The sequence below is a fragment of the Chamaea fasciata genome, unplaced genomic scaffold (genome assembly GCF_029207755.1).
Source record: "Chamaea fasciata isolate MVZ Bird 193981 ecotype frontalis unplaced genomic scaffold, bChaFas1.0.hap1 SCAF_3, whole genome shotgun sequence".
NCBI lineage: Eukaryota > Metazoa > Chordata > Aves > Passeriformes > Sylviidae > Chamaea > Chamaea fasciata.
Window position 1 is genome coordinate 73,783,414 of NW_027094088.1, and position 144,179 is coordinate 73,927,592.

General features: G+C 41.6%; 2 protein-coding genes and 1 long non-coding RNA gene across 5 annotated transcripts; 2 read left to right on the plus strand and 1 right to left on the minus strand.

The window, feature by feature from the left end:
* The first annotated feature begins 15,498 nt into the window (after window positions 1-15,498).
* Window positions 15,499-78,513, plus strand: FBXL4 (F-box and leucine rich repeat protein 4). Of its 3 annotated transcripts, XM_066179515.1 has the most exons (10): window positions 15,509-15,560; window positions 16,138-16,222; window positions 21,880-22,046; window positions 22,642-23,231; window positions 31,966-32,311; window positions 38,342-38,586; window positions 46,986-47,199; window positions 59,781-59,852; window positions 60,561-60,873; window positions 68,413-78,513. In XM_066179515.1, exons 4-10 carry the CDS (start codon window positions 22,723-22,725, stop codon window positions 68,574-68,576), a joined length of 1,863 nt encoding a protein of 620 aa, XP_066035612.1. In that variant the 5' UTR covers window positions 15,509-15,560; window positions 16,138-16,222; window positions 21,880-22,046; window positions 22,642-22,722; the 3' UTR covers window positions 68,577-78,513. The 3 variants fall into 3 exon arrangements, with proteins under 3 accessions (XP_066035613.1, XP_066035612.1, XP_066035615.1); XM_066179516.1 differs by lacking the exon at window positions 16,138-16,222 and having other exon boundaries at window positions 15,499-15,560; XM_066179518.1 differs by lacking the exon at window positions 68,413-78,513 and having other exon boundaries at window positions 60,561-61,311.
* Window positions 78,514-90,489: 11,976 nt separating this feature from the next.
* On the minus strand, window positions 90,490-94,926 carry POU3F2 (POU class 3 homeobox 2). The gene has a single exon (XM_066179519.1). It carries the CDS (start codon window positions 94,852-94,854, stop codon window positions 93,547-93,549), a length of 1,308 nt encoding a protein of 435 aa, XP_066035616.1. The 5' UTR covers window positions 94,855-94,926; the 3' UTR covers window positions 90,490-93,546.
* Window positions 94,927-129,118: 34,192 nt separating this feature from the next.
* LOC136287785 (uncharacterized) lies at window positions 129,119-132,162 on the plus strand. Its single transcript, XR_010720330.1, has 4 exons — window positions 129,119-129,188; window positions 129,456-129,489; window positions 130,419-130,457; window positions 131,343-132,162. It is a non-coding gene; the product is annotated as an uncharacterized lncRNA (long non-coding RNA).
* Window positions 132,163-144,179: the final 12,017 nt, after the last annotated feature.

A 144,179-nucleotide genomic window follows, 5' to 3' on the forward strand; every position in this document is an offset into this window, starting at 1 on the left:
AAAATATGACTTGAAATGGTCTGAGTTAAGCTCAAAAAACAACAGTTCAAGACTGACAACTTTTGAGTACTTTGCAAGTCCATTTTTAATTAGCCAATTTTGCTACAGATCCTAGAACTGCAAACCAAACACATTTACAGAAAACTTTCTGTGTTTAGAGTTTTAAATTTACCAGGTTAAACCTGGCCACAGCAGTGGATTAAAAAAAGAAAAAAAGAAAAGAAAAAAAAAAAAGGGGTATTTTTCTGTTACATGGATGTTAATGGGGTTTCCTTGTCACAATGAAGGGTTATACAGAAGGTGATCTGAAGAAACTTCTTGTAATACACATCCCACTGCTTACAGCTACTGCCCTGATTTACTCATTTCACTAGGCTTCCTTAATATTACTGTTTGTCTGTTGTAAAAGCAAACAACAGTCAGACACAGTGTAGAAAGTCTCCTAATTAGAAAGAAAAACATATGTAAGAAATTTTAAAATTATTTTACTAATAAGCTGCATTTTACAATTACAAGGAACTGTAATGCCTTGATGAGATAAATCATGTTGCTAGTATAAGCACAACATGGTGAGCTGGAAAAATAAAATACAACCTCTTTCTGCTAACAGTTTTTGTACTGGGACCATACCTTGTACTCCACTGCCAGGTAGAAATGGGAGCAGCAGTGGAGGTTGACTGGAAGATGTGAGGAAGGTGCTACGGTCCCAAGAAGCTGAGGAATATGTAAATGGTTCTTGGCATGGTATTTTCCTGCCAGCAGCAGTGTCCAGCATTAGGCAGGCTCCTATTCTGCCTCTGCCTAAAATCAACTCTAATCAGGATGCTCCAGTTTTTTCACAGCTAGAATTTTCAGCATTTATGGATTTGTAGACCTGAGGAAGGATTAAGATACTTTTTTTAGAATAGCAGACATGAGTCTGAGTGGTATTTTGCTTGCACTAAGCCTCCAGCTGCTATTCCATAGGTGTGGAAGTTGCTCATAGCCCTGTGCAGATGACTTAGATTCCACAGAATATTTCAATAACACAAAGTGCCTATATTTAAACAACCACACGGTGTCGACATGGAGATCTCTACAGGTCAACAAGATTTCTCATCTTCCTTTGTAACCTGTGGAGTTACACTGTTTACAGTCAACAGAGACTTAACTTTGTTCTCTATGGTCTTCTGACAGTATCGACAAGGTCTCAGCTTACTCAGATGAGAGCTTACATACCTGCCTTCTACACACCTATATTTGGAGCTGAATCTCACTCTAAATTCTGGTTTAAATTCTGCGGTTTTTTTGCTCTCATTGAAACGGGACATTTTTTTGCTGCTGTTTAAATTGTGGGGATGTCTAAGATGTCTGCAGTTTGAGACTGAGTAGGTCATTAATTAACTCAATTTTAAAGTCTGTCTTGGTGGTGACAGCAGAACATTCACCTGTGCCACACTGGCAGGATGGTTACAGCGTGAACAATTTACTACAGAAGACTATAGAGAGAAAACTGTGAATTGGAGCATACAGGTTCTCTTCGTGCTAACTTGTTCAGTAGATTGCTCTGGAAAGCAGCATTGCTTTTAACTGAGTGTTTACTTTTCTTCATTGCAAGACAGCAAGCTCTTCTCAGTCTAAAAGGACATGGGACTACCAGGTGTAGAAAATATTCTACACACTTGGTTGTCTGTAAATGGCTCCAGCCAGTTCTGTTTGCTCCTTAGCTCTATCACCACTATAATGGAATAGAAATTCAAGCAAAACCCCCCTATTTATCTGTCAAAAGTGAATTATTAAGGGATTTCTTAATTTCCTTCTGATGTTGCACCTGAAAAGTCAAAAAGGAAGATGAGCAATAGTCTATTTAAACTAGGTACTGACTATAGATTAGAAAAACAACAGGAGGAAATAAAAAATAACTGAACTAGACTGAACTTGAATTGTCTTGGCTGGATGAAGAAGAAGTGCCCATTGACAAATCTGGAAAGCTCAAAGATGGTGTTCAATTTATCTAGGTAACTTTGTTCACTTGGATTCAACTTGCAAAGCTTGGTGCTTAAATAGAACATAGAGTCCCAAATTTGGATGTGGTAATGGGCAATTACCCTTGGGTGAATAAAAATGAGGCAGATTTTGTTCATCCTATTGCAAATACCTATTTATGAGAAGTTGAGTTCTAAATATTTGCCTTCCTGACTCAGAACAATTATTAGACATTATATCTTAGGGAGTATGCTTTATGGCTTGCAAATAACAGTCATGTGTTCTAATGTGTTTAATTTTACTGGCCTGACTTTCACATATTTTAAGAGCTCTCTACCTCTCCTTGGCAGGAGAAGAAATTTATCTTGCCAGAGGAATATAAAGGGCCTGTAAATGAAAATCAGGGCTCAGTTATTCTATTTCTGAATATCAAGGTCTCAGGTATTGGACTGTTTGAGATTACTGTTACCTACCCAACCATAATGTGAAAGTGAAATCATGCAATGAAGAATGTGCTAGAATGAGTAAAATATTTCCCCCTTCTGTAGTTCTATTTTGTTTCCTTACAGTTAAGAGAAGCATAAAATGTGCAATTGAATCCCGTTTGCTTGATATTAAGATAATAATTTCATGCACATACCCATACAAACAATGCTGCAATGAAAGCTGAATGCATTCCTGCAGCCTATGAAAACCTGTAGTAAATGGCCTTACTCTAAATTAACTAATAAAACTTTCCTAATTATGCATGCTAAAAGGGTAAAGGAGAACGATAGCAGGAAATTCCTTTTGCCTCATGCTATGGGTTTGGAAATACAGTGACATCATTCCTATTGCCAGGCACTAGAGGAGATCATAATGGGATATAATTGTTGCTTGCTCATTTGATTGAACTCCAAAACTACATCAAATAACACTTAATTATGCACTAGAATACTGTTACAGAAGAGAACTCAGAACTGAGCACTCAGTGCAAGCAGAAGCATTTAATAATTACAAAACTCCCATAGAAGAAAAGAGATAACTTGCTGCTAATTAGTCTGGAATTTTACGCTCACAATATCCTCAGTAAATCTAGTGAAAATTAGTTGGGAGCCTGAACATACAGTTTGACTATAGCTCCATCTGGTACGTGCCCTCCAATTACCCAGCACGTTGGCTGACTGTTTGAGGGACACATTTGATATCTGGCCAAGTTTAAAGGTCTGCTGGAGGTAAAACAATGCCCACCCTTTTACAAGGGGATCATTGTTGCTCAACAATAAAGCTCTCTGGCTTATTTGAATGTCAACAATTCAGAAAAGTTGATGTTTGGAGCCATCAAATAAAATGTTTTTGTGAAACAGTTTATTATTTCAGTGGTAATTATTTGAATCATTCATGGTAAAGGATGTTTGCTAATGAGAGCTTGGCTGCTGTAAATTCCAGGGAGACTGAATGCTCTTTGTGCTGACAAAAAGGCCCAAATCACTGGAGAGCGACTGACTGGACAAATCATTCATCTATGCAAATGCCAGCTGAAATGGTCAGATGCATTTATTACCCTGCTCATTATAGTAAACAAGGCAGGAATCGTGACTGGCAGTTATCAACTTGCCCTGAAGTGTGATTTGTTCTCCTACCACTATTTAAATGAGAGGAAGAAAGGCATGCCACCAGGGACTTTGTCGGTTTATAAAAGAGTAAATGTCACATAGCCCAGTGCTTAAAGACTTTTGATTGACAAATGTTTTATTTGACATATCAAACGATAATGGTTTTCATATCAAATAGTCCATATTTGTTAGCAGAAATTTAACCCCTGGAAGAGTGAGAATGGATTTTTCAGAATGTTCTGAATCCAGATGGAAAGTTAGACATAGAAAGAAACTCTCCAGCTGGGTGGACTGGAAAGACAGTAGTGCAGAAAGATATTTTTAATGCAGGCTTCAAATGAACTGCTGTCTCAGTTGCTTCAAGAAAGCATCTCACATTGGCAAGGCTAATTGCATGTAACAGAAGGAAATAAAAGAGTGATTTATTGTTTTTTTTTTTTTTTTTTTTTTTTTTTTCTGAAAGGAAATACAAGAGCCATTTGGGAGCTCTGAATCGGACCTGCCTCATCCTTAAACCACGCTCCTAGAACATTTATGCTTGTAATAGGACAGGACATGGCCTGATTTGTTTGAGGAATGTATGAGTTTGTCAACCAGAAATTTTACTGGAAAAAATAAAACCAAAAAAGAAGCAGAAGAACATAGATCAGAATTCTTATTTGTATCACAAGTGTGTAATTGCTGCTACCTTTTATTTTAACAAGCACAGGCTTGCACAGGTGATCTGTCATTTTTGAGTATGAACCAGTTTTTATACGGGTGATTCTAAGACCCTGTAAAAATATTTACAAAATCCCAAGTCCCCTGGTATTAAATAAGAAAGAAATGACACATGATGCTTCATATCATTTGTAGATGATGTCTTTGCATGTTTGTTAGCTGGTGCAAGAACCAGATGGAAAAGCATGTATGGTTTACCCAAATGTGGACATACGCTGTTTGAGAACAACCACTTTCAGCTTTATAGAAGTGGGAGGAAAAATTCTGAGCCAGATTATTTAAGCACTTTTCCATCCAGAAGAGTACACTGGATCTCAAGAATGAGATCCTGAAACTGAAGCAAAATCAGAGATCATTAGGTATTGTAAGAGCAGAATAAAAAACCCTTTGTGACTCTTGGGGGAAGGGGGGATACTGCCTCTATCTTCTATCCAATGTGTATTGTTGAACTGAGATTCTGCAACCCAGGTAGCCTGAATGAGAAATGCTAAGTGGAAAATAAGCAAGAGAAAGGGTATCAGAAAGGTGCTTTGGATTATCTAGGAAATATAATGTGATTTTAATAATGGCATGAATATGAAAAATACTACCTATTAGCCAGAATGATAAAGGGAGGAATTAAAAACAAACAGTGTCTATCAAATGCTTTACAGTTCCTGTGAACCAAACATTAAGTGTTCATTCTCTCATTAGCTCTGTGAAGTAACATCATTAATCCTTCTTTGTGATGGGGGAGCATCTGCATACATAGATAAGTGATAGATATTTAAGGTCACTCAGCTGGCTGCAGCCAACCTGGGTGTCATTACCTAGAGCATTTGATTTCCACATGTGCGTAGCTATTACTGTAAGCAGGAGTATGCACAGAGACATTTTCTACGTACTGAAAATTAACTGGCACTGCACACCTCTGCTATCAACATTTAAAGGTTCCTGCTTTTTAAAGTCATAAAAAAGCACTTGTCATTGTGGTTATCACCACTGTCATTAGAAACACAGATTTTTTCATTCCAACCTGAAATACTGATTCTTATTCCCACTATCCAGTGTGTATGAAGGTAGGTTGGCCTGGTGCTTGAGAGCAATACCCTTGGCTTGTCAGGCTGTGCTGTCTTGCTTAGGAAAGGAAAAATCATCCGTAGATATCCTGAAACCACAAGAACATCTGTTGATATATACCCTGCAGACAGAGGACTACAAAGATTCTTGGTCATCACAATCCAACAGTAGTATTTAATTTTGAGACATTGTGCAAGGATAACTGTCAGAAGATAATCATTGCAAATGCAGGGAAGAAAACATTCCCATTTTTTTCCTAGCATGGCTTCTATTATTAGGGCAAAGTGCCCTCTCTCTGATTGTAATAGATTCTGGATACAGATATTAAGAAATTAAAAGTAATTTGTTACCAGCATCTGCTTTGTAGGCATTTTGACATTACCCTCCTGTCTTGGGATACATCCAACTCTGATTCATGGGAGTCCCTGCTCCTCCCCCCTCCTACACCTTCATGTTCCCCTTTGATCATCCTCATTCTCCTGATTTCTGACTCGGTCTCTCGGAAGCTGGTGTTTTTAAATGCTCCCATTGGTCCCCATTCCAGCTGCCATCCATCTCCTTCAGACCTGCCACGACATTCCAGAGTCGTTGCTCCTGCGCGTCTTGAGGGTGCTGTCACAAGGGGCTGATTTAACACAGGGGAAGAGGCAGACAAATGGTGAGCAGCAGACCCAGGACAGGCCAAGGGAGCTTTGTAAAAGCTATAAATAGCCTTCTTGGGTCTAAGGATTTTGCAACTGAAGCAGGCAAGGTGCTAATGAGGCAGGGAGGAGCACCTGCTCTTCAATGACATTGCTGGCCTCCACCTTCTCCACTGGAGAAGAAGTTAAAGGAGTTGATTAATATAGTTCAGGAAGGTTTCAGGATTAATTTTCAGGAATGTGAAGTAATCAACATTTTCTCAAGCAGTTAGTAGGTTCAGTCAATAACAATGCCACCTTCAGAACTGTGTGCCCAGAATAAGTGATCATCAGGAAGCCAGGGACAGAACACTCAGTCTAAAGGGTTATATCCATAGAATAGGGAAAAATTTCATAAAAAATGCTAAATGTCTTTCATTAATGAGTACTGGAAGCTAACAGCAGGCAGCAAAAAAACCCCAGCCATATTTAATTTTGCTGGTTATTCCAAGTAACATGGTATCCCCTGTGTGGAGGTGAGTGGGCTGCTTGCACATAAGCAGTTTCCTGTGTGTCCCAAACCCATGCAGGAGCTGCAGATGTCATTGCAGCTTTGTGCTTGGGCTGGTGATCCCTAGCTACGTCCTCCAAACTCTAAGGAAAGCTTTTGATGCAGGAACAGAAAAATCAACAGATTAAAAAAAAAAAAAAAAGCCAAACCAAACACACTTTTCTTGTGAAACTGTTCTATTTAAAAATAGGAATAAAATCACTCTGCCCTGAAAAATATATTCCAGTGTTCTTAGCAACTGCACATTGTTACCTTGTTTTTGGATTAGCTAATTAATTGCATTACCAGTAACTCACTGACAAATCTCATGATATGCTGGAGGAAAAACCTCCAGGAAGAACTGACCTACCAACATCTTCCTTATGGTACTTTATAATGGGTTAATTCCAGTCCCTTCAAAGTGTAAAAATCAGTACAGAAGCAGGCCAATTCTTTTATATATACTTGTAGTCAAAAACTATTGAATGGTCATAATTAGGGGAAGTCATTGGCACGTGTGCCTAACAGCCTGAAACTGAAGGGACAATGGAACAAATAAAACAAACTGTGAAGATATTTCTACATTTAAAAAACTGTTCATTACACAGTCTGAGCTGTGTCCAATACAAAGACACTATTATCAGCCTTTTCATTATTCAGAATTCTTTCAACAATTGCATCCAAATTAACATAACCATCGATTTCCATGAGAGCACGAGTTCATGCTAATTGTACATTAATTCCCAGGATGAATAATTGAGGCATCAGATGCAGCAGCTCAAAAAACTAAATTGTGTTTAGTGCTTAAGTAACAAGTTATAAGCCTTACACTGACCAAGAAAACTGTACCTAGGTGTTCATTAACATACCAGGAATCATCCCACAGCTGATAAAATGAGAGACTGTGCAGGTTTAACTGTGTGTGACTGTGTTGTGTTTGACTCAGCCCGAACATACCCGTGGTCTTTAAGTTTCTCTGTGTAATTTTATAGCTAGAAACCATCACCTCCCATTATGCTATAAAAGACCTCTCCAAAGCAATCATGATATGTGGATATAGAAAAGGAATTATTTTAAAATGATGACTAGTTTTTCTTGTTTGGGATCAGCTAGGATTTACTCCCACATTCCTGTATTTCTTCCTAGCCATACTGAATGGAGAACTTACATCTAGATGTTCTGCCCATTACGATTGCTCTGTGTACTAATACGACACCGTGTTGCTTGATATTGCCTCCCATTAAGCCTCTCTTCATAAATATAACCTAGATCATAAACCTACTTTAGCAATTACGGAAACCAGCCCAATTCTTGCAAGAAAACACAAAAATTTCGAAAGTTAAAAGATTGCAAAATAGGAGGAGATAGCTAAATAAACTGACCCAATTTACTTGTAGCTAACAGCTTGGTTGTTTCTAACCAGCTGTAAGATAGAAATAGAGCGTCCAGCATGCTAAGGTAGAAAATTCCAATATAAGTATTAGCCAAGAATGGAAAAACCCCAGACCCACCCATGACTTTTATATTCTGATCATCTGAATGCCAACATGGTACCCGTGCATACTTCAGAAATGACTTAGTCCAGTTGTTTCTTTTGCTGTAGCAAGTCCATTACTAAGCAGATAATGCTTGGGTCAGACAACCGGCTGTGCTATTTTTTATTTGTACCATATCCACACTTAAGGGACTTTCACAAATTAAGGAGATCAGAAGTGTTCCCTGAGCGTGTGTGTGTCTACGCATATGGAATTTACAAGCACACATACACGGTGTGTTTTATCTGTTAGTATAGCAGAGGAAAGAAGGTGGATACGAGCTTCTAGTTAGAAGCTGCAGCTCATTAAGTCTTTCCCAAAATTGGCTGCTAAAAGCTTATGTATTTAGGGAAGTGTCAGCTTCTTTACTTACACATTATCTGCTCGAAACAAAAAGGACAAAAAGACTTCTTGCCAGCTTTACACACCTGCCCTACCCAAGATGAGCCCTCTTTCTCAATCTATTTCCCCAGTTTGCTCTACAGTCTGGAAAAATGCTTGAATGACAAGCTCAGATGGACAACCGGAAACCATTTATCCTCAGCTCTGAGGATAATTTCTGCTGGCAAATTGACCTTATCTGTTCCAGAAGATAGCTTCCTTTTTTGTGCCCTTGCTTGCTGAAGAGAACTCATTAGGTTAACCAAGAGGTCATTAGGTCATTAACTGCCTAAGTTGTGGTAGATTTCCCATGACTTTTAAAAGCTTGGATATGTTTAGACCTTCCAGACTTTGCTTCACTAAGATTCAGGAACAATTTTGTTTTAAAAGAAGGCAACAAAATAGGATGAACTGTTCCATCACAAAATAAGCTTTTTCAAGTGCTTCATATATTTCCTCTTCTCTCTCTCTTTTTCTTTTTTTTTTTAACAAAACACAGCAAGCACTACAAGATTAACTTTTTATAGATACCTTTTCTTATATTGTCTTTTGATCCATTAGTTTTACCTTTCATACATGTGATATCCCTAGCAATGGGGAAAGATACTGTATAAGCATATGGTTTTACTGTTGGCATATTTACACGGCTGAAAGCAGCTTTTCTGCATCTGTGGATGCACATGCTCTTTCTGAAAGAAAACTTTGGCCCATCTGACCTATCATATCAGAAACCTAAGACATCAGTTGGAAAGAACCACCTCCAGCTTCTGCACTCAGTGCTGCTGCTAACAATGCTAACATTGATCCAATTTGAACAGCAATAGGAACTTCACAGTACTTTTTAATGCTTTTCAGGTTTCTAAGCCCTCTATGGAATTACCTTACTGTTTAGCATCTGCAACTCTTCAGCTCTGCTGAGTTCTGATTTGACTGATCATGCTGTGGTGAAATGTGACAGCAGTGGATGAGCCACTGTCCATTTTGTAGTCATGGAATACAGCTGACCTATAAAAATATCTCTGGTCATATGAACACATTGTAGAGAGTTTAAAATAGTTATGTGATGCTTGATGAGAGGATGACAATGTCTTTTTGTGAGGCTAAATGACATATCTCAATTGAGATCAATATGACTCAGATGTGCAAACACTGAAGTACTGCACTGCAGCTGTATCTATTCCTCTCTATTTAGTGCTAAAATACGCAGTGTGGACATTATACACATCTGTCTCAAAACTACCCATCCTCTGCTCCTTGCTGCCAGACAGTTCATGCAGCCATTATACGTTAAAATATTAAATCACTGGTAACTCTCTAAAGAAAAATTAATGGCATGGTAAATGATACATAAGCTGATTAAAAATTACTACCAATCAATATCATAAGTCTGATAAAACACTAATTGTCCTTCTAATTGTTAGAACTTCCTTTTCATCACGAAATTACAATGAGACATTGTTTAAATGTACCTTACAGCTCTCTTGTTATAATGAAGGAATCAATTGTCCCTGTTCCTAGAGTGTACCTGCCTGTGATACCTCTCTGCACTTCTGGCAGGCTGCAAGGAAATCCTAGACTAGAAACGGCCAGCAGTGCACCAGGAGCACTTAGTTTTAGAAATCTGACATTCAGAAGGTTAAAGCAGCAAGTCTGGTTTGAAGAAAGTAGGTGCTTTGCCAGAATTGCCTCTGGGAAAATTTTTTATGGCATAGACACCTAGAGCATTTACTTGTCTGCTGGAATAGAAAAATGGTGGTAGCCCAAGGGCTAAGGGAATTTCCTACTTATTCTTTCAATTGTTATTCAGGTTTCAATGTTACTGTATATCTTCCTAAAATGTTATATAGGTTTTACAGTCCTGCTCTTAAATTACAATTGAATGCAGTAACAAGCTGTGCAGTGTCAACACAAAAGCTTAATAAGATTGTATCTATCTCTGTCTCTTTAGATCCCTATATGAAGCCTATTGCTGGTTCAAATTAGCATATTATCCTTCCTGGATCCTACTGTTGCTGACAAAGGATTCTGGTCTAAAACTTGTCTGAAGATTCTTGCACAACAGCCTCCTTGTATACAGTAGATTTCGCTATCTCATATTCCCTAATCCTCATTAAAAATCTCATAAAGACTTCAGTCAGCACATCCTTTCCAGGCTTTAGGATTACTGCTCATATTTCTGTAGAAAGACAAAAAGGAAAGAAGAAAAATGTTTAACCATGGTAATACTGTATTTTGATAAATCAGGTTTTTCTCACCCTTTATGCTTTTCTCTTAAAGGTTAATTACATATCATGTGGAGTATTTACACTGTAAGGACAGTGCTTAGCCATTCAAATGCTGAATCTGTAACTGTCACATAATTTATACATATATAAAATCATGTATACTAGGGACTTTACAGGAGACAAAGCAAGACATCACCCTTGCTCAATGAATCTATAGCCTAAATTCTAAGTGATCCACCAAGGACTAGTAACAAACAGCAGAGACACAGATGAAACACAGCCGTTGTTTAATAGCATATAAAATTTAAGCGCATACTTGTACTGTGGCACATTCTTCTCTTTTATCTTTTGATAAAATACAAGAAAATAAAGATAAAATGCAGTAAATATGATCAACTACACAATACAGTATTTTCATAAAATATAGCAGAGAAAGAGAGAATGCTACACAAAATATTGTTACATGGAAAAAAACCCCACAGGGAATAAAAAAATTCCTTTTGAAAAAAGAGTTCCAGCTAACATTGCTGCCAAAGAATTGTTAGGCCTGGCTCGTGGAAACACCTACAAACTTACTCAGTCTCACTGACTTAGTATACTTTCTCTTCCATTTCAAAGAATATATGTAATTTCACATATCAAAAAGCAGTAACGCTGGTCCAAAAGGCACTGAGATGTTTTCCATGCTGGGTTAATATCCTGGGATGCAGAGGAAGCCAGAAAGAACAACTCACACCAGTGGCAAGGGTGTTATGCATACACACTCAGTGCTGCTTTGCAGTTAGCACTTGGCTAAGTTTGTTGTATTAAAAATAACTCACTGATTAAAATGATTTAATCATTTTTAGGGTTCAGTTTAACACTTTAACATACAAAGCTTTGCAAAGTGATAACAAAATTCAGATCAGTTCCCTGCTGGGAGCAGGAACTGGTGACTTAAAAGTCAACTAGTTTCCTGCATGAATCGTTTACTTACAAAACGTTTTCTCAAACCATACGTTAGAAATAGCAACACAGGCCTCCTTTGTTTGCAAACTTAACTAAAGTGTTACCCTGTTTCTAGCAGGAGCTGTCTACACAAGGCTCAGGTAAGCCTCACTGCTTCATCAGCAGATTCTTTGTTCTCACTATAAATCCCTCTGCTACATATGATTTTCCAACAGCTGCTTTGCCTGAAAAAGTGGATCTGGGCATCTTTTGTGAGAGCAGAATATAAATGAGCCTTTGACCTCCAATGACCAATAGCTGGTGTGTGGGATCTTTACCTCCTCCTGTGGAAAGTTTCCCTCTGGACATTTTAATTGGTCATCACAATGGTGCCTTGGGATGAGTTAAAGTACCCAACTGTGGACTCAAGGCCTAGTCACCTGTCTTGGGAGCCAAAAGTAACTGAAATGACACCAGTCATATCACTCCCTTATGTGCCTTTGGTATAGACACAGACATAACTTAGTCACATTTATCCATGCCACTTACATGGACTTTCCATGCCCTATACCTATTTTTGAAATAACAATATTCCTACTGACTTCAGTTAAGATTTCCCCTCGTGAGCAAGGCATACCACTGCTTATAATAATGAGAAAAACCTGAAGGAGAAGGAGGATGCTGTTAAGACATGAATTTGATGATTACAAAGTTTGATTAACACACAGAAGCCAACTCTCACTCTTATGTTATGAACAGAAGGTATCCTGTACTGCTCTACCAGTGTATTTCCTTTCCACACAGTGGATTATTTCTGGGACATATTCTATGCCTAGTTTTACTGCTGATGTGGATATAGAAATATGTATAAGTTGTTCATGTTCCATAGCTCACTGGAAATTATCTGTCAGCTCCAGATGTGGATAACTGTTGAATAAAAACAGTTCATCAATTGATTTTCGCAAAGGCTGTGGAATGACAATTTGACAGTAATTTGGAGCACATCTTGAATGCACATAGCATGACTTTGAGACAGCAGCCAAGACAAAAAGGACACTGTCACCCAATGTCCTCTATCCCCTTCAATAAATACTAGTCTCTTTGCAGTTTTAAAATTCTCTATGCCATTGGGTAGCCTCTGTGAATAATGATGGAGTTGGTTTTGTAATTTCCCTACCTTGTTAAGGATGTGTTCACACATAGCACATCCTATTTTCTGTCTGAAAGCTTGACGATGGTCTGTGTGAAGAGAGATGTACCTCCAAACAGTGACAACTTTCATGCCCCTTAGGCCACCTATCATAGTGAAGGGGACACATTGGAACACCTGGAGGTATCCATGTATCCCTGTGATTTATAGAATAAGCCCAGCAGACTAGACCAAACACAGAACTTTGACAATGCTAAATTTAAGAGCAATCTGTTCCAGCCTCTCTGAGCTGGCAGATGAATGGATGGAGAGAAAAACTTTTCATATCCATCTACCTTTTGCACTGATACAGAATTCAACCTCCACACGGTATTAAAAAAAACAAAGGATAGGAATGATTTGGCCAAACACAGACCTCTGTAGAGATGTCTCTTGCTCGCTTTCTCTTTATAGCCAACAACAGAAAGATACAGAAACTTCTGCATTCCTGTTCTTAGGTGATAGACTGAATGCTAATATAGCAGGGGTTAGATAATTTCTTAAATTAACCAATTAAATAGGTTAGATAAATTGTGCCTTCCAAGTATTCCCTCTCTCTTAATTTAATTTGAAAAGGGAGGATAGCATGCGAGGTACAAAACCTAAAATCAAAACAATAACATAAACAAAATAAGCTACAAAAATTAATTTTCATGCCTAACCTATTTTTTGACTCACCAAACTTATTCATAGTTTTGTTTCCAATTGTATTTTGTATTAAAATTTCAAACTTTGAGTTGGACACTTCCTGGGAAGGTGGTTATTGAAAGTACCTTTATAAATACTCTTGTAACTTGCATCTGATTGTAGGATTGAGGTGAGGATAAATGATGCCAAAAGGCACCCTACATTGCTGTCACTGAAACCTGAAGAGTCTAGCTTCCTCTTCCATGGAAGCAGTGCCTTAAAATTTGGGGCTTCAACTGTTATTTTAAAATAGTACAGTATGAGGCACATTAAACATGTCTGTATATATGTGCATTTCTCTATATGTGCACGCAGGTGCATGCAGGTTTACAAATCACCTATAAGCTGGTCATCCTGGCATGTCTCTTCTGGAAATCAGGGTTGTGTGGTAGCTTGTCTGCCACTGCAGTTAGCAAGCAAGATGTACTCTATACTAAACTAACAGATTTGAAATTTATTATAAATGCATAGAATTTACATTGAAGCATAATACAAAAAGCACCTTACATAGAAATTATTTGCATATTTTCTGGAGTTTTAGAGTTATATTTGACCACCTAGTACAAGTCAGCAACTCTATTTTCTACCGTAACTGAATGTTCCTAGATACCATCTAACATGGAGCCTTGCTGGAGACCTGAGGAGACCAGGTGGAGTAACAGCAATTTTGGTGATCATTGCAGAAGCTCTGACTGGAAGGCGTGGTGGGGAGAGAAAGCACTTGTGCTTGGACACATGTACCAAATTAAATTATATGACACTTCCTTTGCAATATGCCAGGGTAGCAACCCAAGAGGCACCACAGTCTGGGAAGAAAGTACTCATTAAGATCAATTAAAAACAAGGCTTCCCTTACGAGATGCTAGGAACTCAAACATGACATTGAAAGCATAACCCGACTGGCCTGGGACTAGGGTGAGAGCCACTGCCTGGTAAAAAGTTCTGTGAGAAACCAAGCTGGGGCTCATCATGACAGGTGGGCTCATGGCACCCACCTCACCAAGGCTTTCATGTCTGCAGAGGTAACATGACACACAGTGGACGTGAGCCACAAACTACAAGACCGCAATAATTTGACATCCTGGAGGGAAGGGACGCCCTTCCAGAGGGACCCTGACACACTTGAGAGGTGGGCCGGTGTGAATCTCATGAAGTTCAACAAAGCAAAGTGCAAGGTCCCGCGCCTGGATTGTGGCAATCCCAGACACACCTACATGTTGGCTAGAGAAGTGACTGAGAGCCACACCGTGGAGAAAGACTTAGGTATGATGGCTGATGAAAACTCAACACGACCAGCAGTGTGCACCCATGGCCCAGAAAACCAATGGAGTCCTGGGCTGCATCAAAAGCAGTGTGGCCAGCAGCGTTAAGGAGGTGATTCTCCCCCTCTATTCTGCTCTGGTGAGAGCCCATCTGCAGTACTCTGTACAGTTATGGTGTCCCCAGCGTGAGGAGGACACGAAAGTTTTGAAGCAAGTCCAGCCTAGAGCGTCTCCCCTACGAATGCTGGACAAGCTGGGGTTGTTCAGCCTGGAGAAGAATTGGTTTTGTGGAGACCTCACAGCAACCTTCCAGCATCTGAAGGGGCCGACAGGGAAGCTGGAGAGACTCTGCATCTGTCATTGTTATGATAGGACACGGAGTAAAGGGTACAAACCGAAAGAGGGGAATTTTATGTTGGACATTAGGAACAACTTCTTAACTCTGAGGACGGTGAGACACTGGAACAGGTTGCCGAGAAACTGCGGATGCCCGATCCCTGGCATTGTTCAAGGCCAGGTCGCATGGAGCTTTGAGCAACCTGGTCTAGTGCTATGGGTCCTTACCCATAGCAGTGAGGCTGGGGCTAGATGATCTGTAAGGGCCCTTCCAACCCTCACAATTCCAGGATCCTCCTATCCCGCACAAACCGTCGGCGCCCGCTGCCCGCCGGGGCGGCGCGTGCCCGCCCCGCGCCGGGGCTCGGGCAGGCGCAGCCGGCGGCCCCGCCCCCGCCGCGCCGCTTCCCCCGGTTCCCGCCCCCGCCGCCCTCCGTGCGCGGTGCTTCCGGCGGCGCCCGACGCGGCGGCGGCTCCGGCGGCCCGGGCGGCTCCGCCCTCCGGACGGGGTAGGCTGGCGGCGGCGGTGGCGGCGCGGGGGCCGCAGCGCCGGGCCCTGCTGCAGCCCCGGTGCGGGGCCGGCCCTGCGCGGCGGGTGCGGGCGGCCGCGGGTGTGCGCTCCCCGCCCGTCCGCCCGCCCAGGGGAGGCTGGCGGGGCCGGGCCGGGCCGGGCCGGGCCGGTGCTGCTGTCGGGGAGGGGACGCGGAAGGCAGTGGCAGCACCGGGTAGTCCCGCCCGCATCTGCCCGCCACTGTCCCTGGGCCTCGGCGGGAGCTGCGCCCCGGGGATGGGAACTGCCCCCCTGGGGAAGGGAGCTATCCCTTTCGGTAGAGAGCGCGAGTGCCCAAGGAGCGGGAAAGGGGTAGGGTTGGGATGGAGCAGGGAGGACGGGAGGAACGGTGCTGGGACCAGACAAAGCGGGCAGGGCTGGCACGGATTGTGCTCCTCGCCCCTGCGGGTCCTCCGCCGCTCCTCGGTCCCTGCGGTGTCAGACACTTACACGGCTTCACCCAGTTGCCCGATCACAACACAGCAGGAAGCAGGATAGGAGCTGAACTAGCGATACTATTTCATTTTATTTTTTAGGTGTGTACTTTGTGGTGCTTCACTTGTGGATTGTTATTTGCTACCAGTGCAGGCTGACAAATGGACATCGATTGGATGTAAACGGGTACGATTAGGATGAGAGAACACAGTCTTAAGCTGTGCCAGGGGAGATTTGGGTTGGCCATGAGGAAGAATTTCTTCGCAGAAAGGGTGACTGGACACTGGAATGGGCTGCCCAGGGAGGTGATGGGGTCACTGTCCTTGGAGGTGTTTAAGGAAACATGGCACTTTGTGCCGTGGTCTAGATGACGTTGGTGGTTTTAGGTCGTGGGTTGAACTTGATGATCTCAGAGGCTTTTTCCAACCCAATTGAGTCAGTAAGTCTGTGACAGTGGGAGATGACAAGTGCACGGCCTAATAGCTGTGATCCGTGCAGTGAAGAAGCAGCTGACCGGCAAGTAAATGCTATACAGAGTGTGCCTGCATGGAGAGGCAGTATGATATCTCAAGAGAAAAGTGAAAAGACAAATAAGATAAATGCACACAAATTCCTTTCTAAAAGTAGTGTGGAGAATTTAATTTTTTTTTTTTTTTGACGTGAAGAGGAGAGTTTCTCCACGGCTGGAAGGGTAGTCGGTCAGAAGGAAGTGGTATAATGCAGGTAACTTTAGGCTGTTAATAGAAAGGGTTAGCTGATGATTTACTCGTGTTGAGAAACAGTTTCTGTTATCTGGGAAAGCTGCCTCCTTAAGACAGGGTGGCCACTTTGAATGTGTTATAGGTGCTGGAGGAACTTCTGTCTACATTGTATCTCAGTGCTAAACCACATGATGAGTCTGGTCCTAGCAGAAATGGAGTCAGTGAAGTAATCTGAAATTCTTGGATTTTGCATGTTTTGGTGCTCATGAAGGCAACACAAGATTTTAGATAGATAAAATTGTCATATATTTAAATTTTTTTCAAAAAGTGAAATTATAAGTTAGAAATGTAAAAATGTAAAATGGCTCATTTTAGTTCCAGAATATATTGTGGGAAGAAACACAGCAAATGGGCCCCGAGTTTAACATATACTGTAAGAGCTTATTAATTTTTAATTAATAATAGCTTCTAGTTTCAACAAGTTGAGTGTAGATGTTGGTGTAATATAGGTAATTAACAGCAGGAGATGCTAACCTGTGGTAAAAGTACTGTTTTAGACTGTAATATAAGGATCCAGTATTCCCTGTGTGCATTAGTATACAAAGATAATTAAGAAATTTCCTATTTTCTGTCTTTTATCTAAGACACACATATTAAATTGCATTAATCTTTCTTCAGAGATCATACAATCCATTGTTTTTGTCATTTATACATTCTTTGTAATTTGTCAGTGTTGCTGTTTCTTTTATAGTCAAATGAAAGAAAACTGCTCCCAAATGTGAGATTAGCAAAGCTAGTGTAAACAGGAATTATTACTTCACTGGCTTTAAAAATCAAACCTGGTGTATGCATGACTTGCATGTACAACATTTGCTTCTCTTGAAATAGTACGAACTCTTGCCTATCATGTGCTTTTCCAGGGATGGCTCAGGGATGAAATGTGCCATATTTATTTTTTTTTCCTAAATCTAGTAGCTGTTACTTGTTATGTTTTCACACACATCCTTCATTTCACAGCCCCTTGAAATCTCAAGTATTTTTCTGTGTACTTCCCACCTTTTGTCAGCAGTCTGGTTGGTGAATAACTGTCCTGTTTCTGCTTGTGTGGGATAAAATTGTTGTTATTGAGGAGTTGCATTTGCCAAACTGACCAAAATGAAGAGGTAGAATCATAGAATATCCTGAGTTGGAAGGGATCCATCAGGATCATCGAGTCCAACTTCTGGCCCTGTACAGGATGCTCCAACAATCACAGTGTGTGCCTGAGAGCATTGTCCAAATGCTTCTTGAACTTGGACAGGATTGGTGCTGTCACCACTTCCCTGGAGAGCCTGCTCCAGTGCCCAGCCATCCTCTTGGTGAAAAACCTTTTCCTCATACCCAGCCTAAGCCTGCCCTGACTCAGCTTCATGCTGTTTTTTTCAAGTACAGTAATCATTAATTGGATGGGTTGCTTCAAAGCTGGAAAATAGATTGGTACACAAAAACTCACTGTAAAAAGAGGCAAAATAGACTGAAGAGATCTAGTGCTTTTGAATGCTTTAACTTAATTAGTGCCTTTTCCCATGAAGTCTACAGAAGCTGTAAGACATTTTACTTTATCAAGGTTTGCTGTGCTTGAAAGAAATAGTGAATTACAGTCTTAAAAGCCTTTCTGTATATATAGCATGAAGAGGAGTTATTCAGATTAGAAAAAGGGGTTTGCCCATATGATTGAAGTTGTTTTCAATTAAATAATTTTCTGAGTGGAAGATATTGTAAATAATGTGATGGACCTTATTGTATTTTGAAAGAAAATATCTCTTTAAAAAGTTTGATTCCAGGTCTAGTCCAAAGTGGTTTTCTGGAGGCCTGTCAGTCTTGTAAAAGCAGAGATAGCATTTTTGTAGCCCTTTGAGCTGGCGTGACTTCGGGCCTGTGCAGTCTTGTTCCCCCCTCAAGCCAGCGCTGACACGGGATGGTTTGGGGAGAAGAACAGACTGAAAACTACTTGTGCTTGCAAGATTGTTTCATGTCTGGCTGGGCAAGCCTCAGGACACACCTGGCTCCCCAGGCGCCTGGAAAGGCGCCTTTGGAGCAGAGAGGGACGGGCTCCACGGTGCACGAGACAGGAGGACAGGGCTGGTGCAGACCCAGACGGTGGCTGGGAATTGGATCCAGCCTCAAAGTGCAAAATGGGCACATAGGCATAGGACAGCAGCTCACAATGGCATTGTGTGTTCATAGCATATTGTTTTTTGTTCCTAACCAAATTGTTGGCACCTTCCATGCTAGTCTCTGGTGGCCGCTGAAGGTTCTGGTATTTAATAGCACTGTTTCAGTCCATTTAATGGAATTGACTGAAAAAAACAAACAAACAAACAAACAAAACCCTTATGATATAAAAGAAACGAAAGATATTTCTTTCTGATGCTGCTTGGGAGGAGGATAAAAAGACACACTTACAAGAAACCTTTATTGGGCTTTAGTTTGGCATAATTATGCCTGTACAAAAAAAAAAAAAAATTAATATACAATAGGCCAAAGACCCAGCCAGAGATCAGAAGGCGTAGTTGCATGGGCCTAAGTGGATCTCTGTAAAATAATCAAGCAATTTGAGGGAGGGGGGAGCTTTCCCCATAAACTTTGCATGTACATGAGCTCCAGAGCTGTTTATCTTGATGCTTTGCATAGGTCTGAGTCTGCATTTTTATCTTATTTTGCAAAGTTCAATCCTTTTAATTAGAAATCAGCTTGACTTCTGGTAGTTCCTGAAAAAAACTGTATCTGTATTTAATGTAATTCTTTCACTAGCTTACTATCCTTTAGCCCCTGAAGCAATTTTTCATTTGTCCTTTAACTCCACACAATTCTTGATGCTTCTTTTAAAATGCCAGAAGAAGAATTCCTATTTGTATTGTAGTCCTAACAGTTATTTAATCCTTCTTTTATAATTGTTTTGTCTTACTTATTATAAACTACTATATCTGATATTGTTCTTAACTCTTTAAAACTAATTTGCCTCCACTTCTATTTAGACTAATGAGTTTCCAGGAAAGCTTTCTGTTCTTACTTACTTACTTTGGTCCCTGTTGACCAATGCCAGCCAAAAAGGACAAAGTTCTGTCAGTGTCAAGGATTTCAAAATTTTACAGGTTTTATGAAATCATCAAGTTGCTAGACGGAGAATGACCCAAGTTAACATTATGGCAAGTGGAAAATGTGCAGCGTGATTTCAGGTTATTTCCTCTGTTTGACCTGGCTTAAACTGGCCAGCTAGCTGATGTCCAGCTCTGAACTGTTGGATGGTTTTTCTGCGCTTTGGCAAGCTTAGATAAGGAGCACAGCTGGGTTTTACAGCAGCACCACAAGAGCTGCAGGCTGTGGCCAGAGGGAGCCTGGAGTTTGTAGTGCAGATGTGAAGTTCTGTAGGTTGTGTATGTAAGATAAAGTGATTCCCACCTAATCTTGAAGTACCACAGCTGAATAATGCTTAAAATTGAGATCTGTAAAGCCATAATTTCCATGGAGCCGCCTTCAAATCATGATGATCAGTAAAATTTTGAGTTAGAAGGTGTTGTATATGCTGATCTAGCTATGATTCTAGGGCTTGGTAGAAGAATGTTTGTTGAAGTTTAATGTCTGTTGGCATATTCTTTAAATAGATCTTTCTTTTTAAGAGGAGAAAAATCCATAAGGAGAATGTATTTGTAATCTTTACTTACATCTTACATCAAAGCATCTCTGCTTTGAAAAAATAAAATAACAGTTTTCAAGTTTTTTTATTTTTTAAGGAGGAGAAATTCAGGGTTGTGCTACTTTTTTTTTTTTTCTTTTTTTTTTTTTTTTTTTTTTTTTCTTTCTTTTTTTTTTTTTTCTTTTTTTTTCTTTTTTTTACCCCAATGTATTTTCTGAAAGGTCGCTCAGACTGTTTGGGGAAAATGTGACATTGATTGTTGGCATTCCAGGGGAGCTTGAAATAAATCCAGTGTATTGTCTGATGCATTCCCTTCTGCACTGAGTATCAGGAGTAGTTCGTGTTGTTGACAGCTACATCAACATGTGGAACTAAGCAAAAAGCCAATAACAGAAGAGGCAAGAAAGTGAGAATTGAACATTTCATTAGTAAACTTTCTTTCTGTCATGAGTCAAATGGACAAATAGTGCAGCCTGTCCTTATCTGTTACCACAGGTCCCTTCTGGCTGGAAATGTTCATGTGAAAGAGAGCTGTTTGTGCAACTCTGTGCGTTTATAAGTTTGGGAACAAGCAACTGACCCAAAAAACAGTGTGGATCTGTGTAGAGACTTTAAAAAGTTTCAGTTAGTTTAATTATTTACTCTACTTTAAACTTATGCTTCCAAAACCACTATAGTAGGGTCTCACTTGTACCCACTGCAAACATTAGATACATGGTTTGTCTGCCTGGCAGTGCGAAACATCGTGTTAGCTGTTACTTGAGGTCTCTTCTGCAACAGAAGGGTCACGTCTGTTGGTTTAGAGATCACCACAGTGTGTATCCTGTGGTAAACTACGCGACAACTCCAGCACAGGCTGCTGAAGAAACATTTATTCTATTTTGAGACATGCTTAGTCATCCCTGTTATGGCCTCTAACGGGTTACAGGCATTACTCCTTATTCTCTCTTAGTGAAGCTGATGGACAAGTTAATGAGAAGGTCACTTTGTGAGAAACAGTTTGTGGTGCTGGAGGATGTGAATTCATAGCCTGAGTGTGTTGTGTAGTGCCAGCAGAAATGGGAGAATACACTGCACATTTTGTTGTGTGTTGGTAAAACTCACAGTTTACATCACGCAGGTATGGAGCAGCTGCTCAATATGGGACAAGCATATGTAAGAGGATCTTTATTAGTAGGGAATATGATACAGCCTTCCTGTGTCCTGTAGAGAACATTCAGCTATAAATGTTTCTGCACTCTTGTAAACAGAAAACTTTAGTAAAGTAACTTACCTTTCATTTAGCTTTTTCTAGTTGTTAAACCTGTTTATTTGATTGTTTTACTTGTGTTGGTGTAGGCGGTGTGAAACACATTGGTATCCTTAATTAATAGTATATTTTGTGTTTGGTTTTTTAAGTGTGTAGAACTAGTACATTTTGTGTTTAACTGAATTGTTACTTTAATGAAAGTATTTTCTCTTGCCAGAATTAAAATGCTTTCTATGAGGGCTTCTGCTTCTGATGCCAGGACTCTTTTGAAGACCTCATTTGTTGCATGGTTTAAAGGAAGATGATGTTGCTAGTGAATTCTGAGTATCCTTCAGGAGGCTGGTGGCCCTTGTGTTGTTGATGTGTCATGGACAACTTCCAATGGTAAAGGCGGTATTTTTGTGACTATTTCAGATTAGTGCTCTGACAGGAGAAGCAGTGGGTTAAGTTTAGATTAACACCTGAAAAGCTCGTTCTTTTCACTCTTAAAACCAGGTACACTGTTTTTTTAAGAAAGTAAAACCATTCACAATGGTTTTAAGACGCTGTATCTTCACAGTGGGAAGGTGTGTATCTTCAGATACGCTTTCTCAATTGTTTACAGGATGGGCCAAATTTCATTTCATATTTGAATTCATTTCCCTGAGTCAGTGCAATTCTTTTTTCTTGTAATAAATCCCTAAAGATAGTGCTTATTTTGACCACTGATTTTTTTGTTGCTTGAGGGCTGGTTTTGGCTAATGTTTCTTCATAGTCTTCTCTGTTTTTAAACAAACAAAAAAAAAAGGAAGTAAGGTAAAAAGTAAATAGGAAGCCACACTTAATAGCTTCCTACTAAACAATTGTCTTACAATAAAATACAATGATTTATTAATCTTTTAGTAGTAGTACTTTGTTTAAGACGATATTCAAAACAACACAGTTTGCTTTCTAGGAAAGCTGTATTTGCTCACCATGTTTATTCATTCTGTTTTATCAGCTCTTTTTCAAAACACCACAGGCAGTTAATGCAACTCATAAAGGACTCCTGACTTTTTGCATCTTCCTAAGTCCTATCTAGATGCCACCAGTGTTTCCCATGTTAACAGTTCTGAGCATGTTTTACTACATGTGCCTTCGGCGCCGGGCTAGGACAGCGACGAGAGGAGAAATGAACAGTCGGAGGGCGATTGAATCGAACACCCGCGCCTTACCTATCAACGTTGAAATAGTTCAGTATGCCAAAGAAGTGTTGGATTTCAGCTCTCACTATGGCAGTGAAAACAGCATGTCATACACCATGTGGAATTTGGCGGGCATTCCCAACGTGTACCCTAGCTCTGGTGACTTCACCCAGACTGCTGTCTTTCGAACTTACGGGACCTGGTGGGATCGTTGCCCGAGCGCTCGGCTGCCTTTCACGAGGACACCATCCACCTTCTGTAGCCAAGACTATGTGGAACTTGCTTTTGAAGAACCAGTTTATCCCACTGCAGTGCACATTCTGGAAACCTATCATCCTGGAGCTGTAGTCAGGATTTTGGCATGCTCTGCAAATCCTTACTCACAAAATCCACCAGCTGAAGTAAGGTAATTTTTTTCTTCTTTATGCTTTCCTGTAAAATGTTAAATGCTACAAATAGGGCTTTTTAGTGAACTTTACTTCCTACTACTTAACCGTTTTGTATCTGACTCACTAAAACTTTCTTTACTTCTTCATGTTTTTAAAACTGTGGCAACTTGTTTTGATAGCAGTTTCAGAGATACAGACATTTTGTAGGAATTAATACATCTCCTAATACCAAATTTAATTTGTGTAAGCGTAGTTTTCGTATTGGAATTTTTATGGGCAAAAATTACTATGTCTGTATAAAACACTACTTTTGAAATGGTAGGAGCTCTTCCTCCATTAGGAAGAGGAAATTGTGTAAGAGAGGTTGAGGATTCATGGCTGCTGTATTATCCTGCTTCAAATAGCCATGGACTCTTTCTTCTTTGCATGCTTTAGATTGCAGGTATAGTACAATCAGGCTCTGCAACTATTCATATGGAAATGAAGCTGAATCCAGAAGCACAGAACAGTCAGACAAAAGGTGATGCCATTTGTCTGATCTTTATTTTTGGTTTGGTCAAAGGGTGTGAGCTGCACTTGTTTTTACACTCACTTCAGCTAAAAGAAGCAGATTTGATCCTGTTGGTTTTCCTTACATTAGGAAGTCTTGATGAAATTCCAGTTGCAGGATCAGGGCTGTAGTAACCTGGGGAATGGTAAGATAGTAAAGAAGTGCACTGTGTGTGAGGTGAGAAGCTGTTAGTGAGGAGGTGAGGAAATAGGAATGGAAGGAGAAAGTGAACAGGTCAAAGCACGTAGTGGGGAAAAACATTGAGAAAAGCCATCAGTATATGCAACTGAAGTATTCCATATCAAAAAGAGATATAAATGATGCCAAAGATATAAAGGAAGGGAGAGCTGATAGAAGAAATACTTAAAATGTGTCCTGTAAAGACTGGTATGCCAACAAATCCTATATTGCAATGATATACACACTTTGGTGGTACAAGCAGTGCTAGCGTGGATGTTGGGTGATTTTTTACTGACTTGCCTTTTACAGATGCTGCTAAAAAGTGTATTTTTGGGTCTAACTTATTATCCCTTGGTTCCTTATACCAGGCCATTGATGTTCATTCAAAAACCCTTGGAAAATCAGGTGTCAGGGTTTATATTCAAAACTCCCAGTTAATGCATTTTGTGTGATTCTGTAATCTACTGTGGTTAAGTGCAGTTGCTTGTTTTACAGGTCTGGTGGGAATATGTTGTATAGCTCTAAAGTAAACATCTGAAATCAAGGAACAGTTATAGGTCAAAGTAATAATAATAGGCCACCTAACTTTAGAAGTATCAGTGCTTTTGGCACTGTAATACAGGACTTACTTGCAGAATCTTATGTGGTGAGGGCAGCTTTAAGACTTTCAGATTCAGAGCCTAATATGAAATGACTTCTGGGCAATTACTCCGTGAACTTCTATTTTACTTTTTTATTTTATGATGTAGATTTTATTTCTTTATGGTGGAGCACAGAATGGAGGAAAGCTCAAAAATATTTAACTGAAGGACCTGTTTAATTAGGTACACCAAAAAAAAAAAATTGTACAGTGAGCTAAAAGGAGATGGAATTGAAAATACTAATATAAAACTTCAGGGTATGTGCTTTATGACTTCTCTTGAGGCATGGTCAGAGTGAGAGCTCAGATGCCCTTCTTCATAATAAAAGGTGAAGTTTCTGTAGCATCTTGCTTTTTAATTGGTAGGCAAGAATACCTCATCCTGCCTGCATAGGTTAAGATTTCTGGCTGGAAAAAGGTTGTCTCAGGCATCTGTGAAAGGAGTTGTCCATGCTCCCTCTTCACTATTGTTAGTCTGCATGCTAGGGGAGTGTTTTTTCTCTTTGCTTGCCTGTCCTCAACAGGACTTGCCTGTTTGGAGCTGCACATTTGTTTTGTCTCTTTAAAGGAGGCAGATGACTTATGTATGGTGTCTTGAAGGGAAGATGAAGGAGCACTTTCTCTGCATGAGGGACACAATGTTTTTTTCTCTGTTCATTTGCTCAGCTTTATGAGGAGAATCTGAAGAGTTGCAAGAGTGCATTCTCTTTTCTGCTTCTGTTCTTGGTCTCTTGTTTTTACTTCCAAAAATTCTCTGAGATATCAGCTAAGAATTCTTTTTTTTGAAGATGGAATGCTGCTGTAATCTCAGGTGATTCCTTGTTTAACTGATGTTTTGGTCTTGAAGCACTGCCATGCTGTTTTCTTCTGTTAAAAAAGGCCATGACCTACTTACTCAAAAGGCGCTCAGAACCTTATTTTCCTCTTCTGACTATTTTGATACTTGGTTTATTACCAATGAAACCTTTCAGTGCTGCTTTGTTTTATCAGCTGATGCTGTATCTGAACACCAGTCTAGAAAGGGCAGGTCATTAGGAAAGTTCTTTTTTACCAGTTCCTACTTTTGATATTCAAAGAAGGCCGAACTATCAGTGAAGTCAAAACTAGAGAGAGGAAAAAATCTGTTCGGACTTAAGCTTAAGTGTTATGTTTAGTGGATTATACTGCTCCAACTAGGTAATATTTTTTCTTTTTGGTTAGTATTTAAACCATCAGCTCATTCAAAACTTTGCTGTGTACAAAAACTTCTAGTCTACAAGAGTCCTTGTGAGGAGCTAGTGTATCACAGTTCTTACTGAAGGGAATTTTATATATTTTTGTTAAACAATGGCTAACACCCACATACTTGGTCAATGTATTACTCACTTTATGCTTCAGTTGCATGAAAGAACAACTCATGCAGGTGTTCAGAAAATGGTCTTTGGTCACGTTGCTTTGTTGCTGGTGCACTGAGTATTCCTATTGCAGCTTTGGATGCTGCTGTCTCTGGTGAGCTTTATTCAGTGCCTTTAGAAGTGGGGTCAGATCTTCATGGAATGGGAATAAACATTTACTTCTCAGTGGGTATGTAATTGTTTTTAAGTAATCCTCCTGCTTTGAACATGACAATTAGTTTGAAGTTTTTCTCATTATGGTTTAACCAGCATCCAGCAACTGGAGGATTCTCTGTCCTCTCATATCTTGTGCTGCTTTAAACACAGAAGGCATTACATCACTTTTCTCCACATAAAACAATTTTTAAAAATCATAAATGTCAGAGAAACTGCTGTTCTAACACATGGAAACCTTTTATGCTTTTCATTTGTGTGTCTCATACCTTGACTGGTGAGAAGTGTAGGTAAATCCTTAAATTGTACTAGCATTCCATGTGCACTTTTGTTACGTGAATTACCTGACTGCAGAAACCCCAAGAAAAAAATTAATAGTCCAAGATTAGGGAAATGTAGCATAAAATCCCAGTTTTTATGTGGTGAAGAAATCAATCCCTATTTTTGTGTTAGGATTATTACACTAGTGTGCCCCTGGGACTTTGTACTGTAGTGCACATTCTGTGTTTGTCACCAAGCTTCAGCCAGTGGAAGAGGCAGAGCTCAACACACATGTGGTGGGGACAAATGCAGTGTTGAGGTGAACCCAATCAAGAGAGTTTTCTTTGTTTTTCATAGTGTATTAGATTGATGGGGAAGATATAGCTAGCTTCTGTGGTAAGAAAAAATGGTTCTTTTCCTGTTCTTTTTCCTCCTTTTATACCTAGAAGGCTTATTCGTGATGGTTACCTAGTGACTTCTTCAGTGTCAGCCCTTTTGATATTCTTAATAGTTAGTTGTTGTTAGTCTTTGTTTAAATGGGAGTTATCAAGTCAAAAATATTTTTTCAGAAGTTTTTCAACTTTTTCCTTTCTATAAAAATTACTTTGGTTTTTGAGTTCGGAGTATGAAAAAAATATCAGCCCCTATTCTCCTGTTGTGGTCTTTTTAAATTTAATTTGACTTGTTTTTGTATCATGAAACAGTGATACTGTATATTCATGTGCTTTTGCAAAAGCTCAAAATCAGACAGTCCTAACTAGTCTGGAATCTGTGGCTGTACTTGGGGTGATATTTCATAGCATATGTCCTTCCTGCTATGCAGTGATTGCTTCTTCAGTAATTAGAGATTATCTTGTGATTAATTTTTTCTTGTTTTCTACAGATAAGGTCTGACACTTACTGGGTTTTTTGGCACAGATGAGATACTGTGATCATTTGTCTGGGACTACTTCCATTCTGCCTTGTGTATTCCTGTTGTTTATTTCTATTTAATTTGTTTAATTTCATGTCATTTAGAATTTTGCTAGAAAATTGAGCATGGCTCAGTATTTCCAAGCTTAACTGCATTTGCTGCATGCTAAGTTTCTTCCTGTTTCTGGAAGTCTTAAAGCCTGTAGAGGCAGAAGCTGCTACAAACCGGAGGAGTAGGCTAATGAAGATGGACAATATAAAAGGCTCCCTCTCCTTCTAATGGGAAATTTATTGTATTTAAGCAGCCTGGACAGTGATCAAAATATCTGATGGAACCTCCACCTCCTCCCCCCTGCCACCCCTACCCCTTTTTTTAAAAAAGGGGAGTGAAACCAGAAAGGCAGTGTACTGAATGTAAAATATAATGAATTTTTTCTTGTAGAGAGTGGCATTCAGATGGTTCTGTCACTCTACCTTTTATTCCTTGAGAATCTCAGATGAAAGCACCCAAAACACTGCTGATACCATCAACACATTAGGGTGTGATAAGGAACCTTCGGGCCTGTATATCACCTATGTGTAACACACAAGTTCTAGGCATTTGCATCCTTACTTAAAACTTGTTCTGACATCTTCAGGCAAATAGCTTTTCCTTGTTCAGATGCCTGTCATAGCAAAATGAATTCTGGGTTCATGGAATACAGTCATTTTTGAGAATCTCCTAAAAAGCTCATGTAGACAGAGCAGTTTCTTGAAGTACCTTTTGCTATTTTAATTGCCCTGAGCATTCTTGGAGTCCTGTCTGCTGTCTCTGGTATTTCAGAATTGAACTCTTGGTAGAAATGAAAATTTGCTTTGTATTTTCCTGTAATAATTAGACTTCTGTGAACTCTGCTTAATCTGGATGATTCTTAAACTGTGCTCATGATCTTCCCAGTCTTCACTGCCTTTTGTGTTTATGAACTCACTGCTGAGGTCAGGGGTACACTTTACAGGTTAGTTTTAACTACTCTGCTGAAGCATCCCTGGCATCTTTGCAGGCAGATGTTTTCTTGTAGGTAATCTACAGATTTTTGCTGTGCAGTTGCTTGGCTAAGAGCAGCATGTGATTATAATTGTTGCAGAAGTTGTATTTTCATCAAAGGTGTGGTTATATTCTCTGAGATTCCTTATATTCTCCTTGTTGTTCTATCTGGAACTCTCCCTTCTGTTGGCTTTTAACTCAGCTATTAGTTTCTTGAGGCAAGGCATTTATTGGATTGCTTGTAGTGCTTTACTTTCTACACCTATCTCGATTTGACAATACAAGAAACCTCAACAATTGCAAGCAAAGTTTAATCTTGTATTGCTGGAGAGAAATCTGATTACTTTTCCTAGAAGCCCCTTTTCCAAAGACTCTGTCTTATTACTTACATTTCTTCAGAAGTAACTAGGTCTGCTCAGGAATCATCTTAACCATTAAAAACCTTTCCAACAGCATTAGGTCAACAAAAAATGAGGCAAGCTTTAAATATATGCTATCGTTTGACACGGACCCTACAAGTATGATTCTCAGCCTAGAAATCACAAGACTGTATTTTCCTTCATGGGGAAGGAAGAGGAATGGGAATTTTTTTATTACTGTTATTTTTTACTACATAGGTGTATGGAGTGTTTAGTATCAGAGAAAACTGAGTTCCTGTCTGTCTTCATGAGACAGAGAGATATTTAATGGGAAAACTGAGTCCATGAGTGAATGACTGAACGGAGAAACTCACTTAATGTCCTCCTTTTCTTCAGTCACTAGAGAAAATAATACAGATGTTGCTGACTCTTACTCAGGCTTTGCTTGGCACCCCTTGCTGGAAAGACTGAGGATTTCTAGCACATTGCTGATGAAACCTCATCAAAGCTTTCTCATTGTGACATCTTTGATCAGCTGTTACTATATATCTGCAAGACTGGAGGACAAACAATGTACTACCCAGATTCATTTGATTCTACTTGATTTTTTGAGAGCTACCTAATTAACTTGAGTTGTGGGGCAGGCAGAAATCCTTTGACTTCTTTAAAGGTATTTATTGGGATTCGGTTTCTCTTTGTTTTGGGTTAAATAGTTTATTGAGCATTGTAATCTTGAAACAGATGCAGACAGCCTTGTTAGGGAAACTGATTTTGATACATATCCTCAAACCAGGACTGACTGTAAAAATGCCTTTATTGTGAAAGATTTTGAAGTGAATTCCTATAAAAAAGAATGTTCCAGAATAGAAGAATGAAATTCCTGCTGAAGCCTCTTGGAAATTTAGACTTTTTTGATCCTGATGTGTGTTCTTCACTTCTATTCTGATTTTATGCAGCCTGTTTAAATATCACAGTGGTGATCCTAGAGGAAGAGATCACTTCCACTTGTAGTAATGGATTAAGAGCATGGGAAGGATTTACCAGCCCTGACTCAGAGCAATTGCCATTGCCTGCTCTCGTGTATGGTGCCACCAAGGCAGAGGTGTCACATCAACCTGATAGACTTGAGGTTTTCCAGATAAACCAAGAGCTAACTCCTTTGAAATTAGATTGGTGGCTAGTGATGAAAAGTAAACAGTATGGCAAGGACATTGGAAAATTGTCCCTGATTTAGTTGTTCATCAGCATTTGGTATGCAGTATGGAGCTTCACAAGATTGTGAAGTCATGCTGCATGTCTTCCATTTTCTCTAGTTTATTACAAAGACTGGAAACAGGCTTCTGCTTGCTGGAGCTGGTTATTGCACTGAAATTTGATGAGCCCAGATCTCCAGATGCATTATTTTTTTCCAGAGCTCTGCTGCTGCTTGATAATCCTCTCTCCAGGGTCCAAAAGGAGAAGTCAATAACAGACACATTCTGCTAAAAGTTGATGGTCCAATGTGTGTTAGATTAGTGAAAACATAGCCTTGAGTTTCCCTAAGGGTACTTTGAGTGGATACATGGAAGTGTCTAAGCAAAATGTCAGATGGTGATCTGGATGTGTTCAAGGAAGGTCATGTGCCTTGCCAGCACTAAGTATTTGCTTAGAGAATCGACCTATGTGAGAGGATGTGACAGTGGGACTACAGCTGTTACTTTGCCATGAGTTGACATTCATTTTGTAAATTAATGAAATCTGCAAGTCTCCCATTCTACTAACTTGGAGAATAGCATGATGTAGGATAGGAAAATACATCTGTGTGTACCTGAAAATGTCTGTTGTGAAATGGAAGTTTCAGCCAGTACGGATTAATTTTCTGAATTTTCCTACTAGCAAATATCAAACTTTTAAACCTTACTTATGCTGTGTGCAATGTTTTAATTAAAATCCCTACGTTTGTTTTGCTTTCTGTTCTGGTGGAAGGAGTTTAAGCATTTGGTTCTGGAAGTAGAACATGATTGATTTTATTTTTTAATTAATATTTCCCCTCTTATCCCCACAAGTGTTCTGTGGTAGGTACCAGTGTTAAGCAATACTTGTAAGTTCAAAGAAGTGGTGTCTGGTAGGGAAAGCCAAGATGCTGAGGTACTAGGGAGCAGATAGAGTGCTTCAGAGATTCATGAGACAGGACAAGAAGTCTGAAGCTGGGAGTAGGGTGATCAACAATAGGTGGCATACATGTGGTAGGTAGTGTCTGGATTAGTATCGAGGTAAGCATATTGTCAAAGGGAGTAGCAGTAGTAACTGCTTTCTTCTTTAGGAATGAACTAGACTTGAGGGAGGAAAATCATGGACATAAGAGACTGAAGGATCTCCATTTGCTGAGTGAGGACCCATGCAGATAAAAAAGACCATGTTTCTGTTTTCAGGCTTTTAGGCAAGTTTGGGAGTGCTGAAGATCTAAGGAATGTAAGACTTGGATCCTCCAGATTATTCAGTTGGCAGCAGGTTTCCTTGTCACTTACTGGAGGAGATTTTGGGTCTGTGTGTGAAAGTAAAGGATGTACGTATGGTAGGTCTGTGCATGCCCTGAGCGTCTGTCTGTCACTGAACCAAAGAGGAGGAAGGCTTTGCTGTTCAGCAGTTTGGAAATTCTGACGTCTTTTGCAAAACACCCTTTCAAAAATGACTTGGAGTTTCTACTTTCTTTGCTAATTTGTCAGTGAATTACTTCTAAAAGGAACATTTTGTTTGCCTAGGCAGATAAAGTAAAATTTAATATTTTTTAGTAATTTGTAATACTGTAATTTGGACAGGCTTGATACTAAAGGGTCTTGAGTGGTAGGGGTTTTTTCTTTTGTTTTGTAGAAAATAAGAGGTCAGATGACACTCTTTGGGTTACATGGTAAGACTGTTCCTTGTGTACTTACACTAACATGCCATCATTGTGAAGACATCAGCAATCCATTTGTTTTGATTACCTTACCTATGAGATGTTAGCAAAACTTGGGCACGGATAATAGTAACACAAATGACTGAGTCTACAGCTTGTTTTGTTATTCAGCGATGCAGAGAAAATATGCTAAGGTCATGAATTAGTCTGTCCTGTTAAATTCATCCATAGGATGTTTATCAAATCTAGGGAAAACATAAGTTTCATAAATCATCTTTTCAGCCATTTTTCTTGCTTGTTAAATACTTCTGTGTTGCCCTCTTACTGTGCTCAGGAATTGCTATAGTAACTTTCGTTTTAATTCCTGTACTGTATGTATGTCTTTTTTTTTTTTTTCCCACAGATGGGAAATACTTTGGTCTGAGGCACCTACCAAGGTGAATGGTCCTCAGGCACGGCAGTTCACACCTTGTATCAAACAGATAAACTTTCCCACAAACTTAATCCGACTGGAAGTGAACAGCTCTCTTCTGGACTATTACACTGAACTGGATGCAGTAGTACTACATGGTGTGAAAGAGAGGCCTGTGCTTTCACTTAAGACTTCGATGGTTGATATGAGTGATATAGATGAAGATGAGGATGAAGAAAAATTTGCCTGTGGCATGGACACCCTTAACAAACAGTTCAGCATTGTTACCCTCAGGGAATGGCCAACTAATGGATATTTTGATAAACTGCCTTATGAGGTAAGAAAAGCATTTTTATGCTCAATCATTGTCTTGATCATTAAGGGTGCAAAGGTCCTTTGCAGGGTATTGGTTGGGATTGTTGGTTTTTCTCAGTTAGCTCCTTGCATTCCTTGTGAATCTCCTGCATTTACTGTATAGGTGTGCCTGAATTCTGTAAGTCTGTCTGCTTCCATGGGTGATGTTAGATATTTGCATAGTTATTGCACTCTTACTTTTCAAGAATCTCTGCATTCACACACAGTTTTTACACCAGTTACTCTAGCCTTGCATTTCCAGCTTTAGAACTTAGAAGCTTTTAGCAGTTTTCCGTTATATTTTTAGTCCTCATGCTTGACAAAGAAAAGATACAGAAGAAATATGAAAAGATTCAGGCAACATCTGGAAGTGGAAAGAGTTTGCAATAGGCTAAAAGTTTGTTTTCTTGTTTTCTCTCTTAAAAAACTTAGAGAGCTTTCTTCTTGAAAGTGCCATAATATTTTTCTATTATTATTAAATGAGCTTTTCCCATACAGCTAAATTTTGAATTGTGGTGCAGGTAAAATATCTTATAGCTGGACTTCTGCACACTGTCTATTTTTTATGCTTGCTACTTTCTATTCTGTCATTAGCACAGAAAACAGTTGTGAATAAACTCCTTTCAGATCCCCTGGCAGCACGATGGTTGCAAGTGTGCTCAGAGTCTGTAGATGAGTATTTTCTTCTAATTTCCAGTGTAATGAAATTGTGGAGTGTGATTGCTGAATACCATGTGCAGGCCAGGCAGTTCTCAGTGGTGTACAGCTGTTTATGAAGGCTGGTGCCCTGATGGGAGCAAGAATTGAGAGAGGAAACAATTATCTTCACCTCTCTGGAAATAAACTGTTGGCACATCATGGAAGGGAGCCTTTACTTGCTGGTCATACCTTTGGACTTGGGCAGAGACAAGATTGTTGCTGCTTTTCAGTGTGCTGCAATCTGGCAGAGGCAGCAAGTGTTCATTCCCAGTGGTAACTCAGCAAATGCTCAGAGTGCTTGTGGCTTGAACCAGACTCACTTTCCAAAGGGAAGGGGGTGTGGTGAGGTGCTGCCCCGGATTGAAGGGTGCTTGCAGAAATACCTGATCTAACCAAATAGAATTTTGGTCTTACCACGTCTTTCGACTCTAAGTACTCATATTTGGCGCATGACAGCCGTGGTTGGGTGACCATGTGCCCTAGTAGCCTGCAGAGGTTTGCTGTGCTTGTAAAGAGGAAAGAGAAAGGAAGAGAATGTAACAACTCTTACTGTCCTCTCTTGAAACTTCTCTTGAAACCAAACCTCTTGAGTCTGGTTTGGGTTTTTTTTTTTGTTGTTGTTGATGCAGTGGAATAATAAATGAGGATACTAACTTTATAATGAGTTAGCTCTAGTGGTGTTTGGTTGTTAGTCTCTTTGTTTTTCCCCAGGGTACACATGGTGTTTAATATATTTTACTGTTGATGCTTGCATAGCAGTACTGAAGTAAAGAAAGTAATTCGCATAATTGTTTGAAAGTTTGAAAACACGTTGATTTTAGTAATTCAAGGAAATTAATTGTAGATAAAACTTCATTTAAATGTAGAAATTTTTCTTGTTTGAAAAGGCTGGATAAATTCACTTGTAGTATACTAGAATATCAGAGAGACTGATTAATCTCTTTTCTGTTCCACATGATCATAGAATCATGAAGGTTGGAAAAGACCTCTAAGATCATTGAATCAAACCATAAATGGTTGATTACACATATTAAATTTTTAATTTAGGAAGTATTTCTGTAGTTTTTTTGCTCCTGTGAACTTCTGTCTCCATGTTATCATTGTGTATTTCTGCTCTTCTGTTTGTCTACCAGCTTCCTTTTTTATCCATTTTTTAATGTGTTTGGTTTCATGAATAAATTTAAATGGTCTGCCAATACCAAGAACATTTTTTTCCTTCTGCTTTGATTTAAAGAAACTGAAAATATGGGTGGAATATTCATCAGAAAACTGTAAGAGACTATTTCTGTACTGGTTTTGTGACAGCAGAAATCCCAGTTTCCTACTTTCTAGTCCAGCTGGAAGGGTTGGGCATCGGAACAACAAAAATGTTGTACTTGGTAGTGTGACAGTTTCTATGACATTGGATATGGAAGCAGTACTCTGCATGCTGTATTTAAGACTGACAAATGTCAGATTTTTATGGGAAGTGTTCAAACTGTGGATGAAGTAGGGCAGTTGCTGGCTCCTTCCGGTTTTGATTGATGCATTACATGAAAAATTGTAGGTGTATATTGACAGTCAATGTGTAACTGTCCTAAGTTTTTTGTGAACATGCCTGTTCCTTATTTGAGCTGTTTGAAGCTTTTTCATACTACCCTCTGTAATTCACAAAATATTCAAGCTGAGTGGGTTTTGCTAAGTAGGCAGCAGTTCCTCCAGCCGTTTTTTGTTTTTTGTTTTTTGTTTTTTTTTGTTTTCCTTTGTTGTATTTCTGAAACTTCCACAGGCTATCCTTTCATAGATTGTGTTGTTTCTCAGAATGGCATTAGGAATGGTTGGCTGCAGTGTGAACTCTATGGACAAAGGAAATTTGTGGAAAGTACAGATATTGTAGGTTTGACCAACATCCAGACAATTTTTTTTCTGCCGAAACCAGGTTGTACATTATACTGGCTCTAGCCACAGAAAGTATTTTATTAGGTTCAAAAGGTTGTTGCTTGCTGTTTTCTAGCAAAAAAGTTTAAAAAGCTAAAAAAACTTTTGTTTCAATAAATATTATTAGAAGCTGCACCGTTGGTAAAGTTTTTCCCCCTGAACTGCGGAGTGGAAGTTCTATCTGGGCTTGTAGGCAAACTTTGCAGTGGGTGAGAAGCTGCTTTTTTTCTTTTTCTTTTTTTTTTTTTTTTCTTCTTTTCTTTTGGTTTTGTTTTTCTTTGTTAGTTTGTTTGTTTTGGTTTGGGGTTTTTTGTTGTTGCTGTTTTTTGAGGGTTTTTTTTTTTGTTTTAAGATGTTATATTTTTATTTGGTAGTTCAAAAAGTATGCCTGTATGTGAGATGCTGCAACCATGATCTTAAAAATATGGATTGGGTAGGAATCAGGATCCTTTTTGTGCTCAGCACACAGTAATTTTCTGTACATCTGTCTGTTGAATTGTGGGGAATTACGATTTGGAGACCTTCTGGTTTTGGAGGTGTTCATTGTAGTGGGCATTGATCTCACCATGTGTTTTGAGCTGGCATGTGCCATGTTTTCCCTGGAAATGGGAAAGGAAGTACTTTTGTACTTCTAGTCCATCATAGCCTAAAAAGGCAATCAGTGTTGTATAAATTACATTTTGTTTTCCTCTTTCTATTTTTTTTTTCCAAAAAACTCTGTTTTTACTGATTGATTTATAAGAAAGGGTGAAATAATAATGATTGTCATCATTTTTCATAAATCACAGTAAAAACTGTTGTTTGTGAGAAACTGCATTATGAAATTAACTTTCAAAGCAGATACTCAGTTCTGTAGCGTTTTCGGAATCACCACAAACACAGTGTAGCACAGTACAGCACATCATGTCACATACTCATTATGATATCAAATTGTACTTTATGCTAGGGTACACAGACACAAAAAGAGTGTTCCTGACAGACACCAGACTCCAGGCTAATGGTGATTAATGGTTATTGGCCTGTACGTTTTGAAGTGCTTATCCTTGTTTAATCAAAAGCCAGGAAAAAAGCACTTTATAACATAATATAGGAGTGACATTTCCTTGTATGTTTTCGTTCTATATATTATGAAGTAGCACAATTTCAGTAAAAAATAAAGGTGGATTTTTTTGATTGAGACATGGGGGATTTAATCTCAGGTGTGGAAAGACATCCTGTGTGTTACAAAATACTCATTGAAGTCATCAATTAGTGTAAATGGACATTGTTCAGTCATTTATAGTTTCATTCACCATTCTGTGTTACTCAGAAGCTACAAAATAACTTTTTTTTCTCACGGAGTGAAATTTGTATTACTTTGCTTTTATCAGACATTATGTCACATTAATTGTAGACATAAATTCAGCTAATTGTGCAGCCTCTGCTGGGCTTTCAGCTCTAGAAAACTTAGCAAGTAACCGTGGGAGAGAAATCTGAGGGAAAAGGCATTAATAAAATAAATATTTAGCTGACTTACATAGTGTGGATTAGTTGAAAATTTGCAAAAATCAAGATACTAACTTGGGATTAGGTCTTTGTTAGCTCCTAGTTATTTTGGATATTTTAGGTTTCAAAATGTCAGCAGGCTGCTAAATGTCAGTTGGGTGCAAATTTGCTGATTATAATATAACTGCAGTTATTATATGTGCATATATATTTTATATATATGCATATCGATCTATCTATCTATCTATCTATCTATCTATCTATCTATCTATCTATCTGTATATATATGCATGTATATATATATATATGCTGTTACATTGATATGTCTGTGCTGGTCCTCTGCATCAGTTTGAGTTCCAGACACCTGCAGAGACAAAATCCTGGGCTGTTTTTAGGGCAAAGGACGAGCAGGGAGAAGAGAAGATGAAAGGCTTGAAACCAAGCATGAAGGAAACTGGGGTATATCAAACACTGTATTTTTGCATTGGACTTGAACTAAACTTTTTTAAGATACGTAGATCTTGTTGGAAATCTAAATACTAAATCTGGAGCTGAGTAGGAAGGAACATTTTCCATTTTGCAGGAAGTTGAATTGTTTTGTTGTTCCAAAAATGAAGGGGGGAGGAGGGGAGGTGGAAAGTAGCTGCATAATAAAGTGATGCATTGGAAGTACAATCTGTTTGGATCTCACAAAAAGCTCCATTTTCATTTTACATCATGGATTTTATTCTGGTTTTTGGTGGATTTGCCTTATGAATCCTTCTAAGACATTAAAATGAAACATGTTGGTATTTTGAAAGGACCACAGGATTCTCTTCTGTTTAAGTTGATTTGTGAGTTGTGGTTTTTTTAATTTACACTGATTCATTTCAAGCGACTGTTTCCCACTCTGCTTGAAAACAGTCAATTTAAGTTATATAGCTTGAGTGCAGGTACTTACATCTGCTAGAGACAGCTCTGGTAAAGTAAACATTAATTTTTAGATTTCATTTTTCAATGCATTTTCTCTCAGTTCCTGAGCTAAAGGAGATTTATTTATTTTGTTGGGCGTTTTTGTTATTTCCTAAAGTGAGTATTTATGTCTCTGTGCGTGTTGATCTTTCTTTGGAAGGGAAAACAGAGTGTGATAGGAGAGGAGGGATATTTCTTAGTTTCTGAGTGTGACATAAGTTATTACAAAAACTGTTACAGTAATGCTAGTCAGGCTGGTGATTATTCTGAAGCTGAGATGATTCAACCGATACAGTTAAAAAGGGGTTTTGCCTTTCAAATTTGACTCTGGTATAGAACAAAAATGCTCTCCAAGTATTACAGCAAGGAAGAGATGGTAAAAGGAGATCTGATTATGTTGAATTTTTTACCTGGTTGCAAAGTCCCGAGCAGAGGATATAAGACAGAAGACAAAACACTGATTTTTAAAGCAGGGAGAAGAGGAATAAATCTGAAATTGGTTCAGGGTGTGGGGAAACTGGGACATGGTATGGTTTTTCCATGTACTTTGCAAATATCTCCTATCTTAAATACCAAATACAGACAAGAAGGAGGATGCCAGTTCTGTGTTCTGTTCAATGAAAGAGCAGACTTAGTGAAAGGAAATATATAAACATAGTGTTTACATATATATCACTGTTTAAATTAGCATGGTTAAAGAAACTTCTGATTTGAAAGCTTCCTGTCACTTTCATATGCTGATCTGCTTTTCCCTTTCTTGTTCAGCATGTTGTCAAATTGAGAAGGCAGTGCAGTTCTATTTAATAGTTAATCAATTTATTTGAGAAGTTAATTTTACTTAAAAAGGTTTTACTTTCTTTGAAGTTAGAATATATTTTCTTATTCCTTTGCAGTTTTCCCTCAACGTTTTAAGTGCTGTATGACCATCTGTGACTTTTTTTTTCCCCTGTTTTTAATATAGCTCATCCAGTTGATTTTGAGTCACCTTACAGTGCCAGACCTGTGTAGACTAGCTCAAACTTGTAAGCTACTGTATCAGCATTGCTGTGATCCTCTACAGTACATCCATCTCAGTTTACAACCTTACTGGGCGAGGATTAATGACACATCCCTGGAGCACCTACAGTCTCGCTGCACTCTCATCCAATGGCTGAATTTATCTTGGACTGGAAACAGGGGAGCCATCTCTGTTTCTGGATTTAGCAGGTCAGTGTTAAATGTACAGAAATGTTTTGACAAGCTCTGTTTGCAGAGCTGCTGCACGGTAGTTTCACTAAATATTTGAAACTTTATTAAAAGGCAAAAAAATGTCTTGGATTTACTCTAAAGGGTGTGATTGTTACGATGTAGAAAAAAGGAACAGCTAAAACAGTAGGAGATACTAAATATAGCAGCAGAAGTCCATAGCAGTCTGCAGAATCTGCTTGTTCCAAGCTGCCTATGACTGAAAGGCATCTTCCAGGGGGAGCAGTGTTTTGCTTTCTTCTGGGCTTCTAAAACACTCTGCTAGAACTGAGCTATCAAAAACCCATCTCGCAAGGAAAATGTTTGTGGTTGTTCTTTGTACAGATGAGTCATCAGTAGGACTGTATTAGAATGGCTGCAGTAATAAACTGATTGCATGCTCACATGGTATGAGCCAAGTAATCACTGGAGTCCAATGTAAATGCAAATATTTTCATAAAAGTGATTTAAAACATTAGCCCTGTTGGAAAACAGGGGGGTTGCATGTGCATATTCCAATGAGCTGGAAAATATGACTGTGGTGTAGGTCATTAAAATAGCAAATTTGCAGGGATTCTTCTCTGTGTAACAGCCATGTTCTCTGCTTTTTTAAGATATCATTTCTTGCTTCTTTCCACATTTGCATTACTTAAACAGCTGCTCTCAATGCATTTCATTTAAGCAAAAGTTGTTGCTTCAACTAAGGGGTAATCAGCAATGGCAGGTGAAATCAGAAACTGACTGATAAAAACCAGAAATGTTTAATATATCTGAGAAAGTTGTCTTAACTCTCATTTGTTTTCTGAATAAAAAGGTTAACTCAAGTATGCAGACATTTTCTTTCTTTTCATGCCTAAGTTCCTTACCTGAGGAAGTAAAATGTTTTGAAGTAATACTTTGTCAAGATGGGAACATTGCTTGTGTTTTTCCAGACCCTCCAGTATAATGCGAGAATCCTATGCCTTTTTTGTGCTTATTGGTGGAAAAAGAAAATAGGCATTGGCTGGTTGTTGAATTGGGTACAAAAATTTCTCCTAAACTTGGATTTCATGTTAGATGCTTTATGCAGAGAAGAAATATGCAAGCCTTAATTGAGAATTCAATTCTGAAGTCATGGAGAGCATGCTTTCTGATGCTTAGCTATTAAACTTGTCTTTTGAAAACTTAACATATGTGAATCTTTGTGGCAACTTTTTTTCATTTCCATGATTTATTTTTTTTTAGCATACAGTACTGCTAAAAATCTTTGTAGGCTTGGAAGAAATTATTGCCAGATTCAGAGACTTACAAACTTTACAGTTCTGACATTTCTGACTTCCACTTAGTTGAAAATGACTTTATTATTACTATTTTTTTTTCTTCAGTACTGGACAGCTAGTGACATTTATGTGTATACAGTGTTTTAAAATAATAAGTATTTATTATTTGTCTATTAATAATCTACAAGTAAACTTTTTCAGTTTATAATTCTTATAAGGGATTGTATTTATTTGTAACAAATGGGAAAAAGTTGAAATTGTTGCAATTCTGAAATTATCTTAGTTTTAGGAAAAAGTGTTTCTTGGAAGAGATGGATTCAGTCTGGGAATGGGAGATGCAGTGCAATCTTAAATTTTAGAAGCAAAGTTGTAAGCTAAATAATTTGTGTGTCTAAACTGTGCTTACTATTTTCCCTTCTGAAACAAAAAATCTCCACAGTAACTAGGTCTGATTTTAAACTTTTTTCTATTACAGAAATAATTTTGCAACCCTTTGTTCTGTAAAAGTTTTTTCTAATAAAATCCTCAACACAAGGTTTTCTTTCAATAGTCTTCATCAGCATGTTTGTCAAATTTGCTGGCCTCCAGGAGAGGAAAATTTGCTGCTCATTTGCTGTGAAAGTATCTACTAATAGAGGAGACTCATTAGAACAAGACTTGCTTTTCAAAAGCATTATCTAACTCTTGTTGAAAAAGGAGCTTCCTCGCATGAGATACTGTTCCTTGACAGATAAATCTGTCAGTAAATTCTTTAGTTCTATTGCCCTGGTTGTCATTAAGATACCTCTACCCCAGGAGGGTATTACAGCATCCAGGACACATAATCAAGAGCTCACACTATTTTTCCTTTTGTCCAAAACCAAGACACATGCATTTTTCTCAGCATTTGGAGTTACAGTTGGCAGTGTTGAATTCAAAACCGGTAGAGTTGGTTTAATTCTTACAGTGGTACAATTTAAGTTATGATTTCCGCAAGTCAGGGTATGTTTAAATGCTTATCTTGCTTAAATCTTATTTGGGCAAATACCTTTCAAAAATGTTTTTATCTGTTTCTTACAACAGTCTTAAAAGTAATAGCTTGTATAAATTTGTCATTTTAAAATGTTCATATATGCATGAAATGATTGAAAATACTAGGAAATTATTGGAAATACATATTTTCTTCAAAATGTATTAAAGTGGAAAGAAGTTAAAAGTAATTTTAGGAAATGTGACTGGAGCAAATACTGTATTATCATGAGAAGACAGAATGCTTCAGGCATATGAACATCCTGAGGCAAAGCTGTAGGTATTTTAACTTATTGATAACATCTACTCCTTAGGGCTAAAAATTCCTATCATAAATTTTTCATTTCAGCATATAATATAAATTAACTAAACTTTATATTGGATTGAAGTAAAAGTGTACAAAAAAGTGAAATGAATATCTGAGCAGTCTCAGGAGTCTGAAATACAAAATGACAGGGAATAAGCAAAGATTTCACAGCAAGGATTACATAAGCAGCACTGCATTTCTCTTGGCTTTGGAGGTCTGGTGAATCTCTTCATGCCAGGGGGAAATATCAGTGTGGGAGGGTAGGACCTATATAGTAAGAGTGAGGGGGGTTGATTGTAACAGTACTAAATATTGAGATGCTGAATAAATGCTCTGAGGTGTAAACGGCTCAAGGACAATGACAGTTTAAAAATGGAGTTCTGCATGCAGATTTGCTTGGATCACTGATAATGTCATTAACTTGTTTAAACTCTTTTGCTTTAAATATCTGAGGAATTAGGATTTTTATTTACATCTGACATTTTACACTGTGGAAATAAATTAATAGTGTTTCATTTTCAGGTTAGTGATGCAGTATTTGCATGGCAAGCACATCCAGGAATATTTCTTTAACAGTCTTGTTGTTGTTCACATTTGAAGGCTTTAGTAGAAGTTTTGACAATGTTTAATTTGGTGAGACTTTGCTAGAAGTCAAGCTAGCAGGAGTGTCAGAGAAATTACTGAAATGTGCACCAAACAGTCCCAGAAAATAGGAGTAATGTGTGACTTTACAGGGATTCTCAATTTAACAATCAGGTCTGTCTCCTGCTTTAATTTCCAGAGGTTTTTAGTAAACCTAGGGTTGGCTGTAACTGAAAGTAAGTTATAACATTTGTTTTGCATATTTTTCTTGAAATAGTTTAGTCTGTGTTGAGAAAAGCACAAGATCAGGTACTTATTATTCTACTTACTCACATGCCATGTTTTAGGATTTGCTTACAAAAAAGGAGGTGTAATACATGCTAGAGTAGAAAATAACATTGTACCATTTAGAATTGCTAGAGGAAGGGAAAGTGACTTAATTTTAAAACCAAATTACCTTACAGAGTCTCACTCTCAGACATGAATACTAGCATGTACCGAAAGAACCAAAATGTGCGTCCAAATGAATTTGTCTGGCATGTGGTCTTACCTTCCTGTGCTGCTCCTCTCCTTCATCTCCTAATCCGTGTACCCTGAGAAACTGCCTGCACAAGTGTTCAAGGATGTCAGTGACCTGCTAATCTAATTTCCACCAACACACACCTCTGTCCCAGCCCTTTTGTTGCCATTTGTTCTTTCTTGTGCTTTTAGACCTCTGTGTACCCAGTTGTTCTCCACTCACACCAACCTTAACACTTCTGTTACAATTACCTGTGCTAAGTGCTGCTGCTGTTGTGTAAAGTGGCAGTCTTGAAAGGAAAAGCATCAGTGTGAATTTAAAAATATATGAACATGTCTTTAAGAAGGATATTAAAATGGAATTCCACAAACCATTTTATTAAATGCAAGACTGTAATTGTAAGGTAGAAAGTCCTCTGTGAGTTTGTGGAAGTAATCACAAAGATAGAACCGAGTGAGAAAGAGAAGACCTCAAGATCCTGGAAGTGAAATGAGGAAGAATAAAACCCAGATGGGTTTTGACATTTTGCTTGTCTGGTGGCAGGCTCTGGAAACAGGTGACCCGAGGTGCTGGAAGGGAGCATGTAGTTGGCTTGAAGCAGACAGAAATGGTTTTTCTATGAAATACTGATTCTAGGAGTCTTATACCAAGGAAGGCCTGGGAAATGGGGCAAGATTATATCTGTCAAGTAATGGAGTATCCCTAACGTGGGTACTAATGTAAGGTAACACTGCAAGGGAAGGTGCTAAAGGAAAAAAAATTCTGTCCAAGCCTGTGTTGTTCACAAATGGAAGTTGTTTCCCTCTTCCACTCTCTCTCTTGGATCCCAAATTCAAATATATGTCACTGAGTATAAAATCAGTACTGAAGATTATAATTGAAAAAAGATTTGGTAAAATCAGCATAATAGAAAACTGTTGTGTTAATTGCACTAAAGGAGTATAAAACTATGTAGCTAATTGCATTTAGGGAGGATGAGTAGATGAAAGAGAACAGGACTGTGATTCCTGCTTGTTGTAAGGTCTTTCGTAATTTTGAGCTAGTGAGTATAGAGTAAGTGAGGACCATTAAGCTAAGTGTAGATTCTATATCCACTGCAGTTCCACCAGAAACCATTGGAGCATATGTGGTGTGTTCAGTACCTGTATAAGCACATGTCTAAAGGTATTTTGAGAATTTTGTTTGGGAGGTCTTACATTCTGACGTGAAGAATACTATCTCTTGTACCTTGGATTTTAATTTTGGATCGTGAGATATGCTTATGATGTACACATGAATTACAAGACTGAAAATTGTTAGTGGGCTAAGTGACCCTGTGATCATGATGGGTTTGACATCACCATAAGCAAATATCATTCTGCCTGATAATAAATATATCTGATGTTCCAGAAAAACTTCATTAGGACTTATTCCCCAAAAGGTGAAAATATGGGGTTGAAAATATGCAGCAGTTCTTGAGAGTAGGCAGAAAGTTATGGAAAGTGAGATTCCTTTTTTATTAAAAAAGAAAAAAAAATCCCCTCCCTCTTGGAAAAAAACAAAACAGGGCCTCCCTGTCCCCTCCAAAAACCTAACCAAAACCCAGAAAAAACCAAAACTGAACAACTAAAAGGCCTGAAATGCTGCTGTTTAGAGTGAGGTTAAACTCCAAGGGAAAGGCCCAATCCAGTATCTAGCAAAAGAAATGTACACGTTCACATTATCCTAGGTTGTTCAGTCATATTTTATAGCAAACATGAAGGGATGAAGAGAAATCACTTCAGAAATGTATAAAATATTGATAATAAAAACAAAGCTAAAGGGATGGATGACTGTAGAACAAGAGAGGAGACTGAGGACAGGAACCAGTCAATCCTCAGTGATTAAAGGAGAGGTATGTGAAGTAAGGTGAAGAAATTTTGATTTGGGTGGAAGGTGCTTTTTTTGGGTGTTGTTTGTTTTCAGATTAGCTAAATCATACTAGTCACTCAGAGACTGTTAAGTCTCAGAAATATGAAGACCATTTGTTTTGAAAGCATGGGAGCTCATGTTCTACCTTGCCATATGGCTCTACATGGAGACTCATGTAGAAAGACAGCAGCAAAGACCTCTATCCTGAGCAATCTGATCAATGCAAACAAAGGTTGGGGTGTCCCCATCACTCAGAGCTCTGTGCACTTCTGCCCAATGTTCTCTGCCCTGTGCTGGTTGGTGACTTCCTCAGGTTCCTCCTTCTGTTTCTGTTCCTCTCTTTCCTGCGTGCATGTCCGCTCATTCTTGTACCTTGCATGTACCTTATCCCCTTTTGTCTCTGTTTCATGTCTCCTAAGTAGACTTTTCCAACAAGGCAGCAAAGCCATGAAGGGCAATGCTCGTTGCTGTCATTGTGTTTGATCTCTACCTGCTTTTTTCAAGTGTAATGAGTTTAAATAAAATGTTATGAGGATAATAACTCCTCAAGCTGGTGAGCCTGGAGTTCTTCTCCAAGTCTAGGGGTTTAACTGAGCATTTCCCTGACCTGGTAATGTTAACTTTTAATAGCCCTAGAAAGAGAAAAGCATTGATCTCTACTAACATTTATAACAACCAAGCCCTGTTAAATTATATGGCAGTTAAACTAACATCCATTATTGTAATGGAGTAATTCATATAATATTTATTTGTTAACAAATTAAAAGCTAGAGGTATAAAAAGTGGTGACTGACAAAGTTTTATGGAAAATACCATCATTCAAACAAACCTGATAATTTGTTGATGAAAGAAGCTGTGTGAATGTATTGTTAAAGCACTCATTAAATAGAGGAATTGGCTAATTGGTAATCAGCAATGTATCCATATATCTCTACTCTGATTTCCAAGGGATTTCCATCCTGCCTTTTTCCTTATCAGTGTTGAACTCTATTGCTAGTCTAAAATAGCACTTAAATGTTTAAATACCCAATGTTAATTGTTGTGAATTGTCGTGTCATTTCAGCTCTGACATTCCCATAGGAAGGCTTACCAGTCTCTGTGAATTCAGTGTATCCAGTATGGAAACTGCTTGGTGCTTGATTAAACACTTGTCTTTAAAAGCTAAAAGAGATTCTAAATTGAGACTGCAGATTAAGAAAAAAACAGTGGGGGAGTAGACTTGAAGACCATATATGGCAGAATTCCTGTGGCTCTGGGGCTTATGTCTCCCCTTTCGTGTCTCAGACCCTCTCTTTGTTTCTGTTTGCTTAGGCTCATAGAAATGTTGGATGTTAGGGACCTCTGAAGGTCGTCTACTCCAAGCTCCCACTTGAAGTGCCAGTGTCCCCAGCGCTAGATCAGGTCAGTCAAGGTTTCAGGTGACTCTTGGAAACATCCAGGGATGGAGATGCCACCCTGGAATCTCCTTTTCCCTCTGTATTACATAGGATCTGCATAATCACACTAAGGCCATGTAATATGCAAGGTGAAAGGAATAAAGAAAGGTATAATGATATGGGATAATGAATGGCAAGTATGACTTGAGTGAGTAATGAAAAAAAATAAGGAAAGGAGGCATCTTGAAAACTTGGATCTTGAAAGATGGATTTCAATTCCTGGGCTACTGTTGGTGTCATTTGAGGAATGCCTCCCTGGATGTGTCTTCATCTAAGACCAGCAGCAATTTCATTCTAAGCTTCAGCATGAGCAAATGCTTGGGAAAGCTAGTAACTCTTTCATTGTAGCAATAGGAGTTTTTGTGCGAGCAGGAGCCTTGTGTCTGTCTGGCATTTCTATTACATCAGTTAAACCCAAGAAGTAATACTGACTTCATGGTGGAAGTGTCAGAACCTGAAGCTGCGTTGTCTTCATGAATGTTTTTGTAAAATAGAACTGGTAAGAGATCAGATCAGAATAGTTATTAAGAGAAACTGCTTCATGCTTTCACAAGTAGCTCCCATTATTCTAGGAAGTAACATGGGAAACTCATTACAGCCTATAGTTTAAGAAACTAATTTTTTTACTGAACTGTAAAAATATAATATAAGCATGGCAAATGGGTGAGGTTTTTTCTTACTAAATATCAAGCTATCTTGCAAGCCTAGTGGTTGATTTATGGTTTGAAGGATATCTTTGAAATAAAAAAGGGACTAAGTTTAAGTGTGTTTGGTTAAAGTTTGGATTAGAGATAAAAGAGCTTGAGTTTCTGACACAAGATATCTGACAGGAAAACAGTATAGAGACCATCAAAGTTTCTAAATTTTGGGTCTTTTGTCATATGAGACAATAATTTTTTATAATCCCAGTGAAAGTCAAACATTCCTCAAGAATTTTGTGTTCTAGAACAGTTAGCTAGTCTTGATTCTGACTTGTTAATGAAAAGAATGAGATTTTTTCCCCTGAAAGTCTTATAACACTTCTGAATATATCATCCATTTAAAAGTATTTGTTTAACCTTATTTTTACATTTGGAGATTTTTCTGAGATAAATATGAAATTATTGGTGTAATCTTGCTGGCCATTGTCAAAATTGGCTTTCGACTGTTTAAAAGCTTTTCAAATATGATCAGAGTTTTACTTGGCTCTATTGTCTCAGATAATATTAAGAACATAGCATGTTCTAACTTCCTAAATCAAAACAGAATTTTCAAGATTAGTGTCTTTTCTTTTTGAAAGGTATTATTTCCTGGTTTACATGATTAAGATTTTAACAGTATTCAGACTCTTACCTGCAAGTACATTAATTTTTCACTTAAAACATGGGGCTCTTTTACAGGTTCCTGAAAGTCTGTGGCTCTGAACTAGTACGTCTTGAGTTGTCTTGTGGCCATTTCCTCAATGAAACATGCTTGGAGGTCATCACTGAAATGTGTCCAAATCTTCAGGAATTAAATCTCTCATCATGTGATAAAATACCACCTCAGGCTTTCAACCACATAGCCAAAGTGGGCAGCCTAAAGCGTCTCATTCTCTACAGAACAAAAGTGGAGGTAGGAACTGCTATTTTTAACTTTTGCAGTAAGTGTTTTCAATCCCGATAAAGTTGGTTTGGGTTTTTTTCAGTAATGAAGAAGTAAATTATAATTTTGAATGTAAATTCAGAGGTAAATTCAGAAAATCCAAAGGCAGTTTCAAAAACCTTAGGATGGTTTTTTATTTTTAAAAAAGCTTTTGGCCTGCATGTTTTAACTTTCATGGTAGGTTGATGACTTTCCACCAGCTGTTTTAAGCAATGTGATAAAATTACAAATGTAAAGATTTTCTCGTAGTTTGAAGTGTACTCTAGACAAACTGTATTGGCAAATATAATCATAAAATTATCATGTTTAGTAACTTTCTTTAATTCTCAACATTCTCTCCTTTAAAATGACTTGCTAATTACTAGATTCCTACAGTCTTTGTATATTAGCAATATTTGAGAGAACACAGAACACAAGTTTTTTATAAAACTTATTTACTGTGTAAAAATTACTTCCTTATACAGTTACTTGGTTGTCCAATCAGAGTTGTTGCTGCTTGCTGCAACACATTTCCACTCTAACTAAGATGGAATGGGTTTTTGTGCTACAGCTGAGAAGTATGATGTAGTTTGCTACATTTTACAAATGTTGTATCCTTATAAATTCAGCAGTTTGAATCAGAAGAATTCCATTCCCTCTCAGTAACTACATAACTCATGTGTTACAACTTTAGTACCCTGCTTTACCTGGAGGCTGTCCTACTTCTGTTATTGCAAAAACTGTGCCAAAATAAAGGCAAACCCATGTCTCTGCAGGTTTTTTTTCCTAGCTTCTAAACCTAGCTTAAGCATTTTAAGGAAGAGTTTGGTTGTGTGTATGTGTGTTACTTGTGCTTGTGGTGCACAGAAGTCAGGCTGTGACGCTGGTTTGTGTGGGCTCTTAATCTGTAGTGTAATGAAAGGAATGAGGCTGGAACAGTAGATTCTGTCAACTAGATGTGTGAAGGACATCTGAAGTTAAGAATACTGTATTGCATTCATAAGCAGTTCAATGCACATGTTAGTGTTAGTTGGGTCTTGTCCTCTATTTGGTGAATCCTAAGTGTGTTTGTGCCCAAGCTCCAGCTAGGTGTCTGTAATGATGAGTGGGTAGCAAAGGTTACAGTGTAATCTAACCTTGGTGTTAGTGGTGCTTACTGTGGGGTTTGCTGTGGAGTGTGCAGTCATCATGAAACCAGTGCCCCTCACTAACTTGTTACATTGAGGTAGCTGCTCTCTGTATTGAAGCAATTATTTTCTTCAAACCTAAAAGAAAATTGGTGAGCCCTGCTCACCTCTTTTTGAATTGAGCTGTATTGGTGCCTTGGGTGCATCTGTTCTGTTTCTACAAGACTAGTCTTTCTGTTAATCTTGGATAAATATCTTTATTTCATTTTGACTGTTGGCTCAAATTCACAAAGCTTTTTCAGATCTAGGAAGGATCATTGTATCAGAAGTAGTGATTGTATAATTTATTTTTTTTTTACTGTTGTTTGATTAGAATCTTCTTGGTTCTACTCAGGTAACTTCTGAAGTTTGAGACTTCATGCTTGTAGTAGTGCAGCAGATGAAATGTACTCTGAGGGGATTGGTAATTGTCATTCCTCTGCTATCGCTTTGCTGAGCAGAGCTTGGAATTAGATTGAATGCTGGTGGTAAATATTTCCTGACTTGGAAGCCCTTACATTGTGAAGATTCACTTCTGCCTTTCATGTGTATGGACATGCCTCTGCTTGTAGCTCACAAGAACATTTATTCATAATCAAGTTTATTTAAGATTGTGCTTCCATTTTATATATAAGTATGAACAAAAGGCACTGTTCCTAAGAAACAGCGGAAGAGAAATTTCTGGAAATTTAAACAGATAAATTGGAGACGATGCTTGGGTGTTACTTGTTAATATGAAGCCACTTAACAATATACACTGTGCATCACAGGTCAAAAAATAAAAGGGAAAGAATGAAGATGTGGCATAAGATTTGAATTAAAGCACTAGAACTACAAAAGTCACAGATTTGTAGAAATGTTATCTTTCTCAACATGAGCTTCTCTTAGTGCAAATCTTTGGTTATCTGTACAAAATAGGCTGCCATTCCTTCTCTACTTTTCAGCTGATACAGAAATGCTTGTTACTAAGTGCTGGCTATATGCAGAAAAGGATAGATTGATCAAGCATGCTGTGAAGTGATTGAGACTTCTTTAAAACTTGTCAAGGAGCTGTTAGTGTTCTTGATTTTTGTGAAATTTCTACTGCTGTCTTCGTTGTTGGTGCTTCTGAGGAGCAGAGGAACGATGCTAATGATTAATCAAGAACTTGGCATTGTATTGTTGCCAACTGGATCTGCTCAGTGAAAAGAACCTGAGGCTGTGAATCCACTAAGAAAAAAATGCAAGCTGATAACAAGTATGTGTTTATTATGAGAAAATAAGAAGGCGAGAAGAACAGAGCTGATGCGGTGTTCTGTTAAAAGTTCGGTCTCATAACCCAAGAAGAAGAAAGGAGAAAAAAAAGTGTTCATTTCATTTAGCTTGTTTTCCCAAATAATTCGGGGGCTTGCTTTTTTTCTTAAACCAAGCAAAATAAACGACAAAATTTTCATGTGTTAGAGCACATCTGGGTAAATCGTACATTTTTTTCTTTTGGTTGTGGATTTGGACATGTGATTAAAGAACAGGAAGAGATGAAGATTGTCCATCCTATTTGTCAGTATCGTGATAATGTTTTTTCTGATTTTGCATTATGCTTAACAAAAAATACAGAATTAACATTTCAATAAAAGAATGGTATTTCTCCCAAATACACTCTCAAGCCCAGATACAGGATTTTCTTGTGCAATCTTAAGTCTTGCTGTAGCCTTTCCCTTTACATTTTTGCCTTTTAATAGTAAAAAAAAGAGGAAAAGAAGTTCTTTCAACATCTAAATTTAAAGTATTTGTTGTACTTTTTCCATGTATATGATTCCTGCGACACTAATAGATAAATTCTAAGGAAACACTCTGCTGAAAAATTGACTACTATTAATGATTTTTTTTACATGCATAGATTTTCAGGACAATGGGAACTTAATAAAATTAATAACATTATGTTGTCTGAGCAATTGTAATTACAGTTTCTCCTAATTTTAGCTATTTTAATAGGTTTTTGTATTTAAAAATGTTGTAATTGTTTCTGTAATCAAAGCTCCAAATTTTAAATGTGTGTTTTTAGTGAAATGGACAATGCTGGTGTTTTGCAACTTAGTGCATGGCTACTTTGGAAGATCGCTGTGCCATCTGGGGAATGTTGTAGTCTTTGGTCTAAACCCTGCTGATTTTTAAGGCCATATGTAATGTTATTTCCATGACATGTTGAGTGTGAGGTTGTGTGCATAAAATTGTTTTCTAACCTCTGAACTGAAGCTTCCAATGCCTTTGAATTATTTCAGCCTTTCTATTAGAAGAAGGAAAGTCCAGTGACTTTCAGTAAATTTCCGGCTACTGAAAAAGTGTCCTGCATGGCTATCCTCCTCCCCACCAAATGTGGCTCGTTCTTCCAGGGCTATAAGTTCATTAACTAAGGTTCTCAAAGGTTGTTTGATTATGTGTGTGCTTGAATAATTTGTATCTTGCTTTGAGAAACTAGTCTCAACTTTTTATAAATGTAATTTCTTTGTGCTCAACACCACTATTATACTTGTGGGATTCTTATGCTGCTGGTTTTGGTATTTACTGGTATATAACTCCTTAATGCTTATTCGTTGAGAGTGTATTCGCAGCATAACTTAAGCACTCGTTGGCATTGATACACTTGAAGAATACAATGAACAGTGGAAGTATTATTGAATACAGTAATTGGCAATGCACATATTTATCCTTGAGCATGAATATTATCTTAATTTAATGCTTATTGTGAAGTATTTAGTCCATATAAATAATGCAGCTAAAATTGTATTTTAAAGAAACCAAAGCCACAATTACAGTAGCAGAACTTGTCAGTCTTCTTATTGATGGGTGTAAATTTTAATGTAAGATTATATATTTCATGTTGCATGATATTCTGAAATCTTTCTAATGTGTAAAAAAAATTAAAGTTTATATTGCAATTATATTTGAGATACAAAATGAACTAAATTCAAGTCTAATTACAGTGAACAAAGGAGTTTGTTTTTTGTACATTTTAAAGCTAGTGTTCTATTTATAGATTATATCTCTGATAATTTTGACCAAAAACAAATTTGGGACTTGGGCAGCTGCAAGAGAGGACACTGGAAATCTTAAATACCAAAAAGCAGCAGAAGAGTGGTAGCAGTAAATGTAAAAACTCTTAATTTCTTATGCCATGAGCAATATAGCTGTTAATGCTGCCATAAAAATGTTCTACAGAGTTTTCAGAAATAACCTGTTGTGGGTCACGTCATACTTTAGAGCGCTACTGTTTATAGGGTTTTCAGTTTGGGCAAAGTTCCATTGGCATGGGTATGAATCTTTAGGATGAAGAGTTGCAAGCAAATAGTGGGAAAAAAAACCAAACCGTGAAAGGCTGTAGCTGGAATGTGGATTCTTGGAATCAAGCTGAGTCAGGGACAATTAATTGTGCGATACAGGGCCTTGATGGTGCTTTTTGATTTCATGTCAGGCTCACAGCGTGGAATTTGGTTGTTTGAGCCTGTAATGTGAAGTGAGAGGGAAGAATGAAGGTGTAAAACAGATTTGCAGACATAAGGGAGGACATAATTTGACCAAATAAAGCAAAATCAAAATACAGTAATTTAATTAACTGCAGAGACTATTACTTTCATTGAATTAATTCAGTAATTGCTGTGTTGCTGTGTCCCAGTCCCTGCTGTGCCCCTGGCACTGCCAAGTAGCTGTAGAGAGCAAAAAGGTGCCCCTGTATATTCTGAATCCCAGCTTGCAAATTATACTGGGCCTGTTTCTGAAGAGCCAAGTTGTTCTGACTTTTTAAAGGCTACACCTGCACTTGTTAATAAGGCTCATTCCACCTCATTCTTCTCATACCTCATGCTTACAAATATTCATATTGCATCAGTGTTTTTAAGTGTGTCATAAAGTTTTGGAGACAAAAGTTTTATCACTGTCTCAAAAACGATATCTCTAAAATGGTCCTGTAATCCATGTGCTTTAGGGGGAGATGGGGAACTGATTTTTAATGACTACATTTCAATTGTTTCCCATTTCATCATGTTTCATTCCATGTTGTATCTTCCAGGGTGATAGCTGTTGGATACTTTTGGGGGAGAATAGAATTCCTGCTCTAATGCCAGCTTCTAGTGTGGAGGAAAGTGATTTGCTGCCATGTTTATTTTGAATCTATAAATGAAAATTGTCTGCATTAATGTCAGAAGGCATCACTCAAATACTTTTGTGATTGTAGTATTTAAGGACAGGGTGGGGGCCTCATCCTGGAAAGGGTCGGGGTCCTGCATCTCTTGACAGCGTTGGTTTGGAGATGCCAGCTAAGCTGGAGGCAGGTGGTCTGGACTAAACACTTTCAAGAAGCTCCTTCCCACACTTAGCTCTTCTGTGATTCTCTTCGTGCTGATGACACTAATTGAGGACTTACCTGGCAGCTTTGTTTTCCTGATCTCTGACCATAGCCAGTTACAAGGTGCACAGTTTCTGTATGCTACACTCCTTCCATCAATAGAATGTAGTAGCAACGTACTCATTTTGTAGATCTGGTATGAGGATAGATATAAAGAAGACTGAGATTCTCTGACACAGGTGATTCTATATGGGATGCTCTACATAGGGGTGTGTGTAAGGACTTGAAATACTGTACATAACATAACACAATACGCTTTTCTAAGTTGCAGGAAGTTCAGTTTGTTACAAAGCTCAACCCCTTTTTGTCTAGAAAATTTGAGAAAAGGATTGTTCAGGCTTGTTTAAGAGGTATAACCATTTCTGGGCACAAAGTGGAGGCTTGCAGGGGGATATCTCTCTCTGGGACTGCATGGGCATGTTGTTCTTCCAAAAGGCCACAAAAACTATATTGTAAAGGGTGAGGAGACATCTTCTATTTGTTTTCTCACGAAATAGCTCAGGGAACTGAAGGACTAAAGCATTAAACAAATTTGGCCACCATTTAGTTCTAATTTGACATACGATTCCCTGCCAGTTTCTGTAACTGACATTTTCTGTAACATTTCATTTAGCTGAAAATTAACATATAGTGAAGAATAGACCAATAGAAGATGAACAACTTGAATAGCTCTTGACCTCTAGATCCAAGTATAGTTTCAATAAAGAATGTATTATGTATTTTGTGTGTTATTGAATGTTTGTGTACTATTCCCAGATGTGGGTTTTTTTTCTATTAAAAGAATAAAAACCCCCTGAGAATAGATATTTATCCTCAGAACTCAAAATCTTAGAAGCAGTCTGAAAATGAGTGCTTTCTGGGCAACCAGCAGGTATGAAAACTTTTTCTGAAAACTAAGGCTAGTACTTTATAAGTATCTAAAATTAATTTTATGGGTTTTTTATCTGGTTAAACCACTGACCCTCACATGTTTATTAGCATGCATCTCATCTCTGTAAACTTCTCACAGTACCTCATATCTTTAACTTAATTGTTTTGAAGTATTGTAGACCAAGAAGTCCGTAACTGAAATTATCTTGATTCCTTGAAATACTGTGGATATGGGGGGGAATGTGAGGGAAAATAATCCTGGAATCATATTTTGCAATTTCTTGGAGCAGATTTAGACAAATTGTATTTCACCACTACCTTACATTTGGTTTTCTGCATCATGAATCTATTGCATTCTCCTTTCTGTAAAAAAAAAAAAAAAAAAAAAAAAAAAAAAAAAAAAAAAAAAAAAATTTGCTTTTGGGGGCTACTGCAGCGTGATTGTAGGTTTTTAGATGTGGAGGTATGATATCTTGTAATTCATGAAGTACACTTTTTTTTTTTTTACTTACAAGCAATATTGGTTTGCTCTGTTCCAAAAGGCATGGTTCAGTAGCAGTTTTTACAGAATTCTGGCTTTGCATCCAATGAGGTTTTTAATCGTTGTGGTAGAACAGCAGATGCCAAGTAATTTCTGACTTAGTTCTTTCACAGACTGTGCCAAGAAAATCCCCTCACCCAAACATTTGATTTTTGGCTTTCTTCTAGTGCTGTATAATGCCAAAGGGAGGAAAAAATAAATACTGTGAATTTTTGTAGATTTTTAATTACTATTGACAGTCTTAACAAGATCATCTTTTACATTTGTATGGGGTGCTTTTAATTACAAATATTTATAGCAATAGTGGCGCTCAGATTGAAATAGAATGGGTTTCTTCTGAGGATTTCCTTGGTTGGTTGGGTGCTAGAACAGGTAGTTTTAGTATGCCAAAACTTTTTTTGGTGTGGTACCTAGGAAATACGATTTCACTGGCTTAAAGTAGACTGATACATCAACTATTTGAAAATACATTTTTAATTTAACAACAATAAGTAGCACTCATGGTGTGTGCTGAAGTTAGATGTTTTGGGCAAATCTCTTCCCACAATGGTGAGTTTCTCTGGGTGAGTCAGCCAGTTCTGACATCCCTTGCTGTAAATTTAAACCTTTTGGGAACAAAAGGGAAGCTTCTGCCCAGATCATGAACAGTGGAGAGTGGAGCCTTTCTGTGCAGTCGTGAGTCTATTTTGATTTTTCTGCTAAAGAATCAGTTTGTGAGAATTATGGATATGATTGGTGGGCTTGAGAGACATAGATTTCATTGACCTGGCCTTTGTCTGCAGTTCTCCAGTTCTTTCTTTCAGTGTCTCAGGCTCCAAGAATTTTAAGGAATTCATTCAAATGTTATTGACTTTGATAATTTTTAGGAAGACAGAATACTTAGAGCACCCTGCAGAGTTGCCTCCTCTTTACCATATTTACCCCTCCTCATTGAGGCAGGGTTGTGGGGATGAGTATTGAAGGAAACTAGTAACTTGGATTTTTGATGTTAAAAATACAAAATTAAATCCTACATAATTCATGTTTTTCTTCAACAAAAAGGTTAATTAGACAGTTAGTGACCCTGATTAAAAGCATGGTGAACAAGGGAAGGGAAGAAGCAGTCTTTAATTACCTTAAGATAATTTTTAGATTCCTTTGTCATAGCATTAACTTCACTGAAAATTTTGAAGAAACAATTGCAGAAGAATAAAAGTCCTTTAAAAGACTTAGGCTTTTGTTTTACTGAGGGGCTGGAAGAATTCCCAATTTATGTCAGACACAGTTCTTGTGAGAAGGGGAAAAAACAATGTGTTGTTTGTCTCCAATAAAAAAGCAACAAATTTAAAAGTATCTTTAAAGATTTATCTATAGAAAGCTAATTAAAAGCTGCACCATTTCTTCCCTAACCCAACCGCAAAACAAAACTTCGTTGCTTTCCTTAAGTTCTTCCTTTAATCTTCCAGAGTCACACTGTGGTGCACTTTTTTTCGTGCCTTGTATGGTAGTGCAGCTGTTATGTGATAGCCATATTATAGTGCATCATTTGTATTTTTTAAACCCTTTGATATGTTTTTAATCTCTGACTACTTGACAATGAAACTGCAATGAGTTGAATGTTCTAAGTGCATCTTTCGCAAGTGAGTCACATCTGCCATGGACAGAAGGGTTTCCTGTTTGAACAGGCATTGAGCTCAGGCTATCTGTTGGATGCTTTCTTTATCATACTTTATATTACTAAGATCAGAAATGATTTGTGCTTTCTGCTGGATCATGAATGTAAAAAAATCCTGGAAAAACTCAAGTAAGATTCAGTCTCGCCAAGTGTGTTGCTCTGGCACCAGTGTTTGGTTTCTCTGCTGGTGGGTTGTCTGTTCAAACCAGCAGTACTTCTACAACATCGAAGTCAAAACTTGTGTGATGGCCAAGGCCTTTGCAAAGACAGGTAGGATACAATTTAGTCCAATAGCAGCTGTTTATATGAAGTATACACAGCACATAACTGGCTTCCAGTAAGTGTTACTGTATGTATCCAGGTGTGTATTACAGAGTGGAGGACTTTGATGTTTGCACAGACCTGTCACCTGTCTTGTGGAGTAAAGTAAGATTTCAAGTGGTGATCTCATCTCTTGTTCAAGCCAGGGTCAGCTCTGTTTATGTCCTTTCTGACAGATATTTGTTGTACCCATATATAAAGATTTCAGAGAATCTTTAGGCCATCTTCCCTTTTTCTGAGGTTTATGACCAACTACTATGCCTTAAAATATTTCTGAAATCTTCTTTGTAAGGTTGTGTTTAGCAGCACTGTCATATCCCTCTGATCAGTTTGACGTCAAAGTCTTCACTCTGAAAACAACCTCTTCACTGTATGTTTCCCTCATCTAGAAACATCTTTCCTGGGAATGGGGGACAGGGCGGACCATTTTATTTGCCCACTTTGAACTTTTCCTGTTGTATGTGGCATGTTATAAAAATATTTTTTTTGGTAGGTTTTTTGGGTTTTTTGCTTGGATGGCAAAAGAAATTAAGGCCAGTGAAGCCATGATTCCACTAAGCAAAAGTAGATCTTTACCTAAAGTTTATTTCCAGAGTGGTTTTTTGTTTTAGTGTATTTTGGGGTTTTTATAATCATCCACTCTTCTCTCAATCCCTTTAAAAGGGAACAGATACAAAGTGAAACTTTGCCTTTGGTTCAGGGGAAGCTCATCAAATCTCCAAACTATACATGTCTTGGCTACTAGGCTGAAGAATGTTGTTAGATGGATAGTCTTTGATTTGACTGTCTGCTTGGCCAAGAAAGTGCAGTTAGACTCCAGGTTAAAGCTTGCTTATCCAGAGTTTAGGTGGCCTCTTAGCTCCTCTTGCAAAGCACTCTAACATTTGAAAGTTGGCCTGTGTTACAGCTCCAGGATCAGGTGATTGCCTTGCTGTTCTCCTTTGCTTAAGTAGGAGTGTTGTCGCTCATGTTGTTGCACTGACAGATGGCTTGACACAGACAGGTTATTACAATGATAGTCCCTCTATATGTAGTGCATATGGATTCTATGAGCTGCCATTCTCTCCTGCTATTTTCATGTCTTTTGCCACCTGGATTCTCAACTGACTGAGACACAGCTAGGCATGCACAAAGGGTTTTTTCTTCTTACATGACATATGTAAAGCCCACTTCAGTTACAGAAGAACAGACATTTTGTCTGAAGGAAATCTGGTTTGCTGTGTGTGGGCATGTATGCACCCCAGAAGAGGAATTAATATAGCCAGTAAAATAAATGTTGAGTATGTGGTTGTTTACTCTTGGGCTTGGCACAGTTTGTGATGGTATGACATGGTGTTCCACCAAGCTCCTTTCTATTACTCAGATTTCTAGTGCTTTTTATTTTAAGTTGTTTTGGTTTTTTAAATAATGGTTTAAAGCAATAGATTGTGAAAAGACCTTTGAAAATGTGGACTCAATGCATGTAAGTACAGAAAGGACTGTCTTGCAAAAGAGAGGGACTAAAAATGTACTCCAAGAGATCCATGACGTTCCTGTTGAAGTTAACACATGGAGCTCAGTTATCTATCAAGATAACTATGAATACTAGTCTTCCTCTCTATTTCACCCCTCTTCTGAAGAAGCATGGAATTGATCTCACACCCTACAAGCTGTTCAGAGTGACTGTTCACTTTTGTACTGCTTGTGTCAATTACGGAAAGAGATTGCTCTTTGCCGTCCTTTCAGGCCAGTGTTTAAATTCCAATCTGGAAACCATTATTGAAAGACTTGGTGGAATGCAGCAATATATTCAGCTTTCCTGTGGAGACATCTGAATACCTGCAAAAACCTTGTTTGGAGCTCTGTGTCCAGTCAGAGACTGACTTGTTCAGCTCCGATATTTAAGGTTTGCAAACAGGGGTTTGGGGATTTTGCTTTTAATTTATGCTTCTAAGTAGGTTCTGAAGCTCATAGCTTTCACTGAGTTGAGTACGAAAGACTGTGTCTCATTCTCTTTATTTGTTTATTCCTCTTTATTGATCCAAATGAACCATTTGCTTATTAAGTACAATTCAAAATGAATTGGATATGTACACATTTATCAACCTTAAAATATTCCTAATAACCTTTTGAATAATGACTTTTTAATGTTTGTGTTTCATTCCCTACCTACCTTTTCTTTTAAAAAGTGAATGGAAGTCAAGCAAGCAAGGGACAGTGATTCTGTAGGATTTCTACCAAGATATATATGAGGAAGGCTTACTCTTAGCATCTACTTTTAGGCTGCCTTTGGAAAATCAAATCTTAGAAGGCCAAGCTGGAATCAAGATTTTATACATGTCAAGTGTTGGGTATTTATAATTGCTCCTTGGAGACACCTCAATTAAATGTCTTAAATGGTCTTTGTGAATACCCCATGCTATGTCCCTGTTCTGTGTCTGCCAGTCTTTCCAGGAATCAGATGTTTCTTCTTGGTGATATGGCAAAAGATCATATTTCTGCCAAGTTGCATTGGAATGTAACAAACTGAGGAAACTAAGTAAAGCATTTAACTATAAACTTCCTGAAAACAAGTAGATTTATATTAAAAGAACCTATAAATTATACTACCCCTGCATACAAACGTTGTTGACTAGTGTTCTTGTTGTAATCATGCTTAATAATAGTCAATTACTTTGTCACTTGTATATTGCTTAGGGTTTTTTTTTCTCATAGAAACTCTTGTATATCCTGTAGAAATCCACATATTTTTGTTGTTAATATGTTGTGAAGCCTAGTCCTGTTTTAAAGCTCATATAGATCACAAAGTCCTAATAGAGTGATGTTTTAAAGTATGATGCACCGGTATTTGTGATGTGAGTCCCATATTATATTTATTTCACACTTTGTGTGTTTCCAACTAAAAAACAAAATACGTCTACAGACAAGGCAGGAGGATCTTTTCATTATCTTAGAAACACAGGTAAAAATCTGTAAAGTTTCCTTTGTTGTGGAACAGACTAGCTGTGCACTTTTGTAAGGTGCATCTGATGTTGCAGTGTAATTTCAGGCTGAGCAATGTGCAGTACTTTCTGCAAAGAATGGCAACGTTAAATGTCAGGAACAGGAGTGTAAAATACACATTGTATCTGTTTCAGTCTGCTTGATAGTAGTGACAAGTGCTCAATGGCTGTCAGCATCCTTGTCAGCTCGGAGCCGCCTTTGACATTAAGGTCCCCAGCCCAGCCCTGAGGCTGTGCAGCTCTATTGGCAGCTCCATCAGGCTGCAGCTGATCGGCGAATGTCAGAGCCTGCCCTCTTCTCCTGGTGTGTCGCCAGCCCTCTGTGTTTCCAGGCTGGCCTCGCCTGTTATTTGATCTTGCTGCACTTCTTCATCAGCTCTCCTATGGGAAATGAGCGGATAGGTCACTGGTGTGTGGGTATCTTCGGGGCAGCACAGAGTCCCATCCAAAGTGACTTCCATAAAGGTTTGTAACGATTACCATTTCTTAAAGCCAATCAATGGGTAAGGTACCCAGAGACTCATTAAATGGCATTTGAGGCACCTGTAAAAGAGTTTTGAGCTGTATTTCAGGAAATGTGGTGACAGCCTTTAATGTCTAATTGACCTCTTCCTTTTGTTTCACTTTCTGTATTTCCTTCTGATGTGTTCCCCCGTGGAAGCAAACAGCCCTGCTCAGTATTCTGAACTTCTGCTCGGAGCTGCAGCACCTCAGCCTGGGCAGCTGTGTCATGGTGAGTACTTGGACCATAGAGAGTGTGGGGATTATTGTGTGTATGTGTGTACACTCTCTTTGGAACCAGTCTGGGTTTGTTTCACAAACGCATGTTAAATGTGAGGTTGATACAAGACTTCACTCTTTTGGGAGGTCCAAGATGAATGCAGCTTGGTCATATATTTAAGGGTTATGTACTAGCTGAGTAGGCCTAAAATGGCTTGTGGGCTTTCTCAAAGTTCTTCAACCTTTTTCTAAGTTTTTGGGGATTCTCTCTGTGTGTAATCACTTAACAAGTAATTAATAAGACTTTCATAAGGAGATGCAGTGACTGATCAACTTAAAATGGAAATAAGTACAGTCTTCAGTCATTCTTCAGTAGTTGCTCTTCCTGTGGTCATAAAAGCTGTTGTAATCATCTTTTAAGAGGAAAATAACTGTGCAAAAAAAAAAAAGTTTCTTGAAAGAAACAACTTTTGCTGCAGTTTGATCCTCACTATTAAGTGAATTTAAAAACTGCTGTGTCTGAGTTTTATAGGAAATTTATTTTATTTTTGTCTTTTATAAAAGTAGATCACTGTACCATGCAATGAACAATTTTCAGAGCTCTTTAGAAATGACAAAAGCTTGAGACACATGTTATGTGTGTTAGGAAGCAAACCTTGAAACACCTCTATATATGTCTGGAATGATGCTGCACATGACCGAGTGTCTGCTTTCCTTGCAGATTGAAGACTATGACCTTATAGCAAGCATGATGGGAGCCAAATGCAAAAAGCTTCGCAGTCTGGATTTGTGGAGATGTAAAAACATAACTGAGAGCGGGATCGCGGAATTGGCTTCGGGCTGCCAGCTTTTGGAAGAACTGGATCTCGGTTGGTGTCCTACACTCCAGAGCAGTACAGGCTGCTTCACAAACCTTGCCCGCAAACTCCCGAATTTGCAGAAGCTCTTTCTTACGGCCAACAGGTCTGTGTGTGACACAGACATTGAGGAGCTCGCTGCCAACTGTACACACTTACGGCAGCTGGATATATTGGGTAAGAGAATGTGGGAATACTGGTGTTTGTTTTACGGTGTCTCAAAAGCCTGTCAGGCAAAAAAGAGTCCTTAAGACAAAACTGCCCTCTAGACATATTTTATAAATAATTGTTTCTTAAAATTGTGGTTTAGCACGTGAGAAAAAAGAGCAACATTTTACTCACTGCATGAATTCTGACTCAGAATCCAGTGGATTTATACCAGCTGTGTAACTTGACTGCTGAGTATGAACTGCTTAAACTGGAATTTAAGTGCAACATTTTTTCTGCTAACTTTTATTTTCATGACCATCAGTTTTTTTAACTGAAGCCTTTTGGTTTTGATTATCAGAAGATCCAATTTCTTATCATTCTTTCTGATTTTGTTTGTGTTTTTATTTCTGTGAAGTGTGACAAAGTGTATTTATAGCATGAGTCTGTGATCAATAAACAGATTTTTCTTTTGTCCAATAAATATTTGTTATGTATTATATAATATATATTATGTACTATGCAATACTGAATTTTTCTTCATCACTTCTATCATAGGTGAAGTTGAGTTATTAAAGATGAAAGGGTAATTAACAGCAAAACCTAAACAGACTTTCTAGTAAGGTGCAAAGGAAGTGATGAGGGTCAAAAAGCACAGCAAATCTGAAATTTCTAATCGTCTGCAGCTTCCATAGTTGAAAATATTTTTAGAGATCTAAAGTAAATATACCTTGAACTCTTGAGTAAGGACTTTGAGAAGTGTAGTTTTGTGTGATGCTGAATTTATTCTTTTATGGTGACATATGAGGTTTTCTTTTTATAATAATGTAGGACAGCAGGGATGTTTGTGACATCAGTGTGGGAGAAAATTCTTCATGGTTTTACCAACTTAGTTTCACAGGTTGGCTGAAAGAGGAAGATTCAAATGAAGGGGAATAAAGTAGTTGCTCTGTGTCCTTCTAACGTTTAATAATTGTAGCGAAAATATTACATTTAGGTTGAGAGGGATACTGCAGAGAACTGAGAGCCATCAATGTGAATAATATTCCAAGCAAGTTTAAGAATTTATTTTTATCAGCATTTACAATTTCAAAATATTTACCCTATGGCTTCAGATCAGCACTCCAGTACACTCTTCTATAATGATATAGAGTTCTACTCACTTCTGACTGAGAGGGTTAACTTCACCAAGTACAAGTTGTAGATACATTATGCTTATGCCTCCCAGGGGTACTGTGTTTTGTGTATCTTGAAGACAATCTTCTTTGTATCTAAATTATCAGGGGCACACTGTCCTGTTCAGACACGAGAAGTTTCCAAATGGTGTAGGGAATTAAATCTTTCATAAACACTCAGGTGCCCCTGACCATCCATTTCCATGTGTTTCTGTTACAAAGGCCTTGTGTCTGCCCACAAAGTGGACCTTGTTGGTTGGGCCTTGTTACTGCACCAGAGGCTCTCCAAAGAATAGTTTGGCTGTGTTAAACATATGGATAGTCTGTTACTTCTGTTGCCTCTCTGACAGCAGTGAAGGCTTGCTGTCACATTTCTTCAGTGTTTGAATTCAGATTTTAATTCTGTTTGACATTTTAATGATTTTTTTTAAATAACGTGAAAGTGGAAAAGAAGTTTGTTTTGTTCCCTGGGTGCTTACCAGTATTCCTGAGTCAGGTGGATTTGTAGTCAAACCTTTCCAGTGAGACTGCATGTTGCGTTCAGATAAATCCCCCCTAGGGGATATCCAGTTGAATTACCTGCAAAATGAATAATCTGCAAAAAAATATTTCTTCCTTCCTTCAGAGAAATACTTGGTAGGGTGAAAAAAAGGTTGTCCTCTGCTGTAAACAAGTCAGTACAAGGTGATACTACATACCTGCAGGACTTACCCTGTTTTTTTGGCAACAGTGAGGAAACTGTTAAATTTTTTTGTCTGAATATAGTAACCACTACAGTCTGTGATTACAAGAAAGAGCTGTCAAGTAAAAAACCACATCGTGTCATCTGGAGGTAGAGTTGCCAGGTGATCCCATTTAAGTGCAGAAGTCTCTGTTGTCTGAACTGAAGAGTGAGTCTCTCACTGTGCAGGAGTACCAAGGAAGTCATAAATCCCTGAATGTGCTCTTACTTTGGACATGTGATACAGGGCCATCCTGTTACTTTAAGCTGCATAAATGAGTGGTGTGTTTTTGTCCTTCAGCAGAAGTGTGACAACAGGTCTGAAGCTGTAAGAGGTCAGAGCTGAGCTTTGCAAGAGTAACCTTGAACAGTGGGTCTTCTCTGTGATGTGAATGAATGAGAGGTGCTCTTATTATATCCTTTGTCATCTCCCAAGTAATGTCTGGCTTGCTTATGCATTGTGAACAGTGTAGAGGTATTGCTGCTAGGTTAGCACTGTGTGCTGTAAGGGAACTTCTTTTGCTTCAACGAAGCTGTGTGAAAGCGAGGGGTTTTGCTGTATACAAGCACTTATCTAAGTAAGGGTCAGAATGTCTTCCCTTCACTGTAGTCACCTGGTTTTCAAGGACTTACTGGCCCATGTAGAGCATTGTTGGATGTCAGGCTGTGTTTGTGCTGTGTAAAACATAGAAAGTAAATTTCTGTTCAAAAAAAATTATGGGCTGGTCCATATCTGCTGTATCATAAGTTTGGAAGAGGAAGCGTGGTGTGTGTCACTGAATACACGAGGATGTGCTTCTCTCGAACTTTTAGTTCTGAGCTTTCTTTTACCCACTACATCCTGAACTGCCTGCTTACAAGTATCATTTCCTTTTCAGCCCACATCTTTTCCACTGAGTGACATGGCATGTTTCCACCCTCTGTCAGAATGATCCAGCTATGATCATCTGACAGTTCTGTAGTGACGCAGTACATCAGCCAGTGCTATCAAAAGTTAAGTGGACACCTCTAGACCAGTAGTTAAAAAACTAGTCTTCAAACTGTGATCAGCATTGAGCAATGTGACAAGTCAGATGGCAACCTGAATTGACAGTGCCAAAAGCTTTTCTTGCACATCACATCAGCTGCCTAGTTCTCTTGCCGTGGGGTTCTCAGCTGCTGTCAAGGGTGAAGAGTAAATCGAATTAACCTCGCTCCCCAAAAGTTCCAACTGCCTCTGTCCTGCACAAAAAGAGTAATGAAAAGTAGACACCCTCGTTACCACAAAATTCATGTATTCCTATCTACATTCCAACACCTCCCACACCTTCCTGAGCAACAGAAAACCCAACTGCCCCCTTGCCAGCTGTCAAAGTTTTCAGCTTTATCTTGAGAACATCAACACGTAGTTAGTCAATTCAAACATGAAAATGTGTAGCACATTTAAATTTTGAATTTGAGTTGTGTGCAATAGATTGAATAAAATGTAAAGAGTAAAAGGCTAGTTTGGCTGGTCTAGAAGAAGAAAGTAAAGAAAAGTAAGAATATTTGAGGCAAGAGTGCTAGTTATTTTGAAGGTTGGTACTCTGAAATGTTATTTGATGTCCCTTGCCCTAGAAATTTGGGTTCTGCAGTTTTTATAGCTGTTCTGCACAGGTCTCCTTAACAGCTATAGAATTTGAAGACTTGGATGTATGATGGATATAAGTTAAATTATTTACAGCTAATAAGCATAATTGTTCTAGCAAAGAGATCATTACTCGGAGGTGCCTTTTACAAGGGTGATACCAGAGAATTAACTGAAGAAAAAAATTAAATAGCATATTTTAATGTTTTGGGCATGTTTGTGTTCTGAGAAATGGCTGATTAGTCCATGGAGGAGAAGTTGTAGTAAATAATAAAGGTCCAAAAGCCTCCGAACTCTAGATGAAAAATGCGCTATATAAGTAATTAACTAGCAGGCTACATTGTCAGTCTTTCAAAAGCAAAGGAAAATGTGCTGTATTCAAATTCTGAAATGCTTTTGAATGGGCTTTTAAGATACATACATCACTGTACATTTTATAAATAAAAATAAGACTACAAATGATGTTCACGTATCCTATGGTGTGCATAACCAAACCCCAACTGGATTGCTTTTTAGAAAAAGGTATTTCCTAACATAAAATTTTAAGTCTGAGGAGGAAAAAATCACAGGTGCAATAAAACATGCAATTTAAGATGACCTGCTTAGTTGCAAATCTATTAAAAGTCTTGGATGAAATGGTAGGAGAAGTATCAAAGTTCAGGTAGGAAGGAATGAAGAACATCCTACACAAAAAAAATCTGTGGCTAGGCATCTAAATCTAGAATTTTTGTAGAAACACACGTTCGAATCTTGAAGCATAAAAGCTGTGATGCATAAATGAGGCTGGGTTTAGATGAAGGTGCTGATGTAGTAGCAATTTTAAGGCTTGGTGGAAAAAAAAGAGAAGTAGCATAATGTGTGTTCCTAGAGTTGCATTTGGAATGGTAGAGCAGGTCCTCATGGTAGAACAGTGATACTGTGGTAAAGTTCATGGTCGAATGAACTGATTAAATAAAGCGTTACAGAATTTCTGTGTGAGGCTTTAGGGACTGTTGCATGAACCACCAGACAGTTCTGATGATGGTGATTATATAGTGGTAGGGGGGTTAAAAATCACAATGATAATGACAAGCTTAGTCTCCGTAGAGGAGATAAAATTTGGGGGCATGATAGCCAAGGCTGTCTTTGGGTGATGTTCAATAATGTCTCAAAGCAACTAATCTGAGAACCTGACATAGGGTAATTGAAGACCATATTTAGATACCCCCTTGCTTATGCAGAAGAATACTGGAGACTACTGAAACCATCCAGGGTCTTTCGGAAATTGAATCCCATTCAGAGAACAAGAATAGGAATATGAACTCTAGAGAAGTGAAACAAAATCACAGCAAGGCAGTGTGAAGTATGAAGGAAGCACTAGAGGTGAATGATACTGTATTTCAGCTGTGTTAGAAGTTTACAGGAGTGACTGAGCTCGGTAGATAGTCCAGCTGTTGCAGAACTGTTGTGTGTCCATTTGTGTTTGTGGCAGAGGGGATCAAGCAGGCTGCTACATCAAGCCATTCTTTCCAGGAGATTAGCCTGGAAAGCTGCCTTAAATTGGAATGCCAATACCAAAAGCTTTTGAACAAATCAAAACACTGAACAATAATAAATTTTTAGGACTAAATGGTATTTATACAGTGGTTGTAAATGCGTGGTTGTAAAAAATTTCCAGGGCTCTGGAAGTCTTATTTCTGGTGTGTGATCTGTCTCTTAAGTCAGCCTCAGTGCTAGAGTAATGCAGGGTTACAGACATGTCACAACCTTCTGTAAAGGGTTTGGATTAGGAGCTACAAAACAGTAAGATCACCTTTTGCTCTGTGTAAACCAGTGGCAGCCAGGAGGAAGTAAGTCAGTAGACATACAGAGGACATTACCATATTTTGAAGAAGGGCTGCGTCCCAGCAAGGGTAGTATTTTGCTTTGCCTCTCCAGTCCTTTAGAATTCCTTGGAGTTCTTGGTAAATGTGAGCAGTACGCCAATCCATAGAAGATTGGATTTTCAAAAGCTTTAGGCAAGGTTGTGCTGCTTTTGTAATTTAGCTGTCTGCTTCTGGATTATGAGTGTTTCAGAGACAACAGAGGACAAGAATGTATCATCTCTTTTCACAGTGAAGTTATGTGACTGCTGTGGTCACCAAGGATCTGTTCTGATCTGCTTATGAGTAATCCAGGCAGAGGGGAGAATAATGCCAGAGGGTAGCGCACAGGTATTCAGGGTAGAAAAATCTTAAACTGAAGAACTTAACTCTGAAAAATGGCAGAATGATCTTGTGATACTTACTAAACAGGTGATAAAGCAGGAGGAAAACATTGAATCAAGTGCACAGTAGTAGCATGAGGTAAAATAACATCAACTAAATATATAGGGGACTGGATTTATGTTAGCTCCTGTTTTGTAGGAAAAAGATCCTGTGGACAATTTTTTGGAAAACATCAGCTCATTGCCCAGCATCATTCTAATGGGAATAGAGAAGATTAGGGGTTTTGAGACAAGAAATGGAAAAAACACCATAAGGCTTACTATAAAATTACTGACTGTGTGCTCAGTGCACTGTATTGTTCTGATCATCCAGTTTCAAAAGTACTAAATTAGTGTAGAAACAACACAATGGGTCATTTTGAGATGCAAGGGAATCTGGAAAACAGATAGCCTTGAGGGAACAGAAGAGATGTGCATGGGAGTATGAATGATTTACAAATAGTGAACTGGGAATGATCTCACTGCTTCTTTCATTGCACTTAATAGTGCAATTAATTAATTATTGCAATTAATAGGCTGGAGGTTTTAATTTGGGGTTTTTTTCTCTCTTTTTTTTTTACATTATGTAGTTAAGCTGTGGAACTTGTGAAGGGGCTGTAAGTATGAAGAAATTCAGAAAAGTAGTAGAATTTGTGAAAGATAGCTTTAGAAACCCTAAAATTATAATTTTTGGCAATTGAGAAGATTCACTAGTGAAAAGCTACTTTAAAAAATCTGCTTCTGTTTTTTGCAGGGGAGGTAAGGAGTGTAGGGAACATAATTGGCCCTGGCCCTAGACAAGATCCTGAATGAGATGGCTTTTAGGGGTGCTAGTTAGCTGAAGATGGAGCTGTGTGAGTTGAAGTGTCTGCCAGCAATTTTCTGCAGTAGTGTTGGATATAAAAACTCTCTAGAGGGAAAGCTTGATGAGCAGTTTAGCCCAGTGTAGACACCCAGGCTCAGTTCACTTGCCTAGAGTAACCTGCCAGGCTTACAGCCTTTCCTGTAAGGCATGAATCTCCTCCTCTGGGGCCAGTGTCCTGTCTGCCAGCTCTGTGTGGATGTCCTACACGGTGTAAGGTCCCCAAGGGGCACTAAGTACTTCAGACAGCTGACTCACATACCCCAGTGCCCGGCCAGATGAATCAGGTGCTAAGCACCGTGGACTGGACTGTCTAGTTGCCCATCAGCTATAATGGGTGTTTGGATTTCTGCTTATAAACATTGATTTATTTGGTTTCTGACTGAATCCTGTGCTTGATCTGGCCCTGTGTGACACTTGGGAGTTCAGCCACTGTAGTCGTGTTTTTAGCAGGATTTAACTAGTGTGTTTTATACATACATGTATTATGATCAGCAGTCTCTTGAATAGCTGCCTCTGCATGTGTGTAATACCCACACTTGCTCTAGAGCCCTGGGAGCTTTGCTGGTGCCTTTGGAATCAGAGTATCCCCTGATCACTCGTGTGCTGTGCTGATGGTCTGTGTGCTCAACAGGAGAGTCATGAGAGATGACTGCAGCATTCCATACTGCTGCCTAAGCCCAGCATCTAGTCCTGGGAGGTTTTGTGGCTCTGGGTTATCTGCCTTCCGTAGTAAGAGATTCCCCCTGAAGCTGTAAAGTTCTCCCCAATAGGAAATGATGGTGACTTAAGCAGTTAAGAAAATACACTAGGCTTTTTAAAGGTAAAAGTTCTACGTGCTTTCTGAGAAGCTTTTAATTTGAAAACTAATCTAAATAATTTAGATAAAAGTTGTTTTTTCATTACACTGCATTATACAGCTTAAAACTCTCCACTATTCTTGGTAACTTTACAATTCTTTTTTGTTTTGTATTTGAACAGGAACGAGGATGGTGAGCCCTGCATCTTTAAGAAAATTGCTGGAGTCTTGTAAAGATCTTTCTTTACTCGATGTGTCCTTCTGTTCACAGATTGATAATAGAGTTGTGCTAGAACTGAATGCCAACTTTCCTAATGTGTTCATAAAAAAGAGTTTCACCCAGTGACTCCCTTTATATGCTGCTGTGGAATTTGTTTGACAGAGTTGTTTTCATGTAAATTTGTGCTGATTTTTTTTTTAAGGAGAATATAAATCTGCTATAAAATAGTGGAAACTATTAATTATCTACACAAATGGGTAAAATATATTTAAACGTATGATGTTTCTTAAAGTTGATATTATACCTAAGAATTATTTTGCTCTGTTAATTGGTGGCACTGCATGTTTTTAAATACTGGCCATATGTCTGGCTTTAATGAGAAGCAAATGAATGTCTTCTTAAATGTCCCTTCACAGGGTGTTACACACATTACACTATGTTAATATCCAGGTGAAAGCAAAAGTTCAATATCTATCAGTAAGGAAAATATGGGTGCTTCCTTTTCATGTGTTTGTGTGTGTATATATAAAGGTATACACAGGTATTTGTATATACATACACAGATATTGTAGCATTCTAGTTTGGCCTGCAACATAAGATTTTATGATCTGGCCTATAATTAGTTATTTGAAAACCATTTTAAGTGTGTATAAGAACAGATAGAAAAGGCACTTTGTCGTCTTTGAGTTTTGGCAGTGAATTGTATATGATACAGTTCCCTTCCTCCACCTGAAATTGATGTAGTGATGTTTTACTGTCCAGCCTAAGCAACACAACAGATAAATGTGAGAACCTGGACCCCCTAAACTTAGAGCAGAAATGAAAGATAAAATTGACAGCTGCTTCTTGGTATTGAGATACAGAGTTTAAGCCAGGTACTTAACGTTGTAGCTGGTAATGTGTAGAAAACTCCAGAGTAGTTTTGTTTTTCAAATTTCTGTCATGGTCAAGACTTGTGATACATCTGGTTATCGTGCAGAGTACCGTGAAAAGTAGAACTTAGGGTAATGTGTTAGCAACTGTCCTTTCACTGGCATCAAATCTACTGTCAGGTGTAAAAACAAGCATCTTTGTTCAGTAAAACAGCAATGAAAATATAATGGGTTTGAAACAAGGGCAATATGATTTGATGATTTTATTATCACCAAACCTTAGTACTGGATTTGTTTTGTTTGGGTTTTTGTTTCTTTTTGTTTTTTTTTTTTTTTTTTCCAAGAGGAGAGTAGCTCAAAGTACTATTGCACTCTCTTTAAGACTACTTAACCTCTGAAGAAGGAAAACTGTGTTGATGGACAATTTCTGGGAGTTTCTTCCTTTTGCACTTTCTGGGATGAAGCTTTTCTCTTTTATTTTTTTTCCTTGAATACTACTGCTAGAGTATGTTGCTATGTACGACTTTGGTTTCGAATTTTACCTTTTTAGCCATTGTTGATGCATATGGACCATAAAATATAGGCTGTCGTTTGATACTGGTTCTGTTATTCTTGTATTGACGGCACTTATTACCTACTGGAATAAGAAGAAAAATACTTTGAGAGAAGTACAGTATTGGACTGAAGATCAGTGACAAAGAACACTTCAGTTCATGCAGTAAATAACCAACTGCTACTAGAGGACTGCTGCAAATCATTAAAAAATCTGACAATCTCTGTGACTCCTGAATGACTGCTTTGGACTCTTTGTGCCGGTGCCAATACTTTTTAAACCATGTCATGAAACAGCTACCGAACATTTATCTATTGTATTGAAAGACCTAGTTCTTCAGATTTTTAAATTTTGCTGAATTTCTGGGGAATTCCAGATCCAAAGAAGGGCATGCACAGTTGGCTTTTTGATTTTTTTCCTCCACACAGATGGCACTGTGGGATTTCCAACTAGTTTATGCCATTCCTTTTTTTTTTTCTTCTTTAGAAATCTGGGCATTGTTAGAGAACTTTAGATTGATTTACTTTTTTTCCACACTGAAAGATTTCAGCTTTGTTATGATTCGCTGTGAGATCTCATTTCTCTCAATCATGTTTGGGTTCATTTGTTTTTCTGTGAACTTTAAACTTTTTTTAGTCTAAATTTTTCACTGTAATTGAGTATTAAACATTATTATTCTAGTTACAGGAGAACACAGGTACAGATAATGGGAGTTTACAAAGAACAGAGTTTCAAAACAAATGTTTTTGTTGTAAAATTTCACTTCTCAGGGGTTGTTCCGTGTTTATTTCCTTTTTCTTCTATAGAGATCAGTTTTGTTTGTTTTTCACTGTAAATAGAGTGAGATGTGGATGAAGTGATAGCCATTGTGCCTTCAAACTGGTAAACTTGGTAGATAATACAGTTTAACTTCTCATCAGTGAATCAAATATGTGTCTTTGTAATGATGTATGTGTAAAGAATTTCATTCTCTGTTGCTTTTTAGGTAGTGTAAAGAAGGTTTAAATTGAAATTTTGTTCATACTGAAGGATTTTTTTTTATGTTGCATCTTCTGTTTGAAATTGTTTTTTTCAGGAATTCTCTATTGTCACTTGGAAGATAAATTGAACTTGACTTTTTATTTGAATTGTTTAAAACTTAGCTATTGCCAACATATAATAAATTAATTCAAAGAGCAGAGAAGCTACTGGAAATGACTTCCATCTATAGTTGTAGACTTCAACCTTCAGTTAGAGAGCAAGAAGCTCTTACAGCTATGGCCTTATATATCCAAGAAGTCTTCCAGCAAAACAAAGTTAGACCAGACTTGGCATTTGTAAAACTTGTAGGATAAATAAATCAACTTGCTTTTAGACCTTCCTTGTGTGTCGCAAGCAAGCAAGAATAGGTCGCTGTCTCTTTAGTTCTGCTACTTAAGTGTGTCTATTTATTTATTTATATGTATGCATAAATTATATATATACACACATATGTTCGTGTATATATGAATTTTTTTTTGGATGTGTGTACATACATAAACATATACGTGTATAAGTCTCAAAAGTTTTTTCATGTAAGAATTACTTTTGTAAAGTGAGTGTAGTAGCAGAAGATGTTTCATAGCAGTTCTGCTTTCAGCTGTTGCTTTACTCTACCTGGAGACTGAGTTCATCTCCACTCATGCAGCAGGAAAAGCCTGGACAGGAGATGTGCTGGATTTCCAGTGTTGCTTTGCCAAAGTGCCTTTTGGTTTGTCTTCTCATGAAAGGTGTTACAGGGTATGAAGAGTGAATGCAAAGTCCGATAACTACTGTGGACTGTCTCCTTGTGAAGCAGTCATATAGAGGGAAACTTATATTCTAGTTTCATTTAATCCAAAATGAATGATGTCAATTCCTCCATTGGAGGAATTTAATTACTCTTCAACTGGATTGTCATCTCCTTCATTAGACTGTCCCTCAGTCATGTCATCTAAATTCTGCTGTTAAAGGTATTCCTTTTTTTAATCTTGTTGTTTGATTATCTGTCTTTCTGAAGCTTTGTAAAAGATGTGCTTTGGCAACAAATGTTAAAAAAACATGGCTAACATGTCCAAAAAAGGGGGTTTGCTCTGAACTGCTCCTGTTTTTAAACTAAAGGGGGGCTTCCACACCCTCTGTTTGAAATCAGTGTGGGGTGGCCTGTAGGTAAAGATGTAATTCCTTGGGTAATTTTAAAAACTAGTATGATAACTTTACCATTTGAAGCATCTTCTTAACTCTTCAAGGCTTTAATTCAGTAGTGTACTTACTTGTATTCATAATTTTGAGCTGTCTGGCTACATAGCTCTATGAAATGGATGGGGTCTCTGTTCTTTAAATTATACGCCTGATAAGGGCCATTAGTGAGCATGACTTATATACAACAGCTTTGCATGGGAGTTTGGACCTTATAATCCCCCATGTACTTGGAGGTCCAAGTTTCAGACAAGAAACCACAAACAAAACAAACAGCAAACCTACCAAAACCTTCATATTTCCTCAGAGCTCTTAAGCTAAATTTTCCAGATACAAGATGTCCAGTAATCATCGTACACAGTGAGTAGAATTCATCTCACTGGATGTTAGTTCTCTGAAAGTTAGACATCTACTTCAAGGGAGGAATCTGGGCACCTCTAGAGAGTTATCAATCTCCTAAGGCAGACATTTAAGGAAAGTAGAATGAGTCATGTTGTAGAGAGCCTCTCTGGAGACTGCGGAAGCTGTGATTTAGCTCAGGTTAGATACTAAACTGAGATTAATTCCATCCAGTGCTGTACTACCTGTCTTGAAAAACAAGACTGAAACAACATCCATCCTTAAACCTTCAAACCCTCCAAATTCCATCCAGAGAGAGACAAAAAAAAAAAAAAAAAGAAAAAAAAGAAAAAAAAGAAAAAAAAAAAAATTCTGACAACCTTGAGGACTTTTCTTAATGCCAGGATCTGCTTCTACCCCTTGCCAATACCTGTGGTATATAATTTGTTTTATTTTGTTAGTTTGTTTGGCTTTTGGGTTTGGGGTTTTTTTTGGAAATGCATCCCCTTTCCCTGTTCCAAAATCTCATGTACCTAACTGGCTGTACGTATAGTTCTGTAAATGCATGAAGAGAACAGACAAACATAATTAATGTATTGCCATTATTTTGATAATCTTTCATATTGCTATAATTAAGACTGAGTAGTTTAACTGCTCTACTGTCATCAGAAATGTCACCCACTGTGCATTTGCAAAAATTGTGTGCTGAATCCTGGTTCTTACTGTGTGTACTTACTGCATCTTATGGGATATATTTCCCATGTCACGTCAGCAGGACTGCTAAATTTACAAAAACGAGATAAAATGTAGCATTTTATTATAAGGACTATGGGAGCGACTTTATATATATATGATTTACATGTTCATTATTGCTCTTTAACAATGATTCTGTAAGTTGTAGCTTTTGAAATTACTAGACTAGAAATCCCTGGTTGATAGCATCTGCACATGCTGTGTCAGACTCAGTCAGTGTTTTTTCCAAAATGAAGACTTTAGTCCTTCACTGAGATGATGATTTCTGTGAGTTTTAGATTTCTGACTTGATGATGAAATGCAAGAAGGTGCTCTTTAATAAATGTTACCAGGCACAGGACAAGTTTTGGTAACTGACATTAGGAAGGGCTGAGAAATGAGTGTTGCATGTTACAGATCCTCATGAGCTTCAGGAAAGCGCGTCAGCAGGAGGACTCTCTTTAAGAAGATTCAGCCTCTGTAATAGGAGGCAGTGGTGAGAATTTCCTTTTCAGCTAATGGACTAAATACTGTTACTTTTGTTTGAGTTACATAGCTCTGATTTCTCCTTGTCTTGTTTTTATTTAAGGATGGTAAATGGCACAGTTAGGACAGATGTCCTAAACTGAAGGGCATCCATTGTGAGGAATGAAGTTTTACTGTTGCATGTTTTGTTCACCTTTTCTAAAAATAAAAGAATAAAAATACCCCCAACTATTTGAAATCTCACTTTCCTTAGATTTTGAAGAAATGCATATGTCAGGAATGTTGAGAAAAGGAGAAAAGGGGACTTACCCAGATTTATCTGGAAACTCATGAAAGGGTAGCCAGGAAAGTAAGTCCCTTGCTCTAGATCAGCTGTTACCTTTCCCAGAAACATAGCTTTCCACATAGTATCACATGCTCATACTTCTAAATCAAGATTTACCATTTAGATGTGCTTAATATTGACCTTTCATGTACATGTTTGTGCAGTAAGTCATGATGTCTCAGTTTCATTTTTATCAACTACATAAAAATAATTTTTCTTTGCCTACCACTGTGAAATCATGTTTTTTGTTATTCAATGAAACTATTTCATGCATGTACACACAGGTGCATGTAAGACTTAATTGCTCAGGTTTTTTGCAGCTGGTCCTTTTCTGAGGACAAACTGCATAATGGTGGTAAAAATGGTAAAGTCTCTGGAGAAGGTTCATGGGAAATCTGATCAATGTATAGGAATACCTGATGGAGGGGAAGAATGAAGAAGAGGGAGCCAGATTCTTCTTAGAGATGCCCATGAACAGGACAAGAGGCAATGGGCACAAACTGAAACACGAAGATGACACATTTTATGGCACAGGTTGCCTAGGGAGCTTGTGGAGTCTCCATTCTTGGAGATACTCATCATCCTGGGCAACTGACTGGGTGGCCCTACTTGAGCTGGTGGAGGCTGGACTAGATGACCTCCAGAGGTCCCCTTCTATCCTCATCTGTTCTTTGTTCTATGATCTGAGATACACCTGTGGTTGGTTTGTTTGCTTCATTGTACTGATTTCTTGTGAGAAATAGAAAAAGCAGAAAGCTTTCATAGCAGTGCAGATGTAGGCCTAAAATTAAAAAGACACAAGAATGAGGATATAGAACAACAAGACTGTGTTTTTGTGCTGTGTAGAGTTAGGCCTTAGGAAGTAGAAAAATATGTTAAGCAAGATAATAGAAAAGCGTAATAATGAGGCTCTGTGCTTCATTTATAGGAGAGTATAAAAAGTTCCTGAATAGCAAAAAAATATGAAACAAGCACCTATTGTTAGATATAAGGTATACATGTAGTTTTAATGATTGACTTATGCAGATGCCTGTAAGCTTTTAACAATTTGCTATTGGTTAGCTTTTAAAAGGCCTTGTAACACAGAGAATTCTGGCTGCTGTTGGCAAGACATGAGCTGTTGCCATCTTTCTTGTCTCACCCTGTACTGAGGCTGATGTTGCAATAAAGCTTGAGGAACGTCTCCTGGCAGTCCCATCCCGTTATTTGGAAAATTATAGATCCAACAATTGCTGAAGAAGGTAGGAGGGGGGGAAAAAATGACTACCTAACATAAGGAATTTGTCATGTTGAAAACAGACACAAGAATCTTGTACATTTCCCTTTTTTTGTTATTTTAGGAGAAGTTATGTATCTCTCCGTTTAGGTTAGCAGGAAAATCTAAATGGAACAAAATTTTGGTAACATTTTCAACATGCAGATCTGTAACATAGAGAACACACAGCTGTTCTATGCTATGGGAGTATGATTGTCACTCCAAAGCCTGAACATTACACTAAGGACTAAGAAAAATAACCCTATTCTTGGGCACTGGCAATAGTTTCTGGTTAGAAACTGAGTTGTCTGCAATACCCTAGGAATAGTTCAGTTTGTATGTCTTTAGTATTTTTTACATAGACCTTGTACTGGATTGGGATTGCCCTGATTTTCGTGACAGTTATCCCTGTTTACTCTGTTGGAAACTGAGTATAGCAGTTACCTGTTTGTAGTGTCAAACACGGATGTTTGAATTCAGGTGAAAAAGAGGACCAAGTTTATGAAGCACTGAGATGCCTGAGTGTTTTATGGAGGTACCATGTATAATTGTGGTGAGTTCCCATCTTCTTTATTTTTACTATTTTACCATTGTCAGGAGTTGTCTCTGCTCACCATCAGAAGATGGGTTCACTTTTATCACACCTTGGTCTCTCTAGATTTTTCTTTAGGGCAGTGCCACAGATTTTTGCACATACCCACTGTTCTGAAATGAGCAGAGAAAATAGCTGGCTTGGTTAGGATTTGGAAACTAATGGCTAGTCTATGCTTGAGGTTATTTTGGAGTGGTTGCTAAAAGTAAACTAAAATACCCAGGAATTGATGTGTTCACAGGGAGATCTTGCACTTTCTGATTTAACTTTGGCATACAGACAGTTACAGGTGCCCCTCAGCTGTCATAGTGAAATCTGTATGATGGTGATCTTTCTGGATTTTGTTACTGTACAAAAAGGCACTGCAGCTCTTCAGCATCTTGTGGCATTTTGCATTCATGTCCTTGCCAGGCAGATGGTGGAGTTGTGGAGATTGGCCTGATCTCTGGAAGTGAGGTGTGTGAATTGCCTGGGGAAATTTCCTACTCACATTTACTCATATGTGCAGATGAGAGGGAAGGGCATCTCCAGACTTTCACATTTAAATTCCTAAACCCAGCACCTGGATTCATTTAAACATAATAGGTCTCTCTCTGCCCTCCCCCCCCCACCCATCACATAACCAGCAACAAAATACTTGCATTGTATTTATGATTTAATAGTACACTCCATTTTCTGCCGCAATAAGAGTTTGACTAATGTAACAAGAAACTCCTATTGCATTACCTTTTAAAGAAACTAATTTCTGTAAAGGTTGAAGAGCAGCAATAGAGGGAATAGTTCCAGACACTATCTGTAAATACCTGTGCTGTGCATGCTATGCCAGTAAGCACCAGAAGCAAGTTACGCCTTTTTGTAATAACAAGTTGAAAAGGACAAAAGGGATAATTGCCTCTAAGCACATTTTCTGTAGCTGGAGGATATTTATATCATTGAATTTTAAATATCTAGAGTAGATACTTAAGTTAGTACACTATTTTCCTGGAGTCCTGTCACTGAGTAGATAGGTTCTTCTATAGGGTAATTCAGATCAGATCAGATTAGTCTTCAATTGAGGTCTTCAACTGACGTTTGGAAAAGCAGAGGTCTATGTAGACCAAATAAAATTTCTGTTGGAAGCTAGCACAAGTGGAGTCAGAGTAAGAGGTTGCTTATTCCTTGGTGCTCTCTATTAGTCCCCTGGCTTGACTTTCTTCCACCAAAGGCCACCACTTGCTTTGCTCTGTTATTTGAACTGGATCTGATTGCTCCGTACAAAATATCTTGGTTAAACCTAGAAAACAGTTTGTTTTCCAGTAGCTGTCCTTTTGGTTGTTAGGGGTTTTTTTACCCTCCCTATTTGGCTATTAAAGCCAGCAGAAGGAAGGGGGCATTTAGCTTCAATTAACAGAATAACAAGCAGCAGGTGGGAGCATGTTGGTTGTGCAAATGTTTTAATTCAAATTAGCATAAATGAGGATAGCCACTCTTGATTGTGATCCAAAGCTTCTTAATTTTTACATAGTTCATCTCAGTACTGTGCCACAAAAATGTCCAAAGTGAGGCTGTTTATTTGCACCTCATGATGGTGGCTCAAACCCTAAAGTATAAAATGCTGCTGTGAACATACGAGAATGTTCAGGTCCTAACTGCCTTCAATAAATTCTGAAAAAAAAGATCTTTCCTTTCAAAGAGATGTTGGAAGCTTTGGATTAGAAAGGCTAGTAAGAGCATATTAAAATATGGTGAAGGCAGTGCTTAGCAAATTTAAGCTGGAGGGAGGAGCAGCAGTTCTCAGATGTGTTTCTCAGGACTGTTTTCCTGATCTTAAGCTGCATTGCCCCATGAAGCTACCAACCACTCCTTTGCAGTCCTTAAAATAGTCACTATTCCCAGAGCTCTTTCTGTGTGTGCAGTCTTAGATCCCAAATCTGTTTTCTGTGCTCCTATTCAGTAATTAGCCCACTTTTAGTTTTGTGCTCCTCTTAGTATTCTAGCAGTGTTTATCTTATATCTGTATTTGTTTTTAATATTCCTCTCTGAGACTCATGCTTTTCTTTTATACTTAGGTAAGTACTAGATTACATTTCAAAACAATGTTTTTCCTCTGGTCTGTGTTCTGCTTGACCGAGAGTAAGTGGAAGATAATGTTATTGGTCTATTCCTTCTTTTCAGATTTGGCTACTGTATCTTCTTTCTGTGTGTAAACCCAAAGGTTTACCTTTGCATTTGCAGACACAGCTCCAGCACGGATACCTGGCTCCTCCTCATTTGACTCATGCTTTTGGGGTATGAAGTATGGGTTGACCTGAACACAAACATACACACAAAACAGCGATGTTAGCCTTGTATTCATGAAGGATTTAATTTATAATCAAGAAATCATCTAATGCCTTATATTGCTAATTCGAAGATAAAATCTTCTTATCTTTAGAAGTTAACCAATGATTTCTAGTTAGGAAATTAAGCCTGTTTTCTGCTTTCTTCTTCTGTGTTGGATCATGTAAAATGTCATAATACTGTGTTGTGCAGTTTACTCTATTACTGCCAGTATAAAGAAGTTGAAATTAATGTTCTCCCTGAGTTGTCAATGTCTGCTAATTTAGAGATGACAGAAATGTGTTAAAATATATTCCATCTATAATATTTATCTTGCTTTGCACTTAATTTGTTTCCCTTTGACTGTGTTGCAAAATGCCAAGTGTACATAAAATAATGAATAAATAAAAAATAAATTATTTGTCTACATTCAGTGACCTTTTTGTGCATTTCTTTTAAAAAACTATGAAATACAACACAATATGATGCATTCTGAGGAACAGTTTGGTTATATTTTTATCACTGTTCATTTTGAAATAAGACACCCTGGATGTTTTTGGATATGAATTTGTAGCCTAGCTTTTTAAATTATTATTGGAAAAGTGTATTATTGTTTAATGGTTAGCTTCCTTTAGTCCTATGAAAGCACATGGAACTAGGTGTGTTACACAAAATAGATGCTTCACTGCCTGAAACAGTTTGTGGTACAGAGCAAGAGACAACAGATGTATGTAGACAGATGGGATATAAAGCAGAATATGGAGATTACAATGTACCAAGAGAGATCTCCAAGAAAAAGATAATTGTTGAATTTCTTTCAAGAATAATTTCCTAGTCTAGTGCAAATTATGTTACCATAAGGTATTTCTTAATCCCTTTAATTATGTACGTACTGGTACAGTTGCTTTTAAATGTGGAACTTAAGTAACATGATAAACTCTGAATTTAGCAAAAATGTTAAGAGTTCTATGGCTTTGAAAATGGGCACCAGAAGGGGACATGTGATCAACTGGACTGTACTTGTCAAGAACAACCCAAATGTTGAATTGAAAATGAGCAACTGCTTTGCTAAGAGTTTGTCCTCCTTTGAATGAGTTATCTGGAGTGGTTTTATGGATTCCAAAGTTGATGTTGATTTAATCAGTTCCGATTTTCTTCTCGACAAATTTTTCGAGTGCTAGGTTCTCCTGATAGTATTAATTGTTCAAGGCAATTAACCAGATACAGAGCTTTGAGTTTTCTAACATCTCTAAAGAAACTCTTAAGAAGACTTTCAATCTCCACCACCTCCTGAAGGGTTCTGTTTTTGTATCACAGCTTTGCCTGAGGCCAGTGTAATTTCAAGTGTGCGAAAACTGTCTTCTAGCATCAACTTAGAGCTGCTGGTGCTTATGATTATCCAGAAGTGTAAGAACAAGACTGGACCTGGGTTCTTCTGTGTATTCGGACAAAACACAGCTGACTTTTGACACCTGCTAAAGTACAGTTTCAGGCATCATTTCTGATGGCCCTGTTTCTTGTGGTACCTGTTTTGCAGTATTGAAAATTCACACAAAAATCTGAAATGTGTCAGGTGTCTGTTTTTCCTCTCTGTGGCACTTCTGGCAATGCAAACAGTTTGAAAACCTACGCAGATAAACTCAGATTTCAAAATACTTCAGGACTTGGAGACTTTAATGCCTGAGAGCCTGTAATACACTTCTTTACATTATTATTTGGAAGATGTGCATTATTATTTGGGCAATTTAGGGAGTTGCGTGTTTTCCATGCCCATACTTTTACCTGCTCTATGTCCAGGTAGAGGGAGGAAAGCTTAGTGTTCTGTGAAAACATTAAAAAATGCAAACTTATCTCTGTTACTTTGCAATGCAATTGGCACTCTTGACTGAAATTTAAACAGAATGCTGCAGATCTGATACCATGCATGCTGCAATTGTTTATTCACTGGTAAAATCAAATGTTGTCATATACCATGTAGGCATTTATTATTACAAACAGATTTAAACATAATGCTTTCCCTCACAGTTTTTAGAGCTAGAAGTAAAAATGCCCTGATGCTGTGACCAGGCAGTTTTGAACTGACAAGTATCTTCAGAAGTTAAAATAAATGCAGCAGCATTTTTGTAGCAAGGTCATATCCACCCCTCTGGATGCAAATGAACAAACAATTTCAGTTCAAACTTCAGGCCAGTAGGTCTCTAAAAGCAGTTGCAGCCCAGTGATGCAGTCTCCATCATTTCCTTGTGAAAAGGATGAATCATGCTTAGATTCAGTCTTGTTAACTGGCTACAAACTCAGGGCTCAAAGTGCACCACAGATAAAATATTAATTAAAAAAAAAAAACCAACACCCTCCCCCCCCCCCCCCCGATAATAGGCCTTAAATTGTCTGTATTCAAAAACTACACAGAATGTGACAGAAAGATGTGACTGACAATCAACTTAGGTTATCTTTTCTAGTACCCTAATAATAAATGTTAATATTACTGTAGCACAGAAGGCATATCATAGAAGAATCTAGAAGAAAATTACTGTGTTTGGGATAAACTTCATAGAACTTACTGTGTGTTATCTCTGTTTAGAGAACTCTTCATTGTGTTTTTGCCATTGCTTCTGCTTAGTAACTGCAAAGGCTTTGTCTGCAAAATTATTCAGCTATCACAGGGAGGGTTCATTGAAGGTGATGACATGCTATTTTCAACATATGTCTATTTTTCCTCCATAACATTCATTGATAGACTTGATATGATGCCTTGCAGTAACTTTCATTCCCCCAGCAGATATCTTTTCTAGAGCCTCTACCTAGTGCTGAGTATAAGATGCTCCTCTTTTTAAAGTGATTGTGGAAGGGAAAAAAAATTGGTAGGATGTAGCCTTCAGGTGCCCTGGACTATGTTTTTATCAGTACTGTGGCTGCTGCTTGATCTAGGGAGGAGTCTTAAAACAGTTCTGATTAATCTTCTATTTGTGTGTCACCAGGTAGTATTTACTGTATCTGTTATTAATGAGACTTATGGAGAAAAAATGTTGTTCAAGAATAAATCACTATCTTTGAATTGACTAAGAGAAAGGATTTGTAAGATCAAAATATTGTGGGCACAGATCAAACTGAGAGATCTACAATGCTGCTCTGATTTTTTTATATCTATACTTTTAAATAATTCAGTCTTTTCAGAGAATTATGGCAGCTTTCAAGTTAAAATATTGATCGATGGGTGTTCTGCTGCTCCCCAAAAGGTACAGAGGCTTTCACATCTGTGTCTCCTCTGCTCAGAGTGGCAGGTCTTTGTAAAGGAGGCACAGATTAAGGATCTCCAGCTAATGATCGAGTGCTGTCTGTCACCTAATAGGTTGTGAGGGGGTGGGGTTTCAACCCGTCTTTTTGCCTTTTCCTAAACACACAGACAGCCGTTAGGCAGTTTTTACATCTTTCAGTTCACTTAAATATTGTAGAGGACTAAGTGAACACATACAGTCTCCTCTCTCTTTGCAAGGAAGTACATGTGCTGCCTTGCTCCCTAGCATATCTTTTTCCTCAGAACAGCACTGTCTCCTTATACAAAACACTTTTCCCCAGAAGTCTCCTAAAATAATGAGCTTAAATTCGGAAGAGTGAGGGAATTCCAGCTTCTTGCATCTTTCTGTCTGCTGCTGAATGATTCATGTCTGTTGTGGCTCTGTTCACACACAACCGCAGGATCTATCCAGGGAAGGCAGAGGCTGTTCCCTCTGGCCGAGAAATAGCAATGCTATATCTTGTCTCAAAACAGATATGAGAAAATGGTCCATATTCCCTTGGGATGCTCTTCTGTATTGGGTAACAGGTTGGAATTGTAACATTTCAATGAGGCTGTTATTCTTGTTTTACAACACTCACAGCTGCTGCAGCTGCAGCCTCTAAGGACTCCTGCAAACTCCATAGTGTGTCCTTCTTACCCCAGACTCTCTGGTCACTGCTGAACTTTACCTAAGCTAGAAGTCATTCAACACATGTAAATGATGGGGCTTTTCCCTGCCTGTAACAGCCTGTGGCCATGTAGACTGCATGTTTGGGACTAGTGGGAGCCTACTGCAGCTAGCCTTATTTCCTCTGGTGAGAGTTAGGTCCAAATTTGGCAGTAGAGCAGTGCTGGAATGTGGGGAGCCTTGGATTCAGGCCAAGGGGAATTAACTGAAGGGATAGCTGAGGCTTAGCTGCAGGGTTATGTGTGTGTTCTTGGGGTCAGCCCCCTTCTGCCCTTTCACTAGAGTTGTAGAGGCAGGAGGGCAAGAACCACGGTGTTGGGCCAGGCAGGGGAGAGGGAAATTGATTTCAGCCTTGTGGGTAGAGCCTGTGGGAAGAGAAGGGGAGTGAGATTTAACCTATAGATATAAAATCTCAAGTGGCCTGGCCCCTACTGTGGTTGGGCCTGTATTTCTGAATGGTCAGCTGGAGAGGAGGCAGGACCAAAGCCAAGTGGACTGAAGGCTTCTCTGCAGGAACTCTGAAACACTCCCTTCTCTTGGCTGGCAAGGCATGTGGGCAGGCTGGGTTGCCTGTTCTCTTTCTTGCCCAATTCATAGAGCCAGACATGCATAATTAAATGAGGGACTGCTTTAAGCTAAAGACCTTGATTCCACCCAAAATTAAAAACCTCTGGTTTGGGATATGATATATATACTGAGCATGTACGCAAAATTAGTATGCAAAAGCCCAGTGTTCTCCAGCTCCTCAGACCTTTTAGCAAATAAATCAATCCTTACTTATCAGCTGGTTTAGGAAGGGTCCCTGGAACAAAGCCAGTTTTTCCCTTTAGAGGCTGAACCTTTGTTATGGTTTTTTACCTACTGTGAACTGAGCTATCTCCACAGGTAGGACAGACACAGGCTTGGTCTGTAGTTGAAGATGTAGCCACGGCTTACCTTTCCAATTCCTTCTGTACCCACAGCATCTCGTTTCTGTTATCTGAACAAGTCCAGCATCGATGTTCAGCTGGAAAACAGGTTATTTTCTCCCATGTCTGCTCAGCGCTACAGCATTGGCTGCCTGTAGTGTGATTAGCTCTGTGCAGAATGCTTATTTCTTTCTAAAACTTAATCTGTCTTGGGTGTTTTGTTTTGTTTCATTTCAGCTCAATTTGCTTGTTGAGTTAACAAGAGACTCTGAGATCGTGATATGTCACTTATCAGTTTTCAGTGCAATGAAGTCTGCTGTAGCAGAATGTCTGAATGTCTTGGGTTCTTGATATTCACAATATTTTAACATTTTCAGCACCTACATACACAGTGTGGCAAGTGGTAGTTACAAACCGGCAGCATTGAAATAAACACAAGATGTAAACCTGTGTGGTCGTACCAGCCCGCGCTGCTGTGGGGTCTGGGCCCAGACAGAGCTGAACCCCTAACACCTCTCAAGCAGCCTGGGGAGGCTGTCCTGGGCCTGGGTGTAAAAAGAGAGCACCCAGCCAGCACAAAACAGGCCCTGCAGGAGACCAGGGCTGTCCTCAGATCTCTGTTCCTGGGAAATGGGGGGTTCATCCAGTGGAGGAAAATTTCGGGGTTGTTGCGATTTTGTTGGAGGCGTTTGGTGACACCGGTCTGGAATGCAGGGTGGTTTGCCTTCATCGAGATCAGAAGCCATTTGGTGAAATGGTGGGATTTGAGCCCCCTGCCTTCCTAGAAGATGGGAGCCCTGTGGGAAGGCCCTGGCAGAGGTGTGTTCAGGGCTCCAGGACCTGTCCCACTCCCGCTGCCCCGGCTGTGCCCTCGCTTGCCGGGGGATGTGCGGTGGGCAGGGAACAGCTCCCGGAGGCTGCGGGATGCCTGGTGCTGGGCTCATATCTCCCTGCAAGCCTGAGGGCAGGAGCCACATCGCGCCCACACAGCGTGGTAAGAGTAGCCAAGCCCTACAGGTGTCCCACTCCATAGGACCACGTGGGTCTGCTTCTGCACCAGGGAGAGGTGACAGAGCTTTGTCCTGCTATCCAACATGCCTGAACTGGAGGAGAAATTGCCAGTCTGAGGGACTGCACACCTGCCCAGCAGGAGGAGGAAGCGAGGCAAATAGCACCTATCCCAGTTTTCAGGGGCTTGCAAGTAAACCATAGACTTGCTGGGTGGTGGTGTTTGGTTTTTGGTTTTTTTTTCATTCCCATCCAGACGACAGGACAAGCAACAATTTAAACGTGGGATTTAGACTTTTCTGTGTGTTTATTTAAAAAAAACCACCAACAATCAAAAAGAAACAAACAAACAAAAAAATCCGACGAACCCCCCGCCAACCAAAGAGCAAACAAAGAGCAAACAAAGCAAAACCGAACCACCAAAAAATAAAAAAAAAAAAGGAAGGGAAGACAACAAGCGTACTCACAACTTTGCCATCCCCCTCCCAGAGGCACCACGGGCTCCAGCGACCTCTCCGACGGGTGTCCCTGAGGCCAACCCCGTCGTTCTTGTGCGCAGGGAGAGCGAGGTGTCCGGGAGCGGGACGCTGGATGCTCCCCGGCCCTTCCCGGGGAGTCCCCGCCGCGGCGCCGGCGGCCGCTGGGGGGCGCCCGCGCTCCACGCGCGGCCCCGGCCCCGCTCTCGGCCCCAGTCCTTGCCCCAATCCCGGCCCCAATCCTCGCCCCAGTCCTTGCCTCAATCCCGACCCCAATCCTTGCCCCAATCCCGGCCCCAGTCCCGGCCCGGCCCGTGGCGCCTTCCCCGGACCGGAGCGCTGCCAGCGCTGAGCCCGGCCCAGGGAGCAGGGCGAGACGATGCTCCGTGGGAAGCAGAAACAGGACCCCCGCCTTCAAACACCCTCCAAACCCCAGCGCTGCCTGTCCCCCGTCAGCCTCGACCTTGGGGGAAAGTCGGTCCCCAGCCACACCAGCGGCGGAGTCGTTTATCAGAGGCAGTGGGAAGGCGTCTCGCCCCTTTGTACATCTTGCGGGGTTTCTCCTCGCACAGGCAATTGGCAAAGGTTAGGAAGGCGTCTTTAGATCCCCTATAATCCCAGTTTAAATATTAAAAGTATAAGCAGCCTAGGCACAGTATTTACCTATGTAACTCCATAGATTTCCCTCCAGACCTGGACTTCTAAGAATTTAAGGGATGGTTTGAGTTTCTTCCTTTTTTTTTTTCTCTCCCACCCCTTCTTTATTTCCCCCCAATCCGTTCGTATTTATTAAACAAACTAACCTGAAGTAGAGGGGGGAAACTCCAACAAAACAAAACAAAACAAAAAAGCGTAGAATTTTTATGACCGAAAAATAGCCAGTCTCTCTGTCTGTAATGTGAAAGGAAAGGCAAGATTCCATCCCCGACGCCCGCTTTGTCACCGTCTGGGTTTAAGTGGCCGCCACATTAACACAAAAGGCCAACACACACACATCCCAAAACTCGACACAAAACCTCAACTGGCTCAATAGTGAAGATGGGTATTTTGATAACGAAATAACCTCCCTGCTCTGGTGGGATCTGGGCTCCGCTCTGTACCACCACCGTGCTTCAAACGGCAACCGCCAAGGAAAAGGGGGGGAAAAATCCCTCAAGAAAGTGCTTAAGATAAAACTAAGTCTCAAACGGAATTAAGGTTTTAATTACAATTCCCTATTGAAGTAACATGTTTGATGAACAGATCCTATCAATTAATAGTAACCTTAGTTTAAAACTTATGAAATAGCTTTGCCTGAAGTATACGTCAGGCTCTTTTTTTTCTTTTTAGGAAAAAAACCCCCACAAAACATTATAAAGGTTAATACTACAACCACAAAGTACTAAAGCAATAGCAGAAGAAATTGTAAAGAAGAAACGTGCTGCTTTGACTAGAAATAATTACTTGTGAAGGCTTTGGGGGTGTTCTATCTGGTGGTGGTGGGTACAAAAAAATGGAAGTTCTTTAAGGAAGGGAAAATAAATGAATGTTTCTACCCACCAACGATATAATTTCATAATAATTTTGGCCCACGCTATATTAAAGAGAAAAACAAGGTAATTGGAACATGCATCAACAGTTTTCCATGAAATAAGAGTTAAAAGAAGTAATAGAACTAATCACTGTCTCCTCAAATCAAGTAGAAAACATTTCAATGCACTAATTAGAGTAATTAGAATAATAAGACTGCCTATATGTGGTAAGACAATGTGTACAAACAACTTTATTTAATGTATACTGGTAATCAGCGATGCGTGCGTGCTTGAATGCTTAGTGCAATAAAATTCACCCTCGTCCGCCCAAACAATCAAATACAAATTAGTTTAATGATTGTGCCTGCTTGAACGTCTTAGAAATCCACAGGCAGAGGGAAATAAATAGCACCATCCTTGTTTGTACGTCTCCCCTACTGACCAAGGAGCTGATGCCTCCATGGACTTGGCAATGAATGACTGTAGACATGAATGAATCAAGGAGGGAAAGAGAATTAATGAATGAGTCAGGCTGGCTAAAAACAAGTCCTAACTTTTAGACGAGCGCCTCTTACAACTCCCGGGACGGGAGGAGAGGGGACGGCGAAGAGGAGGGGGAGAGCGGTCTCGTCATCACTTTTACAAGCTGCCTCTGCCTGCCAGGATTTACCGCCGTGCGAGGAGAAGGGGGAGAAACACCGGCCTCCAACTTCCTACCGGCCTGCTCCCTTTTTAATCCTTAAAAATGACATCTGTGCGAACAGGCCCAGGGACACACGGAGCGGTACAGCTCAACCCGCCCGGGCGGGACGTTGCGAGACGGCCGGGAGAGCTGCAGCCGGGCGGGGGCTGGAGCCCGGCGCTGGGACGGCCCGCATCGCCCCGGCCCCGCCGCAGAGGCGATGGGGTTCCCCGGGCGGCCCCCACGCCCTGCATCCCCGCTCGCGGAGGGAGGCAGAGCTCCTGCTCCGGGCCGGCAGCGGCTCTGCCCCGGCAAGGGCACGGACGGGGCCAGGCAGACACGGGCCAAAAAAGGCGTCTCTTTGGGGCGAAGGGGTCCCGGCGCCCCCTCCCCAGCCGCCCGGGCCCTGGCCGGGGAGCAGCGCCCGCCGCCGACCCGCTGCTGCTGCCGGCAACGCTGGCACAGTTTCGGCCGCTCCGTTGCCTCATCGCTCTCTCTCTTTGCCCGCCGACGGGAGGGCAGGATCCGACGCCTGCGTCCCGCGGGGATGGTCGGGTCTGGCGGCGCGGGCACCGGGGCGCTGCGGGGGGAAGGGGCTCCGCGCCGGCTCAGGCGGCCTTCCCGGCCCCGGGGGCCCTGCGTGAAATCCCGGCATACTCGGGATATTCGGCCGAGTTTCGGAAGTATTTACAGAGAGTTTGCAGGGAGAAATAAACGCTTCGAAGGAAGAGACCCACAGCGTGGGCCAGGCCACGGGCTGAGGCCGACTGCGGCGGGAGAATCCACGCGCTGCAGCTGGGACACGCCTGCCGGAAAGCCCACTTGTTTGGTCTATAGTTTTTGATGAGAAGTCGGGTCTGAAGACGAGTTTTTTGTTTTACCATTTCTGCTAAAGCACGCTTTGGCTTTGCTCTAATTTTCCCTGGAGAAGTGCCCGCTCCCTCAGCATCGCCCATCCGAGGCAGGGGCAAACTCGCTTCTGCGGAACACCTTCCTACATCCCCGACGGCAGCCCGGCCATGCTCCGAGCACAGAGTGCCAATTTAGCGTCTGCAACTCTGAAAATTTGTTCTTTTTTTTTTTTTTAAAAAAAATTTCCGTCTCTAGATTCAAAGCCAGGGAGGCAGCCCAGGCCGCGTCCCTTTTGAAGCGCACAATAACTAGACACCCGCCCGCAGGAGCCAGGGGAGGCGGGAGACCCACGATTCCCAAGACAGACCCCAACGCCCAGGCTCCGTTCTGGAGGCAGCAGAAGGTCACCACTGCCCCGTCCACCGCCAAAAAGCCGCGGGCAGTTTCCTTCTTTCCTCATCCCCGCTCCCTGCTCCGCAAGGCGCTGCCCAAGCTCGGGCTGAGGGGACCCCCCCATGCCCGCCACCCTCCCCCACTGCTGCATCTGAGGCCAGAGGTTTAAGCCGGACTAAGCCCAGCTCTCCCGCCCGCCGGTCACCGCTCTCCCCCACGCCTCATCTCCCACCGGAGGCCGTCGCCTCCCTTCCCAGGCCGGGTCACCCGCCCTCTAACCCCCTCACCGACGGCACAGCAACAAAGAGCCACCAAATCTCCAGCAACGCGGCTTGGGACAACCCCGAGGCCTGGGGCCGCCCGGCAGACAGGGGTAGACAGGAGAGGGTTTTCCCCCATCGGATCAGCCGGAGCGCAGGGAACAGCTCCAGCCTGGGGCCAGGTCCCAGGCCGCGGGCAGGAGACCGGGAAGGCGCAGGCAACCGGGACCATCCCGCTCTACCCTCGCAGCCTGGCGACGGCCAGAAGCGTGCTCGGAAGCCGGGGCACTGGAGATGGGGACACGGGGCAACCCCGAACTGCCACCAACAAAGCCCGATGGAGAGAGACACGGCAGGGCGGAGCCGGAGGCAACCGCGGCCTCTGCCCCCGCCGGGGCTCACACAAACTGCCCAGCCCGAAGGTAGCACCTGGCCAGACACCATCACGGCCTGCCCCGCAGCCTGGGGAATTTGTAGGATTATTTCTCCTTCCTCCGCTTCTCTCTTTCCAAACCCCGGCCCCCCACTGCCCACTCTCAGGAGAGACGGCGCAGCTGGGCGGTGGCCGGGGCTCCCGGGGTCGGGCAGCACCGACTGCTGCCTCTCGCCCCTGCGGGGCTGGAGACGCTGGGGGTGACAAGACTGACAGACGTGAGGATATACCGTCTCCTCTCGTCTTCCAGGTTCGGTCTCCACCAGAGAGAGAGCGAACCGAGGAAACAGGGCTTTTGTTGTTGACATCTGACCTACAACAGAGTGTCCCTGCTGGAAATAAGAGCAAGGGGGCCCGAGGAGCTGCCGCGCACCCTGACATCCACCTGCAGAAAGAGCATCCTATAGCTGCTCCATTTCCCCCTCTCCTTTATATTAAACGAGAGACCGAAGGAGATAAAAAGAATGACCTCCGAACCAGCCGGCCTCCCCACAACCAGTCCGGAAGGACGAACGAAGTCGCTCCCTTAAGGCCAGCCTCTCGCCGGGCAAAGAGCCCCGGAGGAGCAGCCCCGGGACCTCCGCCGAGGACGGCCCGGCCCCGAGCAGCGGCCGGCCGCGCCACTCCACCACCGGCTGAGCCGGCCATCCCCGCGGCGCCGGGCCTGCCCCGCCGAGCGAGGCACCGTCCATCCTAGTCACCTCCTGTCCGCCCGAGACGGGAGCGCTCCCCGATAGCGGGGCCCTGTCGTCAAAGGGAAAATATTCCCTGGGCGCCCACCCAAGTGTCCTGCAGAGGGCAGAGGCTGCTCGCTTTCCACAGCCCGTTCCGCGGGCTATTGACCAAGGACTTTTAAATCCATACCCAGCTTCAACATTTTACCCGTCAGCACGTCTGCGGTCACAAAACACTTCTTCTTTCTGTCACTTCTCTTCGAAACTATTGATAAGATCATTTAGCTGAATCTGTTCGGGATGAGTGTAATATTGACTAGAAGTTAGAAAAGATGATTAAATCTAATAAGCCTAGAAACTATCGTGAAGGAGGGGGGAGGGAGAAGAGCAGGATATCGCACTCAAGGAACCGAGCCAGCCAAGAAAGACCAGAACACACCGCCGCGCGTGCGAACACTACGCAGTTGGACGTCGCTTGTCAGCGCGCCAGCCCCGCGGGTCCCCAGCTGAGACCCCTCCGGGAAAACCGACCCGCTCGTCACCGCACGGAGCCGCAGACACCCAAGGTGAAAGCGGGGCCATCGCCGCGGGGCCCGGCCCGGCCCGGCGCGGGGGTGCGCAGCCCCGCTGGGCAGCCGCGTTCTTCCTCCCTCCTGCAAACGGTACTCTCATCATTAAGCCCCGCCTTTTTGTTTTGCTTTTTTCTCTTTTTTTTTTTTTTTTTTTTTTTTTTTTAAGGAGTCAGATGTTAAATTATAAAAAGGGACCGAGAAGAGTCAAATCTCTTCTCCCCCATGCCTTCCGCCAGAACATGCAACAAACTTGAGGAGCAGATCTCCCCACCAGCATCAAAGGCAGGATAGCCCTACCCGCACAGAAATCAATGCTCTAAAACACACGGCTGTGGTTCATATGCTCAGAGACATAATGAACACAGCTCCCGAGGCTCTCCTCCCGTACCCTGAAAGTTACAAGCGTGGAACCTCTCGGTATAGGCATCAAATTTATTCCAAAAATTCCACGAAATAGAAAGGAACGGCGGTGCTTTTACACAGAAATCAGCTCAGTATAAGTACTGGGGTCTTCTCCCTCCAGATTTTAAGAGCTATGCAAATCTGTGCTATCTTTCAAAATAAAATAACGATATTTCAATAATTAGAAGAAACTATGAAGGTATTGTGCATTTCTGTTTTATGTAGATAATAAAATATTACTTTAACATAAATATATAAGGATCTCTGCGTTTTTATTTTTCCCCACAAGCACATCCAAATGTACCAAAACAAAGTGTTTTTAAAGAGACTGAACAAAAAAAAAATTACATCCCATATAGATTTTGTTCACCTACTCATTTAAAGCTACAGAAAAAACAGTTTCCAGAACCTGTTTGCTTTAAAAGAAATAAATATACATTGAGGCAGGCCACTTAAAAATGATATGAAAATATTTCCCTGGGTAGCATTAAAAAAAAAAAAAAAAGAAAAATAGACAAAGAAAACATTGAAACTATTTCTGCATTTCAAAGGACAAATATTAAACATATATACATAGTGGTAAGGTTTGTGTGGTAACTTTTTTTTAGTAAACCTATTTGGAGTTTGAGGCTTTCTCAAACATCCTCTCGACTCCGTTGTCTGACCTTACGCACATATTAATAAGTGTCTGAAAGTTCATTTCCTCCCTTTACCACTGGATCTGCCCTGATCTGATTCACTTCACTAGGCGCTAGTCCTCAACACTTTAAATAACAAGCAGCTCAACACATAAACAAACAAACAAAAAACAAAACAAAACAAAACAAAAAAAAAAAAAAAAAAAAAGAAAGGAGAAAAGCTTGGTGCCCGTATCTTTTTTACAATTGTTGGAAAACCAGGAAAAAGGCTAATGCATGTGCCTCTTAGAAATCATCATCTGTCTTACCAAGAAGAAAAAAAGAAAGAAAGAAAGAAAGGGAGAAAGAAAGAAGGAAAGAAAACCCAGTGTCACAGGCATTTTAAAAGACAATGAGAAACATATTCTAAAGCCTTAGCTACTGAATGCAATATTTATAGGAGAGTTTTGCGAGAGAATGCTTCACTGTTTTTTTCTCCATAATTGTCCAACACTCAACTAAGTAAACTTTTAGATTATAAAAAATGCTTTGTCTCTATAGCACCCGTTTGTGCTGACTAAATGATCCCTTTATGAATTTATAACTATCATAAAATTCCTCTAATGTATATGCATAGCTGTGTGTGTGCATAAGTACACAAACACGCACGCAGACACACGCACATACATGCGCTGCTCCGAGGTCCCGTTCCTCTGCTTCCCTTCAGAGCTTTTTGTTTTCCTTTTTTTTTTTCCTTTTTTTTTCCTTTTTGTTCCCGTGGGTTTTTCTCTTTTTTTTTTTTTTATTTTGGAAAGTTAACCATTTCTCATCAAGATAATGTCACGAAATGCACTTTAAAACTATTAGTGAAGGGGGGGGGGGAAACACGGATTGAAAAATGGCATTTTTTTCCCATTTCATTTCATTCCCCAGTGAAAGACACAAGGCTGCCCAAGTTAAAACTGGTCCTTTCCTTCAATAAATTATACCACAATCTGACCAAAGGACAAGGGGAGGATGGGGAGGGAGAGGGGCTGGATACAAATAAAAAAATAAAAATAAATATGAAAAGTAAAGTGAAAAAGAAATGCACACGGTCTCTCTGGAGAGGAGGGGGCAGCGTGTGTTTACAGGCAGGTATAAGCACCCGACCTCCACCTCGGGCCCAGCAGCTCCTTAAGCTCTCCCTGGCTCTGTCTTGATGTAAAAAACTGCTCAATAAAAGAAAGTTTGGAGGCTGATATCGGCCCGGGCGACGAGACCGGGGATGCCAAAGGCACGCAGGGAAGCCGCGGGGGGAGGAGGGGAAGGAAAGGGCGCTGAGGGGGCGGTGGTGGGGGAGCTAAATAATCCCCTTTCCCTCTTAAGGAAATGCCACTTTCTCTGGGAAAACTCTGGAAACATGTTGTTCCCTCTCCGCCTTCCCCACACCAGGCCTTGCTTGCCCGCACTGACACAGTCTGGAAGGGTTGCACATATTCTTTTCCTCCCCCTTTGGTTGCGCCTCGACCCCCGGACACACTGCCTGAAAATGAAGTTTACTTTCTTGATTTGCATTATTCTCCCTTCTCCAAACTCGACTCTTGCCATTGAAGGCATATATTAAACAATTACGAGAGTCACATCTCTGGAGAATGGAAGCTGGAGGTGCATATATATGTGTATATAGAGAGATTATATATATGTGTATGTATGTATGTCTACGCATGCATGCATATGAATACATACACACACACATAGACTAATTCTTTTTGCTATGGTAAAAGGAGAAAATAAGCATTACACGTATTTAAGAATACTTGTTTATAACAAAAGTTCACATATACACATAAAGCAAAGGCTAAAACACAGCAACATATTGTAGACCGGTCACTGGTTGACTAACGCTCACTGTGGAAAATGCAAGTCATTTGCAAAATTAAGGTCGGAAAGGAAGGGGAAAAAAAAGAAAAAATAAACATTTTGTTTATGTAAACTTCGATTTTCTTGCAGTGCAAATTGGTACGGTTAAATACTGTCTACATCAAAAGGGATAGCTTTTCAGTTCTCTCTTTTTTTTTTTTTTTTCATATATTCATACAGGGGATCCACAGAAAATAAACACAGCAGCATGTGCCAACACCGAGCGACATTCCACAATGCAATCTGCCTTTGTGTGGCGGGAGGGGGCTGCGGAGGGGACCCGAGGTGGCTGTGCCCCCCCTTCGCCTCCGCCCCCTCCCCGGCAGGGCAGCGCCGTATGTTTTGGCCAGCGAGTGTGGGAGTTTTGTGCGAACCGCTTCGCCCTGCGCCTGCCCTGCCGGTGCCTGCCGCTGCCCTGCCGGTGCCCGCCTGCCTGCCCGTGCGCGGTACCCACTCCACTCCCGTGCACGGGCACTCGCCTGGAAAGGTCAAAATACAGCATCACACCTCCTACCGTCTAAGGGACAGTGTGGTGCAGGTGCTTTGTCTGTCTATCTGACTGTCCGCTGTGATTCGCTTTCACCCTCTCGCTCGCTCCCTTTTTGTTTTTTCTTTTTTTGTTCGCGTTTGTTTCTTTTTTTGATTTTTTTGTCTTTTTTAAAGATAGGAGAAAATAAAATTAAAAAAAAAAAAAAGAGAAAAAAAAGAAGGACAATCAAAAGTTGGGGGAAGGAGAGGAGGAGGAGGAGGAGGAGGAGAGGAGGAGGAGGGGCCGGGCGCCCCCGCCGCGAGTTCACTGCACGGGGGTCTGCACCCCGTGGTGCGGCGGCGTGTCCCTGCTGGCCCCGTACACGTCCTCGGCGCCCGGCAGCGTCCCTCCCGGGGGAGTCATGCGCTTCTCTTTCTGTCTCCTGTTACAAAACCACACTCTCACCACCTCCTTCTCCAGCTGTAGGCTGTCCGCGAGCGAGGTGATCTCCTGGGCAGAGGGCTTGGGGCACTTGAGGAAGTGGCTCTCCAGCGCGCCCTTGACGCTCACCTCGATGGAGGTGCGCTTTTTCCGCTTGCGGCCCTGCGCCGCGATCTTGTCTATGCTGGTGGGGCTGCCCGAGGAGGAGTCCGCCTCCTCCAACCACTTGTTCAACAAAGGCTTCAGCTTGCACATGTTCTTGAAGCTGAGCTGCAGGGCCTCGAAGCGGCAGATGGTGGTCTGCGAGAAGACGTTGCCGTAGAGGGTGCCCAGCGCCAGCCCCACGTCCGCTTGGGTAAATCCCAGTTTGATGCGCCGCTGCTTGAACTGCTTGGCGAACTGCTCCAGGTCGTCCGAGGTCGGCGTGTCCTCGTCGGAGTGCGGGTCGTGGTGCGGCGGCGGCCCGGGGGGCGCGGCGGCGGCGGCGGACGGTGCCGGCCCAGCCGCCCCGGGGTGAGGGCCGTGGGGCGGCGGCGGGTGCTCGGGGCCGTGGTGCGGCGGCCCCGGCGGCGGCTCCTCGTGGGCGTCGCGCAGGCCGTGGTGGTGCAGCCCTGGCTGCCCGGCGCCCAGCATCCCGTTGACGGTGAAGCCGGGCGGCTGCGAGTAGAGCAGCCCCGCCTGCGCGCCGTTGGCCGCGGCCATGCCGGGCGGCAGGTGCGCCGCGCCGCCCGCCCGCCACGCCGCTGCCGCCGCCGCCGCCGCCGCCGCCGCGTGGTGCCCTCCGCCGCCGCCGCCGTGGTGCACCAGGTGCGGCGCCCGCCCCGGCGGCGGGTGCTGCGGCGGCGGCGGCAGCTCGTCGCCGCGCCCGCCCGCCTGCACCACCGCCGGCTTGATATCGGGCTGGCCCAGCGCGCCCGCCGACCAGGGCGCCTCGCCGCCGCCGCCGCCGCCGCCGCCGCCCCCGCCGCCGCCGCCGCCGCCACCGCCGGGGCCGCCGTGGGACAGCGCCGCGATCCACTGGTGAGCGTGGCTCAGCGGGTGCCCGTTGCTCTGCAGCGCGTAGTCCGCCTGCACCAGGGCGCCGGCGTCGCGGTAGCCGCCGCCGGGCTGCATGCCGCCGGGCGGCTCGGCGTGCACCATGGGGGAGCCGGAGGCGAGCAGGCTGTAGTGGTTGGAGGCTGCGGTCGCCATGACTCGCCGAGCCGCACTGATCGCGCCGGTTAAAGGCGCCGCGCATTTGACAGCTACTTTTTCGCCTCGGGCGCCGCGCGGCGCCCGCGCCCCCCCGGCCCGCGCGGCGGGGCCCACTGCGAAGGCACGCGCGGCCGCCCCGCCCCGCCGCCGCACGCCATTGGCTCCCCGCGCCCTGACGGACGCCGGCGCTCCCGGCGACCGCCGCCGCCGCCGCACGCCATTGGCGCTCCCCGCCGGCCGCGCCCCGCCCCGGCCCCGCCCCGGCCCGCCCCCGCTGGAACACAACTCCGAGGGGGAACGGGGCGCGGGGGAGCGGCGGCCGCGGGGCGGGGGGGGGGGAGCGTAGGGGAGGGCAGGGGCGCGCCGCCGCCGGCGCCGGCCCCGCCCCGGCCCGCCCTGCACCGCCGGCGGGAGGATGCCGCCGCTGCCGCCGCCGGTCCGCCCGCCGGCTCCTGTTGCTCGCGCGCCCCGACGCGCGTCTCTGCGCGGAGCGCGGCCGCGCCGCCCCGGAGTGGGTGCTGCGGGCCGGGGGGTGCCCGTCTGCCCGCCCCCAACTTTCTCGGCGCCGCCTCGTAGCCGGCCCCGCCGGAGCGGCCGGGGAGCGCCGCGCCCCCGGGGGCGGGGAGCGGGAAGCGGGCGGCCCCCGTGCCTGTCCGCCGGCCCTGCCCTGCTCCCGGCACCCGGTGGTCGCCGGAGCGCACCGCCCCTCCGGGGATGTCGGGGCTTCGCACCTCGGCACTGCGGAGGTGGTTTTGTTCCGCTTGTCCCGTCCCCACGGGACGGCACGCCTGCGGGACCGCCTCAGCGGCGCTGGCGACTCTGTGTGGATGCAGAAGATGGGCATGAGAGGGTGGTGGAAAAAGAAAAAAAAAAAAATAGGGAAAAAAGGAGGGGGATAGGGAAAAGAAAAGAAGTTGCGGCCCGGACAGGAAGGAAGGAAGGAGACCCTGGAACTGGATTCGGATTTCTTAGGAATGAGCAGCGCCAGGCTGGCCGACGCGGAAAGTGTTCGCTGCCCATTTTTGAGCCGAAAGCCATAGCTTTGTCTCGAAAATAAACTGCTCACGGGGGTAGGTGCGCGTCGCAGGCTCCCGCTATCTTCATCGAAATAACACAATAGGGCGGACCGGGGAATTTATTACTACTAACAAGAAACAGCTTTCTTCTGCGAGTTGTTTATAAATCATCGTATTTAACGTGAGCGCTGGAAAGGCTCCTTGCCTGGAAATATTCCTCTGCATGGGGGTGTGGAGGAGAGGGGGGATGGGCTCCTGCACATAAACATATACACAGCAGCAGCATAAACAGGATATCCAGTGCCCTGAGACAAGGGGCGCAGCAGGAGTTACCTCGTTTCGTTAGTTTAGCGGCGTATCAAGAGCTCCTTCTGCCGGGGGGTGGGGAGGGAGGGAGGAAGAGAAGGAGAGGAGAAGGAGGGGGCGCAAACTTTGTCCATGAAAGAGTGGAGATTCTTCCTAAGGTTTGGGTTTTGTTTTGGTTTTTTTTTTTCCCCTTTCTTGGAGGTGCAGGCGAAGGGAAGAACAATGCTGCCTGTTCTGCGAGGGTTGCGGAGAGGGAAGTCAGTGTCTCTGAAGTGAAGCTGTGCCTTTTGTTTTCCGTGTGTAAACAACTGGGAACGCAGGAATTTTATAATTTGATGTTCATTTTCTCGTCTCTCTCTTCCCAATTAGGTGTAGACCAGTGAGTTGAAACAAAACAACAGGGCAAGTCCGCAGCAGGCTTCTGCCAAGGCATCGCGGGGACCGTCCTGGGAGAGCCGCCCCGCTCTCCGCGCCCGGGCCAGCCCTCCCGCCCCGCTCCTGGGGCCGCCGAAGCTCTGCCGGGGGCGGCTTTCCCGCCAGCGCGCCTCCAGGTCCGCTGCCAAAAGTTCGTGCGTGGACGAGACACGAGGGGCCACGCCACGCTTCCTTGTCAGAGCGAGATTTTCGCGCGGGCGCCTCCAGCGTGCGGTGCTCGCCGAGCACGGACCTACCCCGGTGGTCGTCCGAGGGGCCTCCCTTGTGCCCCGGCCCCATGGCGTGTGCACGCCGTGGACAGCTGGTCCCCGTGGAGTGCCGAGGCGCACACCGCGCTCCCCGCGGCTCTCCGCGACCAGGAGACAGGACACGGGGTCAGCGAGATTCGACCAACACTTTTCTGGGGGGCGGGGGGAGACCCCTCCGGGCCTGCCCCAATCGTGCATGTCCTGTCCCCCCCTCCCCGGCCCTCTCTGTCCCGGCCGACCCCCTGGCAGGTGCTGCCTGCTACGGTCACCGTCCTGCGTGCCTCTCACCCCCTGCCCCAGCGGCAGATCTCACGGGCGAAGGGTAATCGCAGTTACCGAAGTAGCACCGCGGCCTTAGGAGGCGGACAAAACCTCGTCTCCCCGGCAGAGCCCCCCCGCCGTCCCTCCTGCCCCCTCCCCGGTGGAGCGCACGCCTATGGAGGCGCAGCTGGGAGCAGCGAGGAGCGCGGCCGGTGCATTCAGAGCCGCCGCAGACTCCACCTCCTCGTCCTCCCCATCATTGTTAGCCCTGTCATTAATACCGCTCCTTAAGCATCCTCCGCTCCCATCTCCCCCCGTGGAGAGGAGCGCCGGGGAGCGGGGAGCGAGCGCCCGACCGCCCGTCTTGTCGCCTCGCCGCTGCCCGCCGCGGCTCCGGCTCCGGTCGCCGCTCAGGTCCGGGCCGCTCGGGATGTAAAAGAGACAGTCATGTGGCCCCTTTCTGGCGGAGCTGACCCCGCGGGATTAGAGGTCTCACCAGCCTTTCTTTCCTTTTCTCTGCTCGCATAAAAGCAGGTTGAAGGTGATGCGGTGTCTTGGGCAGACACTGCAGTGTTTTGATTCAGCTCAGCCCTTTTCACTGTTCAAAGCAGCTGTTCAAATACTAGGGCTGCTTACTTTGACGTGAAGAAGATTTTCAAACAACCCCAAAAGCTTTGAACTGACAGGCCTCCTTGATATCTCCTTCATTGCAGTGCAGCTACTCGAGAATATTCGCTATAAAATACATAGAGCGGCACTTAACTGGAGCTGAGTCCTGGCTGGGAGGCGAGGTGCTGCATACACATCAGGTGCATCCAGAAGGACGCGGGCGGGTTGCGGGAGTCCTCTGGCCGCCCCCCCGCCGGCCCCCCCAGCTCCCCACCTGGGGGTCCCCTGCCCGCCACCCGCCCCCAGCTGCCGCGGCGGGCTCCGGCTGACGAGATGCTGGGCTCCCTGGTGTTTCAACTCCGTGCGTGCCGGAGAGAAAGCTGCATTTCCAGCAGCAAAACAAGAGCACGGCTCGTTCTTAGCGAGCCTCGGCTTCCAGCCGCCGCTCGTCAGCCTCCCCGGCTCGGGGGGCTGGGGGAACGCTCCCCAAACACACGCTCCTGTGTGCGGTGCGTTTGGATGCGTGCGGCTGTAGGGTGGGGGACTGTATATTTGCATGTGCCTGTTGTGTTTGGAGGTGAAAAGCTTTTTTTTTTTTTTTTTTTTTTTTTTTTTTTTTTTTTTTTTTTCAAAAACTCCGCTCTCCAAACCTTGAGATAAACTCGCGCAGCTAAAAGGAAAGGAGGAGGGGGGAGAAATCCCCGCGCCTCCTTTCCGCGTCTCTATTATCTACCCATTAGATGTTGTTTTAGGAGGAAATGCGCCAGGAGTGCAAAGACGCGGAGAGTCGCTCAGAGAATTGCTGGGTGCAATAAACGTGAGACTCCTGGTGCTCGCTTTAAAGGCCAACTTGGAAGATTTGTGCCTATTGCTGGGGCGCATTTAATGCACCTTTTGTGAGATGGGATTGTTTTGATCTCTGCTTCCTTTTTAACCTTTCTCTATGAGGTATTCAAGCCTGTGCTTTCGTGTGGCTCTTTCCAGTGCTGCTCCGAGGAGTCTGATTCGGCGGAGAGACCCAAGACATGAATGAAACTTCAACTTTAAGGGCCTGCGGAGAGACAAAACTAAGGCCGGGGCTTCACAAGTGATTGCTTTAAAAAAATCCAATCTACACAAAGAGGCAGCTGGCTGCTTTAATGAAAACTGCTTAAAGCGGCAAGAACCGCAGCCTCAGGGATGTATTTATAAGATGACTCAAAAGCTACACTTTCAAGTTGCTTCTCCTCGGGGTAGATATAACAAACACATTTAACTAAGAAATCTAAACAAAAAGGACAGAAATTGATAACTTTGATTGCACAAGCTCACATTACCCATTGAAATTAAAACACGCCATCTAAATAGATTTCCCCACCTATCTCTAGAGAAAAAAAATATCTCTGAGTATATAGATATACACACGTGTACGTGTAATATCATGAACATTTTTGCCGTGCTAGAATACTGATTATCCCAGAAGACAGAATGTAGAAAGGTGTAGAATTAAAAAAAAAAAAGTTCCTGTAAAGTTTGTATTAATGTTCATTTCCAACATTCCCCACAACTCTTTTCTTCCGGCCGCTTCATTCATCTGAGAATCTGCTATTTTATCTGCATCAGTGTTTAAACTAGTGGGATATAATGTTCTAAGTTCAGTATTTGAAATTAAATTATTTGAATTCACGGATATTAATCTTTTCCCTTCATCCTCCAGTTCTGAATCTTGTCATTAAAAATGATCCACCCTTTGTAGTCCGCAAGTGAATATTTTATAGACAGATACCGCTATGAAGACTTCTAACACAACGTCAACCAGTCAGACTTAGCTGTTGCAGGGATTACTTTGAGTAATTTATCAAAGGCAGGCTGCTAAATTTTGAGTGGCGAATATGAGGCCTTGGGGGAAAAAGAAGCAGAAGAAGCAAAAGGGAAAAAAAAAAAAAAAAAGGAAAAAGACGAATTCCATCAGTCTACGAGATAAATTCTGGTTGGAGTTAATACAGCTTGTTTATTGAATTCTCGGAGGCAGACCCAGATGCTATTGGTACAACGGAGTTTGCAATTTAGTGTTCAAAAGCCTGGCTGGGAAATGACCGCCCCGTGCTGGAGCTGGAAGGGCGTTTCTGTTGGCGTAAAAAGCAGGTGAATTGGAAGGAGAGAGGAGGCAATTCAGTCTCTCTGGCTCGGGAAAGCGGTCTCACAAAGGTTTTCCAAAGCCTGCTCTGTCCGGGGAGTTGTGCAGGATGAAACACAGCGCCGGATTTTAGATTTAAAAAGAAAAAAAGTACCCATCTTTCTCTGGCAAATCTAACGGTTGCTTTTTTTTGTTTGTTTTGTCAATGCTCACGCCTGATGGAGACAAGCAGGCATCCCCGGGAAGAGCTCAGATAAATGGTGTCCCCGCTTCACGGGGCGACGTGATCCTCCCTCCCCTCTTTACAGCTTTCGGGGCACTTTGGGCACGACTCCCGCCCCTCGCTCTGAGAAGTGCGGTCTTAGAGGGCTCTCGGTCGCCACTGCCCCGCTCCGTTCCTGCGGTGCGGAGCGCTCCAGGCTTGGGATGGTGTTTTTCGCCAGAAAAGAGGCGAGGCCGGGAGCCGGGAGCTGAGTCCCGCCGGGGCAGCGGGCAGCACGGCTCCGGCCCTGGCCGCGCAGGGCGGCCCGCACACGGACGCGGGGCTGGCGGTGGCCCAGGGGCGTTCTGCCAGCCCGCTGTCAAGGCGGGTTAGTGAATCGGGGCCCCGAGTGGGGGGCGACTTCTGTGTCCCCCCCGCTCTCAGCCTCCCACGTGGGGGTCGGCTCAGTCCCGGCGGGGCTGAGCGGGATTTGCAGGGAGCCTGCCTCGGGAGGAGAGGCGAGAACGGGCCGGGGGGGGGGCTGGAAACTAACTTTCGCTTGGCGAGGAAGAAGAGCGAGGCGAGCAGGAAGGCTGGGCCATTGTCCACAGAGGGTGCATTTTTGTCAGGCTGGCGTTGGTTGCTATAGTGAGGAGGGAAGGGGAGAGAGAGAGGAGGGAGAGGGAAAGAAAAAAATACCCGACCCTAAACCAAACAGAGGAGCACAGTTCGCCTCCCTTCGCTCACCCGGCTCCAGCCGGCAGCGCTCCCCGCTCCCAACCAAAATAAGAGCGGGCCGCGGGCCGACCCGGGCTCCCCGTGGGGTGAGGAGCCTCCGCGGCCCCGCCGCCGGCCCCGGTCCCGGGGGCCGGCCGCCCCACCCTGCCCCGAGCCCGCGGCCGCGCATCCTCGGCGGGCCCGGCCCGGCGGGGTCCGAGCGCTGCGGAACAGCAACCTCCCAGCGCGGCGGGATGGCCCGAGTCGCACAGCCCAACAGCACACCTGATCCAGCGCCTAACCACTTGGTCACAGATGCTTCGCACCCCGCAGAGCATCCGTGACACTGATCCTGACACGGACTGCGGGAGACTTTGTGGGGTGTCCTATATATATATATATATATATATATATATATATATATATATATATATACATATACATAAATATATATATATACACACACACACATACATATAGATATATATATATGGTGCCTAAATAATTCAAAGCAGGGGAAAAAAATAACTTCTTCCGATGCAAATGAGCAGCTCTTTAATTTTAAAAGAGACTCTTATTTTGCAGCAGTGTTTTTTGTTGCCTTGCTATTGAACTTTGAAAATAGTGGGGAAGGCAATAATGAAGGGTCTCGAAGGCTTAAGATTTAGTTAAGTGAGTGACTCAAGATTGCACAAAGAAAGTTAGTTACTTAGTTAATTGAGAATTATTCACCTTCTGAGATCGGCGCAGCAGTTTGTTCAGATGACAGTGCGAACTTGGGGCGGGTGGAGGCAGGAGGCCGACAGGGGAGGAGGCAGGTCTCACTTGAGAGGGTTTTTTGTTTTGGTGGTTTTGGTGGTGTTTGGTGGGGGTTTTTTTCTTTTTTTTTTTTTTTTTCTTTTTTTTTTTTTTTTTTTTTTCTTTTTTTTTCCCCGCTCCTCCCAGGACAAGTTAAATTGCAGCTGAAGGAGAGAGGTCAGTATCTTTTCAAATCAATCTCTCTGTCTGTCTGCCTATGTCCCCATCTATTCCCTGTAAAGGGAAAAGCTCCAACTTTGTTCCTCCATCTGTTCTATATCATCTGCAATCGACAGTTCTTTAGATTGCATGCACTTTTGCTCCCGATGAAGTGAAACTTTTAAGGTGTATAGCCACTTATCTGAAATAGGGAAAAAAGAGAAGTCGTCTTTTCCAATCTCAGAGGAGAAATGTTTTCTTTCCGTGCAACCGCAACTGTTAATTTTCTTTTTCTTTCTTTCTTTCTTTCTTTCTTTCTTCTTCTTCTTCTTTCTTTCTTTCTTTCTTTCTTTCTTTCTTTCTTTCTCTTTCTTTCTTTCTTTCTTTCTTTCTTTCTTTCTTTCTTTCTTTCTTTCTTTCTTTCTTTCTTTCTTTCTTTCTTTCTTTCTTTCTTTCTTTCTTTCTTTCTTTCTTTCTTTCTTTCTTTCTTTCTTTCTTTTCTTCTTCTTTTCTTTTCTTTTCTTTTCTTTTCTTTTCTTTTCTTTTCTTTTCTTTTCTTTTCTTTTCTTTTCTTTTCTTTTCTTTTCTTCGAATTGTAGTTGACAAGTTTTATTTAAAAAAAAAACACTTTACAAGCCACCACTTAATGCATTATTGACATTTTTTAAAAATGCTTGAGAGAAATCACGTTAATGAAGAGAACATTTGTAGTAATTTGGTGATAATTATCAGAATCACCAAATATTCGCAAAGGCTTTAACATTACGTGTTGGAAGAAAAGCAAAACACATTACTTTAATAGTCTGATATGCAAACTATGGACCATTCAATTACATGGCTTAATAATGCATACATGATGTGATCTTGTTATTGGGATAGGAAGGGCTGCAGTAATTCACTCCGAAGACCAAGTGTGCTCTTACATTCAGTAAAATCCATTGCCATGGATCAGGGGGCCCTGCCAAACTACATTTAAGAGAATAAAAATTAATGACTGAGAATTTGAGCGTTAAATTAACATTAATTATATGACCTGCCTGCTGGAAAGATTAAATTTCTTACGCCCTAATTAGATAACGTCTCCTCATACATCAAACAATTTCCATTTCCAGATTTCAGGATTAAATGCAGGCTGGGGAGACCGGACTTGTTCGGTCGCCGGCACCAGGAGAGAGCTCCCGGCCCCGTCCCTCTCCTCCCGATCCCCGGGGGCTCACCGCGGGCTGGGATCGGGCCCAGGGAGCAGCTCTGGGTCAGCCCTTCTTTAACTTGAATTTCCCTCACCCCCCGCCCCGGATGTGGCGGCGAGGCGAGGCGAGGCCGGGCGGGGCGGGGGAGCGCCGGGGCTGCGCGGCTGCGGAGGGAGGTGCGGGAGCGCCTCGCCCGCTGCCCGGGGATGCTCGGAGGAGCGGCCCGGGCACCCACACTGCCCCTGGGGCTGCCCTAGGCGGCCGCCCCGAGGAGTAAGGACAGAGAGACGGGGCTGTCTTCCCACCTCATGAGTGCAACTAATTTGAGTTTATTGCTTCTCTCAAGAAAGAAACCTCAGCTGTTCTCCCTCCCTCCCCAACGCAGGCACACGGGATCCTGCCTTTTCCTGCCCGTAAGAAACCCCCTCTCCTCTGCTCCTTCACCCCTCCAGCCCCGCGGTCACCCACGCATAACCCACGGGTCACGGTCACCCCAGGAGCAGCCTGCTGCTTGTGATCGCCCGCGCCCCCTCCCCTCCCCACCCCGACGGCGTCCGGGCCACGGAGCGGACACGGGCGTGTGTGGCGGGGCCGTGCCACCGGCGGGCCAAGGAGCTCGGTTTCAGGGCTTCGGGTTTCAGGGCTTTAACCTCGACTTCTGCAGGGGAAAAATAAGTTGGGAAAAAAAAAAAAAAAAAAAAAGAAAAAAAAAGAAACAAAAAAGAGGGAGAGAGAGGGAGAGAGAGACGGGAACTTGTGGCAGGGGGGGATGCATGAGTGCTCACCCGTGGGGTGGAGGATGCCGGGGGCAGGCGACCCTGTCGGCTCCATCCTCCCTGCAGCATCTCCAGCCTGGTGGTGGGATGCTGGCTGTGCCTCCATGGTTCTTCGTTGTGTCTGCTTTTGTGCTGAACCTCCAGGAAAGCTCCCGAAGAAAAGTCTGAAAGTCAGACTAAGACAAACGTTACTACCCAGAGGCTGTTTTGGGAGAGCAACTGTGCAATGGTTAAATGCAAAAGTCATAGCAACCCCTTACCCACCTCGAAAAACTGTGAGAAAGAAGAATCATAAGATCATAAAATGTTTCCTTGTTCTCACTTCATTCTATAGTGCCAGATAATTGCTTTTTCAACTCAATTGAAACTCAGTTTCTGTTGTTGCAGTGTTATTGCTCCTCCATGAACTTCAGCATTTGTCAAAAACATCCATTTCTTGTCTATTAATGTCTCTTGCTCACTTTCTGGACTGGATTGATAACCATTTATGTTTAATGCTATGTTAAGTAACAGCTTCAAGAAATGGAGTAGGTGAGGAGGCTGTGGAAGAGATGAGTAAATTTCCTGGTTCTTTGGCTCTGATCTTCAGAAGCACCTCTCCTGAAGCCTAGGCCATGCAATCAGACCAATGCTAAAAACAAGTAATTATTCCCCAGGGAGTTAATCTTTCCAATAAATAACAAATAGCTTTTATTTTAAAGTTGATTGCAAATAAAGTTGGATATATGGTACCAGAGGCACTGAGGACAGTAAAAGTTACCTAGTAGCACACAAGCAGTCTGCAAACTTGAACAGCATCTTCAGTAATATTTCCACACTCCGGTAAAAAGAACCTCCATCAGAAACAGTTGAAAAACACATATAACAGAAGCAAGATCCAGAAACCACACAAAAGAATATTGTGGCAAGCAGCTAAAAAAGTAGCAGCCTGTAGAGCTCCCACTGTTTGCCACTCTTTCCAGCTTTAGAACAACTGATTCTGTGGGAACTTTCTGCCTCTGGTCAAGCTGTTGTGTGTTCCTCCAAATCCTCCTGTCACCTTCAGTGACAGAGCTGAAAAAAAGTGTTGAAGAGGGCAGAAGTGACTGGGTGGTAGTGGCCTTCAACTAAAACACTACTATAACTGGCACTCCTCTGGTTACCAAGTTATCACAGTGGGAGTGCAATAGCCTATTTGTTATAACAATCTAATAATTGGTCTACAAGTTTCATATTGAGAGGAGGCTACAGCTAACATAAGAATTTCTCCCATGAAAATGCAGATGTGGTGGGATGCCCCTTTGTCTCTGCTCTGGTGAGTGACAGCTCAAAGTTTAATTTTATTTTCTTATTTTTTTTCTTATTTCTCAACTTATTTTCTCCCATTTGTGAAAATCCAGTGGTTAGAAACATGCTAAATCACTCCCTTGCTTTGAGTGCAGGGTAGGCAAGGACCATGACTCAGGCACTGCTACAGGTGACGTGACAGTTGCACTTCTGCAGCTATGCTTGACTGTCTGGGGGTGCCGACACCACTTGGAACAGCAGGGAGTTCTCTGCTGCTCCCACACACAGCCCATGAAAGGCAATCAGTCTTCATAGGGAACAGCTCAAATAATTCATGTACCATAATAATTGTATATTCCCACTACAGTGACACTGAACAGTCAATCCTTCAACAAAAAAGATTTGCCCATCACCCTAGATGATTGCTAAAGTGCTACATTTCTAAAAAAAACCCTAAACCTCCATGATGATATGCAAGTACAAAGAATTAGTGATGATAACTGAGCATAGAGCTCTGTGGCTGAAATGGGAGTCTTTCTGCACGTGAGCTGGGTGGCAGAAATGAGCCTGGGGCCCTTCCCTTTGCCTCCTAGACCCTTCAAACCATGAAGGCTGGGTTGTGCATCTCCCCCACTCCACTTTCTGCTGTGCAAACATATGGTTGGTGGTTCCTCAGTGGGGAGCCCCCAGCTGAGAGCACACCTGTGGTACAGTCAACAGTAAACAGGACTAAAGAGTTAACCTACTTATGCGCACTGAGAGAGGTGAATTTATCCACTTTTATTTACTGCTACACTACCGGACTGCGCTTCAGCATAAATTGGTTCAAGGTGCCTTGTTTCAGCAGTCGTACAGAGAACTGGCTTCTTAGTTATTCTGTAACTCAAAGGTGTGCAAAATCACTGCTTAACTGGGAATAAAATTATCATAAGCACAATTATGCCTGTGCTGAAGGGACAAGGTCAGAAGAGAGAATCCAGAATGTCAACAAGACTAGTTCATGATGGATTGTCCCAGACAAAGCTGTCCAATGTTATATATCACAAAAAGTTAAAAGATTATGTAATTTATATGTTAGACTCATTGTCAATTCACACCTAAACCTGAGGAATGGCAAAATCCATTGTCGTACTTTCGGCCATATGGCATGTTTTGGGATGTGTGGTAAGGGTGGTTGGCAATACAGAATTTTTATTTTTGGCATGTCAGTAAAGCATTTTGTGAGCTGACAGTAGCTTCTGTGTTTGGCACCAGTAATCCTGGGGGACCCTGTGTCAGTGTGTTTTCCCTGCCATGGCTTCACAACTTGCTCTCTGCTCAAAATAAAAGATCTTCATGCAGCCAAAAGGGTCTCTGATTTAGTCCTTTTGCTCCAGAGTTTTGGCACTGCTGGTTCAAACCTTTTGGGATGGTGAAACATGGTTAGCCTGGACTACTCAAGGGCAATTTGGTGGTGTAGTGGCTTCTACCAGCTCTCCCAAATTTCTTGCAAGGCTTCCTGTACTCCTCCCCCATTACTTCCTTTCTTCATTTTTCTTGTAGTCATTTTTTATACTATGCCAATGTATTTATCCAGTAACTATCCAGAAAAGCTTGGTCAACATCCAGTGCTCATACATTATTTTGAAAGAGGTCAATAATCATGGCTGCTGACAAAAAATAAGTGCATTCATTAAAAAATCTGCCTGGTTTGGTTTTAAGGGTAGGAGATTAAGATCTCAGTCTTTTCTTTGCCTCCTATCTGAATGCATCTTGGTCATTACAGATGGGAATGGGAGAGCTGCCCCTTGTTAGAGTTGTGTGATTCTTGCAGTTAAAAATTTTTGGTTATACTGTTGCTAGATTGCATCAACAGGGCCCAGATTTTCTATTGTCACACAACACTTTGGAAATGAGGACAAAAGTTTTCATCTTGTAGATTTTAATCTAAAGTGGGGCAAATAAAACAGTCCAGGGAGTGGGAAACAGATTGAAAGGACTTCAGATGCAGTACATGGAATAACAGAGCTAGCTCTTCCAGACACGGCTGAGATCATCCAGCTTGATGCTGTATGTCCTGTAGGCACGCTGAAGGTGGAAACTGGGGCCATTTGGAAATTACATGCCTTCATGTTCTAAGTGCATGGTTGACACAATGAGGATGAATGGTTGTTCCTCTTTTCTAGGACCTGGACCTGTAGTCCTGGACCTTTCATTGGACTGTACTTATCATCTTAGGTTGGTCTGCAAAAGACAAGCCCATAGAGGCTGCATCTTGATTTGAATGTGATTTGTAGATAATGTATTATGTCCATAAAGAAAAAGGCATGTAGGTAGAAAAAGGCAGATAGGTCCAGTGTGATGTGGTAAAAGCAAAAGTTAAACAGCTTAGGACACCCACAAGCCCTCTTCCCTAACTTGTGTTTGCTGAAGGTACAGAAAAGAGGTGAGCAATGCACTTCAGGCTAGATACCTAGAGGGAGACTGAAACCCAGGGTTGCAATACGTAATTTTTAGATACCTGCCTTTCCAAAGGAATTCTCAGCCTGGAAGTGCGCTCCAGGCCATCAAAATTGCAATCCTGGTAAGCAGGCACCTTGAAAAGGGCGTGCTGGCTGGCCTGAGCCTGCTGGCAGGAAATGGTAAGCAGAGACAGTCTCTCGTCTCTTACCAGGAATCGCTCTCTTCCCTGGGTGGTTCTGGAGAGAAGGATGCAGTCAGCGAGGGTGATGATAACATTGCCTAACTTCAGACCATCTGCACTGCAGGGGCCATCGGCAGCCAAGGGGAGGCACAGCTCCTCTGCTGTGCCGCTGTGTCTTCTCTGGGAGGAAGTGCAGTGCCTAGGGGAGCTCACTCAGATACAGCTGACTATGCCACGGATGCTAAGGTTAAGCAAAATTATTGTGACACCCTAGCTAAAAAGCTAGGCAATTCCAGTGATAAATAACAAGCTTTGAGAATGTAAATTTGGAGCATGTTTGTCTCCAGGGATGAATCAGTGCCCAGCCATGTGTATCTAGAAAGTTGAGCCAGTGTAGTTTTCCTTCATATCTGGGGCTGATGATGTAAAAGAGAAGAGATCCTATTTGTGTTTTTATTATGTTTCTGCATTTGAGTCAGGGTTGATAGCAACCTTAGGCTGCACTTTCTAAAAGCTTGAATCAGAAAGCAAGTCCAGTTTTTTTTGAGTAATGTTTTTGAATTCAAGCACCAGACCAAAGTGCAGTTTTCTAGGGATTCATCTTCAGTGAGGCAGGAGGAAACTTCTTCTCTTGCTGTTAACTGGTTTGAATGGGATCTTGCAAAGTATCTATTGAAAGACAGTGTTCACATGATTGGGATAGCTAGAAGGGATTTTGATGAGTGGTAAATGAAGGAATATTTATGCATATACACAGGAATATATGTCTCCTACAACTGAGATATTTTTCTCTATTAGATATGGGTGAGATATCTTTTCTGCTTGACATTGCTGTCACTTCAGAACATTTTTGGGCAATGGCTCTGTGAGGCATACAGATAAAAAAAACAATCCAAAAACCTTTTACAGCTAAATTAAGTGCGGGCATCTCTCTCAGGACTTTATTGAAAATTTTTTCCTCCTTAAATCTCCTACTCTTGGATTTATGTAATTAAATGACAATCTCAGCCCTTGTGAAAAATAATAAATAGGGTTTCTACACATCATGATTCTAGAGGGATGTTTTAAAAAGTGATTTGAAAGTACCCTGAATGTGCAGCAACCAACAGAGAAATAGAATGAAAATCACATTTATTATTAGGAAAAATGTTGAAACTTTTAACCATACTTGTCATTTTTAAAGTTGACTTATGATTTAGATTAGACATTAAGAACAGCTTTCTAACTTTCAGTTGGAAAGCACAAGAATAGATTGCCTAGAGTGACAGTGGGAGGATTTTGAAAATAGATTGGACAAATGTCTGCTGGGAATGGTTTAGCTGCAGTTGATCCAGCCCAGTGCCAAAGGATGCACAAGTGACCTCTAACTCTTCCAAGCTGCAGCATGTTGCAGTCCCTCTGGGCTGGCAGTGGCCCCTCTGGAGGGGCTGGGTTATGCCAAGGTGCCGTGGCTGCCAGGTGCAGATGAACAGACCCCTGTCCTTCCCAGGACGTGTGTGGAGCTGGGCAGTGCAGTGCTCACGGGAGGGCTGTCATGGCTGGGATTCACCTCTCGCCCTGCCTGACCTTTCTGCTTGACTTCTCTGGGCGTATTTCTGGTTATAAGCAGCTCCTCTGGGCAGCCAGGAGCGAGGTAGGGAGTCACCTTCTCTGCAAATGTTATACATGAATAAACACCTTCCTAGGCTTACTTAACCCTAGTCCACTGTGTGTCTAGTTCCCTGCTGACACACCATTAGCATCTGAAGCATCTATATTTCCTGAATCGTAACAGAGATAACTTATCATTCTCCAGCTGCTTATCTCAGACCTGCCCTGTGGATCTGGTGGAAAGATTTCCCCATTAGCACATAACAACAGGTGCCTGATACTCACTTTGAAATGTTCCCCTTTTTAAAAGTAAGGAGGTTTGGGATTCTTGCCTTCTACATTTTGCATTTTATTTATTTTATTTTATTTTATTTTATTTTATTTTATTTTATTTTATTTTATTTTATTTTATTTTATTTTATTTTATTTTATTTTATTTTATTTTATTTTATTTTATTTTATTTTATTTCATTTCATTTTATTTTATTTTATTTTATTTTATTTTATTTTATTTTATTTTATTTTATTTTATTTTATTTTTCCGTCTCTATGCTCACAGAGCCCAGTTTAATACTGGACTGTTGTCCCATATCTTGCTGACAGTGCTATCAGTTCCACACAAATATATCCCAGGAAGTTCTGGATATGTTAGCATCATCATTGCATTGTAGTGGCCAAAGTCAGTGTGCCACTTAAAAAGGAGTTAGGTACATGTTGAGGAAACTTTTCCAGAAGCTGCAGGGATATAGAAGTACAGGAACAAGCATTCACTTATTTGCCTTTTTCATATCTGTTTTTCTCTCAACAAATCCCTGGGATATCAAGTCAGCACCTATAGTGCTATGCAAAGGTTTGCTTTCTGGGAAAAGGGTCAGCAGAGGCAGAAGTGTCCACAGCAGCCAGTGTGATGGAGGGTGGGACTGTAGAGTGGCATACCCAGGAGACGTCCCTTCTTCCCTCTTCCGCAGAGTCCCTCTTCCATGGAGTTTCACTCAGCTTCCCACGGCAGCCAAATGTGGCATCTCTGGAAGCAGCTTTTTCAGCAAGTTCTTCAGCATCCTTTCTTGTCAATGTAGTAGACGGGGGTGTGTATCTTCTCCCCACTGTAGCCTGGGGTACAGCTCCTGGAGTGCCTGGGACCGCACACAGGTGTGCTCATCGATGCACACTTCTCTGTGGAGCCTGGCCCCAAAAGAGTTTGATCCCTCTCAGGCATTGCTCATGTTGGCTGCTGCCTCAGCCATGGTCCTCTGTACTTTACTGGGGCTTGTTAGGATTGCTGCCGGTTTAGAAATGTTACAGCTCTTTTTTTATCATGGCTTTTGGTAGGAAAATAGACATGATGCAAGGAAAGGAGAAGATTAGGGCAAGAAGCTGAACTCTATTCTTAATGTAGTGAGTACTGCTACCCCTAAATCACTTTTTTTTTGTCATGCGGTGAAATCTTATCCAAAGCACTGGAAAGGAGCACATAACTAATCACAGAGTTGAGATTCATTGGCTGGAATTTTATCGTAAGAGATATGAGGAGCTTGATAGACACACTGGTGCTATCACCTATAGATATGTTCCTTGATGCTTTTCATCATGAAATTCTGCTTCCTCTTGCTTATGTAGTTGTGCCATCTGTCTTGATATGAGTGTTTCAGTGCTTGATGTTTTCATCCAGATCAAGATCCAGGAGACAAGTGAAAATATAAGCAGCCTATCTTTCATTTCAAAAGAAAAGCTTCTTGAGTTTGCAAAGTTGCAAAGTTCGCAAGGGGAGCCTTGCAAGTGCAATGAGAAAGGTAAAGCACCTCAATGACACGTGTCTGCTTTTACTGGTATTTAAAAAAACCCACACAAACAACTCATTTTTGCAGCTAATCTATGAGGCTTTTTGTGCATGGCCTGATTTGTACTTTCTTAATGCTCAGGACCGGCAGTAATGTTTATAGCTCTGTCAAACTTAGAAAAATTAAAGAGCTTTTTCTGGCTAGTCTCTGACTCAAGGCAAACTATCCTGGAAGCAGCCAGTTTCATGGTTCCACAGTTTCAGAGAATGAAATTAAAGGAAACCGATACACTTGAACATCCTAAAAAATTATCACTATTATTTCATTGTGAAAGTCTAGCACATCAATATTTGGTACAGAAGTGCAGAATTTTGCTTTTAACCAAACTCTGATATTTCTGAAAATGTGAGTTTGCAGCTGGTTGTTTATCTTGGGCCAGACACAGTCCTTGCAGGCTCTAGGTACCTTTAACAGACTTCAGCTTCTCCTCTCACCTGGTCATGACCAGGCTCTGGATGGAGAAAAAGAACCCAGGTGAGTATGTTGGGGGAGGTCTTACCTCCCAGAAGACCCTAAAATTCCCAGAAATTTTATATTTCTGTGTTTCTGGGTAGGGGAATAGCCAGTAAGGGTTGTTCTATTGTGATCTTATGTGTTTCATCTTATGGGAGGAGGCAGGAGTACTGGGAGGGGGAGAACAACCAGAAGTGTGGAAAGATGGTGGGAGAATGGAGGTTCACACAAGGGAAAAGAGGAGGAAGGTGGAAGATCAGGATGAAATTAAGAGGATGAGGGAAACATCAGGGCCCAAAATAAGACACAATATGATGCTGAAGGGGGATTGAGGGAACAAGGCCAAAAGGTGTGTAACTCCCTAAGGGATCCACAGCAGGATCCAAGAGTACCATCTCTCTGCATTTGTGTTCTGACTTGCAAGCAGCATTGGATGCAGTAGTCTTGAACATGCTCCCACACACCCATGCTCTGATACACCTCTGGTGAGCAGCACTTCAAAGATAACAGCCTGTTACTGCCATTATTTCAAGCAACAAATGATGTCACAGGTTTAATTGTGAGTGGAGGACTTAATTCTCCTACCCAGTGATACATTTATTTTAAAACAAGTCATAAAGATTTCCTCCTCCTGAACTCCATCTGTTTGAGGGGTATGAAGGTTGAATAATTGAGCCTTCAAAAGTTACAGAGTGTCAGAATTAAATTTCTTCTCTTGTGTATATAGATTAAAACGTGCTTGTGTGATTACATATATGGTCCCAGCTGATTAAGAATGGACATCCAAAGTGGGGTGACATCTTGGGAGGAATTGATAAAATGACCAAATTACTTTTATGTTTTAATTCTATATAGCAATGATAATAGAATAGATAATAACTAGACATTGAGTGTGTATTATTTTTATTCCAAGGCCTCCTTTACAGTGTGGGTGGAACACTACCAGCCCTCATCAGGATAGGAAATCTGACCTGTTATTTGCTGGAACACAAGCTCATTATACTCAGTCTTCTGGCTGGAAGTGAACAAAAGCATCACCTTTTTAATTTGTTGGGGAGAATAGAGAACAGCACTGTGAGATGAGTTATCCTCATCAGGTATCCCAAACTTCTATAGTGTAGATGAGCCATGGACGCTGGTTAATACAATATTGGTCCCTGTCAAGATGGCTGGTGCTCTGACCCTCCTGGTCCTCCAAGACATGAGGTTGCTGGAATAGGATGGAGAAGTTTCTGATAGTCCAACTTGTCCATGAGAACAGGCAAGGAGCCTCATAGTGAGGGCCCTGGTTTGATGGCTGTTTGTCTCCTCCTCCTCGAACACTTTTAAATCAAGCTCCAAAATGACAATTTGAGGTGGGCAGAGTGAACATAACTCGTGGGAACAGAGGATTAGTATTTTTCTGGGCTTACAAGCTTAATAATTTCCAGTGAGGGCACAGCAAAGACTGAAGTCTTGTTTGCACACTGAATATTCAACACTACTCTGCATCTACTAATTTTTAAGTAGAGATGAGCCATTGCTGCACCAAAGAAAATTAGGTTAGTTCATTGACACTTTAAAAAACAATCTTATAAATCTGCATTCTCTCCATCCTACCCATAGCTCCTCTGTCTCCAATTTTGCACAGCATAAGCCCCAGGTTACCTGGGTGCCTGCAGTACATGCAGAACACATGGTGATCTGTTCAATTTTAATGAAGAGCATTTCCAAAATTAATTACCTAGAAACAAATATTAAATGACTATTCTGTAGAATATAGGCAGGAGAGTTATTGCAGAGGAGTGAATGAAGGCTGTTATGAATGTTGCTGTTGTGCTCTGGGGTCCAGCCTCCCTGTACCCTCCCCAGCCCCCCTGAATGGAAATGTAATATCAACGAGAGCTGATCTGCTCTCAAGGTTTAGATGTGGGCCTGATTTCCAGCAGGAGGGTGATGCTGGTGATCTGATGTGCCCTGAATTAAGCACATCTTTAAAGTGGTGTTTTTTTTTTTTTTTTTTTTTTTTTTTTTCCCTCTTCTGTAGAAAGAGAATAGAGACTTCCAGTTCTGTTATACTGAGGCTGGCAGTGACTTCAATTAACTCTGGATGTGACTGCAGGACCTGCACCTTCCCAGGTCTCTGGCCCCAGACTTCCTCTCAGGCTTTGCCAAACTGCTGCAAACAAGTTTATTATCTTTTCCTCTGGTGTTTTATATGTCAGTTAGGGTGGGGATTCCATGTGCCAGTCTTAAAAAAAAAAAAAAAAAAAAAAAAATTACAAGAAAAATTGAAAGCTGTACGCTAACAGGTGTAGGTGGGCTTAGGTAACAAGGATTATATTGCAAAATCTAATATTAATATGGGTTATATCTAGCCCTTGCCAAAATTAAAAAAAGGAAATCTGATCAGGATGGTAGGCAACTCAATTTGACCCAAAGACTTATGGAATAAAGTGTCATTTGCACCCCTCTTCTGCAGTCTCAAAGAGGTAATAAATAGTGCAATAGAAAAGAAGTGGCAGTGGAATGCCTTATTTTAAAATGTTTTATATTAGTCTCTTTTCAAAAGGGATAAAATAAGAAATTGAAGTTTCTTATTAGCAGTTAAACAGTCCTTTTTAATATATAGAAAACATATAGAATGAGCTATGAGATTTGTGTTTTTATGTTTATATATTTATACTTCTTTGATGACAGAAAAAAAACATGATAATGAAGAAGGGACCTTCATTTTTTTTCCTACTGTGCATTTCACATACATCTTTTTTTTTCCTAAGGTGTCTTGGAGTCAGAAATCCCTTGCAATATAGACAATACAGGGATTTACTGTGATACATGGTTTTACCAAATAACAGAGTATTTAGGAGACTGTATGTACAGTAAATGCAACCTAAGTATTGTATTATGTAGTAGAAGTTAAAAATAAGACAGTCTGTCTCCTTCTGGCTGTGGTGTTTGCCTTGCCAGCAAAATGCCTGGCTAGCTTTGTGCCTGCCACACAGACCTCAGGGAGCAGTGGCTGTCTGGGCTAACTGTGCTGTGCTGTCTCCCCCTTCCCTGGCACCTGGCATGGCCACCAAGCACTGGGGTTTGGCCAATGTCTTGGGACCAGTGTTTTAAAAGAATTTAACTTTAATGTACATATCTCACTCAGGGCCTGGGTTTTCAGAAGAGCTTTGCTACTGGTTTCTGGGCTGCTTGGAAATGCAGGTGTTTCACTTGGGTGTCTGTACTGGAGTAGACAGAGGCAGGCCTATGGAGAGCTGCAGTCCATGAAGTGATCTCTGATCTGTGGTCCATGGAGTACTCTCTCCAAGGGAACACTTCCAAAACAGCAGTCCCAGCCAGGATGGTAGACACACATGAATGGTGCTGTGTGTCCTGCTGGCTGAGCCTCCTTTGGGCACCACTCAGAAATGCCAGAGGCTGTTGGAAAGAAGCAGAGCACTCAAATTACATTTAGGGTGGAAGACCCATCCTGAGTGAAGGTCACATGCCTTTTGCTGCCAATTGAAGGAAAGTGAGGCTTCTTCTGATGAAGACTCAACACTCATTACTGAAAAGTTTGAATAAATCTTTGAATGAGGGATAGTATGCCTGCAGCTACAAGCTAGTTCATCTGTCTACATAGCATACCTGTGTTCATATGTAAAATGATGAAAAAAGTGTGCTCCTAAGGACACTCGTAGGCTGTACAATGCTGTGCTGAAGCTTTTATTGCATTGATTCAAACACTTTCTGCAGTTTATGTAAAGCAATCTTTCTGTATCGCATGGAATTTGCATCCTGGGAGTGATTGATACCCTGAGTGGGATGAAGCCGACTTCCATTCCCTACCACACAGGTGTGTGATGAATCCTGGTTTGAGGTTTGCTATTATTTACTGCCAAGGTTATTTCATAAATTCAGTTTCACACTTCTAATTCAGACTTGCATGCTTTCTGTGAGGAGGGCTCTTATTAAGTCATTATTTCCTGAGCAAACTAAACCAAACTAAAAGGCACTAGTAACAGACTGGTTTTATTCCCCTCGATAAATGTCTGAAATACTGTTTTTTTATGCATTAAAAGTGTAATCAGATGAGATGGCATCTTTGGACAATGGACAAGTGTCACTTTTCATAACATTACTAACTTTAAACTGTGTTTGGATCACTTTTAGTTTTCTAGGTGATTTGTTAATGGGATTGCAAAAACTAACACACAAACTGGAAAGGGGAAAACCAAATATGTTAAACTGCCACAGAGATTAGTATTAATTTTCAGGCTATATGAATATTGGTGTATGCATATCACTTGCTGTTAAAAAGCCAACACTTTCATGAAGTAATTGTTTTCCACTTTAGGAACAGGGAAACAGCAAAAGTTCTTGGGGAAGAATGCACTCATACACTGTTACTGCTGGCTATTCAACCACAACCACTGGATCTCCCATATTTGCTTTACCACCAAAAAAGTGTTTGTGGTTGGCCAGGTAGTTACAGAATTCAGCCTTTATAACCTCTTCCAAGAACAAAAACAGGGCAGAACTTTTAGAAACAGGAAGGATGTCTGGTCTTTTTTTAGCCTAGAAGCAGGTTATAGAAGATGAGAACACATGTATGGAGTAGGCTCAGTCATGAAACAACTCTTTTTGCATATTACCCTTCAAGCTCAGCTTGGAGTAGCCTGCCTACTTATTTGGTCTTGATTTATTTGGAGTATTTCAGTCAACTAAAGAACAGAATCATTCCCATCTTTTTGTTCTCTGAGGTGTAAATTATACAGTATAGTATTTTTTCTTTTTTTTAGACCTTTATTTAGAGCACCCAGAGTGTTTTGTGCCCTGAATCTGTGATCTGCAACAATTTCATTCCTGTATTCTTGTTCCTAATGTGTCTGCCTCTCTGTTTCTGTCTACATGAGAGGCTGAAAGGGCAACTACATGGCTTCAGCTGTGCCGTGTGAGCTGAGCACGCACTGTATAGGCTGGATGCTCAACACAGGAGTAGACATGAACTTTATGGGTGGTTTTGTCCTTCTGCTGAGTCTAGCCTCATGCAGTGCTGTTTATACCTTGCTAAGTTGTTCTGGGTACAGTGACTTTTAGGTATATCCTCCACAAAATTTATTTGGATGCTTAAGGCTGTTCCTTAAGTCCTTGGCTGAAAATTTTCGAGGAAAAAATTAGTCCACTATTTTAAAAGATGAGGTAAATTAAAATTCCAGTTGATCTTCCCTCTTTCTCTTTTCCTGAATACTGCTTCAAGTGTGCATCCCTTTGAATACATCTCACCTGCTTTCCATACTACATTGCCACTGTTTTCTTTCTGCACAAAACCAGGAAATGTGATTTCCAACAGCAGTGGCTCACGGGGCATCTCTTCTTCGTAGTCACTGTGTGAGTAACCTTTGTTACGAGTTTCTCCCTTGGTGGTGGGGGTCGAGCAGGCAAAGCAGGGTCTTGGCTGGTTCTTGGTGTGTAATGCACTGGCCCCTGCTGAACAGAATGGGTGGCAACTAGTGAGAAACTAGGAAGCCACTGAGAAGGGAAAGACCTAAGAAGGAACTAATCAGCTCACCTCTTCTGTCTTTTGCATTGAGAATCAAAATGCACTCACTGCTGGCTATCTAAAATGATTTTCTGTGGTCCTCTAGACTGGTATAATTAGCTTTCCAGCTGATGTGTGAGCCATATTTTCTTCTCCTTTCTTGTAGGTTATTATCTGATGGTCCAGACACCTTACTTTAGATTCCACCTTCTAGAGAAGGAATCTACCAGTGTCTGACTGCCCATTTGTCCTGATGAGAGAGAAATTTGGCACAGCTCTCCAAAATAATCTTTGCAGCACTGAAGCCTGAAGTGTGGAAGTGATTGTGGTATGAGTCCAAACCAGCTTTTATTACAATAAATTATCATGTTTTACATAAGCATGAAGTAGTTGATTTTTTCTTCTGGTTTGATGCAGACCTTCAACAGTTCTTTCACATCTGTCTTCAGAAAGGATAATTTGTATGGGCAGTGAAGTAAGAAGTGGGCTCAGACACAGGCATGAATGTTCTGTACAGGTAGTAGGAATCCACATGGAAAAATTAATGCAAAGACCACTCATTCTGAAAATGTGAACATAGCTAATTTGCTGTCTATTTTACCCCTTTTAAAGTGAGAATATGTGTGGCACTTGATTAGAATGAATGCTTGGCATTGCTGTCAGAGTAAATTCATATATTTCCTTTATATTAGATCACTGTTTTATTTCAAGAGTTACATGCATACAGGATGACAGCAAGCTGATTTTCCAAATTGCTCTGCTTTGTCACTGTTAACTCCTGGCATTAGGCCATTTAGATACTCTGTTCCTGAGGTGTGCTCTGCCAGTTTCAGAGCTGTCCCTCCAACTATATCACCTTTCCGAAGGTCACTTGTGCTTCTATAGTAAGTGCTATGTTAAATTTTTTCTTCTTTTTTTTCCTCTTCTCTTTTTCATAAATAATATTTTTGTAGCCCTAAAAAACACCCTCTCTCACAAAATAGTGGTCTTTTGAGAAACAATAGAAAATAACCTATCCAGGCATGGGGCTTATCATTGCCTCTAGTTTCTTGACTCCTGTGAGTATTGTCTACCACAAGGATCCTATTAAAAAAAAAAAAAAAAGAAAGAAAAAAAAGGCATTCTGAATAAAATACTTCTCAGAATTTTTTGGTTTTCAGTCTGACCTGTCTGACATACAAGGAATCACCTATCAGGATAAATATTTTTCAAGCGACAGAGTGGAAGGATTGGAAGCACTGAGGAGGCAGAAGTCCTGAGGAGGGGAAAAAAATTACTTTCTGTTTTGCTGATAATTTCTTGTCTGCCAATTTCCACATAGAGCTGCAGATGTTACATGGCATGGGAGTGGAAACTTTCAGACAGTGTCACACAACTCTTGAGATTCACTGTCACCGAAAATATAATTAGAGATCTGGTTATCCAGCTAGAGGTCAGAAAACCAGAGTTAATTGCTAACCTGTTTATCCTACTCAAGGGATAAAGCACATAAATACAGTTAGAAGCTGCTTAAAGCCTAGGAGACCTCTGCTGAAATCCTGCTGCAGGCTCAAGGTAGAAGTTTTGAGAGTGCCTGAGGGAATGAAAAATGTGGGATAGTGCGCAGGCCCTAGTCCCCACCCGTGCTGGGACACACAGCCCTGCAGCCCAGCCTGGGGAGTCTGCTGAGCCCACAGCCCATCAACTGACAGCCTCCCTCATCCCTCCTCCTCCACCAGTCCGGGCACAGTCCCTCTCTTATCCAGCATGGAAGGGGTAGATATATCTGAAGTGACTTAAGAGGGCAAGGTCCTTTAGAAAACCAGACTTAGGTTCTCCTTAAAAAAGGTGCCTCAGTCTTTTGTTTAAGCAGCTGCGGTTTACAAGCCCAGTCCTCCAAAGATTTACTTATGTGAATAGTCCTCATCCTTCAGCCCAGTGTGGCTGAAATTAATGCCTCTTCACATGCCCCTTTCATGCTTAAATGGCAGGAACCACAAGTCACTTGTTTCCTGTTCTTTCATCACCTGATTTCTTACATTAAAACCCTCCCATCTACCTATTCTGAGCAGGCAGTGAAATCCCTTATTCCTGTACAATGCAACCCACTTTCAAATGGAAGATGTTTTTGTTACCCCTCATTCCTATTAAAGTAACTCCTGTGCATATAAAGACTTTGGTTTTAAAGCCCACATAATGCAGCCAAAACTGAACAGGACATCCATGGGGCTGGAGAAAGTCCCTCTACCACTCCCTAAGGACAATGTTCTTTCCAAGATTCTTCTCTCTCCTTAGGAATACTTCTGGGCTGCAGCACTTGTAAGAAGCCAGAAGAATTTTTTTTTATTTTTTTTAAATTTTTTTTTATATCAGGGAAATGCCATTTTATTTTTATTCTACTCATACTGGAAAAAACCCCACTTTTTTGAAATCAAAAATTTCAGAAATATTTTTCTCTAGTGCACCTTGAGCATGATACTCCTCTCCCCTCATTTTCACTACTGAAAAGCCAGCAGCCTGGTTCGAGGCACTTGCCTGGGCTCCATCAGAAGCTATTGGGTATTCTTGGAGAGGAGTGCTCTCTCCCCTGGGAGAGGTGTTTAGGAGAAGGGACGCAGGGAGCTCCCAGCACTCTGCTGCATGGCAGATAAAAGGGCAGCTGCTAAGGTGAATCTCACACAAACCATGAGGATTAGGAGTAAATTGGAAAGGTTTTGCTGGCAGCAGCTGGGGCAACATCTCTGCTCTTGCATTCAGGATAATACTTAGGTATATGACAAAATTTTAAATACCTTGTCACTGAAGGCAAAGAAGATTCAGAACGTGCTTTGGCTCTGCCCTCCTACTGACATGCTTGCCCTAATACACCCTAAGAGAGAGTATTATTGCCTGTTGCTTAATACAAACATGATGGAGTCGTTGATTCATATTATTCAATAAGATGACTGTTCTGCATTGTCTGTTTGTGTCTTAGGAGCAGTAAAACGAATCCATTAACTTATTAACTTTTATTTTGAAATCTTTCATGAAACTGTCATGTTATTTTGATTTGAGTAAGAGATTCATCTTTTTTAACAACTCTTTTTTTGGTCCAGGGAGACTCATGTACTTCTGTTAATAGGTCAGAATTATGAGACGTATCACTCATGTTCAGAATCTTTTTGTAGTGTATAGCTTATTAATAATAGATTTGAATATCAAAAATAATGATATGCTGTTTCAGCATTTAATTTTGGGGAAACATTCAGAAGATTTCCCCCTTGTGCCGGCACAGTCAGTGAAGAAGATAGAGGGAGACGAACTGTACTGTAGGTGGGAGCAGAGACACTGCAGCAGCTAATGTGAGGTTGAGCTTTAAATTTTTATGACAATTCATAGACTATTTTTCTAGTCGAGACTCTGGCTAATCGCAGCCTTTCCCTGACAATTTCCTTGTTCTGATTCTCATGGATTTAATGGTGTTCGTGGGGGGTGAGCCGGGTGAGATAGCTCGCTCTTGTAAGCTGCTTAGGCTGGTGTACATTTTTCTTCAGGAATGTCATGTCTTCAGCAGGCTGTTTGCAGGCAACTGATTTCTCTCCTCTTAATTCTTGTCTGTCTAATGGTTTTACTAGTAGAGGGTGGACATGTGAATTCAAAGTGATGGCTCAGAAGCCTTTATTCATGGCAAAATTCTACTGGGTTGTTATCTTTTACATCTGGTATCTCTCCGTGCCACTTCTCTCATCTCCTTTCCAACCCCAGCCCCATCCCCTTGGGGTCCTCTCTAATGCTTTCTTTATCTTCCTTCTTCCTTTCTTCCTTTCCCATATCTTCCTTTCCAGTTTTACTCTGTGGGCACTGCAAAAATCCTTCTCATCTCCCACCTTGATTAATATCATCTTTTCCTTTGTACATCCACATAGCAACTCTTAACACTCAGCATCTCCTCACCTTTCCCTTCATCTAACTCTCCCACCCCTCAGGGAGAAAGAAAAGACACCATAAATATGGTTTCTCTAGTCTGAGACTTTAATTTACTCAGCTCTGATCTTGACAGCAATAGCTCTTACACTGCAGGTGAGGACTCCTTTCCTAACCCTTTTCATTTGTGGGCAGCTACTGGCAGCCTCCTGTCACTGGTCTTCCCTTTGGAGGGCAGAAAGGCTTTGCTTCTCACCACTGGAGCAGGGTTGGGTGACTCAAGGGCTTGTCCACTGTTAGACAGTTCGTTGGATCTTTTTTGGCTCAATTTCTGCACTGCCAGCTCTGCATTATCCTGGCACTGGTGCCCTGTGTGATGGTGGTTTGGTGTTGTACCCACAGGGTTTGTTGTTGTTTTCCATAGTATGTTCCAGGAAGATGGACAAGATGGTGGAGCAGAATATGATTTTATAATGAGTACAGGTTTTCTCCTGTGTGTGGTGAGAATGGTCTCTGCCTTTGGCTGTGTATCCCAGTTATCCCTGCTAGGATCATCATTCTGACTAGTCCTTCACATTGTGTTCACCTCTCACCTCACACCTTGAATCTCTCTGCCAAAGCCCCACTCTCCCCATCACTGAATGCAACTTTCCTGTCCACAGTAAGATAGAGCAGCTCCAACATCTTCCTGGTAGCTGTTGTGCCTTACTTTAGCAGTTCCTGACTGTCATTGTGAGCAGTCTGATGGTCCTGCCTCTGTGCAGGGGCTGTCCTTTCTGAGCCAGCTAGTTCAGCCACTGCCACCTCACCTCCACAATCTCAATGCCATTTCAGCTGAAAAGCCTGCAAAAATTGCCACCTGCTTACAGCTAGGACCACTAAACACTTCAGAAATCTCTTCTTTTTGGATGTGCTTTTAAAAGATGTTTGGATATACCCCTGGCTAACTCTAGCCTCCAGAGGAGTCTCTCTAACCCCAGATCCTGCTGCTTTTCCCTACATCATTCTCCCTCCCATAATTCAGGCTGCTCAATTGCACCTTTTAGCTGCAGCCTGCATGAAACAGGTGCTTTTTCTCTCTACATGCATCTCCTTCAATTACTTTTCCCCAGCGAGTATGGACAGTCTCTGGTGATCCATGGCTTGGCATGGGAAGGGAGCATGTTCTTGCTGGCTCCTCCCAGTCACCTGCTCCTCAGAGACTGGGATGCACCTGCTCTTCAGCCAGCTCAGTCACAGGGGCATTCAATGCTAGGAGATAGACTTGGGCAAATCCCTCTTAAGATGCTGCAGAGTGGCATTGCTGGGGTGTGTCTGCCAGTTCTCCCACATTCCACAGTGCCAGGGAGAGCGACCTTATGGAGGGAGAGCCCAGGACACTGGCACTGGCAGATATGGAACTTGCACAGCCAGAAAAATTGAGTCTCCAGTGCGCACCTTGGACTCTGGTGTGCCCATTTTGTCAGAAGACATCTGCAAGTTAAAACATCTTCCAGCTGGAGCAAAGGACTTTGGCATGGAGAAATGTTTAGCTAGAAGCAAAACACTTTAGTGCAGCGACTTTTAGTGAATTTATGTTTTTAGTAAATTTAAGCTCCCACTACAGAGCTTCAGGTTTGACTGCTGTGTCGACCACACAGCATAAAACACACAAGAATAAAACTTGATGTATGTGTAAGGCCCATATAATAAATGCTGCTGGCCCTGAGGTAACAAAGTGAAATTAAAAGCAGAGCAGAATTTGTCCTTATGGCTTCTTCTCCACCCGCTGCTCCTTTTCTCCTGCTGCAGTTCTACCCTGTGAAGGATTTGTGCTCAAATATTCTAAATGTTTTCCCTCCCCATGTTTTACATATATAACACATATGCCTTACATTAGTGAGAAGCTTTAAAATTTTTGTGTGGCTTACCTCACCCTCTCAACCAGGAATTTCATAAATAAATCACTGTCTTTCAAACCTTTTTTGCAGATTGCATCTGTCTAAAGCGTGTGCGCTTCAATAAGTGTGCCTGACAGAGAAATTAAAAAGAAAAATCATCTCCCAAACAGAAACTCTAAGAGGCATGTTGAGCTAAACACTCACTGCACATTATTACAAGGGGAATATGATTTGAGAAAGAGTGTTTAGAAAGTAAAGGTGACATTTTGTTTCTCTGAGCTCAGTGGGCCAGAACTTCACCTGGGGCAGACTGACACAAATTCACTGAAATCAGTAGCTGATTTGCACTCACTAGGGCCAGTTCTGTTGTGTTTTAGCCTTTGGTTATTGAAGGGCTATTTTTTTTTTCCTAAGGAACTACATATTCCTTCCTAATATGTCTTGCTGTTGGTATTTGTTCAGTTTTCTCTGAGTAATTCAAAAGGGATTGTTCATTGAGACTGTTTTTCATTAGAAATGTGGATTCCTAACTAAAAAAAAGGTTTTTAGAAGCAAAGCATAAGCTGCCCCTGGAAAAAAAAATTGCCAAGTAATAGATGTCTTAAAAGAAAAAGGTGTTATTTTTTGTTTGATCTGGAAATGCTGTGTCAGTGCCTGATGGGAAGTGTAGTTTGGGGGTGTAAAGCCTTTACTTCCCCCTGTACACTGTATTTCCTCTTTTTGCAGGGTCTGCACCCCAACCAGGACAGGAGCTTGTGAAGCTCCTTGAGTGAGCAAGGCCAGCCTGGGAGGCACTGCTCTGCCCCTGAGGTTTGACCAATTTCCCTTCAGATGAAGAGTCATTGACTTGAGAAACCCCAGAAAATTTGCCATGGTGTCCACTGCCAGCCTCTGTGTAAGGAGCAGGCCTTTTTCTTACTTCAGAGTTGGCACCTGTTGTTCATACAGCTGAGCAGTGACCACGAGCCAAAGTGTATTTTTGGCAAATAATAAGCCTTTATGCCATACCTGTTTTCATTTGGAAACACTGTGGATAATCTGAGTGATGCTTATTTTCCGTAATACCACTTCGCACACACTTAAAATGACAAATGCTAAATTTGCCTCCTCTTTAAGATTTTTGTTTATTGCCAGAAGGTGTTAAAGTCCCTTCTGTGTGGAAAGGAGTAGAGACTATTTATTCCAAAGGCAACTTTACTTAAAACCTACAGGAAGGACATTTTTCTGTGTTTTCCCAGATTCTTGTTTGCATTATGCTCAGAAATACCAGTATAAATACTAAATATACAGCCTTCTCTTTGTTTTCTGAGTAGACAACATGGGGTGGACCTGACTGCTTACTGCTGGACTCAACATCCCTCTCTGCCTCTCACCTTGCTTCAGCTGTGTGTGAAAAATTCTGCTGCTGTGGCCTTGGGATCACCAGAAAAACAACATCACTTACAGAAGGAATGTTCACACTTAGAAGGAGCTTTATTGCATTTTAATTACTAGATCCCTAAACCTATAAATATACCCTAATGCTAAAATCAAATTTGAACTTCTAAACTTGATTTTAAGGCCGCCTTTTCTTCCCTTTGCTGAATTGTGAAAAAATACCCCAACAAAAACTCTGCATAGTGATTGTGTGCTGTAAGTTGGTGTGCTCTTTTGCATAAAAGATTTTCCATATTACAGCAGGGGGCCTTCCTCTGGTATGTCAGGAAGAAGAAGAAAATTCATTTCCTACACCCGGCTGTCATTTGCCCTTTTATGATTGAACCGTACACCGTCAGACAACCACAAAAGTGACAAAAGCTTTTGCAACTGAATACATCTGATAATTGCAGTGTTTGGCTAAATTTAGGACTACAGCAGTTGATACTGCAGTGTCCAAGAGAGAAAATTAAAAAAAAAAAAAAAGAAGAAATGGTGTGTAATCCTATTTTACAGCCTGAGAGTGTAGTGATTACCTTACATGATCCATCACCTTAAATAGTGTTTCTATTTTATTAATCTTCTAGACTTTAGGAAATCTTATTTATTTATTTAAAGGAATTTTAATATTATTGTTTTTTTAATAAGAACCAAGACTGTAAACACTTCAGAGAAGCAGGTACACATGAGATTACCTTTTTCGTTTACGAATTTTGAGGTAAAAATAATTCACATTTGCAGAACCTCTGCACAATATGTCCAATCCTTGGGGATCATGCATTATTGGAGCATGAGAGCTAAGGGATCTTCCCAAGAAACAAATCTGTTGTAATGATACTGTAGGAAGTTTTGGAAAAGCTGGAAAGATTTGGCAAACAGAAGCTCCACATAGCATTTTTCCTTTATATAAGGACAACAGTGATTATGTGCTGTCTTTGGAAGTGTCCCATGCGAGCATTTTCCAGGTGCTTGTGCTAGCCAAGAATATTGTACATATTCACACGAAGAATACGAGAATAGTGGGAGAAATGAAATTGTAGAATAGTTCAAGGAAACATGCTGGAGATTTTGATGTATTAATAAAATGATTTCAACAACTCAAGACAATTTAATCTATAGTAATTATTACATTACTTGATTAAACATAATCCAGCAATATATACACCACTTGGGGGACCCTGTTCTGCACCTTGCCCAGATCAAAGCTCCTGTGAGGGGTTTTCATGAGCTGTGTAATTCTAAATCTTTGAAAACTCCACCAGTCTATAGTCAAACATAAATCAATATAACTAATAGCATTAGACTGATATTACAAACAAATAATTTTCTTCCAGAGCAGAAAAATCTTTCCATCAGACCATGAGAGCGTACTGAAGTGAGAAATGATTTTATATGAAGCTCTTTCCAATGCTTATCATTCTTATATGTAGCTATTTAGTGTTTTCTGAGAGTAGTTTGAAGTTCTTATTATTGATTTGATGTATTTCAATGTATTTTCATGATCTTTCAGAACACATTGTAAAAAAATTTATATGTACTTCATTGCTGTGTAAAGACATGGATATAATGAATATTTAGCCCATACACCACCAGTATGAATCCTTTCTTCCTCTTTCCCATCATATTCATGGCAGTCAGGAACACTGTCCCTTCCCATTCCTCCTGAATTGGTGAGAAACACCAGGATCTAAGAGGGGTGAAGTAAACATGGAAGGGGGTGACAGGTGGCAGGCACCAATCATGTTGGAGGAGGATGCTTAAAAATATTTTTAAAGTTTCAGATGTAAGTTTCATGGCTATTAATTCATCAGGAAACTTGGAGGACAGTGAAAACATGTTTGTATTAGTGTAGGATGGGAGAGAAAAAAATGCTGAGTGGCTGAGTTATGGGGTTTGTCAGGCCTGTTTCAGTGGCACCAAGAAGGGACTGGAAGCAGCTTCAGGGTATTTGTGCTGATGGGATCTGATGGGATAATTGAGGCTTTCATCCTTCCTCTAGAACTTGCAGCCTTTGGTTCCCTATGAAAAGAAATGATAAAGTGAACCAAGAAGAAGAAAATAGAGGTCCTGGGTGCATTTTTCAGGATAAAGTTATTAACGGGACTGTAGCAGTGATGTAAACCCAAGTCTTTGACTTTAATAATGGTTGATGATAATATTATTAATATGAATGTTTCACACTCCATTTTTATTTCAGATTGTGTCTTTAAATATTTAAAATGGCCCTTAAAATATGCCTGTTATTAGGACTTACCTGATGTTACTCTGGATTGTGATGTCCTTTGGATATAGTACATACATACAGGAGCTATGGCACACACTCCATCAAATATCCTCCCTGGAATTCAATATGAAAATTATAGGACACTAAAATTTGAAGTATTATGTTTTTAATGTGGAGTATGTAAAAAATTATTGTTTGGGCCGCTATGTAGCTTTAATGAAGGATGGACAATATTTACTATTCCCATGTTAAGATTTTGCTGTCTTGGTTCTGGAAGGCTGAGGTGCCTCTGGTTTCTGATGGGGCTTAGTCAGCTTCTGCATGCTCAGAGCTCTCCTACACAATGTGATGCAGCACAGGATGAGTCCCCATGGCCAAATGCACAAGGGCTTTGCTGAACTGAAGTTTTAACCTTGCCAGAGGTGACGTTCAATGCAGAGTAGATTGATTCGCTCCCTTGGCCGTGGTTGAGTCTTAGCATTTGTATAAACGAGTTATAGGCGAGGAGTGAGTGTGCAGTCACAGCAGGTGTGGGGTTGTGGGGAGAGCCTGTGGGGCTGCAGCAGGGGAGAATGGACTATGGAGCTGAGGGATGAGGTGCAACAGGGCCCAGGGGATCCCAACTCACCCTAGCAGCAGTCATACTATGCATATTTTCACACTCCTTGTGCTCGTGGGCCTAGGAAATTGCTGGGAGCCTAACAGCCAGTTTGAATTTGTGGGGCGAGAAGACCTGGCTTCTATGAGCTGGCTGAAATGGGTCTTAACGTAGCTTGTCAGCATCAAAGCGGTGGCCAGCTGCTGTGGCTCTGACAAGCTAAACTCAAACTCAGCATATCTGCACTAGAGTCTCCTCTGCTTGTCTTGCCAGCCTGAGCTGGGCAGATGGAGGGCACGTGTCTTGCCAGAGGTCAGACAGTAAGTCAATAGCTTTACCAAGCTGAGATACCAGGACCTTTCATTTTATCAAAACCATATGCTCCTCTCTTTTACATCTTCTGGGGGTGGCAGATGGGTAGAATCCACCTCCTTTCAGAGCAAAGGTGGCTGGCGACAGCGTAAATGCCACTACAGCCTCTCAGAGGGTGCTGTATTTTCTGTGCCACTTACACAATAGAGAGGGGTTTGGGGAGGATGGGAACAATTTTTAGCATCAATTTAGCGTCTCTTCTAACCTTGCTAGCACTGTTTAGCCTGGTGGAATGCCACCTCCTGATTTTCACGCAATAAGGTTTTCTGGAGGGTTGGTTGAAATACACAGCTAAGTAAAACTTGTGGACACTAGCTATTCCTCTGGAAATCCTGAGGTATTCATTGAGTAAAATCAGACGATTTTATACTGTCCAATCAACAATATCTGGATGGACACAGTATCCGCACTTCTCTGGCTGTCACTTAGTTCCCTTTCTGCAGCCATGCGATGAGGCAGCACTGGAAGATGGTTTCCCAGAAGTTCTGCGTGACTGGGAAGAGGAGTTTTCTCTTTGAACCAAAACTTTGTGCCTTACTTGGCTCAGTTTCTCCACCCCACAACTTCCTTCAGGATCCTAGGGGCTGCTATGTCCCTCTCTCTTCTCCAAATATTGGCTCTGTTGCTACCACCCCTCTGCCCTCTACAGCCTCTTCAGGGCTGCACCACCAACCCTAGGCTTGCAAAACCACTAGAGCCCTGGGGGCTGGCAGAGTTGGTCGAAGGAATGTCTCCAACACAGTGTTTTAGAGACACCCAAGGTGGCTGAACAGGCACAAATCATTTGCAGAGGGAGCAGTGTGGTGTGGCATAATGGGGTGTCACTCTGAAGAGGCAGGAGCCCTCTTGCCTCCTGAAAACTAACAGCAGCTTTTCCTGGGAGGTTCGTATTTTACAGGAGGCATGTAAAGCTGCTGTCCTGATTATACAGCTGCTAGCCTAGTTCTGGGAAATGAGTGCACGAAAATGTGTGCAGAAAATGAGCCTTCTAATAAGGCTCAAAGACTTTGAACTTCCCCTATTGTCACCGTAGGTCTTCCCCTACTTGCTTTGCAGAGGGAGAACTATTCAGCTACAATCAAATAATGCAAATGACCTGAAGGAAATTCATCCTAGAGACACTTGCTGGATAAACTGCTAATATGGTTTCCTCTTTTTTACTATTCAACCAGAATCTAGGATGACCTTTCCAATGAAACATAAAACCTACAATGTGCACCCTTACTAATGTATTCTAATGCAATTAGTTCATACAAAAGGCTTGTTAAATTTGCAGTATCTGCTTTCACCTTTACAATAATTGCTAGTGATCCCAAACCATAAGTGTGTGTCATTCTGCAAGGCTCCTGAACTGTAAATAAAATGGAAAGTTTATTTGATAACTCTCCTGCCTATCTCCTAAATGGCCCTGCTTTTCTTACAGAGGTGTCTACATGAAGCCTATCAGAGGCTTAAATCTGGCTCAAGAGAGAGGGTCAAAAGAAAAGGTATGTACTGTAGTGAGGCATTAGGGCAGAGAGATACTGTCAGTCTATATAATTGTGCTTTTTGAGGGGCAAGAAAGGAAATGCTAAGGTTAATGAGAAATAAGGAGGCTTAGAATGATGCTGGGTGGTGTCTCCATTTTGCTGGGGAATTAAAGGAGGGCACTCCTCCCTCAGTTGTGTTCATCAGATTGCAATCCCTTCTAAATAGTTTTGTCACAGAGAAAAACCTGTGAATAATTACCTCCTTATAGCTCTCGAGTTGTGCAGGAAAGCTGCCATCCCAAATGAATGTCCACTCTTCCATTTAGCTGCTGTGTGACTGATTTCGAAGAGCTTCTGGATGAATGTGACACTTAGGTGGGTGGGATGGTGCCATAAGCAAGCCTGGTCCATTAACCAAAGCCAAGTCATCAAGCTCACCAGGCTGATGCCAGCATCACTGACTGAGACAAGCCTGTCTGGCTTCTCCCTGGTGGTAGAAAATCCACCTGGAGTGGGATGACACTACTGCAAAGTACCCTGAGCATCTGGGTGCTTCAGAAGGATTTGAGACAATAATTTTGGCCCATAAAATGAATGAAAGTAATGTTAGTTCAGTAATTCTATCACAATTTCTCCTGTTAGTGAAGGCTGCATGAAGTGTCAGAGCCAGAAACAGGTATGATCTTGCACTTTTGTTCTAAATTGTTACTGTTATATGAATTGCTGCTGTTATGTTGGTAAACCTTTCTTAGCCTGAAGGTTTCAGGGAAACAGTTAGGGTCAAGGAAAACAGTTCTTTTTTTCAATCCAATAGCTCTATGTGTTTAGAAACAATAGAACCAGGGTTTCTCCCCCCTCTCCTGTGAGATTGATCTAGAGCTGGCTGAGAAATTCTTTGGTAATTTTTGGAGGTAGGAAGCCGCAGATGAGGTACATAAGCCCGGAAGAGGACTCCCACAAAGGACATTTGGCCATACAAAGATGGTTTGCTGTGTCTGATTGTCTTCCCCCAGCTAGAATACTTCTTAAGGAGGGTTTTGGAGCATATGCATATTTGCCCAGGATTTCCAGCCACCTGGATGCCCTACTCCTGCTATAGCTGCAAGCAGGCTGTGGGCACATACAGGTGAACATAAGCATCCTCTGTGGCACAGGCTCAGGGTGTCCACTCCAGACTGAATGATGGCCCAAGTCCTGCCTTGTGCACTGGAGATAGGCTTAAATACTTCTTGCTCAATTGTTTGGTTTTTTTTTTTCTTTTTTTTTTTTTTTCCCTCTTCAGAATCTGAAACTATCTTGTGCTCTGCAGCCAAAGATCCATGCCTCCCATGCAGGATGGCCAGAAATTTTGATGATGCAGGGCTTGAAAATGCTGCTAGTGTAGCCATTAAAGGATTTACCTATAGTGAGTCACAGTCTCAAGTGAACTCTGGGGATGAGCAAAGAGCTGGGCTGAAATACTGCTAGAGCTGGGCAAGTGGTTTTGTTAGTCCTACCTAGACTTGTCCTGCCGCAGCTATAGGAGCTGAGGAGCAGTTTTGAGACAAGAGCTGACTCAGTGTGCACCTTGTGTAAACCTTGCCCCTTTTCTTTGTGTTCCAGTAGGTTTGACTGAAGAACGGACAGATTACAGTTGATATCAAGGTATATGTTGTCTTTTTATCCCATTTGTTTGTATAGATTCTCAGTTACAGAGAAAGAAATGAGTACTGTAAGCACACAATGGAGAGTTTATCTTTCTTTGTTATGAGCTCTTTACTAGTCACATTCTCATGTGTCCTGTGTTTTTGATGCAAAGCCTTCTCACTGTCTAAACAGGGAAGTGCTGGAATTTATTTATTTTTAACATCAATATTTAATTGTGGGCAGTTCCTAATTATCTACCGGTAATTTAAAATGGGAAGATGAAGTCCTTGATTTGACAAACTGCCTTCTGAAGCCAAGAGAAATGTTGTTATGCAATAAATGTGATCTGCACGTGCTAAGAAATAGGTTTTATTTGCATTTCCCTTAAGTGTAGTATCTGCAATGGCTGATTTGAAAATCCCTCCTCAAATATACTGTCAAACCACTGTAACACAAAAGTATTTGACCAGGTTTCTTTGGTTGTTGTTACAAGAAGAGAGGGAGGAGCAGGTGTTCAGCAGGTATAAATGGATGAAATCAGTGCAGGAATACAGCTGGGGATCTGGTCCTTTGCCGTCTGGTGGGGAAGAAACGAACTCTTTACATTTTACCCCTGAGGCAGGTCAAGCGCTGCCTGTGGCTACAAGCTAGATTGCTTTGGCAAGTTGTGCTGTTAGTCCAGGCACTGCTTTCCCAAACCTGCGTGTGCCCGTGCTGCTGGTGGGAACTGCAGGCGCGCCATGCCCAGCCCCGTGCCTGAATTTCCCTGCTTGGCACTTCGATCAGCTCATCCGAAACCAGAGCTGAGGCGTGAGGTGGCAACACGGGGATCTGAGCTCGAATAAAAGTCAGAGCTTGCAGGACCACATTGGTTGCGAAAGCATCTTTATTCTTGATCTGCAGGAAAGCTTTCCTCGTGCTGTTTTCTGCGCAGAACAGATGGGATCGGGTTCGCTGCCTGTCAGGTGACACGGGAGCCCGCCAGCTCGCAGAAGGTGTGTGATTAGAGCGGACCCAAGGGCGAGGCGATTCCCAAGGGGGCTTAGAAGGGAGCGCGCACTGCTGAAGCGGCACACATTGCTGGCTTCCGCTGCTGGGATGTCAGGGCTGGCATCACTGCAGACACTCCCCACCAGTGGATGTTGCTGCAGGCACATCAGAATTTCTTAATGTAGTGAAGAAGAAAGGGGAAAGAGGACAGCAGGGAAGAGAAATCAGGGGAAAAATGTATAAAAAATTCACTACATAAATTAGCTGCGCTTCTTGCAGCAAAACTAACAGTTTCTTTTGAATGTGAATTCTGTTGCTTCTCTTAACTAAATGCCTAAAGGAATTGTATCACATAATATACAAGGGTAATTATTAAAAATGCATAAATAGTCTTGTAGGTACAAAAAGTTGCAACTTGTCTCCTGCAAAACATTAAAAGGTTTGCATATGTCAATGAATTACAGGCTGTTTGCTTTTAATCGCAGCTATTTTGGGAGTTCCTGTAAGGATGTTTTTAGAAGAAACACATTTGGTAATTGGAGGAGGCTGCCCCATTGTAATGGGCAGTTGAAACCCAAAGGAGGCCTAGCGGGGATTATTCAGGGTGTCTAACGGTTTTGGCTCTGGCTTTGGGTGTTAAGTATCGGCTAACATGTTTATGCCTGGCCTTCAGATGTCCAAACACAAAGGCTCTTTTCTTCTGCTCCTGGCAAGAATCCAGGCCAATCTTAGAATATTTGCCCATCCTCCTCTTCTGTATCCGACCCATCATTGAGGACAGTGTTTCTCTTGGAGTTTCATCTGAAAAACACTACAGCAAAGGAATGTTCACTGACCCAGAAGCCCAGTGACAAGAAGAGGGAATTATATGTGTATGAATGTCTGCCTTTGGGAAAAAAAAGCACACGGAAAGAGAACTACAACAAATCCAAAGTTTCTTTCCAAACTGAGCCACCTGGATTTTTTCCTTTTAAAAGTCAGTTCTGGTGGGATACGCTTGTATTTTTTTTTTTTTATTAAGCAAAATATTATTTTAAGACAGCCTGCTTAGCATTACAGGTCTGAGATGGAAGAAATGGAAAATGTACACTTGTGTTCAAGAGCACAGACATCAGTTCAGATTGATACTTGGAGATTATCTTGAACCAGAGTAATATATTTATGACTAGGGTCAAAGGGATTACCTACATGAATAAGACCTAGCTGGATCAGGCTCTGCTGCTTACAGCCAGCCAGGAATGGATAATGTGATATGAAAACTGACCTTTCTGGATTTTTTTTTCCCAAACTTTTACATGTTTCTGTCTCTGTGTTTGAAGCTATTAAAAGCATTTGATGCAGTCCTTAAATTTGGCCAATATTTTCTTTTAATTGCATATTTTTGACCCCAGTCCTGTAGTTCCAGGTGACACAAAAATGTGAGTGCTTCTTGCAAGCTGCTAGAAGCCAGTTTCTAAGCACTTCTGTTATTCGTAAGAGAAAGGATCACCAGCATGAACATTGTGAGATCAGTCCCTGGGGTTGTCGTATGAGTACTAAGTCCTCCTGTTTCCCAGTTATGCAGCTATGCACAGTATCTGTAATGTATCTTCTTGGTTTAAAGTCTGATGTGCTACAATGAATGGCGATGATAGGATACAATAAATGCATTTTACTGGCTAACAAGATGGGAAAGAAAATGAAAAGCATTCTTAAGTCTTAGTCATTGGCTTCTGTATTCAGGCTTTGTTTCAATAAGCACAATTCATCAGCTGCTTACAAGAAGTGCTTAGTTATTGAGAGTATTTGCATGCTGTGTACATGTCCTTCTAATGTGGTTAATGAGTTTGTTTTTATTACAGAAGAACCCTGAATCTTTTGATGTTCATACAACTTTGTCTCTGCTGAAAGGGCCTCTCCTTTCCTTAATCCAGATTACCAGTCAATGCATGAATTTCAGATTTTTAGCAAGGAAGAGGAATGGAAGAGAAGTTACCTGACAGAAAAAAAGCTGGAAGGCAGGTTGCTCTGATTACAAAGGTAGTGTTTCCAGCACTGTTGTGTCTGCCTTTGTCCATTAAACAGTGATTAGGATGGAAAGAATGAAGGGCCAGCCATCATTAACACCCTTGCAAAAGTTGCTTGTTCCCCCTATGCTGCTGAAGCAAAGGCAAAAACTCCAACTGATTTCAAGAGGAGCAGGATTGGACCCTTAGGCTGTACATAAATGTCTGTGTTGGAAAGAGAATGTACAATGTTGGATGCTTCTTATAATATAAGATTAGATCAAATCCTTTCAGTGCCCTGAAGCACTTAATGCTGGGCTACCTGTGGCAGATAGCGCGTGAATGCCTGTCAGCATGGATCATCCTCTCAGTGTTCTCTAAAAATGTACAATTCTCACTTTGCAGCATTGGAGATCTTTTAAAAAGTAGAGTCTAGGGGGAATAGAATGTAACATCAAGACACAGAATTTCACAGAATCACTAGGTTGGAAGAGATCTTCAAGATCATTGAGTCCAACCCAGCCCTAACACCTCAACTAAACCATGGCACTGACTGCCACATCCAGTCTTTCTTTAAACACATCCAGGGATGGTGACTCCACCACCTCCCTGGGCAGACAATTCCAGTACTTTATCATCCTTTCTGTAAAAAACTTTTTCCTAACATCCAACCTATATTTCCTTTGGTGCAGCTTAAGACTGTATCCTCTTGTTCTGTCCATTGCTGCCTGGAGAAAGAGACCTACCCCCAGCTGTCTACAACCACCCTTCAGGAAGTTATAGAGAGTGACACGGTCACCTCTTTTGGTGTCTCCTTTTCTCCAGGCTAAACAACCCCAGCTCCCTCAGCTGTTCCTCACAGGGTTTGTGTTCCAAGCCCCTCACCAGCCTCGTTGCCTCCTCTGGACATGTTCAAGCATCTCAACGTCCTTCCTAAACTGAGGGGCCAGAACTGGACACAGCACTCAAGGTGTGGCCTCTCCAGTGCCAAGTACAGGGGAAGAATGACCTCCCTGCTCCTGCTGGCCACACCATTCCTGATACAGACCAGGATGCCGCTGGCCTTCTTGGCCACCTGGGCACACTGCTTGCTCATGTTCAGCTGCTGTCACCAGCACCCCCATGTCCCTTTCCTCCTGGGCACTGTCCAGCCACACCGTCCCTGGCCTATAATGTTGCAGGGGGTTATTGTGGCCAAAATGCAGGACTCAGCACTTGGGCTTATTAAACGTCACCTTATTGGACTCTGCCCATCCAACCAACCATTCCAGGTCTCTCTGCAGAGCCATCTTACCTTCCAACAGATTGACACACACTCCCAGCTTAGTGTCGTCTGCAAATTTACTAATGAAAGATTCAATACCCTCATCCATGTCATCAATAAACATACTGAACAGAACTAGCCCCAGGACAGACCCCTGAGGGACACCACTGGTGAAAACCAGTTATTTGATAGTCTTTCTGTTGAGGTGTATGAAAATTGTATGTAGCTAATGTGAGTGAATGGTTCACTAGGCAAATAAATGGGTGCTTTCAGCAAAAGCAAAAATATGCTGATCAGGTGAAAGGAATTTCTCTTGTGCCATCCCTAATCTGCCTGTGAAGCAAACTTCTTGTCTCACTAGCATTCAGTGGCCACAGTTCCAAAACCTGTCCCCTTGCCATCAGTCTTCAGGCTGCATGACAGACTCTGTACACCTGAGCTCCTGGGCAGGGGCCAGAACCCATGGCCATCCCAACTTCAGTGACAATACAGCCATAGTAGGAAACTGAGAAATATGGTGATTTCATCTAATTAGAAAAAATAGAGCATAGAAAAATAACTACACACTAGCATGTGTTGTAGGAGCCTCCCTGGAGTGTTTGGATGTCCAAATCCTATTGACTTTGGACAGTTGACAGGAGCTTCCCCTGGCGCATTTCTGTTTGAGGGCAGTGCTTTGCCTTTAGTTTCACACCCCATCTTCCCCTCATGGCCACGCTGTAGGGACCAGAGACTCCCCAGAAAGCAGGTACACCTCCATACCAAACCTCAGGCCAAATCCAGTAGAGTGCAATGGACTGGGACATGAGGCACAGGGCAGCTTAAGGGAGATGCACTTTATTCTCCCCAAACCCAGTGTGCTTTCAGCTGTCTTCCCTTCATCTCCCAGGCTGTCCCCAGACACTGGGTGGACAGTGTGCTGCTACCTGCAGACCTGGATATTTTGTGCTTTGGCCCTGCCTAATTTGCAGGTGTAGCCACTTCACAGAATGATGCTCAGATGCCGTCACCAACCCTTCAGCCTGTGACAGAGGAGAAATCTGTGCAAGGCTGATGGCTCCCAGGCTGAGGTTACAGAGGTGAACCCTGAAGACCCCTGCCCTGCATTTTATGTCAGAACAGGACAGAGTTGAAATGAGACTAAGTGTTTCCACCCCACACTATCATGACTGGAATTTTGAGCCATTAATTTTTTTGGAATTAAAAGCTGCTTTTTACATAAGTAATATACAATAAGTCAGTGAATACCAATTAAAAGCATATTTCACAAAATTAGACTTTCAGTTGCCTGTTCTATTGAATATCAGTAGGTAATAAGCTTTCCTCATTTCCCTGAGCATGTAATTTTTCCCTTGAATTTTTGAGTCACTGCTTTGATCACTTCTTGATTGCTTAAAGGCTGTGAGTCAGTAATATTTCCCAGTTTCGTTGTCACATCAAAGATCTTTGAGGGGCTTTCTCCATTAGAAGGCAGCCAAGGTACCTGGTTGACATAGTTCATCACCATGCCAAAGCTATGCTGCACAAATGAAAATAGGGAATAATGCAACACTTTTAGCCATTTGTGTAATCACTTGAATAATATGTATCACCTCCTTAAATGGGCCAGCTGCTATACAGCATTTTTTTTGCTTGAATTTCTACACTTGAAAATGTGGAAGACAAACACTAAGCAGGAAAGGTGATTTTTATCCAGACAGGCTGATGAGTGGAAGCAAAGGCAGTTGCTTTCCTCCATTTAGAGACTTTTGCTGTTGCTTTTGCTGTTGCTTTATTCAGACATGAACAATTCTGGCATTGAAAAGCCTCACATTTTTACAGAAACATCATTTAATGTGATAATATGCAAAATAAACAATTTGCACAGGATTCTGACTTTCAGTATGGTACAGGAATTCACATCCCTCAGTGGCAGTTTTGATCAGCTGAAGTAATTAATGTGGGTCCCCACAGCATGTCAGATCCTGACATCCTTGCTCCACTTTGTCATGGGTTCCTCTTGGGCAAAACTCAACAGATTTCCAAAAAATCTGGGTCTGAGAAAAAAGAGGGCCAAATTACCATCGAGACTCATCAGAGTTTTCCTTGGCTTGCGAGAAGGGGAAAGTCTATTTCCCCACCAGCCACTCTGTCCTGTGAAGGCTGTGACACCAAAGCCTCTGGACTTTCATCTCTGGATGTGAAACCCTGCCCAGCCCCAACCTGAGCTGCCTGAATTTTCTTTTTCCTCCCTTTGAGGGAGAGTCAGGGCATGCACAAGCACCCTGTTGGGATGTGTTGGGGTCCCATCTCCCACAGAGGGAGAACTGTGTAGGGGAAGAGACTTGCTTTGGGATGACCCGAAAGCAAATCCTCTCTCTTAGGAAGGGTGTGAAACTTGTGGCAAATTTAACTTCTTCAGGAGCTGCAAGTATTTCCAGTGTGAACTTCACCGCCGTCATCCTGAAGCAAATAAATTACAGTGGTAAAGCATTTAAAGGGACATTGTCACCTTACAGCTCCTACGTTGAAAACAAACAAATGCCTTTACCTGTGTTACAAATCCCACCTTAACATTATTAAAAGTGAAAGAATTTTTAAAAATCCAATTTACTTGTCACTCTTTCTGCTTTGTTTACTGGTTGTGTTTTCTCACCGTGGACAATAGAAATCAATGAAGTCAGGTTTGCCTGTGTTTGAGTCACTTTCAGTTTTGGGTTTTCAGGCTTAGGGTGGAAAGTTCAGGGGAATGGTTATTTCATCAAATACGACTGTTTTCATTTGCAATTAAAAAAATCAATGGCAAGGTTTCTATTCAGACATATGTTTGTAAAACTCTGCTTCTGTGAGATTTAAACTTTGGACCAGCCTTGGCAGTGTTCTTTGAAAGATGTAGCTAAGTAAAACATAGTAGCAAACAAAGAATTCTTTTTATTATCACGGCAGGGTGGAGACCAGTTATGCAGCAGGACCCCATCTTTATAGGTATCGCCAAAGAGAGGGATAAAATATGGTCACAGCCTCTGAAACAAGGGGCAGATACAACCCGAACAAGAAAAAAGATAATGAGATTCTAATATTCAGCACTATGAACCACAAATTCAGCAGCCCAAGAAACCACAGTTGCCACAGATAACATTGCAAAGGTTTCTCTGGAAAGAAATGTAAAAGCAGATAAAGGAGTAACTTTGCAGATATTTACATGAGATTCTCATAAGCACAAGGGGCAGCTTTTGATCAAAGGATATAAATCTGGGTGAATCTAAATGTGGTTTTTTTTTTCCCTACACTGGAGTTCCCTGTTCTGTGCTACTTCAGGAGGGCTCAATTTAAGTCCTTATAATGGTATGCAAAACTTGCAAAATGTATCCCAGCTGGGGCATGCACTCCAGCTAAGGCTTCCTTCTTGCTCCAGCAGGACTTCATTTCAGGGAGCTGCTGGAAGAGTGAAACACAGAATAGCAAGTGCTGTCTGCATTCTGAGAAATAGCCCCAGCCTTCTGCTGCCACTCATGCCAGAAAGGATTTCAGGACTGGACCTAAGGCTTCTGGCCCTGAATCTAAATTTCAGTAAGTGTACATGATTTGAATCCTTAAGAATTGGTTTATTTATTAAGAAATGTAGAATCAAAACAAGGAATTTGCAATCTGAAGTACTTTTTTATTAATTACATTCAAGTGGAAGTGACATTAATTCCAGTGAATAGGTTTTGTGGTTCCATATTGGCTGGGGTGTACCCCAGGTGTGGCAGAGTGCCCATGGGGACCTGAAAGATTCACCCTTCTTCCTTGCTGAAGTGAAAAGTGGTTGGACACAAAAGTCTCTACCCAGCATGATGAGGCACTGCTGGTTGGCTGGCCAGTAATTCACATGTATGGGCTGCTCATTTGTGCTGTGTTTGGCATACACTGCATAATTCTGCAAAAGGCAAAATAGCAGAGGTAGTTGTTAAAGGACAGATTCTTCTTTTACTTAGAGAAGTAATGAAACTCTTAAATTGAGGCTGAAAACAATAGAAAATGGTAGCTCTAAGTTTCAACTACAAAGCATTGGGAGATGCCTGTGCCAGAGTCCTTTATTGTCCTCCTTCTGGAGTAAGTGCTAAAGGTCTCACCTAAAAGGAGCTGCTTTTTGTTTAAAAATGCTGAGAGTACAGATTTCCTCAAGTGAACACAACTTCATCAAGGAGCTGTCTGCATGCCTTTCAGTCACTGCTCCTCCTGACAAGCTCATGTTCTTACAGGCAGCATCTAATTGCTATAAATACCTGCAATGTATCATTCACTTCTCCTCCTTAACATAAAACTTTGGCTTTAGAGGAAAATTGAATCTGTTATTCGTGATGTTTCTTAGCCTCTTGCTGTTGCTAGATGATACCAGGCAGGGTGGCAGGAGGAAGAGATCAGGTTGCTTCCAGGTAAACTGGCAAATGCTTCTGCAGACCCGGCAGGGGCCACCAGGTCCCCTCTAAGGCTATAGGTATCATGGGCAGGGAATTCCCAGACAGTGAACCCTCTTGTACTGGCAGACTGGGAGTTGTTTTTAGAGGGGGGAGAAATGGGGGATAAGAAAAGAAGACCTTGTAGAGAATTCCAGTCTCTATTCATAAGGCTTGTGCTAAAAATGACCTCATGTGTTTCATAGTGCAGCAAACAGAGTTGAAGAATGCAGTCTTGTGGCCAAGAGCGGGGTATTTCAGTGACCACTTAGGAATATTTGAATCACGCAGTGGCTTATTTTGCTGTTCTTTCTTATTCCTGACAGCACAGTGTTTATAGAGAGGCTCTTTGAGCGGGATGAAGACACTAAGGTTTTAATATGGATAATTCAGCTGCCCTTTTCCAGTTGTACACAGCTTTGCAGAAGGAGGGATCAGATTTTTGGCCTTCTATGACATCTCATAATCTATCTGTGTCTGTCTGTCACAGATTCAATACTTCGAGCTATGATCCTAAAAGCCCTCAGGGGCCGAACTTCTTGGGGAATGAAGGACTTAACACAGGGTCTTCTACAATCAATACTTCAATACAAGAAATGCTTTTAAAATACTTTCATTTCCTTAAACGAGGAAAGAACCACCTACTCACCCCTTACTTTATTGCTATTGTGAGCAGTTTCTACAAAGTTTAGAGTGACCAGTGACATTTTCAGAAACTTCACTGTTCTTTCATTTTCACCACACAACGCCAGTTACTTTGTCTTTCCAAAGCAAATGAGCACCAGCTGGATTGCCTGGTTTCTCAGCCCAGCTCACATCCAAAACTCTCCAAGGCGAAAAGATCTCTTGGTTCTTACAGCCAGTTTCAGGCTCTGAGACATGGGATGGTCACTTGCTGGGCTTATAAATCCATAGACCCCAAACCTGTGTCAACAGTGGTATGCTTAGGACACGACAAATGTAGCTTTTGACCATGACATGTCATTAGCTGCTGAGTCCTTAGGAATGTCTCCAACTGCAGTATTTTTGGCTTTTTTCTCACTTGCAGCTTTGCAGATATCTGCACTGGGATGGAGGTTGGCAGGAACTGCAGACTCCATCTCCCGTAACGAAACCTCAAGCAACTGCCTGCTCCTGACTCTTTGTCTGCTTTTTGGAGAGGCCCTACTCTCCTGTGTAGACACAAGAGATTCCAGCTGAAACACAGGTCTCCCCTTTGCTGTCTGCCCCCTCTTCCGAGACTTAAGAGGAAATCGAATGCTGCAATATAAGCACGCAGGTTACACTTGTATTTAGTTCAATGGCCTCCTCTTTCTAACAGTTTACTTTGTCTCTTCTAATTCAAGCATGTCAGTAGCAAGTATCATATCTGTGACATTGATAATAAAAATCCCATTGTAAATGCCAGGGTGTCATTTTCCATTCTGCTTAAACAATCCCGAGCTTTGTACCTTCTGGAGTGGCCCCTGTCTTTCACAGGTGACATTTGTGGATGGGGACCCACATGTGTGAGGCACGCAGCTAAGAGTCTCATTTCCATATGGACAGGCTGGCATAAGGGCACTTTGTGTCAACCAAGAGGCCAGTGTGCAGCAGGTGGAAATTTGACCATCCTGGATTTACTGTGAGGGAACAGGGCCTTCTCCCTCCTCGGGAGTGCCAGCCTGGTGGAGGCAGTGAAGGAGCGCTGTTTTCACATGCAACTCCATGCTCTTTGTTTAGAGGGGGAAATCAGGAAAACCATCCACAGGCTTGTGTGCTTTGACTCTGAAATGCTTTCATTGACATGCTTTTGCCCAAGGGTGCCTAGGGAAGTTGACACCTGACTTGTGTGGAAAGCAGCCAGCAGTAGCACATCCAGAGCTCTAGAGCAGCTGGATCCCTCTACAGGGTCTCAGAGATGTGGAAGATGCAGCTCCAAGCTGGACAGGGCTCATTTGGAAAGAACCAACACCTTTTCTGCATCACCACCATGGCTGCTTCTGTGGCTCTGTCAGTGTTGCAGTGGCAATGTTGAAAGGACTGTGCTCCCTTCTCAAAAGAGAAAAAAAGTGAATCATTTTCAGAAAATGTGACCCTTGGGAAGGCTTAGTTTACGGAGTAGGGTGTCAAAAATGTGGGGGTTTTTGTGATCTTACCCTTCTTAGAATTACATCACCATTTATATACTTTCTTAAATCACACCAATTACTCTAAATATGTACAGACATATACCAAAGTAACTAAAAAGGAACAATTACGATACTATTTGGCATGGTTACAGCATCTGTGAAAAAGACATCTTTTATGTGTAACACAATTTGTCCAGAATTAATGAAAATATCCAGGGCTGTTTTTATGAAGTAATTTGTCACATTAAACTAAAAAAACCTAAGGTTATGTTGGACATGAAAAGAAACTCCCTGAAGGTCAAAGCAATTAAACATTGAAACAACCCATCAACCCAGGGGTCACTGAGGCCTCATCTAATGAGAACGTTCAAACGAGAGGAAATCCTGCAATCGTCTCTACTCATTTCTTCGCCAGGTTAAATACCCATTTGAAGTCTTGGCACAGCACAGCCAATGGAAAAATTCCCATGGGCTTGATTGGGACTGTTTTTTTTTTTCTTTTTTCCCTTGGATTTTAATAAAACCTTTGTATTTCAATCAGATCTGGAATAGTTTGCATCTTCTGTGAATTCCTGTAAACCAGAAGGCCTGCAAGGAATTTAGTAGTAGCATCTTCAATAGTTTTTTCTTTTTTCTTCTGTATAAATATTAACAGCTAACATTTGGATGTTGCAAATAGATTCAGACTTGGTTGTTTCTGAAGGAATCTGTGTGTGTGTATTCACAACCAAAAAAGAACTATTGCAGAAAGCCTCTTTAGAAGAGAACAGTCCAACAGGAGAAGAGCATTTATACAGATCTGTCAAGATTATAGTGTGACTTAAGCATTCAGTCAAATATTTTCCCAGTTTGGTAATCTTGATAATATACAGGACTCATCACTAACAAACTGAGAATTTGTGTGCCCTAACCTTCTGGAATTAGATAAAAGAAGACTTATAAATATCTCTTCTTTAAAACTGGTTTCGATAAATGCCAGGTAAGCTCCTACAGATTTGTGAAAAGAACTATGTGGGTCAAGTGCTACTGATTTCTTTGTAAGCCTCACATTGGAAAACTGTTTTATACCTGGTAATGATAGCACAGCACAGAGCAGTTTCTTGATGCTTCTTCCCTTTTGTGCTTTACTGCTTTGGTGGTGTCATTAACATTGCTCCCTCTTGTTTTCTACTCTTCCTTCCTATTCTTCTTGGTGTATGAATATATGAGAAGTGTATGTTACTTATTAACAGTAACATACACAGCTTATCAGTATTAGGTTCTATACACTATAATTTCCATAGGTAATTCCCTGCTTTGGAGCACGTTCTTTTACTTTAAACTGACAAAGCCAAGGAAAAAAGGAACCAACATCTTTGTGAAATGTTTTATACTAGACAGAAGGATAAAGACAAAATAAGTGCTTTGGACTTTGTACCATAATCTGTCCATATACAGAGGTCCAGGGGATTCTGTGCAGGAACTGGGAGTAAAACCAGTGCAAGTTTGGAGTTCATTAAGTGTGATGAAACATGTGAGATAGTTTTTCATACTTTTTTTGTAGCAGCTGATGTCGTGAGCCAGTTAGATTAGGAACATGCATTGTTTATGAGAGAAAATTTGGTATTTTGTGGTTTTCGGATAAGTGGGATATAACACATTCCTCTTTTCTGCACTTGAATGCTCATCAACTTTTAGTTCAGATGGAACAGAAATAGTATTTTGTAGTGTGAAAATGGTGCTACAAGTAAAGACTCCAGCAATCACTGATGGCAGTGTTTTATAAGTGATCACTATATACAAATGGGAAATGGCTCAAAACACACTTCATAATGATTTATCCATAACTTCACTAATTCTCCACTGTTAAATAGTGATATCAGTGCTCTAACTATGTCAGACATCATTTGTGTCTTGGTTTCCTTCCACAGTTGTGAAGTTTGAGGGTACATTTAATGTGCTTTCTCTGGCAGAACAGCAGGCACAGGGAGCTGGTAGTGATGAAATGTTGTGGCACAAGGACATGGAAGTACATTTAGGAAAGGGAAAATTCAAAATCTACTTCCCCACTGTCAGAAGCTCCACAGATAATCAGTTTGAGACACCGATTTTCTTAAAGGAATTAGGATTTAGACATGCCCAAATCATTAATATTGTCAATGCATAAAACAGCTCAGCAGTGTTTTATGTCTGAGTTTTTTTTTTTTTTTTTTTTTTTTTTTTTTTTTTTTTTTTTTTTTTTTTTTTTTAATGTCCTGTCACTGCCTTTACATGTTGCGGGTACATGGCTCAGCCAGGTCTCAGGCACCTTCTGCAGGGGAAAGAAGAAGCTGAGCTGTTTCTGAAGAACTGTTCACGTTTAAAAGGAATGTTTTTCAGGCTGAGTGGGTGTCCTTCATAAAAGAATAAATCAGAAGGTTCCACCAGATTAAGAACCCAGCATTTTGAACATTGCTGAAAAAAATATTATAGAAGATGTTAACCAAAAATTTGCAGAAAACAGGCTGTTGGGGGTTAGGTTTGTTCCTTCTTTCTCTAAAGAATTTTTTCCCCATAAGTTACCAAGGAGACCAAGTGTTGGATACTTGAGAGTACTTAACCGAAACAAAGAGGTGGACAAAGTTGGAAGGGGGAGATCATGCAGGTAAAAGACAGAGCTTGAGGCAGCTGCGGGCTCTTCTTTTTCCGGTGTTCAGGGAGAGAGAGAACGGCTGTTGCTGGCTGGAAGAGTTTCACTGTGGTCAAAGGGATCCAGTCCTGGGAAATCTTCTATCACCGGTTCGGCCTGAATCCTGAGTTTTCTCTGTCACCCGCGGGAGCTGGGCCGGTTCTGCCTCGCCTTCGGTTTCTTCGGCGCTGCTCCTCTTGCTACAGTGTGACCCTGCACCCCCTGCGCTGCCGGGACATCCTGCCCCTGCCTGCCGGGACACCCTGCCATCCCAGCTACCAGCCCGGGACTTTTCCACTGTTTCAGCTTGGCGCTCTGAGGATCC

What these genes read in the sequence shown, in the direction of transcription:
- FBXL4 (XM_066179516.1), top strand. Translation starts at nt 22,723, where the DNA reads ATGCCACCAGTGTTTCCCATGTTAACAGTTCTGAGCATGTTTTACTAC. An exon ending in TCTGTTTCTGGATTTAGCAG is followed by an intron (nt 38,587 to 46,985) that starts GTCAGTGTTAAA and finishes GCTCTTTTACAG; the next exon opens with GTTCCTGAAAGTCTGTGGCT. An exon ending in ACGGCAGCTGGATATATTGG is followed by an intron (nt 60,874 to 68,412) that starts GTAAGAGAATGT and finishes GTATTTGAACAG; the next exon opens with GAACGAGGATGGTGAGCCCT.
- POU3F2 (XM_066179519.1), bottom strand. Translation starts at nt 94,854, where the DNA reads ATGGCGACCGCAGCCTCCAACCACTACAGCCTGCTCGCCTCCGGCTCC.